The sequence below is a fragment of the Zootoca vivipara genome, chromosome Z2 (assembly GCF_965207765.1).
Source record: "Zootoca vivipara chromosome Z2, rZooViv2.hap1.1, whole genome shotgun sequence".
NCBI classification, from domain to species: Eukaryota; Metazoa; Chordata; class Lepidosauria; order Squamata; family Lacertidae; genus Zootoca; species Zootoca vivipara.
Window position 1 is genome coordinate 28,640,768 of NC_142585.1, and position 144,179 is coordinate 28,784,946.

At 42.3% G+C, this 144,179-nt stretch overlaps 2 protein-coding genes and 1 long non-coding RNA gene across 3 annotated transcripts; 2 read left to right on the forward strand and 1 right to left on the reverse strand.

Moving 5' to 3' along the window:
- Window positions 1–65,007: 65,007 nt before the first annotated feature.
- On the reverse strand, window positions 65,008–115,109 carry ABCB7 (ATP binding cassette subfamily B member 7). The gene is made up of 15 exons (XM_035113544.3): window positions 114,919–115,109; window positions 102,226–102,312; window positions 96,181–96,300; window positions 86,266–86,398; window positions 85,600–85,868; window positions 84,352–84,440; window positions 84,176–84,263; window positions 82,376–82,550; window positions 81,331–81,488; window positions 80,455–80,618; window positions 80,200–80,329; window positions 78,403–78,574; window positions 71,130–71,233; window positions 69,768–69,875; window positions 65,008–67,001 (listed from the first exon to the last, which is right to left on the reverse strand). Exons 1-15 carry the CDS (start codon window positions 115,075–115,077, stop codon window positions 66,783–66,785), a joined length of 2,175 nt encoding a protein of 724 aa, XP_034969435.1. The 5' UTR covers window positions 115,078–115,109; the 3' UTR covers window positions 65,008–66,782.
- Window positions 115,110–115,166: 57 nt separating this feature from the next.
- On the forward strand, window positions 115,167–117,307 carry LOC148686605 (uncharacterized). Its single transcript, XR_015948790.1, has 2 exons — window positions 115,167–115,302; window positions 115,986–117,307. It is a non-coding gene; the product is annotated as an uncharacterized LOC148686605 (long non-coding RNA).
- A 10,287-nt stretch (window positions 117,308–127,594) lies between these two features.
- UPRT (uracil phosphoribosyltransferase homolog) lies at window positions 127,595–142,585 on the forward strand. Its single transcript, XM_035113547.3, has 7 exons — window positions 127,595–128,250; window positions 137,571–137,613; window positions 138,769–138,838; window positions 139,704–139,766; window positions 140,282–140,443; window positions 141,405–141,503; window positions 142,138–142,585. The coding sequence occupies exons 1-7, from the start codon at window positions 127,889–127,891 to the stop codon at window positions 142,242–142,244; spliced, it is 906 nt and encodes a 301-aa protein (XP_034969438.1). The 5' UTR covers window positions 127,595–127,888; the 3' UTR covers window positions 142,245–142,585.
- Window positions 142,586–144,179: the final 1,594 nt, after the last annotated feature.

Genomic DNA, 144,179 nt, shown 5'->3' on the forward strand with positions numbered 1-144,179 from the left:
AATGTATTTATAGCCTGATTCCCCACCCCAAACTGGGATTCAGAGCAGCTTACAACACTTTAAAGGATCGTTATAAAACGCACAGTGATAAAAAAAACTTGTTAAAAGCCATAGTTAAAACACCTTAAAACACATTTAAAACCAGCATTAAAGTTTGTTTAAAGTAAAATTGCTTATAGAACTTCGGCATTCTAACAGTATCCCAAATTGAAGTACAACCAGTAAATTTATATTCCAAATCCCCTATCATTAGCAGGAAAGAAGAACACCTCACCCCTGCAACTACGCAAATGAATCCGAAATCTAGGATGGTAACAGCCAGGCAGAGGAATGGATGACAGGCTCTCAGAGGTGTTCAGGAAATTGTGCAAGACTGAGTGTAGGATCAGGAGGTCAAGGGAGGCTGTGACTCCAGCAATTTTTCAAGTTACCACCTGTCACTGTCATGCTGAAAACACAAGATAAAAGACTCGGGATTCTCTACAGTTATGAGGCATGCAGGCTACTCACATCATGCTGAGGAGATTTGACTGGACACTCCAGGCTACACACACTCACACACACACACACACACACACACACACACAACAAAAAACCTCTGCAACCAGGAAAGCTGGTGTACCTATAAAGCTGTGTTTCCTTTTGGAAACTACTTTCATTGCCTTTCAAGACTTTGGCCCAAGTAGAGTGACAGCAATACTACAATGTAGAGACTGTGTGTCTTGGTGAGACCATCAGAAATGTTGGGTAGCTCCAATGAGTTATTTCATTGATTAATTTAACATCATTTATATGCCACTTGATTGTAAACAGAACCTATAAGCCAGGTATCTTCCACCAAAACATGCATTCTTAACCTCTTGCATAGCTGCAAAGTTATCCCTTTTTTACAGGGATTTCCCCTTATGCTGAATAGGCTTCCTCGCAAGAAAAGGGAAAACTTGGCAGCTATGACCTCTTGTTTGCACAATGGTAGTGTTCCTGTTGTGACTCACCTTGGATCAGGCCACATGCCAGCGGATGAGGCAGAAATACCTATCCTCTCTTCTTCCTCCCTATATCTCCCCATGGGTGCCAAAGGATACCCCTTCTCTCTGAAGCAGATTTTGAGGTTGCATAGGGGCATTCGGGGAGAGGGGAGGAAGGGTAAATCATGTTTATGCAAGAAGTAGTCCATTGCATAAATGGGACGTCAGAACTTAGTGCCACCTAGTAAGTACCACAATCTTCATTTCAAATCCAACTTATCTATAAAAATATATATACCGCTATGTCATAAAAATATATCAAAGCAGTTTACAGGAACTAAACATAAAACAGTACAATAAAAACCATATTAAAAGATTAAAAATAGACATCAGTCAGTCAGTCAGTGTGGAAGAGTGTATTCTTAATTGCCTGCACAGGCCTGATAGAATAGAAAAGTTTTCAGCAGGCATTTAAAAGCTGGCACAGAAGGAGTATGCTAAATCTCTGGTGGCAGAGTGTGCCACAGGACTGGGCCAACGACATTAAAGGTTCAGCTTCTTGTGGTTGCCAAATGAGCCTTGCCAACTTGGGGAACAATCAATGATGCTTCACGCTCCTGCAAGTGATTTCAGTGATCTTAATGACATGAGCCAGGTGATAGACACACAACTGTTTTTGTACAGTGGGGCCTCCAGTAGGTCTATTCTGCTGCCCAAATTATCTATTACTAGAAATAGTTAGAAAAGAAACAGTAGATGAGGCTTCAATGCTATGAATTCATGTTCTCCAACAGGTGAACCTTGATGACTGAATGTTCCCTCTAAACTAGGGCTGCAAAGTTTACTTGATTAATAAGAGGGGGCTGATTTTAATCTACAGGGGTCAATTATAATCAGCATGGTTAAGGGCAAATTTGGTTGTTGTTTTTTAAGACAATTTCATTCTGGTACTTTATGGTAATATTCTCTCTTGTTCCCTTCTGAAGACTGTCTCTCCTTCTGAGGAGGAGCAGAAGCACTGGTTCATTAAGCTGAAAGTTGATTAAACAAATGAAAGCTATCCTCAGTAGGAACGCTTAAGGAATTTGTTATGGGGAAACTCGCTCCTAGGCAAACTCACTTGAGTCACACCTCTTGAACTAATGTTCAGATCGAAACACAGGTCTGAGGAATCTGCACAACAAATTGTACAAGGAGGTTTGAGGGCTGGATAAGAATAAAAAAGGAGGAAAAGCAGGAGGAAGAAAGAGAGATACTTTTTAAAAGTAGCAATTGCCAGTTGAAGCAGCCAGAATGCACAGATTCATGGTGATTTTCCGATGGCAAAATGTAAATGTTTGGGATGGCATGTTATGGCATCCCCTCACACCCAGGGGCACCTAAAGCCTAAGTCCTCACATTTTCTAGCTAGTTATTACTTGCTTTTAAAACAGTTTCTTTAATAATAATAAAAAGAAGAAGCACTCTGACCACATTGTAAAAGTTACAGTGGAACCTCGGTTTACAAACACCTCAGTTTACGAATTTTTGGTTTACGAACGATTGTAACCCAGAAGTAAGTAAACCAAGGTTTTCGAGGCCTACAGAGGCCTCCGCGGAGGCATCGGAGCGAAGGCCCAGCCTCCGCAAAGGCATTAATGGCTTCAGAAGAGGACCATGAGCCCCTATCCAAGCAATGACTATCATCAGCCCAGGTAAGAAATAAATATTAATTGTTTTCACCTAAAATAATTTTTTTCACCTAAAATACTGTCTGTTTGATATTACAGTACAGTACATTGATTATTGCCTTCATTTTATGGATCAATGGCCTCACAGTAAAATTCATGTTAAATTGCTCTTTTAGGGGTTGTTTTTCATCATCGGGAATGGATTAATCCACTTTCCATTACTTTCAATGGGAAAGTTCGCTTCGGTTTAAGTACACTTCAGTTTAAGTACAGACTTCCGGAACCAATTGTGGTTGTAAACCGAGGTACCACTGTATTTGTTTTGGCGTTGGGGGTGGGTTCTGATTTTGGTGAATGTTTCATTTCTTTAACACAAATCTGCACACTGTTGCAGAAACAAGATAGAACAGACTCTAAGTGACACAAACTGGAATGGCATTGATTTGTGAATTCATGCATCCACCTAAAGCAGGTAAAAGTAAATATTTTTAAGGTAAATAAAGAAATAAAAATTAAATAGGTTTTTAAAGAAGACACCTAGCTATAATAAAATTGTCTTTTGAAACAACCTGATTCAAAGAGAAATCTGAACTTACTCCTAGGATATGATTCTTCAAAGTGAACTCATGGTCCTCTTACAAAAGCCTTCTCTCCTTTGTAAAGAACTGCTGGAGAAACATCTTTATTACTCGTCATACAGCACAAGTATGAATGTACTTCTCTGATAGCTCAATACTAGGGGGGCAAGGTCTAGGAAGTCATCACAAGCACTAGAATCCAGGCGATGATGCACTTATCTTACCAAGAGTCATCCAACTTCACCATATGAATTTACTCTGTTTTATGCCCTCTACCGGGTCTCTGATATGTGTTCAGTTCTGAAGCCATTAACATTTATAATAAGCTGGGAATTCAGAGTTTCATCCCAACCAGGTCACTATGTGAGTGGAGTGACTTCCACTTATGCCACAGAACTATCTTCACCTTCCTCTCTTTCTCCTGCATCTCTCCCAAATCTACTCTGCAGGGTTTGGAGGAACCCCAGAGCATATTGAAGGAGGTACTGCAAGGGGCACAGATAATAAACACATAATATGCCCCCAAGTTCACATGGAAATATAGGGGTTGGACTTTTAAAATATGCCCTTCCAAGTTTCTTCCAAAGTTCTCCTCTTCCCCTGGCATAGAAAAAGATAAGTTTGATCAGTTAAAAATGTTTTACTTATGAATGCTCCAAAAGACAGATTCATGCGCTTTTCCATATAGTAGTAGTTAGAAAAAGTTGCACAACCAGAAAACCTGGCTTAATTAGTAAGGGAACGCAAGAGTGCCTTGTGAGAGTTATGCAGTCTGAGCTTGGAGCAACCCCCTCAGACCTCCTCACATGTTGAGCTTCTCAGGTAGACTAGGGGAAGAAAGACTTGATGGTCCTTCCCAAGGTGAACTAAGCCTGGCCGGACAGCTTACTCTATGGTCTTAACCCCTTCATTAGACTTAAGTATGTTGGTTATGTGAGGCTGGTTATATGAACAACATTATTAAAATGGATGTGATCACCCACCAGCTATGATTGCAGTCTTCTTGTGTCCAAAGCCAACATCCTCTACAGTTAGTTTTTAAGAACTATAATAGTCAGCCATAATTTCTGCCGGAATATCTCCTACATTTATGATAATGGAAAAACACACACATACAATTTTCTTTTCTTTCTATATACATAAAAATGTAAAGCTGTCATCACACAGTCCCCATTGAAGGATTTGTAGTGCCTGCCTCATCACAATCCTGTTACTATGTTAGCTCAGCTGCCTAATGGGTGAAGCATAGACTTTTTGAGGTGCTGGGTCCTAGTGTGAGTTCTAATGTCTGGTTTCAAAGTAGGTAGCCACAGCAAAGTAAGGAGAGGCTACATAATACATCTAGATCAGTATTGTCTTCCATTATGACCAGCAGTGGCTCTTCAGGGTCTCAAACAGGGACCCTTCTGAGTTCCACCTGGAGATGCCTGGGGCTGACTGTAGGACCCTCTACATGCAAAACAGATGCTTTGCTTTGCGGGGAGCTGCTTTAGGAAAAAAATCAATATGGCGACTGGTTAGTATTACCACACTGGCTCTCCAGAGCTTCAGGCTGAAGCTTTTCCTAGCCCTACGTACCATAGCTGCCAAGTTATCCCTTTTTAAAAGGGATTTTCCCTTATGCTGAATAGGCTTCCTCGTGAGAAAAGGGAAAACTTGGCAGCTATGCTACGTACAGACATGAGGGATCAAACCGGGACATTTTGTATGCCTATCATGTGCTCTGCTGCTTCATTCCCAGCCACATTCCACAGTCTTCAATACAGCAGTATAAACACCTTAAGTACCTGTAGATATATTTTGGTAAAACCAAAGTCTGAGTAATTTCGAATGTTGCTTACACAAGACTATATTAATATAGGACTGCAAATATCTAAGGAATGTTAAAAAGCGTCATACCATGATTCACTACATCAAAAGTACTGAGGGGGAGGAGGAATCTCAACATATTAATCTCATCCATGATTCTCTTCACTTACAGAACGACCTTAGTATGGGGGAGCACTGTGACCTCTGCCAACTCAAATTGCATAGGTAACAACTTTTAAAAAGTAATTTTGAAAAGCACTATTTGTAGAAATGGTGATCTGACAGCAGCCCTGATTCAAAAAGTCCCGAGGACTTTATTTTAATAAACAGCTTTTTGAAAAAGTAAACACAGCTTCTGCATGACTCTGAGCCTCACACTTTCAACAAATATTTTCAGCTATTTCATTTCAGCCAGGGAAGGGGGGGGTCTGTTCCATTCTTCTAGCACCCTCTTCATGTTTATTTCCTCAGGATCAGTCACTGAACTGAAATGGAGGCAATTTTTAATGGTTATTTGTGCTGAACATGTTTGAACATGGTATTGTATGTGCAGCAGCTCATCATGAAGACTGTGGTTGGGAGGCTAAGCCATACTCACCAACCCACATAGCAAAATGACTGCATATGCACAGTCTGCTGCATGGACAGAATTGGCATGCAGAAACGATGTAAAGTCTTCTCCATGCAGTAGCCATTTTGCATACATTAGACCTCAGTGCAAGAGTGAACATATTTGTGAGATGTCAGAGTAAGTTCATAGCTTATGTTACTCACATGGTGAATGTCCAATGACCTGGTAAGTTCAGTGCATGGGAATTATTAACATTTACATTCCACAGAGGGCTATCACAGCAGTTTACAAAACAACAACAACTAGTAAGATAAATAATAATGTTTTCTGGATCGTGCCTAATGCATCTTTCCCAATGCAAGCTCTTGAATTCTGTTGCATTCAGATCAATAATGTTGCAGCAGCAGTCACCAATGACTGTGTGAATAGTTATAACAAATCACTGTTCCTTAGAACATCGAGGAATTAGTGCAAAGTGTGGGCCATTTCACACAATTACAATGCTTTCTTTTTATTGTTGACTTTAGAATTATCGTCTTCCAAAGCAACTACTCTATTCCAAACTTTAAAATGGAAATCATAATGGTGGTGGTCAACAAAAGAGGTTTAAAGACTGTCTCAAGGCAAATTTTAAAAACTGTAGTATAAACACCAACAACTGGGAAACAATGGCCTGTGAGCACTCCTATAGGAGAACAGCCTTTAACAAAGGTGTCATGGGCTTTTAAGACACTCAAACTCAGGGCACAAGGGAGAATCATGCTAAGGCAAAGCATGCTTGGCAAAGCCACACATTGATCAACTCCCTCCTGGAAACCAATGTCCCCACTGTGGAAGGATGTGCGGATCCAGAATTGGCCTTCACAGTCACTTACGGACTCATTGTTAAAACTGTGTTTATAGAAGACAATCTTACTTGGCTACAAGTGATCGCCAGATTGTTGACTATTCAAGTTTGCAGTCTTTCAGCAATCACTGTCTTTTAGCACATCAGTTACCCAACAGGAACCAAACTGAACAGTTAAAAATATACTGCAATGGAATTCTACTCTTGAGCTTTATTTTTAACTAGTGTAATTCAGCCCGTTAAGTAAACGGGCGCTAGAACATCCCGGGGTTCGAGCGCTTCTCCGAACCCCGGGACCTGTCCTTCCTGTTGGCGGCAGGGAGACAGGAACGAAGGAGGAGAAAGCAGCCCTTTCTCCTCCTTCCTTCCTCTCCCCCAGCCACCGACAGGAAGGAGACATTCCAAGGTTTGGAGAAGTGCTTGCGCAGCACTTCTCCGAACCCCGTGACCTGTCCTTGCTGTCGGCGGCAGGGGGACAGGAACAAAGGAGGAGAAAGGGCTGCTTTCTCCTCCTTCGTTCCTCTCACCCAGCCGCCAACAGGAAGGAGACATCTTGGGATCTGTCCTTTCTGTCTGCGGTGAGGGGAGAGGAACGAACGGAGAGAAAGCAGCCCTTTCTCTCCGCTCGTTCCTCTCCCCCCCCCCACCGCCAACCAATCCGATCCTCCGCTTCTCCCTCCCCCCGCCTGACAGTGCGATTCGGCCTCTTTGTGCGACGGCGGTGCGTGGGGGGGGCCAGCTGGCCCCTCCCATGACTGCCCCTTCGTCGGGGCGCTCCGCTGAGGCCAGCAGGGCAGCAGGCGCCCAGGAGAAGGCCGCGATTGGGCCTCTTTCTGCGGCGGCGGCAAAGGAAGCAGCCTCCTCCTCGCGCAGTGAGGCGCTTGTCCGGCCGGGAACGGCGGTTGGCAGGGGTGGGGGGGTGGGGAGAGCGTGCGCACGAGTGTGCGTTCCAAGTCTCTGCATCCAATCCCTGTGTCCGTGGGGCACATGCGCAGTAGCGCAAACCCAGGGACACAGGGAATACTGGACACAGAGACACTTGCACTTTATTATATAGGATTGTGCAGGTTGCCTTCAGAACATTTTTGGGAAATCAGCCATCACAGATTTGATAATCAATGCTTAATCAATCAAGATGAGTAAACTGGCTAGTCTCCCACATGGTTTCAACTTTTGATGTTCATAATGCGAATTTATTTCTGTTGAGATTAGTAGTGTGCTTAAAGTGTATTTCAAGTATATAGTTCCTTGTAGGGTGGGGGCAAGAATTTTTGGCTGGTCCAGTAATGTTTTAATTATTTCTACCAAACTCTTTAACACCTTTAGACAAAGTCAGCACTTTATCTAAAGAAAGAAAATGTACTACAACCAACACCACCCATTTTGCCTTCTAAACAGCCTATGCCTAGGGCCGAGCACATCACCTTAAATCACCCTTCACTTTTAACAAGAGGAAGACTATCAATTTTCTTCAACTCTCTGCTTTACCAAGGACTGTGAGTGCTGGTTAGCAGTAGGAACAGAGTCAGAGTAACTGCCGGCTTTTATATTTTCACAAGGGAGAACAGCTCCTGGCTCTTGTTCCCAATATAGTGGTACCTCGGTTTGCGACCGCAATCCGTTCCGCGGAGGCAGCTGCTTGCCGAAGCGGTCGCTCGCCGATAGAGCACTTCTGCGCACACACACGCTGCGCAGACCATGTTAGCGCATCCGGCGCCGCGGAACCCGGATGTAAACACTTCCGGGTCCACAGCAGTCGCTCGCCGAAGCAGTCGCAAACAGAGGTAGGTGTAAACTGAGGTTTAACTGTACATTTTACTGCTGCCTTCATTAGCATGGTGGCCTCCAGATGTTCTAGATTACAACTCCCATCAGTCCCAGTCAGCACAGCCAATGGTGAGGGATTATGGGAGTTGTAGGTTAAAATATCTGGCAGGCACCAGGTTGGTGAAGGCTGCCTTACTGCAACACAAGATATTTGTACACCAGGCAGTTCATCAAGCAGTACACAACAAACCCTGCAGTCTTCCTGCAGAGATAGTGGCAGGATTTATTTATTTATTTAATAATTATTTTTATTAAGGATTTTCTTGGGTTACAAAGGTAGTGCAGTGTCTCATGTATCATTTTTACACATCAATTTTACTTGTTGAGATATGAAGAAAAACAGAAACATCGGCAGACTTTTAACTTGAGAGAACAGAATCAGATGAATGGAGCAAGATTACTACTATTTATTAATTTATATACTACTTAATGCCTAAATAGGCTTGTATTTTGTACTGTACTCTGCAAACTGTTGGGAGGAGACTATCATCTGAATAAGGACTTTGAAAGCCTGTGATGGTTTGCTAGCTAATTATCAGCACCTCAAAAACCCCTCCTTCTCCAGCAGTGGGAGAGCTGGGAAGCTGAGCTCATTCCGTTGGCTCTGCTGTGACAGACCAGCCTCCTCTCCCCTCAACTGCTGCATGGGAGCAGCCATTCCAGTAGTGAGAGAGATGGGAAATGGGGCTCATTCCATTCACTCTGCTGTGCTACTCCAGCTCCACCAGACTGCCTCAGTGGGAGTGACAGGAAGCAGAAGGACTCCTTCTAGCTCCACCAGGCATCTCCTGCCCCTGAACTGTGCCAGGTGGGCATTATAAGAACAATCACTCATGGACTCACTGTTAAAAACCATGTTTATGGAAGACAGTCTTACTCGGCTACAAGTGATCGCCAAAGAAGAAGAACAACTGTGTTTAATAATTGGTGCCTGTGTTTGATTTCTATTTTCCTCTTCCCTCTCTGTCCCCTTTCCCTTATGTGTCATGTGTTTTTAGGTTGTGGGGCAGGAACTGTCTTATCTTAATTGATTGGCTGAAGAGAGCAGTACAAATTTGCTAAATAAATAATAAATACCATTAATATATCGCTGTCATAGATGAAACAGCAGAGGCCCAGGTCCAATTAAATACAGGCATTAAGAACAACCTTGCAATCTCCTACTTTCCTTAAATTAAAATTAAGACATCTGCTGTATCCTAAATAACTGCAGGTTGTTTTGAGGTTGTTGGTTTTTTCCTTTCTGCAGTTGGAAGACTGCCCCTCAGGTGCTGAAACTGACTGACTCTAGCAAGTAACTTCCCAGGATGCTCGAAGAGAGAGTAGAGTGGAAGAACAGGAGAAAAGGGAGTTGCAAGAGAAGGTGTTATTTGAAATGATTTTGGAAGAGAGGGAAACAGCTCTGGTTCTCTCTGGTGTATTATCCTTCTTGGAAACAAATTACAAAGCCCAACAGATTCAGAGCCTAATCACATCAGATACTGGTTGAGCAAAATGACCTGACAAAAGAAGAGTGAGGGAATGTAGGAAGCTGCCTTGTACAAAGCCAAGCCTAATGGTCTGTCTAGCGCAGTACTGCCTGCACTGACTGGTAGCAACTCTCCAGAATTTCAGACAGGGAATCTTTCCCAAGTCCTTCTTGGAGATGCTGGGGGTCTTTCTGAACCTGGGACTTTCTGCATGCAAGGCAGATGCTTAAGCTATATGTCTTCCCAGCGTTTTGTTCCTGGCACAAAGGAACAGCTGCCACACTCCAGGACTCTGTTGCAGTATTGGTGAAGTATACACATACTCTACACTATACATACTCTTCCCTCCTCAGAATTGTAGAGTTGGAAGGGATCCACAGGATCATCTAGTGCAGCCCACTGAAATGCAGAAATCTTAGCTCAAAAATCCCTGACAGATGAGCTTCCAACCTCCTCCAATGAAAGTCCTCCAATGAAAGAGAGTCCACAACCTTCCAAGGGAATTGTTTCCACTGTAAAACAGCTCTTACTGTCAGAAAGTACTTTCTAATGTTTAGTCAGAATCTGGTCCTGGTCCTACCCTCTGAAGTAGAAGAAAACAAGATTGCTCCATCTTCTATATGGCAGTCCTTCAGAAGATGGCTTCGAAGATGGCTATAGTATCACCTCTTGGTCTCTTCTCCTCCATGCTAAACATACCCAGCTCCCTCAACTGCTCCTCATAAGGCTTGGTTCCCCTCCTTTGCATACATTCCAGCAGGTTCAAACAAGGATCACTATGTAGAGATGGAAATCAACAGGGTGGAGGCAAATGCTTATTCTGTTTTTGGGGCACTAGAAAAACTATTTAGGGATGGAGAACCTATACCTACAACTCCCACCATTCTTGACCATTGGCCATGCTGGCTAGGGCTGGTGGGAACTGGAGTTAAACAATACCTAGAGGGCCACCCTACTTTTTAGGACTACCAATCTTATGAATGAATGAATGAAAGCACTATCTTATGAATGAATGTTGGGTGTTTCGGTAACAAATGCGTGTGTGGCGCATGCGCGCGCGTGTACACACACAGAGAGCGCCTTTTCAGCTGATGAGTTTTATTCCACATTGTCATGCTTGACTGGGCTGACTATACAGGGTGCTTTTCATTCCCTTCAACACACTTAAAGCATTTGACATTTCAGGAGTATTAATAGTCACAAGAGTTGATATGATGGCTTACCCAGTTCTTGGCTATGCACAAAGTTACTGTTTCTGAGCACCCATTAAAGCTCTTCAAAACACCCTAGAAGCCTGCAGCCAAAATGATTAGTTGATATTGCTTGAATCAATATGTGAAATGTAGCCCAACTGGGGCTTGACCCTCATTGGGTTTTCAGACCATGATGCTGCATTACAGTAGAATGCAGAGCTGACAAAATTCACCTTCCATGCATTATGTAAAGGAACAGTGCTCTGTCAAAGTGTAAGTTCACAAATCCCATGTCTTTCTTGCTCAGTATCTCAACACCTCCCTCTCCTGTCCACTTCATAGGAGTGCATTTAAAAGAGAAAAAATCCTAGGCAAACTGTCAACTTTGCTGCCAGTCGCAGAAGCTGTAATGCAGATTTCCTCCAGCTTATTCCTCGAGCTGTTTAAATATTCATTAACATTCTGTGCCATTACACCAGCTCAGCCACTGTCAGAGGATTCACCTAATTCTACAGCTAAGAAGCTGGTAAGGTGGCAAGAGTTCACCTTGAACCAGAGTCAGACACCAAAAGCTGTGAAGTGTGTGCAAGTCCCTCAAAAGCAGTGTCTGAGCATGTACAGAACATATTTTCACCACAAGCCATATCAAAGCTCAGGAAAGAAGACTTTCAGGAAAGGTATTTCCTTAAACACTCTTGCCTTGCCCTCCAGAAGAAAAATTTCACAAGGGCTTGCAATTAGAAATGCACTAATTAACAACTGCTGTTCATGTAGCATTTCAGAAAAGCACATATGAGGCTCCCCCACAGTAGGGCTGACATATGACCGGACATTACCGGAATTTCAAAGGTGGAATTGACTGTTGGGGGGGCGTGTCCCGAAAGGTGGCACTATGTCCTGGATCTTAGGCAAGTCAATCAAAAAATTGCTTTTTTGGTTTTGGTGTTTGTGTAAGCTTTTTTTTTTACTTTGGGGATTGTCTTTAAAAAGCTCAACAACTTTCAGGGTGTACTGATTTTTTACTTTTTGAAATATGGCACCTCTACCCCACAGGCTCCCACCAATCCTGCTTAAGTTGGAAGTGGGAACATTTAAAGTGCTGTTTATGTATTGCAAGAACCTGAAGTCCAACACACACACACACACACAGAGAGAGAGAGAGAGAGAGAGAGAGAGAGAGAGAGAGAGAGAGAGAGAGAGAGAGAGAGAGAGAGAGAGAGAGAGGTGTACCTATTTCAGGCCCAATTATTCACTCACCTGGTTGCCCAGGAACTAGAAAAAATACTTTAAAGTCTGGGTGGGAGACGGATAAAGTCTCAGTTAATGCAAGGTAGAATTTTGGTGGCTGTGCGCTAGACTCTCTCCTTGACCTGTTTCACACATGCATGTACATGCATGGGGCTGTTATTGCTATTGTTTGTTTCTATGATATGCATTTTTATATATTTTTACTGTAAACCAGCTTGTTATCCTCAGATAAAGAGTGGTACAGTCATACCTCGGGTTGCGTCTGCTGCGGGTTGCATTCTTTCAGGATACGAACATGACGGAGCCCGGAAGTAACTTCTGGGTTCCGCCACACGCGCATGCGCAGAAGTGTTCTGCGCACTTCAAGCATGCAAGAAAGCGCCGCTTGGGTTGCGGACTTTTCGGGGTGCAAATGGCACCCCGGAACGGAACGGGTCCGCAACCCAAGGTACCACTGTATAGAAATTTAATAAATAAACACATCAAACCATGTCTCATTGCTTTGGGTTACTCAACAATTAGGCTCTGTTGAAAGAGTGATGCAGCTGAAATGGATCTGAACATTGAGAATAAAAGAAGAAGCCTGCTGGACCAGGCCAATGGCTCATCCGGTTCAAAGTCCTGTTCTCACAGTGGCCAACAGATGCCTGTGGGAAACCCGCAAGCAGGATTTAAGCGTAAGAGCCCTCTTCCCTCCTCACACATGCAAATATAAACACCAAGCCAGAGGAAATGTGCTCTTGGAATATCAGCAGCCACTTCCTTAAACAAAACAAAACAGTCAGTTCCCAAAGGTGTGTCAGAATAAAGCAGCCTTCATCTGCCAGCAGAGGTACAACAAGGAGGGAGCCAGTCTGGTCTCCCTAGGCAGGGAGTTCTAAATATTATAACATGGGAGGAAGAATGACTGTCCAAGCCAAAGGCCAAAACATTCGTTTAGGCTGCTATCCTATACATATTTACCTGGGAGTATGTCCCATTTAACTCAGCTTGGCTTACTTCTGAGTGAACACATATACGACTGGACTGCTAATGATACAGCAGAGAGAAGCCTTGCTGATTTATGGAACTAAGCACAGCTAAAATACTAAAAGCTAACCCCAGTTTTTTTTGGGGGGGTTAAGCCTCAGTAGCACTTCTGAAGACATTTAAAAGGCTTTGGGAGCTTTAGATTTCAACTCTCACAAGTTACTTATGAAAAATGCAATCTCTGGAAGGAGGAGAGAACTTCTGAAGATTTAATATTCTTTCTCTGGGCTCTTCCTCGGCTGCTCGCGGATACTGAATTGACTAAAATATTTTTTGATGCCAACAAATAAGCTTCTCGCAAAGTTATTACTTCCTTTTGCATCAAAGACTTGTCCTTTCTTAGTAAACTGCACCAGGCACAAAACTCTGCTTAGTTTTCCAAGGTCTGTAGTTGCCATGAAGGCACTTGAAATGCCAAGTGCCACTTCTGATGGATTGTCCAGAAGTATGAAAAATGTTTGTTTCATTTTTCAGATGTACTCAGGACAGCAAATTTTACTTCATTTTGGGTTTTTTTAAAAAAATTACATTTATAACTTTCTGACAGTAAGAGCTGTTCAACAATGGGATGGACTCCCTCGGAAGGTAGTGGATTCTCCCTCATTGGCGGCTTTTAAGCAGAGGTTGGGTGGCCATCTGTCAGGGATTCTTCAGGTGTGATTCCTGCATTGCAGGACTAGATGACCCTTGGGGTTCCTTTCAACTCTACAATTCTATTGTTCTATCTCATCTTTCCTCCAAGGAGCTTAAAACCTGTGAGGTAGGCTAGGGTGAGAGGCAGTGAGCTTTGTGGCTGACTGGAAATCTGAACCCTGGTCTGCCCAGCTACGGTGCTAGTCTTACTCTCTGAGCACTATGCCACACTGGCTCTCACTGGTGCAAATGCACCTCAAACTTCACACAGACCTAATGAGGGCAGATTATGCTCAACAGAAGCCAATGTATGGTGATGGCTGTGGGCTTAGATAGCTTTAATATGGACAAATTTATGGAGGAGAACAGGCCTATCAATGGGCATAAGCCATGAGAATTAAATCGGACCTCCATGTACAGAATACCTTTGAATGCCAGTTGAGGAGGGGAAGTGCATAGGGTTGTGGAAATGAAGCCTTCACTGAAACATCTCAGAAGACCACTATCAGAAATGGCCAGATAGGACTTATCCAAGCCAAGTTCTTCAATTATTTATATGTTTTGGGAGGGCTGGCCTTATCTGAGTATTCAAAAAAGAATAGTACAGGGCCTTCCAACAACACACAGGCTACATACAACTTCCCAAGGCAATTCAATTGTTGTGGAACTCTACTACTTTGGAGTTATTATTTATTTATTTATTTATTTATTTATTTATTTATTTATTTATTTATTGCATTTCTATCCCACCTTTCCTCCATGGACCTCAAGGCAGCGTACATCATTCTCTTCCTCCCCATATGACTCTTACAACAATCCTGTGAGGTACGTGTGGCTGAGAGTGAGTGACTGGCCCAGGGTCACCCAGTGAGAGCTTCATGGCCAAGTGGGTATTTGAACCCTGGTTCCCCAGGTCCTGGTCCAACACTCTAACCACTACACCTTGCCGCCTTTCAGGTAATACAGGTCCAGGAATCAATATCTGGTAGAAGATAGTCCACAGCTGCATTCTGAAAGCAAAGAACATTACTTCTTAAAAGTTGTGAGGACTTCAAATGTTTAATTCCCCTCTTCGGGTTTTGTCATTAATTAATGCAGCATCCATGACCCAAGATGCCTGAAGAGCATTTAGGGCTGTCTTATATCGGACTGTGTTAGCTGGGGCCGATAGTTGTCATTCGAAACATCTGGCAAAGGCTGCCTTCCTTATACCTTTTAGCTACAGCCCTTCCTGAGACAGGGAAGGGCTGTAGCTAAAAGGTAGAACATCTGCCTTGCATGCTGGGCTAGGAGAGGATCCCCCCCCCCCATTTGGAGAGGCATTTCTAGTCAAAATAGACATAGAATTATAGAACTGTAGAGTTGGAAGGGTCATCTAGTCCAACCCTGTACAATGCTGGAATCTCATCTAAAACATTCATTGCAGATGGCCATCCAACCTCTGCTTAAAAACCTCCAACAAAGGACAGTTCACCACCTCTTATGGTAATCAGTTCACTGTCAAACAGCTCTTAGTGTCAGAAAGTTCTTCCTGATGTTTAGTCAGAATCACTGTTCTTGTAACTTGAAGCCATTGGTTTGGGTCCTACCCTCTGCAAAAGAAGAAAATAAGCTTGTTCCCTCATCCATGTGACAGCCCTTGAGATATCTGAGGGCGGCCATAATATCTCCTCTCAGTCTCCTCTTTTCCAGCCCAAACATACCCAACTCCCTCAAAACCTTATCATAACACTTGGTTTCCAGACCCTTTATCATCTTGGTCTCCCCGTCCTCTACATATGTTCCAACTCGTCAATATCCTTCTTATAGTGTGGCGCCCAGAACTGGACACAGGATTCCAGGTGTGGTCTGACCAAGGCAGAATAGAGCGGAACTATAACTTCCCTTGATCTGGACACTAGACATCTGTTGATGCAGCATTAGAATAGAATAGAATAGAATAGGTTTTGTTTTGTTTAGCTTTGCTTTGCTGCTGCTGCTGCTGCTGCTGCATCACACTATTGACTCATGTTCAGCTTGTGGTCCACCAAGACCCCTAGATCCTTTCCATGTGTACTACTGGAAGCCAGGTGTCCCCCATGTTATATTTGTGAAGTGGGTTCCCTCCTGAGTGGGTGGACCAAGGTTCTGACTCAGTATAAAGCAGCTTCCTATGTTACTAACCGGGGCACCTAGTGCAGTGCTGCCTGCTCCAACCGGCAGCTGCGTTCCAGAAACCCCCACCACCCGAGATCGCAATGACACAGACCTTCTACATGTAATGCATGGGCTCTGCATGAGCTCTGCTAATGAACGACAACCTTTGTGTTCTATAATTGCAAAACCTTTATTGCCAAGTGGCACCAGTTTAATTACTAGAGAGTAGCTCTGCATAAAGAGAGAGAGAGAAGCAGGAAAGGCACACCTGGGAAAGTGCCAGGATCGTACTGGCACACAGTTATACACATATTGTAATGCATCTGCTGCCCCTGTCCCAAAGTGCTGCCCTGTTTACTCCCATTCAACAGCACATTTGTGACCTGCACATGCAGAAGGCCGATGACTGGGAATGTCCTTTCCCACTTGCACAGCAAAAATCTAGCACAGCTTTTCAGGCATGAAACAAATGTTTTGCACATTAAAAAAACATAATGTACTCAGAAAGCAACCACTAGTCTGGGGCAACTCTGTAAACTAATGAATACCAGCTACAGTTCTTTGGTTTGCAACTTTTATTGTATTAGTAAATAAGCTTCCTGACCCTTATTTAAATCTACACAAACATACAGATGGGGGGGATATTATACAGGTAACTCACAAGTTGCGCATGTTTTAACTTGTGCGCATTCAGCTTTACGCACTTGGGGAAATAAAATTAAAGGGATGGGTAGAAAGGGGCGAGCATCTGGAGGGAAAGACTTTGGAAATCCCACCTGCCATTGAACCCTGTGTGTTTTGATTATATGCTGCTATTTGACTTCACACACACTATCCAAAGAACATAACCCCTGTGAGAGTCACCTGTACACTAACAGGAAACCCATTCTCCAGGTGTAGATCATTACAAAGTTGAAAAACAACAACAGTTGTGCACAAGAAATAAGTACAGTGGTACCTCGGTTTAAGCACACAATTGGTTCCGGAAGTCTGTACTTAACCTGAAGCGTACTTAACCTGAAGCGAACTTTCCCATTGAAAGTAATGGAAAGTGGATTAATCTGTTCCAGACGGTCCGCGGAGTACCTAAACTGAAGCGTACTTATCTGAAGCAAACTTTCCCATTGAAAGTAATGGAAAGTGGATTAATCCAATCCAGATGGGTCCGTGGAGTACTCAACTGAAGTGTACTTAACCCGAAGTATGAGTGTAATTGGTTCTGGAAGTCCGTACTTAACCTGAAGTGTACTTAACCTGAAGCAAACTTTCCCATTGAAAGTGGATTAATCCGTTCCAGATGGGTCTGAGGAGTACTTAAACTGAACGTATTCAAACCGAGGCGTACTTAAACCGAGGTATGACTGGATCAGGGGTTCAGGGAAACACCCACATTTACAGATGTTTAAAATGGGGGACATAAAGAGGGAGGGCTCCTAAAATAGCCTAGAGAGAAATGTGCATGCTCAGAAGGTACAGAATACAGTGAGGAAAACAGAAAATGTGGTGGGGTGAGAACAGAATGAAATATCATGAGGAAGGGAAAGACTGGCACCCAACACAGCAGCATTCAGCACTGCAACATTTAGTTGCTGTCCCCACCCCTCTCTCTCTTTCAGAGAAAAAGAATGAAATGTATGTCATATCAAACCAAAAGATTTATTGCTTAGTCAAGAGCCATCATCAGAATGAGATGTATGAAGTATCAAATTCAGAACTACAAGGAAATTTGACTCACAAGCAGCTTTTAGAAATTCCTACCAAACAACACAGTAATGGCTCTTCGCTGCTTTTTCAGTGCCCTTAAAAAAAAAAAACACTTTCATAGAATATTCTTTAAGAAATGGGATCACAGACAAAACATTGAGTGCAATACATGCAGGGGTACAGAAGTTCTCGTCGGAATGTCCTGGAAACTCTTTGAGAGGGTCGGCAGGCTACTACTCTGAAGGACAGAGACAAAGGGGCAAGAAATAAGAATAAAGAGACACAAAAATGAAGGCTTAAAATGAAGAGATGAGGTCCAGTCAGGGAGTGTGAGTAGGACGTGGTTCAGACTGAAGACCCAGCCTCTCAACTTGCCAGAATGAAGCAATTCCATACTGTTTGATTTATTTGCAATTCTTTCATCTTTTTGAGCCCTGATCTGGGGGAAAGACAGGATATAAATAAATAAATGATGTACTTCATAAAAATTATACACCAACCGATTATTATTTTTTTAAAAAAAAATTAAAAAACCTAGCAGTTTACAAAAAATGATAAAGCAATCAAATGACCAATAAGAAAAAAATAACAATAAGTTAAGACTTTTTAAAAGCTAAAATAAAAAAATAGACAGTACAGATTTAAACTCGCAGCAACTTTCTAGGCTTCTGGGTAGGCTTGTCTAAACAAGATTGTTTTTAGCAGGCAGCAAAAAGAGTACAATGGTACCTCGGGTTAAGAACTTAATTCGTTCTGGAGGTCCGTTCTTAACCTGTTCTTAACCTGGTACCACTTTAGCTAATGGGGGCTCCCGCAGCCGCCGCCACGCAATTTCTGTTCTCATCCTGAGGTAAAGTTCTTAACCCGAGGTACTATTTCTGGGTTAGCGGGGTCTGTAACCTGAAGCGTCTGTAACCTGAAGCGTCTGTAACCCAAGGTACCACTGTACAATGAATATCATTCTTCCTGATATCAGTAGGCAGGGAGTTCCAAGGTATAAGTGCTGCCACAAGTTCTTACAAGTGTAGCATGAGTATTGTTACACTGTCACCCCAATCTCTGAAAGGTGCGAGATTCCAAGGCTCCGGGTGCTCACTCAGGTTTCATTTTTCCTTTGGAAATGAGGCACAGCAGAGACTGTGTGGTCTTTGGGATATATGGTTTATTTACACGTATATACAACCTGAGCCTACAATGGAGGGGTTCACAGCATTAAAAAACCCAAGAGGGTCTTGCTTCTCCCAGAGCTGCGGCCCTGGATCCAAACAGAAATCCAACATGGCTCTCTGACCCTCTGCTCCAGTTTGCTGCATATTACAGAGTGCAACCGTTTTCCTCCAGCCCGCATCATCTCCAACTGCAATATGAAACTGTCCACTCTGCTTTGTCTCTGCTGACTATCTAACAAGCTCAGGGCAGGACTCCACCCATTTGCTGGCTGACACAGAGATTTTGCTTTGCTATCCATGTTTGTGGCCATCACTGCCTGCTGTAGGAGTCAATCCCATAATTTAAATAGGCACCGTGAAGAAGTCTGTCTTTCCTGAATCGTCCAATATTCAGCTTCTTCAGATGCCCAGGAGTTTGTGTTATTGGGGGGGGCACTGGCAGAGGAAGAGGAGTGGGAGGGAGTGCACTGCCCCCAGCAGCGTAACCCTGCTGGGATGCCATCGCAGCTTCCCCCACCAAGCAAAACAGGTGGCATGTCACGCCCCCAGGATGCGCACCAGCCCTGCCCTGCCTGCTCTCTGCCCCCCCCCAAGTGTCGGAGCATGAAGCTCTGCCACTGGAGGGCAGGGGCTCTTCGCCATGCCATGCATAATTTTTTGAGTGTCTATCATGTCTCCACTTTTTCACCTTTTCTTTAAGCCAAAAAGTCCTGAACGCTGCCACCTTTTCTTCATAGAGGAGCTGTTCTATCCCCTTTATCATTTTGGTTGCCCCTTTCTGAATCTTTTCCAACTCTACCATAAGCTTTTGCAGGTAAGGTGACCAGACCTGTATTCTAAGTGCCATAGATTTGTGCCATGACATTGGCAGTTTTATTTTCAGTTCCTTTCCTCGTAAGCCCTCACTCAATGAGAGCTGTTTCATTGCTGAAGCAACAGATCTCTTCCAACTCCTAGACCTGGTGAGGCCAACATGCTTATAATAACCCCGCAATGCACTAACGAAAATGAAAACGTAACTGGGACTACCAGAAGCCACAGTGCTTTGCAACGCAAGTAAACTAAAGCAATTGGTTTCTGAGGAAGCCCTATTATATATTATTTCTGGGCCAAAGATCCCACCTCCTCAAAAAATAAAGCATAGAACAAATGAAATAGTATCCAGTTGTGCCTTAGGTTATCAGCAAAGACAGATATGTTAGCAGGCATGAAATTGAAGTTATCAACACAATTTCTGCAAAAGCTTCCCTTAAGTAGTAGATACGATATGCAAAGATCCATTTCTGACACCCTGAAACGTGAAATAATCAGTTTCTCCAAGACTGTTATATTTACACCGTCCAAAGATAGCTCATCTTGCTATTCAGCTGAAGTGCAAAATAACTTTAGCAAATATCCTTAAGAATGTGGTTGTCACAACTATGCTGTGGAGAAACCTGGGATTCCTTGGCTACTTACTGGGGGTTCCTCAGGCCACTCTGAAAGGCTACGCTCAATTTGAATGTAACACCTAACCAGAGACTGGAGAAAACTGTGACCCTCCCTTTGTTGTTAGGACTCCAGCTCCTATTAGCCATCATGTCTAATGTCAGGGATAATGGGAGTTGTAGTCCAGCAACATCTGGAGGTCTCCCACAGATTGTATCCCTCCTGTTGCATAGCTTAACTGTGATTTAACATTAGTACTTTATCCAGCCCTCAAACTCTCCCTAGACCAGTGCCCCTGCTTCACCCACAAGTGTTTCCCTGTCATCTCTTAACTGTAATCATGCCTTTTACTTGTGTAGATGGAAGACAGAGAGAAGGTGTGTATGTAGAAAGTAGCCCCCTGCACAAAGTTGAAAATCAAACTTGCTGCTCCAGCCATATCTGCCATCACTGGCACGTGGCCCTTGGAAGGTCAGCCAGAAGGGTATGTGGCCCTTAGTCTCGCAAAGGTTTTCCACCCCTGTTTAGAGTCATGTCCAAGCCAGTCCCACATCCCTGCCATAATCAGTCAGGATTGGATGAGAACCATCAACCTTAAGCTCAACCCAGACACAATTAATAGGTTGCTCCTCTGTCCAGATGAGCAGTGTTTAACTGGGGTTGGGTGGGGCTCACTCCCACTAAAGCTGGGTGGGCAATCTTTTTGGACTTCCTTTCTTTTTTACTAGAACCTCAAGATTTACCAACCAGAGCTGGGGCAAGGAAACATAGGTCACACCAGACCATACATTTAAAGCATGGCTTCCTCCTCTCTCACAAACATGATTTCCAGCACTCTTAACAAACTACAGTTCCAAAGATTCTTTAGGGGAATGCCATGCACATTAAATGATGTGACCACAGCTAAAATTAAACAGCAGGGTGGCCCTAAGCACGTTCTGAGTAGAGGAATCTGTTTTCAGAACCAAAACTGAATGGGGCTCATAGTTTCTCACACAAAAAAAACCTCTCCTAAGAAAAATCATTGTGTTGCTGCTATTGTTAAAAAAACCCTAAGAAACCCTAGCCAATCCTGCAAACCACCTACCGTAGATAGAGATCTACCAGCAGATCCTGAGCTACCTTCTACCCAACCCTGACCTGAAGGATCAAGTTCATAGCTTCAGAGTACACTTGGATCCAACACAGACACTCAAGGTGCAAGTGGTCTCAGTGTCACAGAGTGCCTTTGAGCTGTGCCAGCTATACCCCTTTATAACCAAATAACCTGGTTTCTGTGGTCCATGCTCAGGTAACATCCTGTTTAGATTACTGCAGTGCTGCCTTGGAAAACAGTCCAGAAACTTCAGGTGGTGCAAAATGTGGCAACAAGGCTACTAACTGAAAACATCCATCATGTACATAGCACGTTGGTCCTTCACTGGCATTCGGTTTGCTTCCAGGCTCAGTTAAAGTACTGACTTTAACCTATACAGCTCCGCACAGCTTGGTACACCCCTGCCCCTAATGAAATGCCTCTTCCCATGAGTTCCTAATGGAGCCCCAATATAATCTACACAGGACCTCCTGAGGGTGCCCCCTCCTTCTGAAGGTAGCAATAAAAGAGAGGGCTTTTTCAGTGATTCCTACCCCGTTACATAGACTTCATACAGGTGTCTCCCATACAACCAACAAGGCAATCAGGTTATTGTTGTGGCCAATCTCTGCTGCACACTTTCATGCAGGCATTCCTATACCAGCCTTTGCCAACCTGGTGTCGTCCATATGTTAGGACAACAACGCCCATCAGCTCAGACCGAGCACATGGGAGTCAAAGTCCAAAAATCTAGAGGGCACCAGGTTGGTGAAGGCTAGCCTACCCATAGATCAACAGCAATTGAATATTCATATATATCCAGCCATTCTACTGTGCACACTGTATTCTACACAGCTTTCAACAGTTTTAAAAAAGATACAACCCAACAGAAATTAAGAAGCAAAATTGTGGCATTTCTCTCAGTTCCCTTGTTTTCTGGTCTTTTATCATCTTGTCTTGGCTTTCTGACCTCTGTCCAGTACCCTGGCGCCAAAACCAGTCACCTCTCACCTCCCTGCACCCTGCTGCAGCCTTCAATAACCTCCAGAGGAGCTTACGATGTAAGTTTTGACACAAGAGAAACAGGGGCAAGGACCTATTCTATTGCATTAAGAACAAAAACGCCTGCTTGATCAGGCCAATGGCCCATCTAGGCCAGCATCCTGATCTCAGTGGCCAACCAGATGCCTGCGGGAAACCTGCAGGCACAAGACCCTTCTGCCCTCCTGTGGCTTCCAACAACTGGAAGGTAAAAGCACCATGTGCACAGATGGTGCTGGATAAAAGAATACCTTTTTAAAGAAAAAAAGAAGGAGGAGGAGGAGGAGGAGGAGGAGGAGGAGGAGGAGGAGGAGGAGGAGGAGGAGGAGGCAGAAGATTAAGCCAACCTAAAAACACAGAAGTTCACCACAGGTTCCACAGCCATAATTGCAAATGAAAAGGAGCACATGGACACTGCCGACTTGCTTCCTTCTATAGGTTAGTCATGACTCCCCGCACTGTCCTCCTCCAACAGGTTGGCCACCCAATAGCCAACTTGTTGAAAAGCACCGGGGGTTAAAACAGTGTGAGGTAATGTTAGGGAGTGTTGGACTAGGAGCAGGGAATCCAAATCCCTACTCAGCCACGAAGCCCACTGGAGTCACTTGAGCCAGTCACTTCATCTCAGCCTAACCTACCATACAGAGCTGTTTGCGAGGATAACATAGAGAGTGCAAGAACCATTCCAGGAACATTGCATCAACCCTAGGCCAAGGCCAATCCCACATATATATAGGGTTACCATATTTCAAAATGTGAAAATCCGGACATAAAAGTTGTTGAGCATTTTTGGCAAAATTGCAAAAAAAATGAAGTTGCCATACATCCCAGACATTTTTTTCGATTTCCAACTGCAATATTCCAGCTATGTCTGGGAAATTCAATGCATTCTAAAAAGCACTATTAAGAAGTATGATCCATACTTAGTGTATAAAATCAAAGGGCAACTCACTGCAACTCGTGTATACTGGGCTGTCTTGAACTTCTTGGAGGAAGGGATGGGATGGAATATAAATGTAGTAAATAAATAAAGCACTAATGGAGGAGCTGAATAGGACCTTACAGAGTGTTTCCTGCTTGGCAGGGGTTTGGACTGGAAGGCCCTTGTGATCTCTTTCAGCTCTATGATTCTATGATTCTATGAGTGAAGATAACACATGTAACAAGCCCTCCATCACAGGTACTGTCCACGCCAACTACAAAAAACATTTTTACAAACTTAATCCTCATCTTCCCCACAAACTAGCATCCATCAAACATCATGAGCAATCCATCTATTGATATCCAGACAGTGTCACGCCTAGCCCTGGCCAGGCATCAGATACTGACTGACCTTTGGGTCTCTTCCAACTCTATAATTCTATGGTTCTATGGAGTTCACAGAGGTCAAAACAGACAGCTCATAGACTTTGATGAGTGGACAAGTTCCCCTAAAATCTCTGTCAGTGTTGAGGTCTGCTGAAGAACCCTTGGAGCTGGCAGAGGAGGCAGACTCATTTCCCAGTCCTCAAGAACGCCATTACCAAAAGGTTCAAGTCCAGGCCAAAGAACAGCAACATAACATGCTTCTATGGACTCAGAGTAGTCACCCCACTGATAAGCAATCTCTAGAATTGGTCTGGGGAACCTTTGGCCTTCCAGATATTGCTGAACTACAACTCCCATAAACCCTAGCCACTGACGACGTTGCTGGGGTAGGTGGTAGTTGTACTAGTTGTGGTGTACTGCTTTACTCAATAGTTTGCAGCACAGTCTAATTGTTCTTGACACAAAATGCCTTTTACTTATGGTCACCGATCTAAGCAATAAACATTACTATACATCATTTCATATCTGTAATAAATTGTAATAACTTTGAGACAACTTAGTTGATATATTCAGAAACATTTATCTGCTTATTGTTGTCTTATTTTCAATTTTATGTAGCTGCTGCATGTCATATGCTTTAATGTAAACAAAGATATATCTAAATGCAACCACGTTAAATGAAACAAAAAATAAAAAAAATTCCTTCCAGTAGCACCTTAGAGACCAACTAAGTTTGCCATAGGTATGAGCTTTTGTGTGCATGCACACTTCTTCAGATACACTAGAAACAGAAGTCAACAGACCCTTATGTATAGTCAGAGGGTGGGGAGGGGTATTACTCAGAAGGGTGATGGGAATAGGTGATTGGCTGATAGGATTGGCTCTATACATAAGGGTCTGGTGACTTCTGTTTCAGTGTATCTGAAGAAGTGTGCATGTACTTGTTTCGACTACGTCAGACCAACACGGCTACCTACTTGTAACACGTTAAATGACTTAGAGATTAAAATGAATAAAAACTATGTTACCAAATAAAAAACACAGCACCTTAAACTGGGCCCAGAAATGAACAGGCAGCCAATACAACTGACGCAGACCATGTGCAGTATGGTTTGAGCCTCTGGCTCCTACAATTATTCTGGCTACCTACATTCTGCACCAAGTTTCTGAACGGTCTTTAAAGGCAGCCTCATGTAAAGCACGTTATGTAAAGCAACATAAAAACTACCCTGTTGGATCAGGCCAATGGCCCATCTAATCCAGCACCCTGTTCTCATAACTGACTGAACAGAGGTCCTAATGGGAAGTCTGGAAACAGGATTAGAGCACAAGAGCACTTTCGCTTCTGTAACTTCCATTCAGAAACATTTACTGCCTCCAACTGTGAAGACAGAGCATAGATATCATGCCTTGCAGCGACTGACAGCCTTATCCTCCTCCGTGTATTTATACAATCCTATTTTAAAGCCATCCAAGTTGGTGGCCATCACTACAAGGCAGAAAAAAAATAGCTCTTTTCCTCTGTCCTGAGTCTTCCCACATTCAGTTTCACGAGATGAACCAGGTTCTAACACTGAGGAGGAGAAAAACCTCTCTGCGGTCCCCATGCTATACATAACTTTATGAAGCTGTACCATGCTCTCCCCACCACCTTTTACACATCTTTCCCATCAAACACGCCCAAATGTTGTAACCTTTTCTCATTGGGAAATTTTCTAAAACCACCAAATGCATGCACGAACAGCTTGTTACCTCTACATCCACTGAATGAGGATCAACTGCAAGTAACCTCACAATGATTAGTTTTTCTGAACTCCTGCAACAGCCTAGAAATTATTGTGATAAAACCTTGTCAAGAAACCCCAAAACAGTGCTATGTTCTCAAAACCTTGCACTGCATGGCAATAGAGTGTTCCCAAAAACACACAATGGGACAGCCTGTGCCTTTCATGTGAAAGGTCCCAGGTTCAATCCCTCTAGTGAACTGGGAAGGGGAGTTAACCAAATAAGTTGCTCTAGTTTGAAGGTCATCAACTTGATGCCCATGGGTGCACATGCACTCACAGAGCCTTGTCTGGTGCCCACATTCTCCCCTCCCTGCTCTGAAACTAAGCTCTATTCTATGGGAGTCAATAGAAAATGTGCTGGATATGTATTTGTTTTATTTCACCAAATTTATATACCTCTTGATTGTAAAAGCAACTCAAAAGCACCCTCAAAGCAGTTCACAAAAAGAATAAAACAACGATATTATCAGGAGAGAGAGAGAAATCAGTTACAAATGACCTACAACATTCAAATAATTAAAACCAATATATTAAGACACATATCAACACTCTACGTATCTGGGTTGGCTTGCCTGAACAAAATGTTTAAAGAAAGAGCTTGAAAGAAGACAGCGAAGGTGCCTTTCCTTTGGAAGAGAGTTCCAAAGTGTGAGGGCTGCTAAAAGATTGATTTATTACAAATGCAGAGACATCACTGTATGGCACCTGTAACAATGCCAGTTCCACAGATGGAAATAGTTCAGTAAGCACATGTGGGGTAGAGCGTTCTTGCGGGTATGTACTTGGTTGTAGTGCGTCTGGTGCCCACAGCATTTTCTCTGTTTTGTAGATGTGCCCATGGGCAAAAAAAAAGTCTGGCAAACTCTAGTCTCTTGATCATTTTGATTGCCCTTTTTCTACACATTTTCCAGCTATATGTGGTTTTCTTTGAAGTATGGAGACCAAAACTGTACTCCAAGTGCAGCCACAACATAGATTTGTTCAACAGCATTATGATAGGGGCAGATTTGTTTCCAGTTCCTTTTGTAATGATCCCTAACAGAGAATTTGCCTTCCACAGCTGCCACACTTTAGGTCAACATTTTCATCAAGCTATTCACCATGATCTTGATGAATAGTCATGACAACCAAGATTCCTGGTCAGTCACCTCAAATTCAGACCTCATTAGCAAAATATGTTAAGTTAGGATTCTTTGCCCCACTGTGCAGGATTTTACACCTGCTTACACTGAATTGCATATGCCTTTACAATGTCCCATTACAATAATGGACATAACCAACTGAAGTGTCACTGAGTCAAGATTGGAATTCTTGAGATACAGTGGCAATTGACAAACTAGCTAAGACTGGGGAGGAAATCACACCTATCCACCAATAAAACCTGCATCTCTGTGATAACATTAGAAGCAGCCTTATATAGAGTCAGGCCATTGGTCCATCCAGCTCAGTATTGCCTAAACTGCCTGGCAGCCACTCTACAAAATTTCAGATAGAAGGAATTCTCAGCCATACCTGGAGATTCTGGGAACTGGACCTGGAGCCTTCTGCATGCAAGGCAGGTGCCCTGCCACTGAGTTACAGCTCTTCAGGGAGGAAGCACATGTCCAGGTGCATCCCCCAAAGTGCATAGCTAGCCCTTAAGGGACGGTGCAATGCCATCCAGAAACATTTGTACATCTCCATGCATATCTGTGACCCACAACACTTAATTGCAGCTTGTTTGCCCTCACCCACACCAAAATGTCCCCGTACACCTGCTCAGGGTTTCTGCCACCCTCTTGGGATCAGAAGATGGAAAGCACAACCAGACAATTCTCCGTAAACAGAGGTGCAAGGTACGGCCCAAGAGAAGTCAGTATATGTGGCTTTAATTGTGCAAACTCGTACTCCCAAGAGCTCTTGTTCTTCTCATCTCCAAAACGCTGCAGCTACGGTTCTGCCTCCTACCCCTTTTCTTTTCAATGGTTCTATTCTCTATCCTTTCATAACTGTGTGCAGTGAAGGAGAACTAAATGGTGTAGCCCTTGCAGTGAAAGAGGGCTAGAAAAAGGACCAGTGAAGAAAATGGTTCGCTCAGTGTTCTGTAGTGCCCCAAAGGTGTTCAGGCCTCCCATGCAATAAGATACCTGAAAATGTTTGTTTGTTTTTGACGAGACTTTCATATATGGCATGAAGAAGATGCACGAAAGACTGAACAAGTTTGTTTCCTGCTGCTCCAGAGGGTAGGACCCAACGAATGGATTCACGCTACAAGAAAGGACATTCCAATTAAACTTTGTGACAGTGAGAACTGTTCAGTAGTGGGACGGAGCCTCCATCACTGAGGTTTTAAAAGAGAGGTTTATCAGGGATTCTTCAGTTGTGATTCCTGCATTGCAGGGGGTTAGATGTCACTTGGGGGTCTTTTCGAACTCTACAATCCTAGTAAGTCTACAGAGAATGACTTTTAGATATTTGGCATACATAAATGGGATATATATATATATATATATATATATATATATATATATCCAAGGTTTAGAGACAGCTCCCACTGCAGCATCTATCCCCAAAACTTCACCTTCGGTAAACAAGAACTGATTATCACCTTTTGAAAATCTGACTATATTGTGGATGCTAAACCCCTTTTGAAATGCCTGGCACCTTATACATGGTTACCTTCCAAATGAAAATAGGTACCACGTTAGATTGAGCTGCTTCCCAGTATTCCTTTAGTCGTATTGTCTAAAGCCATGAATGGGCTGTAAATTGCAATTGCTAATCAGCAATGGCATTCTGATTGCTTCACACACCAATTTTAAGGTCTTTAAACTGCTACCACCAACTCACCTGAAGCGCAGACCCAAATATGATAGGCAATGGGGGGGAGTAAGTTTTATGGAGCCTCCAAGTCTTCTGCTTCTTCAGAGTTACAGAAATTTTCCTTGAGGCATTGATAGATTTTGAATCAGATTATGCCCAACCAGTCTTCAGGAAGGAATATAAAAAGGCACTTAGGGATATGGGAAGCAGATCAAAATTTAACAAATACAGAACAACAGACATTATATTCCCAAGAAAATAGGATAAGCTACATTCTGCAAAGGTTTGAAAATCTGAGGCTGCAACCCTAACTAAAATTATCTGAGAGTAAGCCCGATTGAATCCAATAGTACTTACTGCTTCATAGCCCTGGTCTTCATTACCTTCTCTTAGGTACAAATGGATTTCAAGAAAGGGCAATGGACATATGCAGCTTGCCCGAATAAGAGGATGAAAAATTTAAATCCTGTGGTTAAAAGAAATCCTTCTACCGAATGCTCTCATTCCAATAAAATTCTACATGATATGAGACATAAACCATGGCAATTAAAGCAGAATATAGTTCAAGATCCTATTGGCATGGACAATTTTGTGAATAAAGTGTTCTGAGCAGCATCAATAATGAAAAGTCACACAACAGCCATTCAAACATAATAAACACTTTGTAAGGAGAGTCCCAAACAAATGGAAAAACAGGCAAACCTCTGTGGTACTATCTCATTTTGGCTAGAAAAAGTACAATTGAATCATCTTTGTTGTAAGCCAGATGTATGAAAAGATAATGCACAACTGACTTGCTCAGTGACCATCCTTTGGCTAACGCTTTGAGGATAATTATTCACTGGAACTGCCCCTGCAAGCCAAGAGCCCCAAATATATGTAGCCTTGCATGGCCCATTGCCATTTTCAATGTCAATAATCAAGACATAGACCAATGGATAATGACTGTCAACATGATTTCTAAAGTGTGTGTGTGTGTGTGTGTAGGATAGGCACTCCTTTCCCCAAAGTTAGGATTTGGTGGTAGAAGATTATAATACAGGTAAGAGAGATTCAGAGTGTGCAAGTTAAGTTTATTCTCTCCTAGAAATGAAACAAAAGCAGTGGTGCATAGCAGATTTATTCACTGAACAGGTTGATTCAACAGAGACGCAGCACGTCAGACCCTACTCATGTGCTTACATAATTGTTGACTATTTAACCAGTCTGTTCTTTTGTCAAATATTTGTTTTTAAAAAAGCAGTGTGCTGATGATTGTCATTTTCTGCAATGGCCCATATATTCAGTCCCAGTATATTCCAGTCAGCTCAAAGTCAAAACTGGATCTTCTCTGGATTTTGTTACTGATAAATAACATAAGACGAGCCCTGCTGGATCTGGCCAGGGGCCCATCTGATCCAGCATCCTGTTCTTATAGTGGCCAACCAGATGCCTGTGGGAAGTCCACAAGATACCCCCTTCCCAAACTCCAATACATATATTGTGTATATTGTGCGAAGAAAATGCCATTTAAAGCATTATGATACCACTCTGTAGAGTTTTGGCTTCCTACAAAGAATCTTGGGGACCATAGTTTGCTAAAGGTTGAGCATGGCATGGCTCCCATGCAGCTGACCCCCCCCATCAAGTACATACCATATATAAAAATACTTAACTAACTGACCAATCGCGTCACAGATAGCTCAGTTCTTAGTTCTGGACCACCCCCCCCCGGCCAACTACACCCATGGTGCTGAGAGATGTTAGGAGACCCAACCCCCTCAAAAAGGTACATTTCCCACAATACCTGTGAAGAGGGGTTGGTTGTTAAAGCACTCTGAAAACTGTAGCTCTAGGAACCTAAAAAACAAGTTTCTTCCAATAAAGCATTACCTGGACACCATAGTCAAGCCTTTGCCAACCAGGGGCCCTCCAAATGTTTTGGACTACTACAACTCCCATCTGCACCTGTCAGCACAGTGGCTTGTACTGCTTGTAGTCCAAACCACATGGGGAAAGCACCAGGTTCAGAAAGGCTACCATTTAGGCAATGATAACTTGTTGGAACACAATCCATTGAATGGTTTCAGAATCTTTTGATGGAAAACAAACAGAAGTCACTCCCTGGATAGGACAGGTATTTTACATGCATCACATACTCCAAAGGCCATTGAAAAGAGTAAGCTACAAAACATAAAATTCCACCCGCCCACCGCCAAATATGTATAGTTCATTTACTAGCAATTAGGCTGGCACACACACACACACAAACACACACACAGTTGGCTAGGTGACTACTACAAGGCAACACTAAAGTTCTGTCAATAGGTGCCTAAATAACATAGGAGGTTGCCTTTTACCAAGTCATCTCCTTGGTCCATCTTGCTCAGTACTGTCCACCCTGACTGGCAGCAGCTATCCGTGGTTTCAGGCAGGAGCCATTCTCAACTGTGCCTGGAGATGCCAGGGGTTGAACGTGGCACCTTCCACAGGCAGAGTGGATGCTCTGCCACCAAAGCAAGGATTTTTGTCGTAAGGAAGGGAAGGTGGCTATGGAGAAAAGCTAGCAGGGCACTGGGGAAAGGGGTAGGAAAAGCTATAAAAAGAAAAGTGAAACATGACCACAGAATGAGTCCCTTCCCCCCACCACCACCACCAAAAAAAAATCAGACACATATCTTCTGGCTCTCCGCACATTTCTTCAATTCATGTGAACATACAGGATTCGCTGGGAGCAGAAAGAAATATCTTCAGAAGGAACTACATTTATCTAGGTGGTACTTAAGACAATGTCTGTGGACCCTTTACTGCATCATGCAGAGCTGCTCTGACATGCTGTTATCATATCAGCTGCAATTAGTACTGTATAGTTAATAAAACCACCACCACCAAAAGTCCATGATCAATATTCACACAGGTGAAATGCACTTTCCAAGTCAAAGCCCTCTTCTTGTGCGGCACATGTGTACAAGCAGTCAATAAATTTAGGCATCAAACTAAAGAACGTGAAGGATAAAAGCCCAATTTCCAATTTCTCACTGGACAGATGGTTAATTATATTCATAGCTGCGTTTCTCACTTGGGAAGAGTTTCAGATAGTCAACCAGCATTGTCCAATTACCCTGTTTAATATGGGAAGTGACAATAAACTTTAATGGTTTTAGGGTCTTCTGGCGTTCCTTGGTCACTACACCCCCCCATAAAGTAATTCTCTCCCTCATTAAAACCTTATCTGCAGTAAACAAGAAGCACAATGTGCTGGCCAGTGTGTAAAAAGAATAAGATGGCAAGGAAGGATTACTTAGTGACCTCTTTCCTTTTCATAATGTGGAGCAGTTCTCAGTTGCTACCTATAACAAATTGCTGACCAACAGAGGAGCAACCCCTGCATTAGGGAAATCCACTTCCAGCCCACTCCCTGCACTGAACACACACATGCACACAGTGCTTTAATTCAAAAATTTAGCAGAACACTAAATTCCTGAGCATGAACCATGAAATAATCACACCCCTGATGAAGAACCATCTGATAAACATTTTTCTCTGCACACAAATAAAGTGGGCATTATCCTTCTCAATAAATGGCTAAAAATGCTGCTGTATTTAACTTTTGAAAGCCTACAGGATGTCAAGAAGGAGGCATCTTGAAATCTTTAATCCAGGGGCCTATAATTTCATCCCCAAATCAGCAGATTCCATGCATCCACGCACAGAGAAACATCCAATTTGGAGCACTCATTCACTTTTTAGCAAGCCAACACTTCCAGTGCCATGCACGCGCGCGCACACACGCACACACACACACACACATGCACAGACAGTCTCTCTTTTTCTTCTACCCTCTCCCCACCCAGGGGACCATACATTAAAATAGCAGCTAATTAATTATGGTAACCTCTGGCCCCAGCATTCCACAGAAAACCAGCAAGGAGGATTCAGGTTTTAAAGCAGCCCACATTTAACAAAGGGGGGCAGGATATGTGATTTTCATTCTATTCTCTTCCCCCCTTCTTTTTTGACAGATTTTCTAAAAAGAGATGTATGAACTTAAAACACCATGCGCTCCCCCACCATCTTCACACGCTCCCCCCTCCTTTCCTTTCAACCCTTTACAATCCCCCTCGCGCCCACCGCCCTGGATCGGAGGTATTTTGATTGGCACAATTTATGCTTCAATTCTGGCGGACACCCCCCACCCAGCAACCCAGACCTGCAGGCTCTCTCCTAAGAGAGAGAGAGAAAGCAAAGCCATTCCTAGCCATCATCTGCCCCCACAAACGCGCGCGCGCATCCCTGCAGCTTATTTGGCCTCCTCTCTGTATTAAAAAAAAAAAAAGAGCCGAGGTGGGGGGCCCTCCCTCGAAGGATTGCAGTGCTCGGGCTGCCTGCATCAGCGCTCCCCTCCCCTCCTTCCTGGTCTGATGCAGCTGCAGTGCCAAGCAAGCCTTAGAGATGAGCCGCTGCTGTCCCCGCCGGATTCGCACAAAAGGGTCTACCCACCCTGAGTAGGCGACGCCTTGATACGAGAATGGGGAGGGGGGGAGCTTACCTTGGAGCGAAGGAGGCGGAGAGGCCTGCCCGGGCAGGGGCTCCTCCACAGCAGGCGTGAGAGCGAGTCTGTGGTGGCGGCGGCGGCGGTTGCTGCTGCTGCGGCACTCAGAGCTGCCGCCGCTTCTCCATAAGCCCAGCGCTCCAGCGCGTGCAGGTGGACGCGCCTTCCTCTCCTGCTGCCTCTGCTGGTGCCTCTGCTGCTGCCGCCGCCGCCGCCACCTACTCCTCCTCTGGGAGGAGAAAAGGATGGAGATGGAGATGATGGAGCCGCCGGCGCGGCTCGTGCGGCACGAGGGTCCCCGCAGTCGTGCTAGCCGGCTCCCGCAAGCTTCGGCCCCGCGCAGCTCCCGCCGGCCGGGCAGGAAGGGGGGCGCGCCTGCTCCTGCTGCCGCTACTACTACTGCCGCCGCTGCCTCCTCCTCCTCCTCCTCGCCGCCGCCGCCGCCGCCTTCCTCCTCCTCCGCGGCTGCTGGGGCTTCCTCGCCTCCTCCGCCTCCCCCACCCGGGTTGCTTTTGCCCATTCAGAAGGTGCCTAATGCGCTGCCGCCGCCACCGCCGCTGCCATTGTTGCCTCAGCCGCGCCGCTCTCCGTCTCGCTCTCACGGGCAGATGAGGCTTCCCTTCGCCCGCTAGGCAGGCAGAGCCGGCGCTCGCTTTACTCCTTCTCCCTCTCTCCCCCACACCCCCTTAATACTATGAAGTCTCTCTCCTCTCTTCACTCGTAGCCTTTCCTCCTCCTCCTCCACCCCACTGAAAAGCGGCGCGCGCAACGACGCGCGGCCACCTGGCATATAAAGGGCGCGCAACCCCCGGCGCTCTGGAGGCGCGCTTGGAGAAGGCTGCGGCGCAGGCAGCGGTAGCTGCACAACCGAGCGCGCGCCAGCGGCGACCCTGCGCTACCTGCTTTCCGCCGCCGCCGCCGCCGCTGCCGCTCCCGTTTCCCGCGAGCTGCATAGCCGCCGCCACAGAGTATTGATTACTGTACAGAGGAGAGCAGAAAGTTCTGAAATTGGAGGGGCCGCTCCTAGGAATGGCCCTTTTCCTCAAAGCCGCTCGAAGCAACGGCAACGTAAAGGCGACGGCAGCAACTCCGGCGGCTCTTTCGTCTCCAAGCGCTTCTCCTGCCTTACCTCGTACTGTATTTATATTAAAATGGGTTTAGGAAGCTACTTCGCTCATGCCAAGTTAGAACACTCGTTCATCTAGATCAGCGTTACGTGTGCTAACTGCAGAGCCTGTGTGGTGCAGTGGTTAGAGTGCTGAACTATGATCTGAGGGGCCGGAGTTCAATCCCCACACAGGCATGAAGGTCACTGGGTGACCTTGGGCCAGGCACTCACTCCCAGTCTAACCTACCTCACAGGGTTCTTGTGAGGATAAAATGTGGGGAGAGGAGGACCAAGTACATCACCACCAGAAAGGTGGTATTTCTATAAATAAGGTAAATAAATAAGTGGAAGAAGCCCTCCAGGGAGATGGGGCTGGGAAATGAAACTAGGACCTTCTGCTTACAAAGCAAATGATATACCCTTTGCCATATACATTAGAGCCAGATTTATGTGTTTTTTCTGTCTTTAGACTACAGTACAAAAAAAATATGCCACAATACACATACTTCGTGCTCGAGGTGCCACAAGACTCAACACTAGCATGACTACCCTCTGGAACTTTTGCAATACCTAACCTATCCTTATGACAAGCCTATAAAGAAGATCAGTGCAGTCTCCACGTTGTTCCTAAAGTTGGAGGTATGAGAGAGGAGTCAAGCATTTTAAAGCTCCGCTTACTGAGATTTGAACAAGGGACTTTTCTGATTTACAGGCTAAAGGAAGAACAGAAGAAGATATTATCCACGAAGTCAGGCCAGTGACCCTTCTAGCCCAGCACCATCTTTGCAACCTTCCCCAAGCTGGTGCCCTTCAAATGTTTTGGGCCACAACTCTCATCATCTCCACCCAGAGCATCACAGGACATCAGGTTGGGAATAATCCACATTCATGTGTGTATGTATTTTATGTATTTTATTGTGACTATATCACACCTTTTCCTCCAAGAAGCTCAAGGTGGCATACATGGTCCCCCCTTCCTCATTTAATTCTCATAACAACCCTATGAAGTAGGTTAGGCATAGAGGCAGTGACTGTCACAAGGTGAGTTTTGTTTTTGTTTTTTAAATATATATTTATTGATTTTATAAAAACACGACAGAAAAACAGAAAAAGAAACACAGAATATACACAACAAAACAAAATACCAACATTACAATAAAAAAGATATCAAATCAATCTTATATCACAAATGTTTGTTGACTTCCTCCATTCCCCCCAACTACGTTTCCTTATCTTACTTCCTTAGTACTTTCCAAATCTTAATTCCAATCTTTTTAACAATTATCTAAACCTATTTATACTCTTAATGGATTATCAATACTGTAAATCTCTTATACCTGTCTCAGAATACAATTCTATTCTAGTTATATCTTAAAATTCAATACAATAATAACACTTAACTAAATCTTAATACATAATAAACTTGACTAAAACTCTTCTACAACCTCCTTTTACTTCCAAATCCTTTACTAAAAACTACTAATCTTACAATTCTTTTCTAAATAAACTTTAAATTTCTTCCAATCTTCTTCCACTGATTCTTTCCCCTGGTCCTGGAGTCTCCCAGTCAGCTCGGACAGTTCCATGAATTCTATCAGCTTCATCTGCCAGTCGTCTACCGTGGGTATATCTTCATTTTTCCAATTCCTTGCTAATAGATTATACATCTTTGAAAGATTCTAAACTTTAGATTCTAACAATTCCGTTTCCAATTTGGATTTTTTTATTTGAAAACCAACTTTTTTATACAATTTATACAATTCATTTATTTGGTGATACTGCAACCAATCATTCAAATGTATCTTCAACTGCTCATATGTTTTTAACTTAAATTGGTCTTTCTCTTCCACCAATAATTCCTTGTACGTCAGCCATCTGGTCTCCATATTTAACTTTTTATGTACTTTAGCCTCTAAAGGTGAAATCCACCTGGGTGTTTTTCTTTCTATCAAATCTTTATATCTATCTCAAACATTGAACAATGATTTTCTTATAATATGACATTTAAAACCTTTGTGAACCTTGATCTTATCATACCACAAATATGCATGCCATCCAAATGCATTATCATAACCTTCTAGGTCTAAAACATCAGTGTTATCGAGCAGGAACCATTCTTTCATCCAACAAAACGCTGTGGCTTCAAAATATAACTTTAAATCTGGCAGTGAGAAACCTCCTCTTTCTTTTGCATCTGTTAACAATTTATATTTAATTCTAGGCTTTTCCCCCTGCCAGATAAATCTTGATAAAACTTTCTGCCATTCTTTAAAACATCCTAGCTTGTCCACAATAGGTAATGCTTGAAACTAAAACAACATTTTTGGCAATACATTCATTTTTATCATTTTTATCACTTTTATCACTGAACTTAGGCCCATCAAAGATAATTTCAAATTTGACCATATATCTAAATCTCTCTTAATTTCATTCCATAACTTCTCATAATTATTTTTAAACAAATCTATATTTTTTCCAGTCATATTTACTCCCAGGTATTTCACCTTTTTAACGAATGTCAACCCTGTGGCCTCTTGCAACCTTTTAACTTCTTCTGGTACTAAATTCTTACTCAGTACTTTGGTTTTCGCTTGATTCAGTTTAAACCCTGCAAGCTGTCCAAACTCCTGGATTATTTCCAGTGCCTTTACTGCACTGGTCTCAGGTTCTTGTAAAGTCAATACTAAATCGCCAGCGAAGGCTTTTAATTTATACTGTTTTGATGTCACAAGGTGAGTTTTATGGCCAAGTGGGGATTTGAACCCTGGTCTCTCAGGTCTTGTCCAACACATTACTACACCACATTCTTCTCCAGACATACCAGGAGAGTCAGGGATTGAACCTGGGGGCTCTTCTGCATGCCGGACTGCTGTAAAGTAGAGGTAGCTACCATGTAGATGTAGTGGCCAAAACTCCCATCCACCCCCCATCCATTGGTTGGGGCTGATAGTTTTAGTCCACAACATCTGGAGGGCACCAAGTTGTTATCTTTGTCCCCCTAGACTTATATACCATTTTTATCTGGTAACAATATTTGAACTTTACCTGTGTGCCAGAAGGCAATTTACAATTCTAAAAACCTACATATCAACAAAATTAATTTTAAAAATCACTAAAATCTGGTAAAGTCATAATTATAAAAAGAACGCTTCTGTTAGAAAGGAGGAAATAAAGTATATTGGGTTGATCTGCTCTGTAGTACATATGAAGCTGTGCCCACCCAATGTATAATAAAGCAAAAGGCTTGTTCCTTTACCTGATACAGCACTAATATCTTCTGAACGCATATTGCTATGGAATCATAATAATGGCAGTATGTGTAGAATCAACACCTCACATTCAAAACAGGGATTTTTGTCCCATACCTGCTTTCCACTGCCAAATAGCAGATTTTAGAATCTCAAAATAAAGAGAAGGCTACAAACATCCACAGTGCCCCTTGTATCCAGGCCCTTTCCAAATAATGAGGAAAAGGGAGAAACCATTGGATTGGATGGCAGAATTTAATCTGTGTAACCGATACTTCAATCAGCTAAACCTTTGGATAATTAATGAATGGAGGCAAATTTAAATCATGGCAGGGGACTCTACAAACTAAAGGCATGCTTCACAAGTAACAACCCGTGTTATAAGATACATATACAGTGGAACCTTGGTTTATGAACACCTTGGTTTCATGAATTTTCGGTTTACGAACGCTGCAGACCCATCTGGAATGGATTAATTCACTTTCCATTACTTTCAATGGGAAAGTTCGCTTCAGTTTATGAACAGATTTCCGGAACCAATTACACCCATGCTTCGGGTTAAGTACACTTCAGGTTGAGTACTCCGCGGACCCGTCTGGAACGGATTAATCCACTTTCCATTACTTTCAATGAGAAAGTTCGCTTCAGTTTATGAACGCTTCAGTTTAAGTATTCTGCTGACCGTCTGGAACAGATTAATCCACTTTCCATTACTTTCAATGGGAAAGTTCGTTTCAGTTTATGAACGCTTCAGTTTATGAACAGACTTCCGGAACCAATTGTGTTCATAAACCGAGGTACCACTGTATGATATACCTATTGCATAATATTGATAAATTCTAGTGGAAGCAGAGTTTTAGGTGGTTTATCTCATTATTCTTCATCTGATATGTTGGGACTCACTACCAGGCCACTACTGTCTGATCCATGTTGGATCACAATAACAGCATAAAGCTTAGAATTAGGCAGCACAAAATAACTTCCCCCAAGACAGCCATAGAAACATGATAGGAGCAGAATAAAATAGCACCACCACTTAGACTCAGCAGCCCATAAAAGCAGCAGGACACATGTGCACTCAGAGTCCACTTGAACATTAATGGGCAAAGGCTTGCCTAATCTTGCTTCCAAGTACGGTATTACACTGGTGGTGGAACACTAGCATCTTCTCCCTGAAGCCCTCGTCCAAAGGTTCTTTTGCATCCCTCAGCTTCTCAGGTTCAACTGCCTTGGTCTCAAGGGACTGAATTTGTTCCATGGCATCCACCAAACAACAATTGTCCAGCAATCATAAGGTATGATAGGCCTCACAACCCTTTGTATTTGTAACTTCGTTGTGTTTAGGATATAACTCAGTAACATGTAATATAAATAAAATAATCAAATAGGTTTCTTCAGATATTAATTGATGGGAGTTGGTACACCTTGCCCTTTGGGGAAGGGTGAAATCTCTCAAAATGAATATTATTCCCAAATTAATCTATATTCTGAGGGGAATTCCAGTTCAAATATCTGGACAATATTTCCGAAAAATAAATTATTTGACTCCGAAAATATCTTTACATAGAATCGTAGAGTTGGAAGAGACCTCAAGGGCCATCCAGTCCAACCCCCTGCCGAGCAGGAAACACCATCAAAGCATTCTTGACATATGCCTGTCAAGCCTCTGCTTAAAGACCTCCAAAGAAGGAGACTCCACCACATTCCTTGGTAGCAAATTCCACTGCCGAACAGCTCTTACTGTCAGGAAGTTCTTCTTAATGTTTAGGTGGAATCTTCTTTCTTGTAGTTTGAATCCATTGCTCCGTGTCCGCTTCTCTGGAGCAGCAGAAAACAACCTTTCTCCCTCCTCTATATGACATCCTTTTATATATTTGAACATGGCTATGATATCATCCGTTAACCTTCTCTTCTCCAGGCTAAACATACCCAGCTCCCTAAGCCATTCCTCATAAGGCATCGTTTCCAGGCCTTTGACCATTTTCATTGCCCTCTTCTGGACACGTTACAAAAAATGCAACTACAAATTATTGAAGGAGGATTCAGTATTATGAATCTTGAGCTTTTAGAATGTTTATGTGTATTTTTGTGTGTGTGTGTGTATATATATACACACACACACACACACACACACACACACACACACACACACACACATATATATATATATATATATATATATATATATATATATATATATAACTTTCTGGTTGGATGGGCAGTATTAGGATCAAATATATTAGAACTTGGGAGCCTCTCAAAACAATTTTGTCAGAAAGATATGGCATATACCATGTCCAATAAAAAATAATTTCAATCAAATTCTCCATGCTAAATTGGCTTCGTGAAGAAACCCAACTTCAAAAATTGGAAAAATATGGTAACATGGAAAAATTGGATGGAAGCTGGCATACTGACTTTGAATCAACTGATAGATGAGGAAGATGAATTTTACACGTATGCTGTTTTAAGCAATAAATACCATCTATCAGATGTAGCCCAATGGCAATATTTGCAGCTGCGACACTTGTTAACAACTTTGTTTGGACTGGCAGCTTTTACAACTTCTGGAATACCAGAGATATTAGAACAATTGATCAGATCCTTTGAAACAAAAAGGCCCACAATTCTTTTTTATACAGTACCTATTTGTTATCAATAAATCAATCCAATATGCAGATTTTAAGAAAAGGGTGGAACAAAAAATTAGAGGTTCATATATTACCTAACTGTGGAAAGTGTTTTAGCTTCCATAGTAAAGGTGTCTATGGATCTTAAAGTACAACTTATACAACAGAAAATAATATTTAGAATTTACTGGATTTCATTACATTTATATAGATAAGGACCGTCGAAGACAGCATGCTGTTGGAGATGTTAAAAAGATAATGCTTCTTTGAAGCACATGTTTTTTACAATGTCCGATGCTTACTAAGTTTTGGGAGAAAGTATTGGATTGTATAAGCATGACTGCAGAAAACTGTTTAAATTTTCAGAGGAAAATATTCTCTTGAATTATGTGCCTACCATACAGAATTTGACAACTAGACAACATAGATGGATTTTTTGTGCCCTCACTATGTCCAAAAGACTGATATTGATGCACTGGAAAGATAATTTTAAAGGGGGATTTAACTTAGCTGACCCCACCCAACCTAGAAATGGCAACTTTTATTGTGTGAGTCAACAATGAATACTGAATAAGGAGAGGATCTGGGCAAATTGAATTTCTTTGATAATGCAAAGGTCTAACCCCCTTTGCACCTCCCTTGATATGCAGTTTTCAGTGTGCAACATATTTAAAACTCAACTAAAAAAACTAAGCTTTAAAACAGAACTGTGTCTACACCTAAGCTTAAAAATTTCATATTAAGCCTAAAACGTTTGGCTTACAAGATGATTTCTCCCACTGGTTAGGTCTACATTGTTGTCCTTGTCACATTAAAATGGAGTCATAGGATGAAAGTACATCTTCTACCCATTTTCCAAAACTAGGTTCCTGGTTGAAGTAAATTTAGATAAGCCACTCAAACAGCACAAACAGAGCTGAAAACACTCAAGTTTTTTCAAGTAAGGAAGATAAATTAAATGCATAGGGCTTACTTTCTTTTCAAAAGGTGCTGAACTCACCTGTTTGCTGAACTGTTTGCCATAGAAATACTTCATGAATTTGGACTCCTCTCATGCTGGTAGAACAATCTGGAAATATAGGGGTCAATTTAGTTACAGGTAGGTAACCGTGTTGGTCTAACGTAGTCAAAACAAAAAATTAAAAAAATCCTTTCAGTAGAACCTTAGAGACCAACTAAGTTTGTCATCAGTATGATCTTTCGTGTGCATGCACACTTCTTCAGACACACTGCAACAGAAGTCACCAGACCCTTATGTATAGTCAGAAGGTGAGGAGGGTATTACTCAGAAGGAAAGCAAGACCAATTGCAGTCGTTAACAGTCATTAACAGTCAACAGGTTTACCACTCCTATCAGCCAATCACCCATTCCCACCACCCTTCTGATTAATACCCCTCCCCACCCTCTGACTGTACATAAGGGTCTGGTGACTTCTGTTTCAGTGTATCTGAAGAAGTGTGCATGCACACGAAAGCTCATACCTATGGCAAACTTAGTTGGTCTCTAAACTGTCAATTTAGGTTTATCTTGGTATCTATGTTTCCAATCTTAAATTGCAGTTTGCTGCAATTCCACCACCGCCCTGAAGGAATCCTCATGAAAATTTGTAGCGTATCTGTGTGTAGTTTGTCTATGATACATATTTTTGCAAGCAATTCCACCCAATATATTTGATTTTTATGTTAATCTTACTAATCCATGGCATTTTTATGCTCAGTTTTTTGCATCACAAAATTCAGAGAAATATGACTTTTTAAGGACAACAACTTTTCTGTTTGTGTATTGTTTGCATATGTTAGGAGAAAGTGTTCATTTAAAAAGCTTGTATTAGTGAAAATGATATACAGTGGTACCTTGGTCTGTGAACGCAATCCATTCCGCAGAGGCGTTCGCTCGCCGAGGCATTCACTCGCCGAAGGCACGCTTCTGCATGTGCGTGAAGCGCTGATAGAGCGCTTCTGCACACGCACACGCTGCGCAGATTGCGTCTGCGCATCCGACGCCGCGGGACCCAGATATAAACACTTCCGGGTCTGCGGCGTTCATAAACGGAGGTTTTCGTAAACGGAGGTAGTCGTAAACCGAGGTTCCACTGTATACAGAAATGCATTATATTAGTGAATATTACATACAAAAATTAGGAGAAATAAACACCAAGGGCTCATCCAGACTTACCTTTCCCCCCATTCTTTCCAGGCACAGGTCCTCACTTTAAAGTGTCGGGTCTGAGTGCTCTTTTTTTTTCCTCACAGTGTTGTACTGCCCAATCAAAACAAATGACAATTCGATTTTTCATTGGATTGTTGTTAGTGCCAAGTCAGCACAAACAAGTCAAGTAAAGAACATTTTTTGCAGTCAGGTAAAGAACGTTTTTTTTGCAGGGAAAGCGCTGGAGCAAAACAAAACAAAACACTTTCACACATTGCTTTAAAGCATGTACCTGTCTCTAGAAACGTGGCACAAAAGGAAGCCCTAGGGTGCTGGTTAATTTATGTGAGAACTTTTTCTTTTTTCTTTTTTAAAAAGAAAAATAATAGACTGGTGTGGAAACATGACAGAAATGGAAACTCAAAATTAACATTAAGAGTGGTGATGGGGTAAACAAGCTGTGGGAGTTAACTCTGATGTAAAAATAATAATGTTTTATGTAAGATGAAATGAAATATGGACAAAAGAGTCCTTCTAGAGGTATTGTCTCCATTTGTCTTATGCTAATGAAACAACCCCTGTGTTGCAGACTTAGGAATGTGCCAGGTTGCTCGGATTTTCCTTTGATAGGACTTAAACGGACTAATTTTCTTAAGAACTTATTAGTGCATACTGACGTTAACAGACCATCTTGCACCCGTATCCCTGGGGGTCCTGTGGGACATTTTAGATGTGGCAGGTGTCCCGCTTGCCCTCTGGCCTTGCAAATCAAAGCAATTTATAATGAAAAGACCAAATTTAAGTTTGTTATCAACCATTTCAGTACATGCCAAACAAAAGAGGTAGTATATTTAATTAGATGCCCATGTAATTTATTTTATATAGGGTCAACAATCCGGTCTGTGGGAACACGAATCAGTGAACACCGATCCCGCATTAGGAATGGAGTTTAGGAAGCACCCCTGGTTGAGCATTTTTTAGCTAAGAATCATTCAGACTCGGACTTACTGTACACCCTATTGTGGATTAACAGGAGGAAGGGGAACGCTAAATGTGATTATGTAAAATTATTAAGACAAAAAGAATCACAATTTATTTTTATGTTCAAAACGCTCTATCCAGAAGGATTGAACTCTGAGTTAGATTTGAATTGTTTCATCTAATTATATTACTTTCAGGATCTTGAGGTTGCATGTTACTTTAAAATTTCAATAGCCTTGATTAACTAGGGTGTTACCTGTGGTAGAACTGTATATTAAGCTTTCTATGTCTTGCTTCAGGCAGCAGGGGTTACATATGTGTATGACCTCCGTTCCGCAGATTGCGTAAAAACGCTAAGGTATGTTTTATTTTTGTGTTTTATTTTTGTGTTTTATTTTTGTATTTTCCTGTATTTTTTCAATGTTAAAATATTATGGACTGTATAGACTCGTGTTCATGCTGGCCATTGGCCTTAATATGATGTATGACATAATTAATGATATATATTTATTTGATTTATTTTTTTGTAGTTAAAAAACTGAAGAAGACCAAACCGAAACAGTATGATTACCTTGGATCACTGCCTCGCATGTTGTTATATTTTGCAAAGATAAAAACAGATATATTTCGCCCATGGAATTGGTCAACGTGTTGCCTCCATTTGTCTTATGGCATCCAGAAAGTTCAGTATGGTTTTGATATGTTGCTAAATCGTGTCAAATTGCTGGGGATTCTTCCTTAGAAATCCTTAATCCTGTAACATAGAGATGGGGAACCAACAATACCCCAGATGTTGTTGGCCTCCAACTCACACCAGCCCCAACAGCATGGCCAGTGACCAGGGAGGATGGGAGTTGTAGTCCAACGATCTCTTGAGCTCTTCAGATTCCAACACCCTGCCTGGAGATCCCAGGAATTGAAACAGGAGCCTTTTGCCCGCAAAGCATAGGCTCTACCACTGAGCTATGGAGACTTCCCTTAAAGAAGTGGGAGCTCCCTGACAGGGCACCAAACCCTCAGTGTCCTACATGAGAGATACTCTGCACAACACCTGTCTGTCACACAAGCAAGGCATGGATGGAGCAGTCTTCCCTAAAAGAGGGATCTAATCAAGGGCGTACCCACCACGGGGCAAGTTAGGGCAGCTGCCCTACTCTAGAAGCAGGGCTGGTGGGCAGAGGCGGAGCACAGCCCGGCGGAGCGCGAGTTCGCCATTCCCGCCGCGCTGCTCCGCACCCTCCCTCCAGCTCCCCGGCGCGCCCTCAGGCAAGGCCGAGCGCGGCGCTGTGGGCGGGAACGCCGAACTCGCGCTCCGCTGGGCTGGGCTCTTCCTCCGCCCACCAGCCCTGCTTCTAGGGAGGGGCACAGCCCGGCGGAGCGCGAGTTCGCCGTTCCCGCCCGCCGCGCTGCGCCCTCCCTCCAGCTCCCCGCCGCGCCCTCTGGCAAAGCCAAGCGCGGCGGGGAACCAGAGAGCGCGGCGCGGCGGGCGGGAACGCTGAACTCGCGCTCCGCTGGGCTGGGCTCCGCCTCCGTCCACCAGCCCTGCTTCTAGGGAGGGGCACAGCCCGGCGGAGCGCGAGTTCGCCGTTCCCGCCCGCCGCGCTGCACCCTCCCTCCAGCTCCCCGCCGCGCCCTCTGGCAAAGCCAAGCGCGGCGGGGAACCAGAGAGCGCGGCGCGGCGGGCGGGAACGCTGAACTCGCGCTCCGCTGGGCTGGGCTCCGCCTCCGCCCACCAGCCCTGCTTCTAGGGAGGGGCACAGCCCGGCGGAGCGCGAGTTCGCCATTCCCGCCCGCCGCGCTGCGCCCTCCCTCCAGCTCCCCGCCGCGCCCTCTGGCAAAGCCAAGCGCGGCGGGGAACCAGAGAGCGCGGCGCGGCGGGCGGGAACGCTGAACTCGCGCTCCGCTGGGCTGGGCTCCGCCTCCGCCCACCAGCCCTGCTTCTAGGGAGGGGCACAGCCCGGCGGAGCGCGAGTTCGCCGTTCCCGCCCACTTTGTGTCCCCTCCCCTTCCGTGCCTTGGCCCCTCCCCTTGCCCCCCCCTAGTTTTGATCCTGGGTACGCCCATGGATCTAATGCAATTCTAATGATTCAACGGACACTTGTGCCATTTTGCTTGGGTTCTCACTTCGCTATTTTTAACTGTTCCTGATCTGATCCGTTAGCTTTTCAAAAATAACAGTTATTGATTTCAGAGCTGGTTGAAAACTCAATGAGCCAATAATTGCAACATGGTGTATGCATCTTGCTATCAGGGTTGCTATCTGCCTGCTTATGTGAGGATGAGGAGGTGATGGACCCACCAATTTCCAGTTCCTGTTCCTTGTCAGCTAACTAGCCTATTAACAGCTTATCTTGTCAAGCAAGTGAGTGGCTTATGTCTATGACCCTTGGTTTGCATTTGGCGGAAAAAACCACCACCAACTCCTCTTTGAGAAAAGCACCTAAAGTATTCTAAGCTGAGCTGAGCTCATGATAGTTCTTGCTTGCAAATGGCAGTGCCCCCCAAAAGTTCACAGGGCTTGGACTCGAGACTGAAGTTAAATGGAGTGCTCAGCCGCAGAATGGAGTTTGTGCAGCTGGGTCGGTTCATGGGCTACCTCACTGAAGCCTACACATTTTTCCATCACCCCATCACCTCCAGAGCAACCCAAACTTACAATTTAACTTCCCTTTTATAAAGTGACCTGTAGAAATACTCTGCAAATGGCAGGGGAAACTATAATAGCCTGAAGCAAAATCCAAAAGTGATAAATATAATGACCTATGGACATGCTGGTGTCCATCAGGGAAGTTTGCAAATAGCATTACATTTGCAAATGCAGTTATCTCTGTGTGGGGTTTTGATTTATTGGCTGTATAAATTACTGCCTTCAGTGCTTTGTAAAGCACAGCAGGTGGTCACCTGCCTCCAAGCCTAGGTGGAGTGGGCACTACTCATCCTGCTTTCAAACCCGTCCTGCCCTACCCCCCACAACATGAACTGAAGTGGTGCAGACTGTTCTGCAAAATAACACTATGCATGGGCCAAAATTAAAGAGTGGTATAAAAAAATGTAGTTTAATGTTGCCAGTAATTTCCCCTCCCCCAGTCACACATGCTAAACTTGGGCACAGTGGATGCTGTGTGAATTTATTGCAGCAGGTTACTTTGTTTTGCTGAGCAGAAAGAGTGACTGCCACTGAAGGTGGAGGCTCCACTGGGTGCAATCATTTTTAGTGGTACTGTTGAAATTGTAATGAATTGCAGGAGGAGTGGCTTAATATAAAAGGGTGGTTTGTAAAAATTAATGTTCGCTGAATTTATACATAAAAATTACTGTACGTGGAGCACAGTCCCCCAGAAATGGAAACTACATTGGTTTTTTTTTTAGGATGAACTGGTGGGAAATGGAGGAGGGGGTAGAATTAATTTTATATGGGTTTCGACAGGGCAGGGTTAGAACAGTGATGGGGCTGCTATGTTTTCCCCAAACCGTTAAATACACCACTTAGTTCTAGAATGAGACAGATGTCAGGGCACTGTGTATTTATGATTCTGCAACACACAACCTCCAGCATCCCAAAGAAACCCAGTTCACATTGTTCAAGCTTGCAGGGTGTGCTTATGATTTCTCCCCAAACCCAGTCACACACTTTCCCCCAGAAAAAAAATAACAAGAACGATGAAAGATTTATAATGAAAAGTTGTAAGCGAAAACAGGGTGATTAGAAAGTTAACAGTTATAATGATATCATGTAAATCAGGCATCCCCAAAATGCAGCCCTCCAGATGTTTTGGCCTACAACTCCCATGATCCCTAGCTAACAGGACCAGTGGTCAGGGATGATGGGAATTGTAGTTCCAAAACAACTGGATTTGGGGATGCCTGATGTAAATAATAAATGCACCAGGCTTACATTTTAACACTAACAAAATACAAGCAAAGCCCCTTTTTGTTTCATTATAATAATAATTTAATAATAATAATTTATTATTTATACCCCGCCCATCTGGCCGGGTTCCCCCAGCCACTCTGGGCGGCTTCCAACAAAATTTTAAAATACAGAAATCCATCAAACATTAAACGTTTCCCTAAACAGGGCTGCCTTAAGAAGCCTTCTAAAGGTCTGGTAATTGTTATTCTCTTTGACCTCTGGTGGGAGGGCATTCCACAGGGTGGGTGCCACTACCAAGAAGGCCCTCTGCCTGGTTCCCTGTAACTTGGCTTCTCGTAGCGAGGGAACCGCCAGAAGGCCCTCGGCACTGGACCTCAGTGTCCGGGCAGAACGATGGGGGTGGAGACGCTCCTTCAGGTATACTGGATCGAGGCCGTTTAGGGCTTTAAAGGTCAGCACCAACACTTTGAACTGTGCTCGGAAACATACTGGGAGCCAATGTAGGTCTTTCAGGACCGGTGTTATGTGGTCTCGGCGGCCACTCCCAGTCACCAGCCTAGCTGCCGCATTCTGGATTAGTTGTAGTTTCCAGGTCACCTTCAAAGGTAGCCCCATGTAGAGCACATTACAGTAGTCCAAGCGAGAGATAACTAGAGTATGCACCACTCTGGCGAGACAGTCCACGGGCAGATAGGGTCTCAGCCTGCGTACCAGATGGAGCTGATAAACAGCTGCCCTGGACACAGAGTTGACCTGCGCCTCCATGGACAGCTGTGAGTCCAAAATGACTCCCAGGCTGCACACCTGGTCCTTCAGGGGCACAGTTACCCCATTCAGGACCTGATATTTATTTATTAATAAATATCAGATTCACATTAAGGTGTGAGACAATGGCTACACTCCCCATGTGTGTGTTTAGCTAAGTCACAGGGAGCAAAAGCGAAAGAGGCAGGTCAACAACATCAAAATTGAATGTTAACGGTAGTTAATAGCTAACATAATCAACTCAACAGTGAATCAATGAGGCAGAAGTTACAGTGAATACACATTTCAGCAGTTCCCAGTTAGCAGACACTTAAGATCAATTGTTGATTATGAGGGTAACTGACTAAATTTTATTGTAACAAATGTCATGTTTGGAAAAAATCTACATCTACTTGCTGCAGAGTGGACAAGCAGACTCCTGGCCAGTTCATTAGCGAATTCCACTACCATCCCTAACTAATCTGAAGATACACAGTCTCTGCCTTCCTTTAGCTCCCATGGCTAAATATTTTATTTGCTATTTATATCATAAAATGGATACACTGCTTGATTGTTAAAAAAAAAAAACAACCACCACCCAAACTCATAAAAAGCTAAAACAATAAAATTGTAAATAAGGATTGGCAACAATAATATATGACCTTTGAAAAGTTTCAAAAACAAAACAAATTAAAACTCACATCAACTTTGTAAATATTTGGGTTGACTTGTCTGTTTTTAGCAGCCACCGAAATCAGTACAGTGAAGGATCCTGCCCAATAGGAAGAGAGTTCCAGAGTGCAGGTGCTGCCACACTAAAATACCAAGTTCCTACAAATGTGGAATGGGGATTACGTGGCACCTGAAACAATGCTAGTCCTGCAGATCAAAGTGGTCAAGTGGGTATATGTGGAGTAAGGCCACTGATATACCACCAAATCCTTCATGAATTTGTTTTGAAAGCCATCTAAGTTTGTGGCCATTGTCGTTCCACAGAAAACAGCAAAGAGCTCAGCAGCATCACACGTTTCCAGAATTGAATCTAGATGTATTTATTTTTTAATAGTTTTAAAAATGGTTTTAGAATGTACTTTAACAATTACAGTAGGGAGAACTCTTGCAGTAAATTCAGCTGTGGGGGTCTCTTGATACATTTAATTTGAACAAATGGGGTTCTGCAAATGAAAAGTCATTAGCCTACCTGTCCAAATCAGGAGGGACACCACATTCATGAGGATAGATTTGAAACTAAATTAGAGACCTCTTGAAAATCAGGAGCAGCAAATTGATGATACAATTATTATGATATTACTCGGAGTAGGAGGGAGGGAAGAGAAAAATCACTCACTGAAGAAATGAAAGACAGGCTTTACATCAACATAGGTAGCAAGGTCAACACTTCATTTGTAGAAGTCAGCTAGTCTGCTGTGCAAGTGAAATTAAAGGGCATGTTGTCAGATAGTTTACACTAGAAAATGTAAGGTTCGCAGATCATTTTAAATGCAATAGTGGAGAGTTGCCTGCCATAATTTGAAAACATGTCCATTTTTCACAAAGAGAGCTAAAGACATTCACGTAAACTTGCAAATCCAAGAATATTATGCTACGTTAGCACTGTGAAGTGACCAAAACTACCAAGCTGGCCTTCCGCATTGTGCATTTACAACTTAATGAAAAGGTAAATAAACTTTAAACTCATGGCAGGAAAGGATTTTCAGTTACAAAGAGTTAAGATAAGATTCTAGGGAATATACACGCTGCAGGAACACTTTTGGTTCCTAAAGATTGCCATTGAAGGATTCACTTTGTGATTTATTTACACATGAGATTTGTTTAGAAATCGAGTGTTATATATGACTAAACCATACTCAGTGTTGTGACGTGGGGGTTGTGATTTCAGCTCTCTTGACATAATATGCTGGAGACAGTTCTCTAGTAACACTTCTTTATTAAAGTAAACAAGACTGACTCTGAGGGCAGGAAGGCTACATTTATAGGGACAGGGAACTAGCTAGAAAGGGATACATTTTGGAGGGAACAATATCAGGCAATCACAGTGCTGCCTTTTGGAGGAAACCAATGAGACAGAGGATCCAAATACAGCAGCTTAAGTGAACCAATAGTAGCTGTACCCTCTGGAACCAAAAGGCATAGCTGCCAAGTTTTCCCTTTTCTCGTGAGGAAGCCTATTCAGCATAAGGGAATTTCCCTTAAAAAAGGGGAGAACTTGGCAGCTATGCCAAAAGGCAGTTACTTTATCCTAATGCAAATAGAGACAATAATAATACAGATATAAAATCCTTTGACTCAATTCACAACACTCAGAATAGACTCACTGAAATCAATGGGCTTAGTTTAGACTAACTTGTTAATTGATTTCAGCAAGTCTTCTCTCAGTATAACTTACGGTCAAATACAACTCACATTCTTAAAAATCAGGAAAAGAAAAGCAACAATTTGCAAACAATTCATCTATTTAACAGTACAGTGGTACCTCGGTTTATGAACACAATTGGTTCCGGAAGTCTGTTCATAAACTGAAGCGTTCATAAACTCTCCCATTGAAAGTAATGGAAAGTGCATTAATCTGTTCCAGACGGTCCACGGAGTACTTAAACTGAAGCGTTCATAAACTGAAGTGAACATTCCCATTGAAAGTAATGGAAAGTGGATTAACCCGTTACAGACGGGTCCGCGGAGTACTCAACCTGAAACGTACTTAACCCGAAGCATGGGTGTAATTGGTTCCGGAAGTCTGTTCATAAACTGAAGCGTTCATAAACTGAAGCAAACTTTCCCATTGAAAGTAATAGAAAGTGAATTAATCCGTTCCAGATGGGTCCGCGGCATTCATAAACCGAAAATTTGTAAACCGAGGTGTTCATAAACCGAGGTTCCACTGTAGTTATCTTTTATCCATTATAATACTAACAATTTATATTTTTTTGCTCTTAGCAGAATATACATTTTCTCCCAGAAAAGACCTGAAGAATTATAACAGTTTTCCAATCTGCACAATTCTTTATCTTAGAATCATAGAATTGTAGAGTTAAAAGGGATCCAAAGAGTTATCTGGTCCAACCCCCTGCAATGTAAGAATCTCAACTAAAGCATCCATGACAGATCACCATCCAACCTCTGTTTAAAAACCTCAATTGAAGGAGAGTCCACCACTTCCTGAGGGAAACCATTCTGCTGTTGAACAGCTCTTACAATCAGAAACTACAGAACTTCCTGATATTTAGTCGGAATCTCCTTTTTTGCAAAATGATCTTAACAGTTGAGAAACCTGGGCCCAAACTAACAACGTACTGCGCTTAGGCAGGAAGAACCAGGCACACAAATATAAGATGTGGGGGGGGGGGGCAATCAGGCTTACTAGCACTACATGAGAAAAGCATCTAGGAATCTTGGTGGACCACAAGCTTAACATGAGTCAACAGTGTGATGGAGCAGCAAAAAAAATCTAATGCTATTCTAGGCTGCACCAACAGAAGTATAGTTTCCAGAACAAGGGAAGTAATAGTACCACTCTGTTTTGCCTTGTTCAGACCACACCTGGAATACTGTGTGTGGTTCTGAGTGCCTCAGTTTAAGAAGGATATTGACAAGCTGGAATGTGTACAGAGGAAGGCAACTAAGATGATCAAGGGTCTGGAAAGCAGGCGTTATGAGGAGCGGTTGAAAGAGCTGGGTATGTTTAGCCTAGAAAAGAGGGCAATGAGAGGAGATATGATGATGATGGTGGTGGTGGTGGTGGTGATGATGATGATGATGATGATGATGATGATGATGACAAAGACAACAATTTGACTAGGTTGGCCCAGCCACTCTGAGTGGCTCTCAGCAAAAAAAGGTAAAAACACAAGGCAACATCAAAACTAAAAACTTCCCTAAAACTAAAATATCCCTGAACAAGGCTGCTTTCAGAGGTCTTTTAAAAAATAGCATAGCTGTTTATCTGTTTGGCATCTTTGGAGGTCTTTAAGCAGAGTCTTGACAGCCATATGTCAAGAATGCTTTGATGGTGTTTCCTGCTTGGCAGGGGGTTGGACTGGATGGCCCTTGTGGTCTCTTCCAACTCTATGATTCTATGATTGTATGATTCTATGATCTGCTGGGAGGGCATTGCACAGGGTGAGCAACACTACTGAAAAGGCCTTCTGCCTTCTTCAAACATCTCAAGTTCTGCCACATGCAAGATGGAGAGCCAGCATCCTGTTCTCACAATGGCTTACTAGATGCCTGTGAAGATCCAGCAAGAAGGACCTGAGCTATAAAGTAAATCTGCTGGTTTTTCAAATCCCTGGACAGTATTTTCCACATAAAAGGCCCAAATTACATATTGGTATAAAATGTTGGGGTTTTTTTAATTAAATTTTTTGATGCAGCAGCATTTTATGAGCATGGCTTGGAATTATTTCAAAATAATAGTGTGCTTTTGTTTTGTTGTCATTTATAAGCTGCCTTGAGTGCAGTATGACAACAGTTGGGAGACCACATAAAAAGAATATATTGACTCAGATGATAACCATCTTGATGAGTACCCATTGCTAGTTTCCTCCTCCATATACCGGTATTTAACTACAGTAATACCTCGGGTTACGAACACGATCCGTTCTGGATCGCAGTTCGTAACCCGAAAAGTTCGTAACCCGAACACGACCCGAAGCGCCATTTTGCGCATGCGCAAAGCGCTATTTTTGCTATTTTTGTGCTTTGCGCATGTGCAGACCGCGTGCGCCGCTTCTGCGCACACACACGCGGCGAAAACACTTCCGGGGTTGCGCAGTTCGTAACCCGAATTGTTCGCAAACCGAGGTGGTCGTAACCCGAGGTACGACTGTAATCATCTTTTAAAGCCATCCAAGTTGGTTTCCATCACTGCCTCCTAAGGGAGTAAGTTCCAAAGTTTAACTCTGCACTATACAGTACGAAGAAGTATTTGCTTTTATCTGTCCTAAATCTCAGCATTCAGCATCACTGGATGCCCACAAGTTCTAGTTGATATGTCAGAGGAAGGGAAGCATTTTTCTATCCACTTTCTCCATTCAGTGCACAATTTTATAAACTCCTGCCATGTCACCTCTTACTTGCCTTTTCTCTAAACTGAGTGGTAGTATTCCCAAAACAGCATTATACTTCCTGACAATTGCCCTTCATAAACATAAAACCCAAGGATGTTTTTTCCAAAGGAATTCATGAGAAGAGGGCAGCTGCCAATCATGTTTCTTTACTTTATTGTTTTCAGTAAATGAATGCCAAGCTTTAGAAGAAGAAACAAATGTCATTCATTTTTGAATGCCATAGGGTTTGGGTACGTTTTGCTAACTTTTCATTTAAAACAATGGTACCAGATCTGGAGGTACTGATAATCTTGCAAGTCACCTGTAGCTAACGTCCAGTGTCTGGCCATTGTGAGCCTGGCCACTGTGAAAGGAATAAAAGTATCTTTTTAATGGAAACCTCCAAACAAGCATGAAAGGGCCATCATTGGATGTAATCTGGCCTATTGACTTCTCCTTGACAGTCCCCTCCTTCCTTCCTTCCTTCCTTCCTTCCTTCCTTTCTTTCTTTCTTTCTTTCTTTCTTTCTTTCTTTCTTTCTTTCTTTCTTTCTTTCTCTCTCTCAAAGTAATCAAGAAAGAGAAAAAGGTTAACCATGGATGGTGGCACAGTGAGGTTCCATCACAAGCTAGTGCCAATTAAAATTCTCATGAATTATAGGGAGCCAGGGGTGAGTAATGAGGGAGCCACATCTGGACAGGTGATAAGGCTGGCTTTGAAGATAATTTGGAAAATGCAGTTAGTCCAGAGCACAGTAGTTGCATTGCTAATAGTGATCAGGGAGAGGCACCATGTATTGCCTGTACTGAAACAACTCCACTGCCTCCCAGTAGGTTTCTGAGATAGTCCTGCATTTATTTGTTGAACTGCCTTGTCCCATACCTGTCCACTGAGATGTGTTATTCTCAGCTCCCCCCCCCAACCTCACCTTCTGAAGGGCAGCAGGTGGCAACGGGAATGAGCAACACTGGGAGTCGGGTCAAAAGTCCATTTAGCTCAGTATTACCATCACAAACTGGCAGAGGCTCTCTGGGGTTTCAGACAGGATCTTTCCCATCCCTACCTAGAGATGCTGGGGATTGAACCTGAGACCTTTGACATGCAAAGCAGGTGCACCACCACTGAGCTGCAGTTCTTTCCCCTATATCCCTTTTTGTGTGGGATGTTTGTGTTTCCCTGTCTTTGGGACATCCTCCTGGAAACCTTAAAGAACTGCTGATATATGCTTTTCAAAAATTCTTTCCAACTTAGTTCAATTTAATTGTTTGAATGAGCTGCTGCTTTAGGTCGCTGTTTCGAAGTTCTGTATTGCTGTATTTCTGCATTACTTTGTATGTTTACATCCACTTAGCACCTCCTGCAGCAAACTCCTTTTCCCCTAAAAGATGCCCCACACCCCTCTTGTGGCAGTTGAAGTTGTGCGTGCTATGATTCTTTAGCTGGGTGTGAGTGGGTGGAAGCAGTTCTATACCTTCTAGGGTAAGAGCCTGCTCTGGTTTAGATCTGGTGAGTAGTAGGGGACCTTGGGGTCTCAAATTTCGGCGGCACCCTGTGCGACATAAAAATTCAGCACTCCCTGCCTCTTGCGCTCCTTAATCTAAACAATAGTTGTAGTGTCCCCTGCAATGCCCCCGAGGTGCCAAACCCACTGTGACCCAACTGGTCAAGCCTTTGTGGTAAGAGATGGGAGAGAGGAGTATCAGATGGCTGATTGGGAGTGGAGCATGAGTCAGCCACACCTGTCTTTACAGTATCTGTGGCTGAATTCAGCCATCACATCAAACCATGGATTGTACTAACCCAAACCATAACTGAGGTTTTTTGATCCAGGATTCACACCATGCCATACCATTGATTTCACAGCTTAATTAGCACTAACCCACTTCAAAACATGGTTTCCATTGTTGATTGCTTGGCAACATATCACGCTTTGTCAATTCAGATACAGAAAACTGTAGTTAAGCTTGTGTCATCTAACATTAAAAATATCACTCAGCTTTGGCACACACATTGGTGCATTGTGGAGATTTAAGAAATCAAACACTTCACTTGGTATCATTTCAAGATTTCTAGTGAGAGCAAATGTTCTTCCTTATTCAGAACCATTATTTTGCCTTTCAATTTTCAAGTGAAAGAAGGCACATAAAATTTCAAAATGCATTAGAAAGTGGCGAGGGGGGGAGGGAATGGTAGGTGGGGGTTTTTTGGTTTGTTTTTTTGGCAGATTGCTATTGGTACCAGAGCCTTTTTGAACATATATTTATAAACAGCTTGAGTCCTAAAGCTTGACCAGATGGAAACGTGCCTACAAAGAATTGGACTTTGTTCACGATGGGCCGACTGCCAATGGATGAACAACTTGCACCAACATATGCCAAAAATGGTCAATCGTGTAATCTTTAAGTGTGTCTCTTACACAGCAGATGCCAAATCTATGCAAACAATTTTAAGTGTCTTTTCAGAAGACAGGGGAGCATTGTACAAATCCATGCCATGGAGATTAGTAGCAATGCCTTACTGAAACAGCCCACTGAGTTTCAGCCCTTCCACAGCTGGCTTAAAAAATAAAAAATGGTCCAACTTAATAAACATTTTTCAGTCCATCATAGCTTAGTTGTTGTTTTCATCTTGCCAGTACTACAGTGATAAACCCCAATTTCCTTGGGACCCTGAGTAAGAGAAAAGCTCTTCATGCACACATAATTTTGTAGTATCTACTTGAAAAAAAAGTGCCTGTAAAAAAAGAGAGAAATAATAGAGGGATTACAATAAATAGAGATGTAATGGGTTTGGTGCTGCCTTCTCTTGCCCACTGAAAGAGTCTGGCAAAAATCCTAAGGACAGAACCTTTGCACAAACAATCCAGACAGGAAAAATGGTTTGTACACAATAAGAGCATTCAGGTGCCATCTAATGACTCAGGAACAACACCAGATTACCTCCCTGCAGGTACTAAACTAAATTGGCAGAGACGCACACTTGGCTCAAGCAACCTCAGAGGATCTCCCCCTCCACACTTCATTGGTGATAACTATAGTCCCTTTAGTGAACACAGAACTAACAGGATCACTTTGTCTTTTCTCTGGTGGCATTTAAGGCTTACTACAGCCATCAAATGGATAAAAAAGATCTTATAGTTAGGCTGCTTTGCAGCTCCCTAAGCAACAGGGAGTTCAGAGCAACCTTCACAGGTTGCTTTTTCTCTGAGGAGAGCACTCTGACTTCTAGTACCTTGGCAATTATTTTCCAATAAGCCTAGGAATCTTGTTGCCGGCTCCAGCCTTGTTGATGCCTGCCACTGGGGATAGAATTCCAGGATTTGGCTCAGTCTAACATTTGCTTCCTACAGTGACCAACTGCATGCCTCTGGAAGCAGCATTAAATACATCTAGGTTCAGGGTTGTCTGAGCAGAAGCAACTAGGAGTGGCCCTTGGTGATGTCACAGGAGTAGGCACTGGAAGCAGAGGGGAACAGAGGGATGCAGACCCCTTCCCACCAAGTGTCTGTGCTGTAACTGGCAATAAGCTCCTGCTGAGCTGAAGCTTGCAAGCGGCATGCACAGTCTTCTTCTTTTTAAAAAAGTAAATGCATTCTAGCCCACCTGGAGACTCAAGCCCTGTACCTGCCACTTGGAGGTGGGGGATGGTAAAAATCTGGAGAATTCAGTTCAGACCTGAAGACTGGCATCACAAGCTATACTCTAGAGTGGCCTCCTGTCTTTGGAAACTGAGGCTCCATTTGGGTGTTATGGCCAACATCCATTGAGATGCGTTCTCTCACATGGATTTGTCTAGGAAACCCAATACCCTCCAGACCTTGCTGGAGTTAAATTTCCATCAGTCCTAGTCAGTATTGCTAGGGTTGCCACCATTGTTTTGGCAAAATACAGGACCATGGGGCAGGGCGGGGTGGGGTGGGGTGAAATATGTATATGTATATTAAGTGAAACGGCATACAAATTACATACAAAAATGTGTATAGGAGGAGAAATCAGCACTATTGATAAATTTTTGCTGAGAGCATAAAAAAACAATTGCAGACTGGTGTGGAAATGTGGACTGAACTGAACTCAAGACTGGAAAAAATGGGGACCCAACAAGGACATGTCTGCCCCTACCTCCTTGCTTCAGCATAATTGAAAAATATTTGAAGGGCTGGAAAAGTTTCCCTATACAAAGCAAGAATACAAAGGTGCCTTATAGCAAATCTGCATATTTCGAGCGGGGGTGGGAGCAAACAAAAGGAAGTTCACCTATCTGACAAAATTCAGACGAATGAAGTAAACCTTGACCTTTTAATTAACCCAGAATTGGAAAGGATAATTATATTGTTAACACATTATTTTGGTAAAGTTTGCTTTATATGTTTTATTTTGCTTTGACTTCAACTCTTGATTATCATGAAATGATGATGATGATGATGCAGTGCAGAGTGCTGTCCTCATTGACTGTACCACCTCAGAATGTGGAGGTGGGGGGAGAGCTTTAATACTTAATACCATATAACACTCTTGCTCTCTCGGAACACAGAAAACCAAGCATATGGAGAAGGTGAGGCATGCTGTCTTTTCAAGGATAGGGTTTAGTTTGGTTTTTTAAGTAGAGAATAATTTAATCATGTGGTCTATCACTGCACAGACCTACGTAACTTGGTTGGTCTGTGTTCTTACTCTGAATGGATAGATTGGCCTTTGGTCTCCTGTCCTATGAATAATCAGAACATTCACATTGTTAGAAGATTAAAAAAGGTAAAGGGACCCCTGACCATTAGGTCCAGTCGTGACCGACTCTGGGGTTGCGGCACTCATCTCATGTTATTGGCTGAGGGATGACAAAGCCGCTTCTGGCGAACCAGAACAGTGCACAGGAATGCCGTTTACCTTCCCGCTTGGAACGGTACCTATTTATCTACTTGCACTTCGATGTGCTTTTGAACTGCTAGGTTGGCAGGGATCTGAACCGCCAACCTTCTAATCAGCAATCCCTAGGCTCTGTGGTTTAACCCACAGTGCCACCTGCGTCCCTAGAAGCTTTACATACACTCTAAGTTGGCCCAAATATTTAATGGCTAAAAATGTGTAGCCACAGGTAAACTTTTGCATACAGTGTGCACAGAGCACTTTGGTGCAGTCCTCCACCAGTTCTTAACAAACAAACAAAAAAGTAGCAGCCAGTAGCAGAATTTAAGCACTAGAACCATTGCCAATTTCTGCTAATGTGCCTTAAGGTTCTCAGATTCCAGAGGGATGACTGATAATATGTTGCAGGAAACTCAGCCTTGTGGAGGGCCACAGATAAATTCATGGGGTGGGGGGAGAGAAGTATATCAAAACAGGTTAAACACACACACCATTTTAAAAGAACAATTTGCTGTGCTGTTTACTTTCATGGACTAAAGTTCACTTCATCGTATGTGCGAAGAGCTATCCTCAGTTGGAAGGCACAGATAAAAGTTGCAAACAGTGAGCCCAAAAGGCAATGAACCACAAGAGATCCAGTTGGTCTGTGACACTTTACATGCAAAGCTCAAAAGTATACAAGATAAGAACAAATCTCATCCTGGCGGCTTTTGTATGTGTTTCAGCTTTGCATAAAATTTCACAAACCAACTGGCTCTCCTCCACTTCTTGGTCTCTCATAATTTCCCCTTTCCTCTGTATGTGTGTTTAGATATACAGTACGATCACATCTTATGCTCAGGTTCGGTTTCAAGGGTTCCACATAGAAATGAAAATCACATATACACAAACCCTTGGAGCTGCCCCATGACTAGGGAATGAGGGGGGAGATAGAATGAATCCCCTGTACTCACAGAGCCAGCATACCAGGTGGGCCTTGCCCACCAAGCAAGGCAGAGAACTTAAAAGCTCTTTTCATGCCAGGTAATCCCAAGCAGACCTGGTGTAAAGAGAGTTTTCATCTTGCTTGAATTTAATTTGCACAATTTTGACAAGCTGGAACATCTGCAGAGGAGACTGACCAAGACTCTGGAAACAAAGCATTATGAGGAATGGTTGAGGGAGTTGGGGATGTTTAGCCTGGAAAAGATTGAGGAGACATGATAACCTTCTTCAAATATCTGAAGGGCTGCTGCATGGAAGATGGACCAAACATGTTTTCTTCTGCTCCAGAGGGAAGGACCCAATCAATGAATTCAAATGACAAGAAGGGAGATTCTGAATAATCACTGGGAAGAACCTTCTAATTGTAAGAGATATTGGACAGTGGAATGGACTCCCTCGGAATGTGGTGGACTCTCCTTAACTGGAGGTCTTTAAACAGAGGTTAGATAGCCATCTGTCAGGGATTATTTAGCTGATTCCTACACTGCAGGGTGTTATAAGAAAAAACTGCTCCTTTTCCCTTATGAGCCGTATAGAGTCCTTATGTAGGTTCTCTATCGGTAGGAGAAAATAATGAGGCCAACCAGAGAATATTGAGAAGCAAGGCAGCTAATAAGCATGATCTTTTATTAAACTGTTGCAACAGGGTCCCCTACTCAACACATGCAGCAGAGGAGAGGAACCCCGAACAATGGTGTGCCAACTCTTATACTAGGCGTCCCCAAACTGCGGCCCTCCAGATGTTTTGGCCTACAATTCCCATGATCCCTAGCTAACAGGACCAGTGGTCAGGGAAGATGGGAATTGTAGTCCAAAACTTCTGGAGGGCCGAAGTTTGGGGATGCCTGCCTTATACTGTATAGACTTTTGAAATTGCCCACCCTGTAGCTCAAGACCAGGGGTCAGCAACCTTTTTCAGCTGTGGGCCAGTCCACCGTCCCTCAGACCATGTGGTGGGCCAGACTATTTTTTTGGGGGGGGGATAATGAACAAATTCCTATGCCCCACAAATAACCCAGAGATGGATTTTAAATAAAAGGACACATTCTACTTATGTAAAAACATGCTGATTCCCAGACTGTCCACGAGCTGCATTAAGAAGGCGATTGGGCCACATCCACCCCATGGGCCTTAGGTTGCCTACCCCTGCTCAAGACTATCCCCTAAAACATCACACATATATCACTGAAGGGGGTGGTCTACAATAGAAATCCTGTCTGGCAGGATCCTGATAATGGTCACTGATGACTTTACCTGGGCAGCCTGGCCATTCCTTTTGAGATGTTAAATATACTTAGTTCCTGAATCCAGGTCACAGGCTCACCCTATTCATACAGAAATACACCCTTAAGACAGGATTTGTGAGCAAAGAGACAATGGGGTGGTTTTCCAATTTCCTTCCTCACTGCAGATAATTTTTGAGGTGGCTGGAGGAGTCAAAATGGCTTCGGGATGGTTCTCTTGTACTATTTCAGACACGTGGTTTATATACAGTGGTACCTCTACTTACGAATTTAATGCGTTCCGAACGCACATTTGTAAGTCGAAAAAAATTGTAAGTCAAATCCCATAGGAATGCATTGGGAGAAAAAAATCGTAAGTAGAAGCAACCCTATCTAAAAATTCGTAAGTAGAAAAAATCCCTATAACACAAGGGGTTGGACTAAATGACCCCTTGGACCACTTCCAACTCTACAGTTCTATAATTTCACTCCATCTTGAATCCTTGGAGAGTCACTACTAGTCAATATAGAAGGGAACATAGAAGTCCAGAGATGTCTGACTACCATTCCCATCAGCCCGAGCTGGCATGGAAGAGAGAGACCCTCCTTTTCGGTTTCTGGCAGATTTTGAGTGCCCTCTTGCATTTGGTATAAGTATTCAGTATTCAATCCATTTCCAGCTCCGAAAGCTTAAATCTAAAGGCTTATCCCTGTCAAGCCATTTTACGGTCAACAATATTTTTCTCCTTCTTTTCCTTTTCAATTTCCTTATGGAGTTGTTATCCAGGCCTTCCTATTGTTCTCCTTTCTTTCAACTTACCATCCATTATGTTTTCAATTAGTCCTGTATTTCTTAGAGCTTGCCCTACCATACTTGATCGCCTCGTCTGCGCTCTGCATTAAGCCCTTGTACCTCTCCAATATCTCTTTATTAGTTTTTCCTCTCTAACTCTACACTTGCTCTTCCAAGACTGCATTTCAAAAGCTTCAAGTTCTCTTTCTTCCATTTTTAATCCAGTAATGTACTACTAGTTTCAACTAGTGCTGGTAGAAGCAGCTGACCTTCACATTATATTCTCTCTCTATATTCATGTTTATTTTCTGTTTCTCAGAATTTCCCTGGGTTAGGACAAGGCCTATAAATCTGAGCTCAAGGCATGTTGCTTGAATAGAGATTCAAAAGGATGCTGTATGCACAAACCAGAGTCCAGAGTCCTTACTACATTTTACTTCTTCATACTGTAGGTAACACCCTTCCAAAAACAAACAAACAAACAAAAACCCTCACACACAAACCCAAAAACTTTAAAGTAGGGGTAGGCAACCTAAGACCCGGGGGCTGGATCCCGCCCAATCGCCTTCTAAATCCGGCCCGCGGACGGTCCGGGAATCAGCGAGTAGATTTTGCATGAGTAGAATGTGTCCTTTTATTTAAAATGCATCTTTGGGTTATTTGTGAGGCCTGCCTGGTGTATTTACCTGAGTAGAATGTGTGCCTTTATTTAAAATGCATCTCTGGGTTATTTGTGGGGCATAGGAATTCTTTTTTTTTCTCTTCAAAATATAGTCCGGCCCACCACATGGTCTGAGGGGCGGTGGACCAGCCCATAGCTGAAAAAGGTTGCTGACCCCTATTTTAAAGGGCATGTTTTAAGGCCGGGGTGATGTGTTCTCATTGACCATTTTACTGATGGTGACAAAGCATGAAAGAACAGTAGTGAACATGCCATGCTGCTAGGATGGCAAATTCATGTCAGTTCTTGAGATTCAGCCTTACGTATGGCCTCAGGCAGCTTTTAAAAATGTTGTTTCTTCCCATCATAAAAAACCAGTACAATTTAGTACAATGGGTTGTGCCTGATGGATGAAAGGCAGAACGCAATGATGGTGGCTGTGTATATCGAATAAAACTTAGGTGGACTTGGAGCTACATGCTGAAAGGATGCAGAGCATCAGCTCATCCTAAACCTACCAGAAACTGATTCAGGGACAAGTGTTCATCACAGATCAGCACTGGTTGATTTGCTCCTGGGCCAAGTTCAAGGTATTCATATATATAAAACCCTTAAGAAGAAGAAGAAGAGTTTGGATTTGATATCCTGCTTTATCACTACCCGAAGGAGTCTCAAAGCGGCTAACATTCTCCTTTCCCTTCACTTGATTTCCAGTTTTTCAAAAAATGCAAAAAAACCCACACCCCCATATATGTTTTATTCATTGTTGCAAGTAGCTTTGTATTACTTTTGTTAAAAAGCAACGAAGAAATTTGAGAAATCAATAATAAATAAAACCCAAGTTAAGCTAGCAAGGCAGCAGAGCGTTTCTTAAGCTTCTGTGGAGTGTTTCACAAATGCTGAAGATCTCCTAATAAAAACTAGTCAAGAGATTAGTTCCCCCCCCCCAATAATCTACTAGGTGCATAAGAAATTACATACCTGTACATGCAGATCAACCTGCCCTCGCAAAATTTCCATCAGAAGAGTAATTTGCTACCAAAACTGTCTGAACTATGGCAGGTATTTGGACAAGACTTGTCTGTGGTGGCTCCCAGATGCTAGAATGCCCCACCAAAAGAAACAAATGTGTCTTATGCTAGAATGCCCCACCAAAAGAAACAAGTGTGTCTGGACAGCCAAGACATATTGTCCTCAGCAGGCATCTTTAAAAGATGGATCCCACTTGCTGCTGTATGTGTAGTGTAATTCTATTATTTATTAATTAATTAAATTTGTATGCCTCTGGTCTTATTATTTGGAACTCACGTGTGCTTGAATAGCTCCTTGAATATTCCAATGGAAAAGCAGGATACAAATGTTGAAAACTGATTAATAACCGAGCTGCCAACCTGGGTCACCGCCGGCCAGGAAGCTCCCTATCAATTTAAATTAATCTTAGAAAGAACTGCCAGTAAGAGGTGAGTCCACTTTCCCCAGAGTTAAATTGGGGAGGTTATACTGTTAGTAAATGAAATCCTCAACAGCTTAGGACCCACTTGGCTGCTTCAATCCATGGAACTGAAACCTTTATGAGTGCCAAAAAATGCTTGTTCTGCACTTGCAAGGAACCAATTCTTCAGGGTGATGCCACCTATTTCTCAGGAACCCCCTGACCACTGACATTAGGTAGGCACCTTCACTGTGCTTTCCGTGCCTGCTAAAAACTTGTTTCTGCAAGCCTAGCAAGACTTTACCATGAATTGTAAATTTAAGGCAAGGGGAGTAAATTTAATACATGGGCATATATACTTACCTGGACACTTTTTGAATTTAGCCAGCTTTCTGGATGGTTCTGACAAAAGGAGGGGATGCAGGTCTCCATCAATTTCCTCCAGCTGCCTCCAGCTCCTTTCCTCTCAATACAGGCTCTGTCCTCACTCCTACTGCAGTCGAGAGCCAGTATGCTGTAGTGCTTACACTACCAGACCTGGATTCAAATCCACTCAGCCATGAGGCTCAGTGGGCAATTAATGGCCAGTCACTATCTCCCAGCTGAACTTACCTCACAGTGTTGCTGTCAGGATAAAAAGTAGGGAAAGCTCCTTGGAGGAAAGTATAATTAAAACAAACCACAAGGTGGCTGTAGCTAAGCTTAGTGAATATTGCAAGCACTTCCAAGCTGAGTTCAAGGATTTTCTTTGGTGAGGCGAGAGAACAGAAGAGAGAAGGTATCCTTGCTACTTTCAGAAAAACAGGTTCCTATCCAATAACATCTTTCTGATCTATATAAATACTTTGTGGCTGCACAATTACAAAGCTTTGATATACATAATCTGGCAACATCTTCCCTGGCACAGATAGGCTAAAGGCGAATTGTGACCATAGCTAGATTAAAAGGTGTGATCTAAAATCATTAGGCAGAGCAACTTCCATACTTCTAATAATGAGAAAGATAATTGTGGGAGGTGACAAGGCACATAAAGAACTCTCCCTTCTTCTAAACAGTCATGCAAGATTTTCCACCAACCACTGTTGTTGTTTAGTCATTTAGTTCGTGACCCCATGGACCAGAACATGCCACCAACCACTATTAGAACTCAAAACACTATAATTTCTTCTCATATCACTTATGTTGCAGAATAATTGCAAGACTGCTCTGTCAGGGCAGATGTGATCAGGGCTTTTTTTCCATACGAGGGACAGAGAAAATGTTGGGTTCCCCTCTTGGAACTGATGTTGAAGCTGGCTACTATAATAAGCCATGTTAACAGGACACTCATTTGTATTCAGAAATAATTTATTCTAGTAATAATTATCTACACACACAATAAATGAATGATGATAAAGTAACTTCCTGATGAATGTTTTGTATACAACAATTTTACTATGGGTGCTTTGGGGGGGGGGCACTATTATCTGTACTGTACAAGTTGCAACCGAAATAAAGACCTGATATAATTTCATTTTTTAAAAAATGATATTATTAGGAATAAAAATGCAGTCAGGAATAAAAGCCAAAAGAAATTTCCAGAGGTATGCCTATTGACAGCCAATGTGTTGGCTAACAGCATCCCATCCCCCCTGGCTATTTCACAGCATTCTGTTTTTAAGGAGTTTGCCCATTAATTGCAACTATTTAGGAATTATGTCTAAGATGTTAGAAGAAGCAAAAAAAAATTAAAGCCGTGAACTACTCCCCTCTACAAAGGCATACACGGGGACAGATCAGACACCAGTTCATATCTAGGTCTCTACCTGGGTGAAAAACAGGTATTGGCTTTCACCATGTACTCCACATACTTCAGCTTGCAGGCAAGAGGCAAGCAATGAAATGGGAGATCCCGTAGAACTTACCATTATCTATCCTGCTCCATTTTGATGTTATATGCTTTTTATTTTGTTATCTGGTTGAGCTACAGCAAAATGACCCATCTTTGCATCATTAGAATATGCAGATATGTTTATAGAGCCAAGAGATTCTACGTTTACAGCTGTTGTCCATGACTATTAAACAGCTTCAGTGTTTTGCATGGCAAGACTGGTGTTACATTACAACATCCAGTTGCCTCAAAAGGCAAAACCAAGATTGCCTTGCAATTTCTATATACACAAATGACATTTGAGCTCAGATGGAATCCTACCAGGTCCAATATAAGTATTCAATAAGTTGTAAATGAGTGTAAAAAAATAATCAATGCCAGCTTTGTAGCAAATATCAAAAGCCAAAATGTGAAGACCACCCATAATGCAAAACTACTACTTTTTTTCAACAAAATCAAGGATATTAACAAAGTATCACTGTTCCTTTAGGGTAAAGGTAATGAATGAGAACACATTTACAGTTTTTAAACTGAACTTAAGCCCAAAGTATACAGAATGTGCTCATCTGCTAACATGTTTCTTTATTTACAGCTCTCCACCAGATGCTTCCTTAAGGAGAAAAACCTGCAATAGGAACAAAGAAAATGCCACAGAACTAGAACTCAACAGTAACAGGTAAGTGTATCTGGACTAAATGTCATCAACCTAATATGTTAAAAGTTTAGAAGAGTCACTATTTATGAGAACAGTATATTTTTAATCAAAGTCATGTCATACACCAATTTATTACATAAATACATTTTCTTCATCAATACTTAACAACCTACTTGGGCCCAAATGAAAGGGACTCCTAACGGTGCCCACAGATTTGAAGACACCCTGCACCGCTCAACAGAAAACTGACTTATTGGTAAAACAATAACTGACAATATTTTTATTGAATTTTCATTGGAATTTAACAGAATCATTTCCTGAAAGTTTGATTCTTTTCTTCACACTATTCAAAAGTTGTTACTTAAAATATTTATAGAATTTTGCTCAAATATGAACCCAGACACTAAATAGGCTTAAGAATGACCATCACAGAGTTTTGGGAAAATGTAGATGGTGGGGTCAATCTTACTACTTGGTAAACTACTGTGTGGTATATTGCCCTGCTGGAAAAACTAAGGAAGAAGCTGAGAGTCCTCAAGGACTAAAGAAAAAGGAAGTACATTGCCAAGGACCCCACCTGGCCTACAAATGAATACAGCTGATACAGTGTCTCAGGGCGTTTGAATACTTCAATTAATTTCCCTTTCTATAATAGGGTCCATGTTTTATAATCCTGTCTTATTTCAGCACTGTGTCTATACTATAAACAGTTCCAGTCGCTGCCTTCTGTGCAGTCACATACATGTAGTTTATTTATTTGGTTTTATTTTATGTTAGTTTTGTTTGACAGTAGTCTATAATTGTATATGGACTATGTGTACTATCATCAGATTCTGTTTGATAACGCTGTATTTTGCAGAATTTGAGATAACTTTCTTTTGAAAATTCATTTTTAAAAAATGGGGGGAGGGGAATCAATTACTTGTGCAGTTCCAGGAGTAGCTGAGAATGGAGATGACTAACCTTCATTATTTTACCTTGCAAGGTACACTGATCATTTAAAAAGAGACATTCTCTTCATAATTTTGGGAGCTTAGTCCCCCCAGAAATATGTATTCTTCCCTTGTGCTATAAGAAAGGGAATGAGTTAAGGGACTAAGCAGAAATCTTTGTGTTTTGAATTTGCTGCCACAGGCTTGAAATCCATTATTCCTTACAAAGGGATACAAATTCTAACAAACCAAACAATTATTAAAGAATGTTAAAAAATCATTTTCTTCACTAACAGAGACATTTTAGTTAACTGGCTTTTGTTAAAAAAACATTTCTAATCCACCATCAGTGGGGAAGAGTAATATAACACAAACATATCACAAGGCAGGTCATATTATTATATTCTGGCCAGAGCAAAGGGATTTACACCACTTTACAAACAATTGCTGAAAAAGTGTATACATGTCTTTCACCAAAAACATGTTATCAATCAGATGTTCTGAGGCAGTTTTGACTTGATTCCTATGACTTCATTAATATCTGAGGTAAGGGGAGGCAGATGTAAAACCATCCTTTGGTTAAAGAACTTGTGTTCCACGGGGAAAAGCCTTTTCTTTATTTTTTTAACATGGACAACAGAATCTCTGAACTGTTTCTTCTGTTGAATGCAGAAAACAGCTTCAGTGTGAATTTGTGCCACCCTTAAACCAGGGTTGGGATGAAGAAGGGGACATGAATTGAGCTCACACTCAGCAAGAACAATTCCCACAGCCTTTCACGCTGTTGATGATCTCTTCTTGCAGCTTCTTCCTTTCCTCGTCTTTGGACAGGTGATTGGTTCTCTCCTCCCACCTTTCGTTAGTATTTCTGTTCAGCATCCTGCTGCTCTGCGTGTGCCACATTTCATAGTAGAGGCTGCTGGGACTGGTAAGGAGATCTATATGCCTGCCACGCTCTGCAACTTTACCCTGTTTTTTTTAAACAACAACATGAAGTTGGTGATCAAAACAGACTCGAGCAGGAAGGAACAAACAGTGCACATATAGCCACCCTGATTTTGAATAAGGAAAGAGCACCCTTGGCTACTTGTGTATACTCTGTTTTCTCCTTTCTTCCATGCCCTTCTTACATCTTAGCTCATCTATAATGTTGCCTCTTACTTGTCTTCTCTATAAACCAAAAAGTTCTAAATACTGCAACTTTTCCTCATAGCAGTCATTCCACACACCCCTGATCATTTTGTTTGCTCCTCTTTGAACCTTTATGAACTTGACAATAACCTTTTTGAAGTGAGGTAACCAGAACTGCACACAGTATTCCAGAAGTGGTTGCGCCATAGATTTATATAAAGGAGTTGTGCTATAGACAGCTTATTCTTCATTTCCTAATGATCCCTAGCATGGAATTTGCCTTTCCCACAGCTGCCACACCCTGGGTCAACATATTTATCAAGCTAACTGCTATGACCCCAAGGTCTCATTTCTAGACAGTCACTGCCAGTTCAGGCCCCATGAGCGTATGTGTGAAATTTAGATGTTTGGGCCCTGACATGCATCACTTTACACTTGTTTACACTGAACTGCAAAAGTCCTTTGGGAGCTCTTCACAATCTCTTTAGGTTTTAACAATCCTAGATAATTTAGTATCAGCAAACTTGGCCACTTCAATCTCTCTCTTAACTCTAGATTGTTTATAAACCAGTTAAAAAGCACAGGTTGCAATATTAATGCACTTTCTACACCTCTCCATTTGAAGAACTGTCCATTTATACCTACTCTTTGCTTCCTGCAGCTTAACCAATTTCTGAACCACAAGAGGACTTCTCTTATTCCTTGGCAGTTGAAAGCTTTTTGAAAGTCCAGGTACATTATTGTTAACCAGATCATCTTTATCTATATGCTTGTTGGTACTCTCAAAGTATCTGATAGGTTCATAAGACAGGACTTGCCCTGCTGGCTCTGCTTCATTACAACTTGTTCTTCTATATGCTTGGTTATTTTATTTTTAACCACAATTTCTACCAGTTTTCCCAGGACAAACATTAAGCTAACCAGGCTGAAATTTGCTGGATCCATCCCCATAGATACTTAAAAAAAAAAAACTGGTGTCGGAAGTACATAGAAGAGAGACAATGGGAAAAGATGGCTGTCCCACACCCAGCACTCTGTTGTAAAAGATTGGTGGTGGTGCAAGGCACTTTAAAAGAAACTGGGATGCTATTACTAATTGTCTCATCAAGGAAAATCACAGAAATGAAAGCCACTCCACTAAAACAGAATCTGTTGGATCCAAAAAAAAAAAAAGAGGACACATGAACATGGGAGAGAACTGTGTATGAACAGCTTAAGGTTTTCAAGTGATTTTCCTTGCAGCCATTCCCACCAGTGAAGGAACAAACACTCTTTCACTTTATTTCCTGCACACACACACACACCCTATATTTGGGTGCCAGGCAGAGACAGCAGACTAGCATAACTCTTTTGCAGTACATATTATTCAAACAGGCCCTATCCTGCCAGATAGTAATTCTAAAACGAGCAACAAAAGTGCATTTGGAAATTTGAAATGAAGCATTTAGAAGTTCTCTTCTCTAAATTCTTCTGCTTAACTCATATATTTAATAAGAGGAACAACACGGAAGTTTAAAATAAGCAACACTGAAGAATTCATTGTTGAACCGGAAACTATAAGAGCCACTTAAAAAAACATTTTTATCTTGTTACTTTCCTCCAGAATTTGTTGATTTTCCCCCACCTCTTTTTTTAAAGTCAATTGGTCTTTATTTTATTGAATTTACATTGCATTTTTTTAAAAAATAAGTGGGTGTGGGACCCAAAGCAAAATGAGTGCTCCTTTTGGGGTCCCCACCCAGAGGCTTTCCAGGGATACTCCATTTCCCTCTCCTAACCCTGATTTTTTGTCTATCATGTCTCCCAACTCCAACAGTCAACATTTGTGACTGCTGAGAATGTTTGGTCCTCATCAGGCTGTTTCCCCTCACCCACCTCAGTTTTCTTTCTGAATCTATTTTTGTTACTTCTGCAAACCTCAGTGTCCCCCTTGAGTCTGATGATACCCCCCCTTGTGCACGGAACTGGCATTTGGACAGTGGAGTCTGCTGTTAGCAAATACGATGCAAGTTGCCTTGGATAGTTTTGTGGAAATGTGGGTTACAATTTATTTAAAGCAAGGGGGGGGAAAACCTAGAGATTTTGCAACAGGGTCTAGTGTATTAAATTTCTCATTTAGTGAAGAGTATCTTGCTGCAGAAGAAATGTCCACAGGGATGTGATCTTATTGTCAAATTTCTATTGAATGGCAAAACAATTGCAAGCTTTTGAAAAGTAGTCACATTCCTGGTACGCTTTCATGTAGATGCACATTAGAAATACAGCAGAGTAAGAACAGAACAAATGCACTAGGGTTTATGAAACACACAATGCTTCTTCCACCACCACCAAGTCACCCAGTGAAACTAAGTAGGCAATATTACCAGTTTGCTCCTATGTCCTTGAGTGTATGTGAAAATGCACGCACACTTTCAGATATTGATAACTGATGGAGAGTGTGTTTGTAGTGAAATGACCTTAAAGAAAGCTGGGCTATATTCTTTAGCATGACTGGATTTTAAGAAAGATTGCATAATTCCAGAGAGAAGATTACAAATTGTGTACCTTCGAAAGACTCACACCCAGATTACTACAGCAACTTTCTACCAGGAAGTTGGGTCTCACCTGATCCAGGACAATGATTTCATCTGCATCAACCACTGTTGACAATCTGTGTGCAATAAAAATGGATGTTCTGTGTTTCACCACATCCCTCATGGCATTCAAGATGTTCTGTAAGATTAAAGATATGTGAAGCATTGAACATTTTATGCCTTTCAGGGCAGAGGGACCATCTTAAGAAAGCCATCAAATGAAAATAATTTAATCACTTGTTAAGAAGGGTCACCAGCAATTCCAAAGTTACTACATAAGAAAGAGGTGACTAGTTTGAGAAACAAAAGTTCAAGGATTCAGGGGTTAGCTACTTTGAAAACTTCCAATACTGATTATTACAAAAGTTTTTCCAGTCTAGATACCCCATCAGGGGCTTTGCTGGGCTTCTAAATCTAGTTTCTAAATAAGGGTAATGTGCACCTGGGGGGGGGAGCATTTTTGCTTCCTTTAGAAAAGCAGTTCCTTTAAAAATGAACTTGGGCAGCACAAGACATACATTTTGCTACTTTGCTGATTGCTTGGTGCACACATTGGCGGGGAAAGACGTGAATTTTTAACTTGATGCTTTTAAAGTGCAGCTGTGTTGTGTAAATATTCAGCTTCGTTTGACAACCTCACAATAATTATATCAAAATGAAAAGGCAAGAAGTAGAACATTCACTAGAAATTCACATTCCAATCTGTGAATAGAATCCAATGAGGTTACTCTTGAAAGGTATATATTTTAACTTACTACACACTAGAAGGGACCATGTGCTTCAACTGACTGCCAGCAGGCTGGCAACCTTATGAGTGGAGGTCAACAGGTTATTTACTTCAAGTAATCTAAAGTGAACAGAGACACTTAGCAACCAACAACTACGTATTTGCTATAGACAGGATGATTGGTTTAGAAAATTATTGTTGGTGCTGAGATTTCTGTATTTAACAGTTTCATAAGTCTGATGCAGTTGCTACAGTAATGTCATGACATGTGTGTCACAACATCTTGATGTTTTACAGCTTTGCTTTTGAATATAAAGTGATACCAGGCCAGAGATCTATGTGCACCCAACCTGTATTTCAGTTAGGATGCTCCACAAAAAGGTTTTGCAACAAGAATTTACAGGAACTATTTTTATGAATGTTAAGTAGCAACAATCTATTTCCCTTTCATATCACACTGAGCAGGACAGGTGATCCCAAGTACGGTACTTCACAGGATACAAGAGATTATGCTGGAACCTATTTAGAACAGGTCCCAACTATTTCTGCATCCAGCTCAAGAAGGGTTGCACCCAACTTCTGGCCTTTGTGAATTTGGTAGAGTGGCAAAGCAGGATTGTATAAGGATGAAGCAGGAAAACTAATGTGTTCTGTAGCTTAATTTACCTCTTCTGTAATTGAATCTAAAGATGAAGTAGCTTCATCATAGAGGATAATGGGAGGATTCTTCAAGATTGCTCTGGCTATAGCAATTCTCTGCTTTTCTCCACCTGAAAAGATTAAACAAACCCACTGAGGGTTATTTTTACCCTTGAATAACCCAACACCAGCACATTTTCTTCACCCACCCAGTGAAATGTCCTTTGCTCCTTCAAAGCTATCAAAGACTCCAAGCAACTCAGATGAAGGCTATAGTTTAAGTATAATCAAACAACGAACAAAACAAATGCAGCATTGGAACAGCAAGTCTTATCAGAATGAATGAGACATTCTTCTAGAAAAGTCATAACATACAATCAACTGTCATTCCATAGCTAAGCTACTATTTAGGGCTGCATTCAGACAGGGTTTTCTGAGTATCAGGTGGGCTCATGCAGTATGACTGACAACTGCAGGTGATGCGGAAATTTTGCCTCTTAGAGGAGCACATATTAGCAAAAACAGCATCTATTTTAGAGTCTATTCCTGCACAACACACATGTTGCCAGTTAAAGCTGGGATCATAAAGACTTGGCTATAGAGGAACCAGATGTATCCAGGGTGCATTTTTCCCCCAATTCACTAAGGTTACCATTAGGCCAACTTTTCCATGCCACTTTGGATACAAGTTGTGCTATTTTTTATTTTTAAAAATACACCCATTTGGGGCTTTAGGGGCACTGCAAGTAATTAATGGCTATATATGCATCTGCCTTCCTGTACTGCATTTCAAAGATTTGACAAGGCTTCCATTTAATTCTTTCATATTCCTGGTGATATGACCTCCTAACTAACACTGACTTGTTTTAGCAAACCACTTTAGGAGGATAATAATCTCATTTCACTTTGAGCCTTAAGTGGCTGTGCTGAAGCTGAGCAATAAACAGAAATTGAACTATTCACCCAAGATGAAAATTCTGCTTTTCTCCCCCTTCATAACAGCCTAGTCCGAAGTGTGTTGCATTTTTTACTGCCTGTATTTGAAAGAGTATGCAATGACCACATAATGCATAATGGCCTATTTCCCCATGTCTCCTCCCATGTCCATTTCACATTCTATGCATGTCACTCTCATGACAAAAAATTAAAATGTGAGAAGGATTTCTTTAACACATAATTGCCCAGACAGCACTATGTGGAGCTCAGCATGGGTTCATAGAACTCTTGTGCTCAAGGGTCAATTCAAATGTGACCCAATGCCTCCATGGAAAGTTATTCTGCATAAGAAATTGTATTGACCATATGAAAATGGCACCCATTCTTTTTGCTGCATATACATGCACTGCTAACAGATTGGATTCCCAACACATACATCTGAGAATATTGTGCAAAAGTTTCTTATTTGACAATCTCATGACACTTTGGTAGTCTGATTGAAACATTGTGTTTGCCTAAAAAGCGTGCAGGAGGTTCGTGGATTTCATCCCTGCCCTGTACCCCCCCCCATTGCTCTAATTATGGTTTAGTATTATGTCATCAAGGCTAACTGTGGCTAATGGTAACTAGATTTCCGTGTAACTAGGATTCTGCGTACCTCATTTCAAATGGTTACAAATTGGGTTTTTTAAAATAAAACAAGGGTGTTTTTCTCTGCAGCAATGGTATAACATGAAATGCAGTCCTTAAACATCTGTTTTCCTGGAAATGCAGTTGCTGTGTATTGCTCTCCCCATATCATATTGCAAAGCTGTTAATTTATAACTGCAGTTTCTATGCTTCAGATCACAATTAAATTCATCCTTACTCCATCTTCAAATCCTCATGACTGAAATCCTACAACATTCTGAGTGTGCAACTCCTATAAAATTAGTGCCAAACATACAAAACTACACAAAAGACTGCAGTCATTATTGGCTGTGTTCTGTCCAAAATAATTTCACAGGTTCATATTTTCAAATAAATCAGGTGTTAAGCACACTGTTTAAAGGTTTAAACCTAACAATAATGAAATGAAGGGAAAGATTCATCATTATTACATAAGTAGTAAATGAAGAAAGCTTTACTTTCATTATATTTAAATACCACATATGAAATACAGCAACAACTTTCTGACACCACATATTACACCCCCATTGCATGTGACTCTACTAACAGGATCACCAGACCTATTAAACAGGTTATGCAGGGTGGTTTGGCTTTAAATTACATTACATCTACAGAAGGTGGTTATTTGATTAACCAATTTCCTAGAATACCTTGTTTCTACATTTTAACTAAGATTCAGAAGGTGGGATTTCTCCCATCTGGAAGACCTATTGTCTCTGGTAGTAATTCCATTCTGGAACCTTTGGCTAAATTTGTAAATTGTTTTCTGTTACCACTCATACCTAAGATTCCGTCATACATTAGGGACTCCATGGATTTCATTCAACAATTTGAATCAGTGGTAATTCCTTCTGATTCTCTCCTGGTGACTCTGGATTTTAAATCTTTATATACCTCCATACTTCATGAGGAAGCCTACACCTGTGTCAGACTCTCTAGAACAACATACCTTTTGAAATCCTCCAAAACATTTTTTTAATGGACTTATTAGACATAGCTTTGGAGAACAATTTTTTAAGATACAGATACCTTCTATCTTCAAGCGAAGGGTATTGCCATGGGTAGTCCCATAGCTCCTTCCATAGCCAATTTATTTATGCCTGAATTTGAGCATCACTTTGTGTACTGTCCTAATAATCTTTTTGCTTCAGATCTGGCTTTCTATCTAAGGTTGATTGATGATATCTTTTTGATTTTTAAAAATGCCAATAGATATCCTGCCTTTTTATCTTGGATGAATCAACTACTGCTAAGGTTACCATATTTTTTTCAATGAATCAGGGGACACTTTTCAACTTCCTACTAAATAGATGGGTTTTGTCAGGGGACTGATTTGTAAATCCAGGGACTGTCCCCGGGAAACGGGGACGTCTGATAGTCTTAAACGACTCTTCTCATTGGTGTTTTGACCATAACACTTCTTTACATTTTAAATTGTATCATCCATACAATCTCAAACGTAACCTATCTTTGGGCCAATTTTTGCAGAGGAAAAGGAATTCCCCTACGTGTACAACGAGTGGGACGTGAGCTAGAGATTGCCCTGGCAAATAGAGGATATCTCCAGCATATTATTCATAAAGCCCAAGTGAAAGTAGATGCATGTGACAGACGGGACATTCTTGTACTCAAAAGCAAAATACCACAAAAACGTATCACCTGCTCTTTTGAATTTAGCCCACAGACGATGGAGGTAAGACAAATCATAAACAGATACTGGGGCATTGTATCTCATATTGTGGGTTGTGATCTCCCTCCCTTGATATGGTTCTGCAGAACCCACAATTTAAAAGATTTTCTGGTTCACAATGATTTTAAAAGACCACAGAAAATTTCTCATCTACCATTGGGACACTTTTAAGTGTGGAGGCTGTCTAGCCTGCAACCAAGCTATTGGAATGGCCTCTTATCTTGTCCCTAACAGCTCTACGATTCTGAAATCGAATGGGTTCACTAACTGTGGCACCCAAAATGTGATTTATTTAATCTAATGCACTTGTCAGTTAATATGCATTGGTGCCATCACCTGCCCTGTTAAAGCTCGTATTTTAGAACACAGATCCTGCACTAGAGGCAAAATCAAAGAGGATCTACTGGTTGAAAACTTTATTGAACAATAAAGTTGTTGTGATGACTTTTGCTTTTTTGTTGTAGAGCACATATCATCAACTCACTCCACTGGCATTACTTTCCCAGATGGAAAGTAATACACTAGTAAAGTAAATACACTAGTTCCACATTAGAGTTCGCAGGAATCATGTAATTACATGCAGCTGTGTTTGTGGACTTTCCACTGCTATGTCTTTAAATTTGTGGGCCCTACTCATGTTTCCCAAGGAGGTTTAACAAACTGAAGGACATCGTCCTGTTTCTACAGTGGTACCTCAGGTTACAAACACTTTGAGTTACAATCACTTCGGGTAACCCGGAAGTAGTACCTCGGGTTAAGAACTTTGCCCCAGGATGAGAACAGAAATTGTGCAGTGGTGGCAGCAGGAGGCCCCATTAGCTAAAGTGGCACCTCAGGTTAAGAATAGTTTCAGGTTAAGAACGGACCTCCGGAATGAATTACGTTCATAACCAGGGGTACCACTGTACTACAAACAGATTCATTACTTAAGCAAGCAAATACTTGCAGATATTTTAAAAACAAGTGGATTTTAAAAGAGCCAGTTTCCTTTTTAGCTTATTCAATTTTTGAGTTTTAATGAAGTCACTGTTCTTTTTATGTTGAAAGGATGTTCACCAGGACTACTGTAGGAATACTGCATATTAATTATATGAAGTATGCAGCATTAGCTTCCTCCAGTTAGAGAAGCAAATCTCCTGCGGCCACTACTATGCTGTGGAAGATGGAATCTGTTTCTTAGAAGCCTGAGAAACCCCACAGTTTCCATTACATTGGGCTCAGCATCTGAATAGGGCTATTATTACTATTATTACTACCGTGTTTCCCCTTTTTTAAGACACCGTCTTATAACTTTTTTCCCTCAAAAAAACACACAGTGGCTTATTTTCAGGGGGTGTCTTTTTTTTTTTAAAAAAGTGCTGGTACAACTGGGACCCACTGGCTCAGGATGCTCGGTGCTCTCTTCTGCACATTGCTGGGCGCGTTGTTGGCGCTGCCAGTTCCGAGCGCCTGCAGGGTGGGGTGGGGGTGGCAGTGCTTTAAACCCCCAACCCTGTAGAAAGCAATGGAAGTTATGGACCGTAACAATCCTTAAGAGGCGCAGGTCTTAAAAAACCCCTGGTATCACCCTTGAAGCACAGCCTTCCAAAGTCAGGGGGGAAGAGGTCTGTTTAGACAAAGGAAAGGATCGGGGTGATTCTGTGCCCTGGGACCCACAGAACTACTTTAAAAATCCCAACCTGGGGTGGGGGGTCAAATAGTGAAGCCCCATAGCCCTGTAGCAACAGAAGGCACATTCTGAAGCACCCGAGCTGTTCGGTTCCATAAAAAATCCAGGAATTGTAAAATTAACAACAATAATGGGGGGGGGCACTCTATCCAAAGAGTTAAGAAGGAATGGGAAAGTGTTGAGTTATATATGGAAAAATATGGAAAGGAAAGTTAGTTAAAGATAAAAAATAAATAATTATCGCAAGGGGAAAAATAACATCATAAAGGGTAATAATATTAAATATAAAATAGACAACACAACAGAAAAAGCAAGTATATGACTAAATGAGATCGCACAGGAGTGAGGGAAGTGGGGAGAGAGGGAGGGGGGTAAGGAATGGAAGGAGACAATGGTTGGAGGAGGGTATAGGGGGATGAATTAAAGGAAAATTAAGACTGAGAAGCGCATGGTTTTTGTTTTTTAAAGATGCAAAGGCTTGCAATCAGCCAAAGTATAGAGCCCAACTTCCAAGAGACTGCGATCTACTTGCGGATTTATAAACTGGAGGTGATCTACCCCCGTTTTATTGGTGTTCAGGTCAGAGTTGTTTTTAGAGAGAGGAAATATCCCATTTTTGAGGTTAAAGTAAAAGTTCCTGACCTTTTTTTTATAATGAGGAAATGCTGCTAAAACTCTGTTCTTCATTCCACGAAGGGGAGAGGGGGCGGGGCCGGGTGCTCAAAGACAAAAGAAATGGAAAAGGAGATAGCGATCAACTCCAGCCTCGCATTCATGCAGCCGTCGGGAGAGGCAGGGGCTGCAGCCGAGTGCTGCTTCACAAACAAACGGGGGAAAGTGCTTAGAACCCAGAGAATCCAGCTGAAAAACACGAAGCAGCAACAGCAATTGCACACACACCATCCCAAGCCAGCACAGTAACCAAGTCCCAAAAGCAAGAAAGGACTCAGCAAACACTGCTGCGGCCGGCGTTGCTGCTGCTGACTCGGGGAGCTCAGTGATCTCTTCCGCACAGCGCCTATCACTATGGCTTATTTTCGGGGTACGGTTTATATTTCTCAAATGCTTAGAAATGCTGCTATGGCTTATTTTATGACTACGCCTTAAAAAGGGGGAAACACGGTACTACTGCAATTGAAACACAACATTGATATTAAAACGATGTATTGTGCAGTATTAAAAACCATTAAAAACAATTTACACTGTTGACATGGGATAGAATTTATTTCACACTGTACAAAGATCAATGTCCTTTATTTCAGGTTCATCTATCTCAAACACTTTAGAGCCATGTAGTCATAAATCCCCCCCAAATATGTAATAAAAACTAAGCACTCTAGCCTCCTTCTGCCCACCAATCTATGAAAAAACAACAACGACAAACCAAGCAGAGTGGTGCAAATAAAAGCAATTCTACCAGTATTGCATAATATCTACTTACAACAGAATGCTTCCCTCCTTAACAATGTATTTTTAGGGTTTAATGCCAAAGAATCCTAGAGATATTATCCCACAAGACAAATAGTCACTGTTTTCTTTAACATGAAAACAACATGTCTGATATCCAAGAAATTCACAAAAAAGCTACCGTATATTCCGGTGTATAAGACGACTGGGCGTATAAGACAACCCCCGACTTTTGAGAAGATTTTCCTGGGTTAAAAAGTAGTCTTATATGCAGGAATATACTGTAAAAGGCCAGTGCTAAGGGGCAGAGGATAGGGATAATGGGCTCCCAACCCAGCACCATTTATCATCATTCCCCTTAAGCCCAATTCTGACATTAAATCCTCACATTTACACACAGCCAAACAGCACATTACTAGGACCATAAAATAATTCCAGTCTTTAATTACTTCATTTTCAACATGACCTCCTAACATAGGCTAGTACTGTATTTATTATAGAGAAGTTGCACATTTACAGCCAATCCTTTTTACTCAGATCAGATGTACTATGAAATATCTTTATACTTGCCTAAGACTAAAAAGCATACATTTTTCATTCCACAGAGCAGCCATGAATCATCTAAATTCTAGTTAAATATTTTGTTGAACACAGCTGCATTATTGGCCACATTACATTTTGGGAGTGGGGAGGAATGAAGAATAATGGTAGCTCTCTGCTCTCTATACCACCAGCTTCTAATTGGCTTCATGGTCAGCGCTGGAATTTCAAGGCAGCTGGACTACCGTTTAATAATAAACTCGGCATTTACCTTACTGCACAGCAAGTCAGCTTACCAAAAGCTGGGGGGAGCTACAGACTCTGCAACAAGCCTGAGGCCAGCAGAAAGACTGGAAACATGGAGAAAAGTTGCACATTTGTCAACCTACCTGACAGCTTCAGACCTCGCTCTCCCACTTGTGTGCTGTACCCATTGGGCATTCTGAGAATAGCATTATGGATTCCTGCCAGCTTTGCAACGGCATAGACTTCTTCTGCAGAGGCATTCATGTTGCCATACAAGAGGTTGTAGAATATGGTGTTATGGAAGAGAACAGAATCCTAGGACACATGCAAGCAGAACAACACCTCTGAAAACATGAAATGCCAATTGACAAGTCAGAGGGTTTTCTGAAATGCCAATAGTGAATTGTCTGGAATCTTTCACTAAGCCCCTTCAGGCAACAGCATTTCCAGTGACATTTTAATGAGGGGTTAAAGATGCTGCAAGGATAATTCTCCTCCAGGAAAGCAAAAGGGGTGTGTGTGAGACAAGAGCGAATAGATAATTTCTGTTGTTTTGGCAGAAATCAGAATGATTATATAACTTAAGATGCAGCACTGAAAGCTCATGGGGCTAGCTGAAATAGCTTCATTCACATTCTGATACTACTAAATTATCAGAGCTTCCTAAACCATGAAAACTTGGCATTTTTTCACTTTATTTACAATATTTGAATTCTACCTTTATGCTGCTTAAATGAAAGCAGGTAAGATAACCAACAGTGTATGATACAAAATCACATAGAAATGAAATCACATTAACAAATGGATGGTAAGATGCATAAGGGCAAAAATACAAACTAAAAACAGCAACATGTCAAATAAATTTGATCTATGATGATACCTGAAAAACATATGCAAGAAACTAGCAAACATGTCTCAAAAGAAGACGTGAGTCTCCAGTGGAGAGACCCAGATTCTGTTAAGTACCTAACCACAGAGAACAGAGGTACTTCCAAGGAGGCTTTTACTGATGGGCTCTGCAACTCTCTTTTTTGGAGAAGTCCATTTAGGCCTCCTCTATGATGGTGGTTAGCTCTTTTATCTCCTGTTGCTTCTTTTTGATGTGTTTTATGACCCTGCTTTCTTGCTTGTTCTTCTTCTATATACTATTATGTAATTTATAGAATTATTTTATTTTGTGCTTTATCTAATTTGCCTTGGGCAGCATTGTGTGGAATGGTGGAATAAAAAGAACTCACTCAAAAACTTCATTTAAGATTCTTGAAATGGACAAAACATACTAGAAAAGTGAAGACAAGAGCTGGACACAATTTCTATTTTCTGTCTACCAAATATTCTTATTTTCCGCATCACTGGTATTTTTAGTGTTTTTGTAATAAATATACGTAATACGTTTTTTAAAAGTAGTAATCAGTAAAAGCTGGAAGGCCTTATGTCTCCACATGGGCCTGCATGTATTCCTCTATTCATCAGAGGCCCTTTGGCTTCCCCCACCATCTGAGGTGGCTACTAGGTGGTCCCCTGGCTTTGGAATTCTCTCCCCACAGAGGCTTGCTGGAAGACCACTCTGCTAAATAAAGACCTTTTTATTTTGCTTTAACTCTTACAGATTTGCTATTTGGATGCCGCTTTTGCAGAGAAGCTGTTACAGTTTATTTTCAGTCTACTGGCTACTTCATTATGTTGCAATATTTTATGGTATGACAGCCTGAAAATGTGTTTGAAGAGCAGTTTGTAAATCTAAATAAAGACTGAGAAAACTGTAATTATTGCCCATGTTCAGTGAAACTCTTTATGGTTGTTCTTCCTTTGTGCCCTGGACTGTCATCCTGAGATGCTTCTTTGCTCCTGTTTTCAAATCAACACTGCAGTAGCAGTGGCTACTTTGTAGGGAATGTTTGTAGGGAATTATGGGTTCCAAAAGAGAAGAAGCACAATACCTGAGGTACAACTCCTATGGATTTTCTCAGGCTGTCCAAACTGATGTTTCGTATGTTCTGGCCAGAAATGTAAATCTCCCCCTTCTGAGGTTCAAAGAAGCGAAACAATAATCTTACTATTGTGCTCTTCCTTTAAAAAAACAAACGAGAAACAAAGTTAGAACTTGGTTACTTGCTTGGTATATCTTTATCACGATTTTAAAACAATAAATAAATAAATCAATGATGCAGAATTTTGCACATCTGTTTACCCACCCTGACCCACTACCTCCTACAATGGCCACTTTTCTTCCTGCAGGGACTTCAAAAGACACGCCACTGAGGACTTTCTGCCCCTCAAGGTACTCAAAGTGCACGTTATCAAAGGCGATGGTAGCAGTCTGTGGTGTGATCTGCAGGGGTGGAGCCAGCTCTTTATCCTATTGAAAGAAAAGCGCTGCTTTACACACTGCCCAGAAGGTATTTCAAAGAGCTTAGCAAGCTAAACAATGGATCTAATTCAGTGCAAGCTACAGCCACTGTTGTCTCCCGGGAGGGGGGGGGGAACCTAGCCATTTCAGTCACACAGGTAAGAGTGTCTTCTACCCCCCCCCTATTTTTTCTATAAAGCTCAAGAATTTCTGATATAATAGTCTGTCTTCTAGGCAGCGTTCTGCACAATAAATTCTGCATCATTAATTAAGGTGATAAAATAATACTTCAATGCCTGGCATGCACACAAGGTATGACAATGACAAACTATATATGGGGGGGGGGGTAAAAGCTCTTTCAGAGACACAGGTTCAAATAAAGCTTCTCCACTAAACATTCTTCCAAAAGAACAAATGCAAGTTCCTCACATGTAGCATTCCTTTTTCAGAAGAAAAATAGCAATCAGACGAAGCAAAAATAATCCCACAAGGTGACTGCATTCATTCTATTATATTTGGCAAAGGTTTTAAGCAGCATTTTATGGGTAGAATCACAGAATCATAGAATTGTAGAGTTGGAAGGGACCCCTGAGGGTCAGTTAGTCCAACCCCTGCAATGCAGGAATCCCAACATGTAATCCCCCGTCCTGTGTGAAATCATACCAGACCTTGCTTAGCTTTGCATAAAGGGCTAACAGTTTTATTGCTGCACAATACTCACTTTAATTTTTGAGTCTACGTTAAGCAGTGTGAACAAGACATTCATGTCTATTAGCGCTTGCCTCGTCTCTCTGTACACCGTTCCCAGAAAGTTAAGGGGCAAAGAAAGTTGGAACAACAGTCCATTCACCATGACCAGATCTCCAACTGTTAAGTTACCTTAATTAAAAAGAAAGAAAGAAGTGGGATTAGAGTATGTTTGCTTGCCAAACATCTACCACACTTTTTAGTCATTTAGTTCTGCTCTTCAACACAAGCTGCAGCAACTTCAAAACAAGTTATAATTTATCCAGTTAATTAATCCTCTACCTTTAAGGTATGAGTGCAAGTTACTTTCTAATCTAAATGGTTATTAAGTTCTCTGCCTTGCTTGGAGGGCAAGGCCTGCATATGACATCAGCTCTGGAAGCCCAGGGATGCTTGTGCGAGATCTTGCAGGAACTCAGATTGCCAGGCAAGATATCGCAAGAGCCTCCCAAAGCAGGTGTAACCCCAAGTGAACCTGGCATAAAAAGAGCTTTAAAGTTTTCCACTCTGCTGGAATTTAACCTGCACAATTTTAAGTAGTCTGCCTTCAACAGCATATGACTGAAACTGCACAAGTTAAATGCACATGTTAAATGTAATCCTACCGTATTGTCTTTGCTTAGGACTTGTCAGCTGATTTCCACCCATGACGAAGAAGTGGATAATTCTTAAAAACTACTTTGTGGTACTGAATGCTAGGTGCTATCTGGGTGATTCTGCCACAAGATTTCCACAACCAACAAACTGACTCTTTTCCAGAATTTTAAGAATCTCTCCAGTCTGATTGTGATAAAGCTAAAAAATAATCCTTTAAAGTAAACCTATTTGAAGAACTGTCTCAAGAGACAGACAGATGTTGTTTGCAAGGAAAGCAAAATTTAAAAGGTCATCCATTATTTTAGTTCACTTGCTTGCAATTAAGGAATTTAGTGCTTCTATTTAGGACTTTATAAAAAAATTAAAATCCAAGCATGCAGTCAACATAAAAAAGACATGAGTTTTAGACACAAACAGGGTACCTGCAACAATTCCTTTGCTAGCCAGTACCATGATGGCTGTTAGCCCAATGCTGAATATAGCACTTTGTCCAAAGTTCAGTAGAGCTAAGGTAGTGGTAGTCTTCAGTGAGGCATTTTCATAGGTCTTCAAATACCCATCATATCGCTGAGCTTCATACTTTTCATTATTGAAATACTAGTAAGTAGGGGGGAGGACAATGTAAGGAGTCTCAGCATTCTTAGGATTGTACTTCATAAATTATTCTTTAATATAGCCCTCCCCAATCTGGTGTTCTTGAGATTGCTTTGGACTACAGCTCCCATCTGTCTCTGTCCATACAGCCGGGCTAGCTGGAGTTGACAGGAGTTGTAATCCAAAGTGTTGACAGGGGGTACCGGGTTGGGGGAGGGCGTTTTAGTACATAACTAGCTAAACACTCTATAAAGCAGTTTACTGCTGCTTACCTTCCAGCTCTGGACGCATCAAATGTCATGCCTGCCTGTCTCCTGTTCTTGGTGGCCGACAGCTACTCAGTTACAGCTGCTACTGCCCTGCACCCATGACATTTTAAATTTATTCTAATACTATTCACAATATTATCCCCTTTCCTCCTCAAGGGATCCTCCCCCAACCTACCATAATATTATTGCCACAACAATCCTAAGAGGCAAGATTAGGCTGTGGGACAGCAACTGCCCAGTGCTACTCAGTGAGCTTCATGCCTAAGTGGAGATTTGAACCTGGTCCTACGTTTGACTCTCTCACAACTACACCACATATACCATGGAAAAAGCGTGTTTTGAAAAGCAAATCAAGAGGGACAAGGCCAAATACGCAGGATAATCTTTTTTTATGTAACTGAAAAATGGTAAGCAAACCCAGATAACCAACAGGTGTATAAAACTACATTTCTCCACAAAAATGTCATTTTGCTTGAAGATTACAGCATAAAGGTAGAGAATACTCAAAGACAAAATATATGAAAATTCTGGAGAACTACATAAGCTGGGGTTAATTTTGCAAGTCATTATTAATAGAAGGAAGCAGATACAAGTTCCTTTTGAGTAAAATCAAGATACAGTGGTGCCTCGCTTTACGAATGCCTCACACAACGAAAAACTCGCTAGAAGAGTTTTGCGTTGCGCGAGGCATAGAAAGTGGCAAAGGAATATCAGCTGTCAGCGCGGGAAGCTGACAGCTAATCTTCCTTTGCTAGGGAGGATGGAGCCGAAATGCGGCGGTGCGGCGGCTGACCCTGCCTGTCTTCCCCTTGGCTCGGGGAAGACAGGCAGGGGCAAGCAGCGCCCGCTGCGATTCGGCTCCGTCCCCCGCCGCCGCCTCTCGCCTGCCTCCCCTGAGGTCTCCGAAGTTGCGCTCCGTGCCTGAGGTGCGGGGCGAGAGGAGGCGGCGGGGGAAGACCTTCTCCCACTGCCGCCTCTCGCCTGCCTCCCCCAACACGGAACGCAACTTCGGAGGTCTCAGAAGTTGTGCTCCGTGCCGGGGGTGCGGGGCGAGAGGTGGCGGCGGCGGAAGACCTTCTCCTGCCGCCTCTCGCCTGCCTCCCTTCCTCTTGGCTTCGGACCTTCTCCGAAGCCCCGTTGCATGCCGCTGCCAGTCCCCCAGAGCCTATAGGTACGTATTGATTAAGTTTCAATGCATTCCTATGGGAAACTGGGACTCGCTAGACGAAAAATTCGTTACACGAATTGACCCGTGGAACGAATTAATTTCGTCTAGCGAGGCACCACTGTATATAAATGGATAATAAAGTCTATCCTACTTAATAACAATATGAAAAGTTAAAAATGTTAATGGCTCACCTTCACAGTTTCATAATTCAGCAGCGAGTCAATTGCAGCGTTACCTGCATCATTATCTGCTTTATTCATTTCTATCCTAAATTTAGTTCTGCAAGACAAAAGGTTTGCATATAGATTTGTTCTCACCACAGCTCTATAAACCAGCTAATCCTAACCAGTTAGGGAAAATGCCTTACCTCCATTGTGTAACTCCTATTGTGAATACTGCGTATGCTCCTAATGTCCCCAAGGTTACTAGTGCAAACTCTGCGCCACATTTATAATACTGAACAAGGAAAGAGAAAGAAGGGAAAATGTCAGTAATGGTTTTCTATTATTTTGGTTACAATGCTGACAGAGACAAATCTGTTTTGACAAGACATGCCATGAAGTAAAAGGGAAATGATTCTGTAAAGATAAACCAGAAGCACAGTAGGAGGACTGAAAGAAAAACAGTGATATGGGTAATCCATCTCCTTAATACAACACTCTTCCCCATTCTGGTGCCCTCTAGCTGTTCGGGACCACAACTCCCTGTATACTTCCAGTGAACATAGCTATATGATGCTTGGGCTGATAGGAGATGTAAGCCAAAAGATATGGAGGGCACCAGGCATTAGGCTGGGGCAGACAATGTGCTGAACTACATTTGATTGAGGCTGTTGAAAGGTCCAGATGTGCATAGTACAAACTTATGGTCATTTCAGCAGCCCTGCATGTACTCCAATACACACAGATTCACTTTGCACATGAGCTGCTCTATTCAGATTTTTTGCGTCAATGATATGGATGTGTGAAGGGACACACCTAAGCTGTCAACTGAACTCAATGGAAAAGCTGTTTCAGATTCATGTGCTTTGTAGGAACATGTTGGAACAGACTCCTATGAGAGGGTGGACTTTCCTTCCCTGAAGGTTTTTAAGCAGAGGCTAGATGGCCACCTGTTATGTGTGATCTAGTTGAGATTCCTGCATTGCAGGGGAGTGGACTAGATGACCCTCAGGGTCCCTTCCAACTCTACAACTCTGTGAATGAAATTGTTGGTTCATTATATTACACCTGATTTCTAGGGAATGCACTGTGTACTTTCTCATCTACTGTCTTTATGTTCCAGGTCTGATATATAGCAGAAAAACCTCTAGAGCTATTCAGGTAAAAGTGTGGCCATCTGAAAGAGAGTCGTTTTGCATGAGAAACTTTGGCCTGGTCCTCTACACAAAGACTGTACATCAGGAGGTGCCCCAGCTTTGTCCTGACTGAGGTTCCAATTTGGCCAACAGGACTGTCTTTCCCAAATTATGCCTAACTATCTCAATACCCAATGCTTGCCTATTTAGTGCTTATCACATTCAAATGATCAACAAAGTTGCTGTTATAATAGAGCATCACTGTATGTACATCAATAAAAATGACAATTACTGTTGCTTCTGGTAAGTAATACATACCAAAATTCCACTAACGAGTGCCACCTCGAACAAGGTGGGACCCAAATTGAATACTATGGCACTGAGCACAAAGCTGATGCCTCTTGTTCCTCTGTCAATGGCTTTCGATAATGCTCCAGTCTGCCGGCTCAGGTGGAAACTCAAGTCCAGGTTGTGCAGGTGGAGGAATACATTCTTTGCTATCCTTCGGATGGAGTTTTGGGCTACTTTTCCAAATACAGCATTTCTAGCCTCATTAAATAAAGCAGACCCAGCTCGTGAGATGCCATCTGGTTTAAACAAAAAAACCATTAAGATGCATATATTGCTGCTCCTCAATAAGTCCTTAATAGATGGAACATTTTATTTCACATATTTGCCAGTGTTACTTACTAGATCAAAAGTTCAATCGTTTTAAAATCCATACTTCATTTGCAGACTTTAACAAGCCCAAAGAATGAATTGCTATTATGGTAGATTACTGCTATAATCATTGTTTTAGTATTGAACTGGTATTAAATAAATAAATAAGTAAGTAACAAGTTACAGGAACTGGTTGTGAACAAAGTAGGGAAAAACTTCCAGATGCTTAGCAGAGTTAGCAATGAAAAGGTCACGTTCGTTAATGTTCCAAAACCTTCCCAAAGAAAGTCAGCACCTGTCAACAGATTAAAGCATCACACTTACATCCAATCAGAACAGCTGTTGCCATGGTTGCCACAGTATTTGGTGCATCATTCAGGTTCAGAACATTTCCAGACATCTGGTTGAGGTTGTCTACTGCATATTTAAACATGAAGGGAACGACTATATTCATGGCCTAAAAAGCACAAAACGCAGCAATTATGCAAGATGTACTAAAATGTTTATTTATAAAGTATAAATATTTCCCCTGAATTAGCTACAATTATGGTATTTTGCTATTAACTACTTAGAAGGATGGCTCTACAAATTTCAGGGGTATGAGCACTGCAATAAGAGGTCTGCAACCCCAAAGCAGAAAAGCTACCTTCCCACTGGCTCGTTATAAAAATCAGTTTTCATCTCAACTAAACAGTTCATTGAGAATGTGCTTCAGTTCATTTGGGGGGCTCATTAAAGTGATGGCAAGACTGGGAAACACAAAGCAGAAAGACTCAGCATATATTTATAGGGCCATTAAGCTATGAAGAGTTATCAGAGGCAGTCAGAGCATTTCAGCTGGAAATATTTATAGAGTACAATGCAATTGCCTATCTTGACAGGATAACATTGGGCAGGCTGGACAGAAATCCAAGCACTTCTGTCTCCAACCTCAGGAGTACATAAATGAGATTCATTCAAGAAAATTGCACACAAGGAGGATCTAGATGCTTCATTATAGAAGATGTGCCTAAAGTTGAGTTATCTGAGCAGTTTTATCTGCAAAGCTGTCACAGTGTGCATAGCCCAGCACACAGAACAGCTCAATGCATTATTGTGTAATGTCATAATGTGATGAGCAATGTCTTATTTCTGTTGCAGCTAAAGGTACAAGGTGACAAATGCTTGCAGTTTATTAAAAACATCACCCATGGTGGCTCTATCCAAATTTGAATCAAGCAATTTGTTGGCTCCATCATGCAAAGGAATGAAAATTACTATGCCTCTCTACCTCCCACCCAAATTCTTGCTTGCAGTTGCAGGAACATGGCTGCATCTGACTGAATTTTGACTATGGCTGACACTATTTACTACAAGGCTAGAAAATGGTCTTCCTTAAGGTCACAGTTCCTCTTCTATTATATTATGACACCTACTCCTCATAGAATCATGATTCTATGATTCTATGATTCTACTCCTCAGTCATTATATTGTGCACAAGGATACACCACTTGCCTGAATGATTTGTGCGGGTTTATCAATACCAACAGTTTATAAACTGTTTTTACCAATGACTTATTTTGCTCAATATCAAATCCTATATTCCAGGTTGGTTTGCTTTCAACGAACAGCAAGAGAGGAATACAAGATGGACCTCCGGTAAAATGGCATTGCAAAGTTGTGGAGCCATAATTGAAAAGGGCCTAAACATAGTAAATATTATTTTAACATCAGAAAAGAATGGAACATGGAGCATAGCTTCCTTAGTAGATCTCACTGCTTCTAATGACAGGGTTATTGTCCTCTCCTCTCTCTACTCCTCCTCACCCCTTGAAACTGCGTCCCATCTGCTCCACTGCTTTGCAACCATTTGGCATGAATCAGGTGTCCCACACCACTGCTGCCTGAAGTCTAGTTCTGCCTTTAGGCACTAATCTAAATAAGAATTATGCAAACCCCTGAAGAATTCACAGACTTGAGATTCCATGACTGCAAATCACAGTCAATAGGGAACAAACAAAACTGGTTGTTATGGCTGGAAAATAATTTCACAGATACAAAGCTCCAAAGAATTGAGGGTGTGTTAAATAGATTTTAAAGCTTTAAGGAAAGACACTGCTCTGGAATGTTAATTTCAAAATATGCCCTTCAGATAAACAAAAACACAAGTTGACCAACTCCCTTTGGTGTTACTTGCCTAGAAACTCAATTTTCAGCCATCCTTTTAGTTTTAATAACCACAATGCTGCTCCATCTGTGTTACATTGTGATGACCATCATTTAGAGGACATAACACAGCTTTTCCTAGGGGAGCCTATTCAGTAGAAATGAAATTTATTCTAATGCAGATTGCCTTGATTTGCTGCAGATTCCCTTGAAGTCCCTCTGCAGCCATTCTACTTTTCAAAAGCAGGCTACATGGTATGATTTGAGCTACACTTGGAATAGCTGAAGTTCTATTTCTAAAGCTAAGAGGCTGTAGCCTCCTTCAAGCCTCTATCTCAACCTGCAATTAAATTAATTGGCACCACTCTATGGCTTTGCAAGAGAATTTCTCCACCCTCCAATATAGCCCTAAGTATTTAAGTGAAGTTTAAAAATGGTCTCTCTCAATCCCAGAGGGTAAAAACATGAATCAGAACAAGGCAGCATGTTATTAAATCTCATTCACAACCAGTTTTGTGTTCTCATCATCTTCTCCCCACCAGTCCTGTTCAAAACAAAATTGCTAGTTCCACCATCTCTTACCCTCAGAGTGAAAGATTAGATCAGACTTCCACAACCTGGTGCCCTCCAGATGTTTTGGAATACAACTCTCCAGCCAGCATAGAGAGAGCATCAGATTGGGGAAGGATGAATTAGATGCTAAAATAAGTCATGGCTAGATTCTGAGCCATGCTTTGCCTAAAAGTCATTGAATGCACCCAGTGATATTTTTTTTTAATGCTATTTCTTCTTCAAACAGCAATTCTTGACTGCTGCCCAGACCATAATAGAAATTGCTTTTGAAACACCCATGCATTTCCAAAGCAAGTTTGGGAGAAAATATGTTGCTATTCAAGAAATAAAAGAATAAGGCCTCCTCAAGCAAGCCAAAGCAGTGCTGTTCTTTGGACATCAGCTGATGCTTATTTATGGAGACTATCAAGTTTTCTAGAATGTAGCACAATCCTAATGCTCCTATACCGGACCCTAAACAGATACAGAATGCTGTAGTTAAAGTTTTTAGTGCAGATCTTAGAGATAAAGAAAAAAATTATGACATAAATTATCTAGAATTCTAGATAAATAACAGATGAAAAATGAACCTAAACTCTTATCCCTCTGAGGTACTTCAGTGCTTTCATTTCTGGACCACATTAATAAAAATGCAAAATGGCTCACATTCTTCTCATTGCATGCTTGTGGGTAAGCAGTTGCATGGTAATGGCTGCTATATTATTAAAATGTCAAATACTGTTTCTTAGGTACTGCTCTGAAGTAAAGTGAGTACACACATGCAGGTGAAGCATGGAGTCTTTCTGACACTTCTGATACCTTATGAGTTATGATGTGTTATAAAGGTGTCCAGCAGAAGCCTCCATCAGCATATAGCTCTCCTGCAGAAAGTTGCACTTGAGCAACAATTTACATATGACTCAATCATTGTTTGCTACGGGGTACAGGAGAAGTAGGGAGTCCTTTGTATAAGCACCTATATTGTTAGGTGAAAATGAATCACTTGAGTAACAATTTAAATATAATGCTTGATTTTTAGGTATTTTCACCTGCCTGTTCATTCCAGCACAATAGATGCACCCACATTTGTTTTATCCAATGTGGCATCTCTTTCATTTCGGTCTTCACATAAAACACATTGGTATCAATTCAACGAATACCTAGCATGCATGGAGACCCAAGATTTTTAAACCCATTTTCCCAGCAGAATGTTTAAATGTCAAGGAAAGTTTACCATTTGGTTTGCTAGTATCTAGGATGCAGGAGAAGAAGCAGATGGAGCAAACAAATTTTGCAAGTCTAGCTGCATACAAGCATTGGTACATTTGTCTGGGACCTGATGCACTGACACTATGAAGCAAACCTGGCATGTCTTACTGGTACAATGAAGGTGTAATGTTCCCAACCCTTAATGGATTAGGCTGCAGGACTGCCAGCTCCCTCTGCTCTATGCATATGGATCCCACTGTCCATGATCAAGGCAAAGGCAAACAGGGACTTGCTGTTAACTAGGGCCAGAAGTATAAGGACATTACAAGACTTGGTGTAGGGAGAAGAGAAAGAAGAGGCTGGAATACATACACCCAGAGGGCTACTTCTGCATCAGCTGTGGCAACATAAGAGACTGCTCTGAGCTCCTTGAAGGATGGGGCAGGTTGCAAGTGTAACAACTGTACAAATGCAAGTACAGTGGTACCTAGAGTTACAAACACCTCAGGTTACAAATGCCACGGGCCTTATGTTGCCTACCCCTCGGTAAGAGGTACTCACAAAGCAGGAATCATCCATTTTAAGTTCCCATGGCTTTACATATGCACAGCCAGTTCCCCTTCCGAATGTACAATATTAACAGTCAGCAGCAACATAGATACTGTGAAAGATATGCTTGATTCATAAGTAATGGATGTTCAGCCCAAGAGTAAAAGGCCAAAAGTGACTGCAAATGTGACAGGAGGTGACAGCAGCTCATCAAACCCACAAATTTAATCCAGCTGCTATGGATACATACAGCTTGATCCACAACTCAGTTAAAATGAAGGGCTTAAGCCAATTTAGACTACCAGTGTCATCTCTGCTTAATTCTAAGTGCTGCAGTCTTAACTATACTGTGAATTAGGCTGTCACTATAAGAATAAGAATAGAGTTGCACCAGGCAAAAAAGAAAAGAAATAAACCCTCTTGCGCCTAGCAAGCTGGAGCATCAGGACCATATGTCCTAGCTTGTCCACCGATCTGCTGCAGGTCAATGACTCATGGAAGATGGCCATCATTGACCATGAGCTGAAAACACTAAACACTGACATTGCTGTTCTGCAGAAGACCAGAGTTAGTTTGAATGGCAGCCTCTGAGAGAACTACACCATTTCTGGTAAGGGTATCCAAAAGAATAACGTATTACAGTGGTGCCTCACTAGACGAATGCCCTGTAAGACTAATTTTCCACTATACGAATAGGTTTTGCGATCAGAGGTTGCCTCGCAAGACGATGAGTTTTTTTTATGGCCACCGCTTCGTCTTGCGAAGTGTGGCCATAAAAACCTCCGATTGCAAAACCTAAAGGGGCATTCGTCTAGCAAAGGGGAACGAGCTGCAGCACCGGAAGAAGGCAAAGGAAGATCAGCTGAGAAGCGCTGACAGCCGTCAGCGCTTCTCAGCTGATCTTCCTTTGCCTGCTTCCGGCGCTGCAGTTCGTTCCCCTTTGTGTTCCGCTGGTCTCTGCCAGTGAGGGGCAACCGGCAGAGACCAGCGGAACACAATGGGCTGTAGCGCGGGAAGAAGGGGGGGGAGAAGTGGAGGAACTGATCCGTTCCCCCACTACTCCTCCCACCACCACGCCACGGACACCAGGGAGCATCAGACGGGGCTTCGGAGAAGCGCTGCGCCTCTCTGAAGCCCCGTCCGATGTCGGCTTTGTGCCAGGCGGCAGTGGGAGAAGCAGAGGAGCCGCTTCTCCCGCGCCGCCTGGCACACAGCAGCTTGCCTCGGCAGCCGCTGTCTGGCTTCAGGCGGCGGCTGCCGAGGCAAGCCGGCTTTGTGCCAGGCAGCGGCGGGAGAAGCAGCTCCTCTGCTTCTCCCGCAGCAGCCTGGCACACAGCTGCTTCCCTCGGCAGCTGCCGTCTGAAGCCAGGCGGCAGCTGCCGAGGGAAGCGAAACCCCCGCTGCTAACTGCCTTTGGCTGGGGTCTGGTGGCGATAGCGGCAAGAAGGGGTCCTCCCCTTCTTGCCGCTGTCGTCAAGCCAGACCCCAAGCAGAAGGCAGTCTGCAGCGGGGTTTTTTTGTCGTTTGCCTCCCCCTTGGGAGGTGCCGCTGCCAGTCCCCCGAGCCGAAGCACAGCGGGTGCAGCACTTGGCTCGGGGGACTGGCAGCGGCAGCAACACTTGCTCTCTTGGCTCGGGGAAGGCAGACAGGCAGGTGGCAGCAGCCCCGGAGCCGAAGCGCAGCGGGCGCTGCTTGCCGGGGCTGTTGCCGCCTGCCTGCCTGCCTTCCCCGAGCCAAGCGAGCAAGCGCCGCCGCCGCCAGTCCTCCAGAGCCCATAGGAACCCATTGAATTAAGTTTCAATGCATTCCTATGGGAAACCGCAACTCACAAGACGAATTTTTCATAGGACGAATTGACTCCTGGAACGAATTAAATTCATCTTGCGAGGTACCACTGTATGGCAAATGTCTTGGTAGAACTGTGGAAACCTCATTACTGAACAACTACACAAAGTGTACACCACCTACCCATTAGGTCGTGTTGAATTTTACATCTTTAAAAATCCTGATTTGAGGGGTGTTAAAAAGTTGTGGTATGATTAGGTAATTTGAAATCTATTTTGGTTACTTGTAAATATTGAGGTCTTGCTTGGTAAATATCTATGTGAAAAGTTCCTACTTTTTAACATTTTTTAAAAAAATTCTGTCATTTAAACATATAGGTTATTCCCCAATTTTCATGAAAACAGATGTTGATAAGTGCCTAAAATTGATTACAAGATACAGTGGTACCTTGCAAGATGAAAATAATTTGTTCTGTGAGTTGCTTTGTATAGCAAAAAATTCATCTTGTGAAGCATGGTTTAATTTTTTCCTGGTTTACCCGGTCTACCCATTTAGTTAATGCGTTCCTATTCATCTTGTGAAGCGCGGTCATAGGAAACTTCATCTTGCGAGGCGCCTCGCGCAATGCAAAAAGCTTTCATCTTGTGAGTTTTTCATTGCACGAGGCATTTGCCTTGTGGGGTACCAGTGTATTGTAGTTCTCTTATATATGTATTGTAGTTATCTGTAATATTAATATTAATTTTATACAACAGTATATGATATCTTTTTTGCTTTATACCACCAGTCCACCCACTTAGGTCGTTGAGATTTCAAAGCCGAAATGCTCTGACAAGTAGATTTATCGTCTATCCGAGATAGACAGAATGGGGTGGCATGAGGATATCTAACCAGCCCTAGCAATTGTCTTCTGTGTTACATTGGAGACTAGGGGCTGGGGTCTTGCTTGAATATGTTACAGAGCATCTCTGGTACCAGAACAATTGTGTGATCATCAAAGGAGCTGGGATCCTCACCCACCAACACCATTTTATTATACTATACTATCTATCTATATCTATATCTAGATCTAGATCTCTATCTACACACACACTATATTCAGCAAAGAATTGTGTCCCTTTGTTGCTCACTCCCACCCTTTGCAAACAGAATTTTATTCCCATGAAGGAGAAAAGCATGTTTTCTTTGAAGAATAGCTATGATGATAATGAAGTCTATGCAGAGGACTGGATAAACTACTTGGAGGTGTTAAAAATACACTGTAAAGTAGAGCTACCAAAGTTCAGTCGAGTGACGGTCTTTCCTTTTTGGATAAATTGGGGGTGAAAAAACAGCATTCTGATAGTGTGGGATTCAGGCTGTTGGGCAGGCACCCAATCTTAAGAGAAGGATTGCCACATTTTAAGAAAGACAAGATTTTAGTTCCTTCAATAGTAGCATGGATAATAAGCATTGGTAACCCTTCTATCACAGTGATGGAAGGATGGAAATACTATATATTCTCCTGCTTCAGAACCATTAAATGAACAGAAGTCTTGACCTGCATGGAATATGGTTTCTCTAAGTCTGACACCATCTTTGTGAGAATCAAGAGCAGGCCTTTAGATTCTACAGGAATCAAATTTTAACAGTGTACACTTATTTTGAAGAGCATGTCAGTGGCTCTCCTGCTCAGATGTGGGCCCTCAGCAGATACATGATCATGTGACACCAGCCCTTGAAGTTGTTCATTTATTATTCTTTTTTTACTATAATAGGACGTTATAAGATAAAGTAATGATATGTTGTTACAGCTGGAAACAAAATTTCTTTATATTTTCGCTTGTATAAAATGATTATAAAACTTTAACTTTGCTTCAAAATGCGAGTTTTTGGCTTCTTCTTTTTTTAGTGTATTTCAAACAGATCTCGATTTACCAAGCTAAACATCAACCAATCATAAAAATAATTGCAGATTTGGATTCCTCATGTGCAATAACATATTTTTAGAACCCTTCATTGAGCAAATTCGCAAAAAAAAGTCTTAAATGACACGCCCTACTACCCATCCCTTTCCCCCTGCCATTATATCCATGGCTGTTGCTACTCCAATGAAGTTTTTATTCCTTGTTCGAAAGCACTGTATACTGGTACTTAAGCATATAGTAATATTTTAATTAAAAAGGCTTAGTGGATAGCCCCTAAATCCTTATCCTGATGAAATAGATCCCCACATCCTCCCAGCCCTAAGGAAAAGCAGCCCATTCCAATTCTAGCAGCACACACTCTGATGAAGGGGATTTCTTTTTCAAGATGGCAGTTCTCCACACTTGCACTGGAGCACATGGTGATCTTTAAAATAAAAATAAAAATGAAGAATAAACTGATATATCTCTCCCCCCCAATCCCATTTTAGAAAAGCCTCTTTACTACAGAAGTGATAAGGGCCCAATAAGTCTGGGGTGGGTGTGTAGAATTGGGCAGGTAAAAAAAAGGGGGGAGAGGTCTGATTATACAAACCTGCCTATTTTTGCTGGTCTTTGACTGTATTAAAGTTTACTACTACTTACTACCAAACCTGCCTATCATGTAAAAAAACAATCCCAAGAAAATTGTGCTACATCAGTTCATGTTGAAAAGTCCTGTCCTATTATTGCAATAAGGTAAAGGTAAAGGGGCCCCTGACCATCAGGTCCAGTCGTGTCCGACTCTGGGGTTGCGGCGCTCATCTCGCTCTATAGGCCAAGAGAGCCGGCGTTTGTCCGCAGACAGCTTCCGGGTCATGTGGCCAGCATGACAAAGCTGCTTCTGGAGAACCAGAGCAGCGCACGGAAACGCCGTTTACCTTCCTGCCGGAGCGGTCCCTATTTATCTACTTGCACTTTGATGTGCTTTCGAACTGCTAGGTGGGCAGGAGCTGGGACCGAACAACGGGAGCTCACCCCGTTGCAGGGATTCGAACCGCCAACCTTCTGATCAGCAAGCCCTAGACTCTGTGATGTAACTCACAGCGCCACCTGGGTCCCATTATTGCAACAGAAACCCTTAAAATTGTTTTAAATATTATGGGGGCATGAGAGCTCGGCTGCGCCTTAAGGTGACTCCTCCGCTCACCGGTAAGCTCTCTTTGAGAGCCCCGAGTCAAAGCGGAGTTGCAGTCACGGGCGCCATTTTCAAGCAAATCGCTACCCTCACAGAGCGAAGCTCCCAGCCGGCAGTGGAGAGCAGTGGATTTTTATTTTTTTTTAAGGATTCGGAAAACATTGGACACCGTGAGTAACACAAAGAATTAAAAAAATATATATTGAAAGAATTGGCCACGAGAGATTTAAAATAGGAAGTCGGTCTCCCCCATTGAGAGAACAGCAACGCAGTTAACAGCCAGAGAGTTTGACAGGACTTTGACAGCTTCCAAGGATTGGTTTTAAAACCTTCCCCCTGAGGCAGGGTAAAGGGGAGAAGGATTGATGACATTAAAATCCCTGTAAAATTTCTAATTTGGACTGGGGGAAGCCCCCCTTGGAACTGGAGTCAGGTCCCTGGAGGGATCAGCCAGCCGCCATTATGACATCACAAAAGAAAGGAATCTGTTTACCTCTTTGAGGCTGAGAACTGTTAATTTTGAAGAGAGAGCAAATATAAGGCTGTGTATAGTATATCAACAATGATCCCAGTTGAGGCCAACCGTGGTTCGCTAAACTGCAGCAAAGGCAGGCAAAGTTTGTGCACCAGAATGCAGAAGCCAGAGGGATGGAGCATCCAGTCCTGCTTTACAATGGTTAGGCAAATGCATGGGGATTTAGCCCATTAATGGAAAAGTACTGCAGGCACTCAAGGCCTGTCACAAAGACTGTGATGAAATGCAGAGGCTGAGACATTTAAGAGTTCTTTAAAAGTGTTTTTTAAAATGCTCACAAAATCCAAATGAACTGATTTAAACCCGTCTCTCTCTCTTTCCCGGTTTCTGCACTTATTGTAAAGGCTTTGCACCCTGTTTCAAATTGATGAAAAAGCTCTTACCTTTGCACCTGCTAAAAATCCTAGTGATATGGCAACTCTGGCACGTAGGTCAGGCCTATCTTTGGGCCATACGTAGGAAAGCATTGCTTTGATTATTTTTCCACCTTGTAATTCTTTCATCTGAAAAGAGAAAACATTATGTTGCAGAAGACAACTCAAATGATGGTTGCAAAATCTCAACCCAGAGATATACTTCCCTTCTTCAAATGGATATTCAGAATAGACGGGAATTCAGTACAGTAATGTCACACACTTAATACTAAGAAAATTGTTCTAGGTGGCTTAATACTGTAGTGTGCAAAATGTCATCACTCCTTTTTAGCAGAATGGCTCTGAAGTTGGGTAATCATGCATTATGAGGCCGTTTAACAGCCAACTGAAGTGCTATAGTATAGCTTCTGTGTTATTCCATATTTTAAAGCTCAAACCAATCAATCACAGCTCATTTCTTACTTTCAGAGCCTTTCTAAAGCCAGGTAAATCTGAAAGATAGCCAAGATTTTTTATGTTCAAGTATAAAAGCCAAAAACAACTTTCTATTTGTATTCCCAAGCTAATGCTATATGTCATAAAATTGTGCATCATTTCAAACCCTTGCTATATATATTCCTATACCATAAAATCATCTATAGCAACAATGAGCAGTAGGGACCAGTACAGATGTAACACTAGCTGCCCAGTAACCAGGCTTTAGGGATCAGGCTACAGAATCATATGCTACTCCCTCATATTGCACATAAAGTAAGGGGCATTCCAAAACTAACTTTTAGACTCTAGGATTATTCCTGGGTTCTGAAAGCTATTCAAATGTTTCAGGTTTGTATAAACAAAAAATTAATATTTAGACATTAGACATTAAAATCAAGGATCAGAAATAATTTGGGAGATGAGGTGGGATCAGGCATCAGCAGAGTAGATAGCTGCTCAGGTGCCCAGTACAGCACACACATCCTGCAGCCAGGGGCGGGGAGAGCTGCATAGTGCCTCTCTGCTGCCTCCCCCTCAGCCATAGGGTGGCTGAGGGAGAGGTGGAGGGCAGACACAAGTTCCACGCTGCTGTTTGAGGCAGCACAGAGCCTGCAGGAGCCCAAGGCACAACGTCACTCCCAGGAGAGACGAGTGGCTTGGGCACACTGCAGGCCCCTGCGGTGTGGCAGCCAGTGTGGCATTCCATGTTTCGTTATGTTTCTTGACTGAACTAAAAAGTTTCAAGAGTCCAATTTATTTATTTATTAACTCATATTTTTGTCACCCCCCTCAGTGATGACACCTGGAGCGGCCCGCACCCACCGCATCCCCCTTACTCAGCCACTGTCAGGCATGTAACCTAATCCTGATCTCTTAATCAGTGTTACTGGCCAGCTAGCATTATAGAATCATAGAATTGTAGAGTTAGAAGGGTCTTCAAACGTTGATGTTTATAGATGCAGAGAAAGCATTTGATAATGTTTCTTGGGACTTCATGGAGAGGGTGATGGAGCAAATGGGTTTTGGAGTAAATTTTAGTAGGGGGATACGAGCTGTTTACTCAAAGCAGAATGCAAAAATAATTGTAAATCAGGTAATGACAAATAAATGTAATAAACAAAAAGGAACCAGACAAGGCTGCCCATTATCACCATTATTGTTTATTCTGGTCCTGGAAGTATTGACTAGAAATATAAGAGAAGATAAAGAAATAGTAGGAATAAAAGTAAAGAAGAGTGAACATAAACTGAAGGCCTTTGCAGACAATTTGGTAATCACTGTAGAAGATCCAAAAAGTTATCTCCCTAAAGTAATTGATAAAATTCAAGAGTTTGGGCAAGTGGCAGGATTTAAATTAAATAAAGGTAAGACCAAGTTGTTATTATAAAACCTTAAAGAACAGGAAAAGAAAGAAATAACAGAAAGGATAGGAATAGAAGTTCATAAAAAGTAAAGTATCTGGGTATATGGTTAACAGCAAAAAAAACATTAACATATATAAAGATTATTATGAAAATTTTTGGCTAGAAGTTAAAAAAAATCTTGAAATATGGAATAGGATGAGTCCCTTTTAGGAAGGATTGCAGCAATAAAAATGAATGTACTCCCAAGAATGTTATTTTTCTTTCAGACAATACCAATAATAGTAGGGAATGCATGCTTTAAAGAATGGCAAAAAGAAATCTCAAGATTTATCTGGAATGGGAAAAAATCATGGATAAAAATAAGATACTTACAGATGTGAAAGAGAGAGGTGATTTCTCACTTCCAGATTTAAAACTGTATTATGGAGCTGCAACCCTAATATGGATCCGGGATTGGATCAAACTTGACAAAGAAGAGATAACAGACATGGAAGGAAATGATAACAAGGTTTGGATGGCATGCCTATCTATGGTAAGGGAAAACAAAAATTCACAAAGGATTCCACAATCATAAAATAAGGAGAGTGTTGTTTAAGGTGTGGGACAAATTCAAAGATCTATTAGAACCTAAGACACCTTGGTGGTTATCACCTATTGAGGCACTATCATTAAAAACATTGGGGGGAAAGGGAGAATGACCAACATATAGAGAACTGCTAGTAATAATAATAATAATAATAATAATAATAATAATAATAATAATAATAATAATAATTTATTATTTATACCTGCCCATCTGGCTGGGCTTTCCCAGCCACTCTGGGTGGCTTCCAACGGAAAAATGAAATAAAATGAAATAAACAGGGCTGCCTTCAGATGTCTTCTAAAAATCTGGTAGCTGTTTTTCTCTTTGACATCTGATGGGAGGGCATTCCACAGGGCGGGCACCACTACCGAAAAGGCCCTCTGCCTGGTTCCCTGCAACTTGGCTTCTCGCAACAAGGGAACCGCCAGAAGGCCCTCGGTACTGGACCTCAGTGTCCGGGCAGAACGATGCGGGTGGAGATGCCCCTTCAGGTATACTGGACTGAGGCCATTTAGAGCTTTAAAGGTCAGCACCTTTAGAACAAGAAGGGAAGTTAAAATTGAAAGAATATGATTAAATAAAAGAACATCTTCAAAGTTGGTTACATCATAGGCAGCTAAAAGATATCTTCAAAGAGGATAACAATAAAGGCTTTTTATACATGGTTTCCAAATTCCAAAAGGAAGTAATAGAAGAGAACACAAAACTACTAAAGAAGATGTATAATATCCTTTTGGAATGAGAAACAAAAGATGAGGAAGTAAAAGCAGTTATGATTAAATGGGCGCAAGATATAGGTCACAATATACAATTCAAAGATTAGATAAAACTTTGGAAAGTAAATTTGAAATTCACGGACTGTATATTGTTAAAAGAAAATTATATGAAGATGATGTATTGTATAGATGGTATATTTCACCGGTGAAATTGCCCAAAATATATAAAAATGAACAGAATGTTGGAGGTGTAAAGAGGTTGAAGGGACCTTTTACCATATGTGGTGGGATTGCAAAAGTGTTAAGGTATACTAGGAAATGATATACAATGAATTTAAAAAATGTTTAAAATAACATTTGTTAAGCAGCCAGAAGCCTTCCTGTTGGGTATTTTAGGACAAGATATGCCAAAAGAGAAAATGACATTATTCATGTATGCTATGATGGCGGCAAGAATATTGATAGCACAGAACTGGAAGACTGGAGAAATTCCAACAAAAGAACAATGGCAAGAAAACTGATGAATTATGCGGAGTTGGCAAAGCTGACAGACAGACTTTGGGAAAAGGACAATAGGGATTTTGAAAAAGAGTGGGAACCCTTTATATTATATTTGCAGAAACAAAGAAAGAATATTGACTTGATGGTAGGATTTAAATAAACATTCACAATTTTATGGATAGGGAACAAAGAATGCAATAAAAGGAAAAATATGGTATTTGTAGAAAATAGCAGAATATAATAATGAGGATAATAAATCAGAAATGGAAGTTGAGGGAAGTCCAAAGGGAGGGAGGGGGAGACGTTATGTAAACTGTATGTTATACAGTAAGTATATTTGTAACAAGAAAAAAGAAAATTAATTAAAAAGGGGGAAAGGGTTTTCAAGGGACATGTAGTCCAAGCATCTGCATTGCAAGTGTCCCAGCTAAATAATTCCTGACAGAATACAGTAGGACTAGTCCAAAGACAGCAATTAAAAGCCAGACTGTCCAGATGAACCTCTGGGCAGGTTATGTCTGTACTACTACCAAATCATAGCTAGAAACCACAATCAGGTTTTCAAACTGAACCTTGGACTGACCAGGGCCGTCCCTAGGCCCGGGCTGGGTGGCGCAAGGCGCCAGGGCGCCTGGCCATCAGGGGCATGGAAGGGGCGCCGAACACTGGTGTCTGCCTCCGGGCGCCTCTGATGTTGAGCGGCTTCAGGCCGCTCTCCAGAGGTGCACGGGCTGCGCTGGCCTAGGGCTGCCTGAACAGCTGAGAGGCGCAGCGTGGCGACCCCAGGCTCGCGCTCCCTGCGCGCCTCTGGAGCTTCGCGCGGGGAGCGGGAGCCTGGGGCCACCCCCTCCGCGCCTCTCAGCTCCCCGCACGCCCCTCCTGCCCGCCTCATTCACGGGGGGCACCGGAGGGATCTTGGCACCAGGGCGCCAGATATGGTTAAGACAGCCATATCATTTATTAAAGTAAATGAATAAAATGCAGATATAGAAGCAAAAAAAAATTCATATTCCTTTTCTGTTGCTGTTTTCTCCCATAACCCACCCTGCCCCCACCAAGTGTTAAGATACACTTAAAATTGTTGACAATCTAAAGTATTTGAGAGCAGAAACCATTATAAGTACCTTTCACACATCCTTCAGAGGGTACATATTCTCTGCTGACAACTTATAGGCCTCAAGTTGGTAAAAAATAAATTTCTGCTTATCCCTCACTCTAAAGAGAAGAGCAATAGCATACACAGAAATCCTTCCCTTTTAGGTAGACACAACCTCAGATTTTAAAGCAGGGAGAAGAGATGTTTGAGCACCATTAATAGTTTGGAAGGAAATGGAAACATCTAGTTAATATGACAGCTACTTGTTCAAATTAGATATTGCTACTAGCTCATCACAGAGGAATGTTGTTTGAAAGAACCAGGAGGAAACAAAGTGACAAACCTAAGGAACTGAACCTGATTGGTTACAAGGCAACAGAAAACACAGAAAGCAGTTGCAAAGCAGAAAGTGGATTGCCATGAACTATTAAAAAGGGCAAAGGGAAGATCAAGGTAAAGAAGGTGCAAAAAAATTATTTACAGCAAAGGTCCAGATTTACTAATCAGAATACAGAATTGAATTAAATGCAAGTGTAAAAACAATTAAAAAGATACATGAATCTTTTACAAGTGGCTTCCACATAAAACAATCTTTTAACCAGGGTTATGCTTTATCTCATGCATTCTTGTGTCCAAATTGTGGCTTCACATCATGGTTTGTTGCCACGTAACAAACCATTGTTAGCCTGCTGGGCTAAGTTTGGATGTTCAAGCAAATCACACTATAGCCAAAGAAACCATAGCTTAACATTACATAAGCACCAGACCAGTTAGCTGCCTGGAAGGTATACTGTCAAGCAGAAATAAATATTACAAATAAAATAAATAACCCCATGTCCCTGAGGACCAGGAGTGCTCTGATATATATAACTGAGGATGCAAAGAAAGTGGAAGAGGCATCACTCTCTCTATTTCTGACTTTCCCATGAGGAATGTTTATGTTTACATAGTCAAAATGGCACGACCCACCCAGCAGAGGGTGGCACCATCACATTTTTGGGAAAGGGTCTGAAGCACCTCGTCATAGAATCATGGAACTGTAGAGTTGGAAGGGACCACAAGGGTCATCTAGTCCAACCCCCTGCAATGCAGGAATCTTTTGCCCAATGTGGGCCTCAAACCCACAACCCTGAGATTAAGAGTTTCATGCTCTACTGACTAAGCTTAAAATTATTTATGATAAGAGTGGCTTAGCAAATAAACTTGATGGAACATTTTGAGAAACCGCCAGAAGTTTCCTGTTCTCCAACAAAAGTTAAAAGATATGCTATATTGTGGAGCTATACAGAAACAAATGGGCTGAGCAATATTTACCCCTTCCTTTGGATCTGAATGGAGTCCTGCACCTGCATGTCCATGCCAGCATGTTCTTTTATCAGTCTGAGACCACCCTTGATGATTCTGTGTGAGGAAGAATACACTGAACAATGACTTCAACCATTTTTTTAAAAAAATCATTATGAAACAGATTGCAGACTAACTGTTCAATGAGTTCAACTAGTAACTTAAGTTGAGCTTTATTTAGCTTCTCTTGCATCGAAGAGGCTTGACTTGTGAAGGACATGACAACACAGGAGAACAGGGTTTTAGAACTACCCTAAACATATTTGCTTATAGCTGCTTTATACATTAAGTATTTCCCTTGTAGAAAACATTTCCATTTAACATCAAACATGAAACCTGTTTGCAGATTGGGGTGGGAAACCTTTTTCAGCCTAAGGGCCACAATTCTTTCTAGGCAAATTTCTGGGGCCATACACCAATGACATGTGGACCCAGAGGAAAAGTGAGCAGAGAAACAAATGTAAATTTCACCTTTGTACAGTAGCCTAGTTTTTTCACACACATGACCTCTCTACCCTCCATCAAGACAAGCAACAAGCATTATCAAATACAAGGGCGTTATCAAAGTTTCAAAGTTCAGTCATGCCCCTAACTTTGAAGCATAGTTGGTGCAGTGTGTGTGTGTGTGTGTGTGTGTGTGTGTGTGTGGCTAAGGAGGGAGATGGCCTGGAGAGTGTGCCAAGGATCAAACAGAAAGGGATGGAGGGCTGCATTTGACCCCTGATATTTCCCACCATTGTAGTACATCAACACATATAGCAATTACTCGCAGGTATTTTATTTGAACACCCATGAGGTGTTTAACCTCAAGGCTGCTTACAAAAGTTTCAGATCTTAAGTAGTATAATTAAAAACAGAGTAAAGGAATAGTAATAATCCATACAGCACCAAAAATATAAATATAGTAAAATCCCTATGAAATAATACTGAAATTATTCTGAGGAGCAGCTGCATTCTTCAGAGAACCAAGTATCCTCTGAAAGAAATACCCTGAACTCCATTTGGTGAAAATTAATACTATAGTTTTATTGCTTTTGACCAAAGACCACTGCAGCTTTCCAAAAAAAATAAATTTCAGAACTACAAACTCTAAAAATTAAGAGCATATAAAATGTGTCATAACTGAAGCCTGATGAACTACGGTAGTATCACAGGTTTTTTTACTCCAGGTCTTCCATTTTCAAGTAAAGAGAGAAATGCTACATTTAGAATCTCCTTTTTCAAGGTGCAACTAGGCTTTAAACAAAATGCTTAACATCTCTATTATGCCAGAACAGCAAGAGCAAATTGGCAAGCATCGTAACAACCATGTAAAGCACTTATACAGACTTTAAGAAATGCTTACAAGTACTCTAGAAAACATTAATTCACAGCATTTCTTTGCAGAAAACATCATTGATTCTGCTTTGCAGAAGGGACTTAGGTGGTTATAGTGAAAGAAACACTATAAAGGAAAATATAGCAACGTGTCTTGAATAAATATTCAGTCAGCAATCCCAGGCCATGTAATATGTGAAAATATCAAATCTGGGCTGAATTAATGCTTTTTGAAAGCTTTAAATATGCATTTTACTATTTGTACTTCTTCAAAACCACTCCCAACCGTAATTCTTGGTATTTGGGAGGGGGAATATATCTTAAATTCTAAAATCCATGTTCTATGGTCCAATTTGGGCTGCAAATCTGTGTTCCAGGGTACCAGGGTACTTGTTCCATGTAGGTACTGTAAACACTTGATAGTAGTAGTAATATTATTACAAGGGTTTATTATTTATTGGATTTATATACTGTCATTTTGCCAAGGCACTCTAGGTCAGGCATCCCCAAACGTATAGTTGCCATACGTTTGTGCCACCGGACATTCATACAAGGTGTAGAAAGAGATGCAGAGTTGTTTACATTTCTCAGAATTTTTGATTGTTTTGTGTATAGATCCTAAGCAATTTGATGGGGCTTGTAATCTTGCATGAGGAATTTCAAATTCTGTTCCACTTATCTGTTTCCTGGGTCAGTGTCCTGGGCAAACACATACAAAGGAACACTAGTGGTGGGCATGGTTAGTATCAGTTGATAGATTTTGGAAAAGAAGCATTTTGGATTTAAGGAAAGTTCAGGGTAGCTTGGGAGCTGGTAGACTATCTAAAGCTTAATTATAATATGTACTCTCTCAGCCGGGATAGGATCATAGAATTGCAGAGTTGGAAAGGACCCAGAAGATTCATCTAGTTCAACCATGGTGGTGCTATTTGGGCAACAGTCTTCTGCCCACCTGTGATTCCCAGCAACTGGTACTCAGAGGAATACTGCCTCTGAAAGTGGAGGCAGAACATAGTTGTTGTGACTAGTAGCCATTGATAGCCTTGTCCTCCATGAATTTGTCTAATTCTTTTTTAAAGCTATCCAGTTGGTGGCCATAACTGCCTTCTGTTGGTTTGTGTTCCATAGTTTTAACTATGTGCTGCGTGAAGTACTTCCTTTGATCTGTTTTGAATCTTCCAACATTCAGCTTCATTGGATGTCCACGAGTGCTAGTGTCATGAAAGAGAAAAGCTTTCCTTCATCCAGTTTCTCTGTGACATTTTATAAACTTCTGTCATGTCACTTCTAATCTGTCTTTTCTCTAAACCAAAAAGAACCAAATTGATTTAATATTGGTGGAATCTGAAAAGGATAAAAGAGACTCTGGTACATAAGAGCACAAAGTCCATGAACAGATAATACTCCAAGCATTTCATGTGTACATGTGTACATCGTAGCACACTTAAAGACCATTTGCTTCTGGAAAGGAACAAAAGAAAATATGAATACTGACTGGGGAGAAGGTGTAAAATAAAATGCGTCTAACTATTTAAAATGCTCAATGGCAATGAACCTTCCCCTTCTTTCACTTATATTTCCACCAGGCTTGTGTTCTTTTGTGTTCTGGAAGGCCAAGTCTCTTCCAACTTAATCTTTCCTTCCCCATATACCATGAGAATTTATTTTTAGTAACTCATTTGTTCAGAGCATATTTTCATGCTCTTGTACTTGCTATGATCTATATACAAAACCCAAGCTAGGGGCTTTGACTCCCAGGTCTGGTTTGCGCATCTCATTAAATCACGGTGCATATAAACCACAAGAGGGGAGAGAGCTCTTGCACTTGGGTCCTGCTTGTGGCTTCCCATTGGGGCATCTGGTTGCCTACTGTGAGAACAGGGTGCTGGACAATGGCTATGTCCTATCTGCATGGTCAGAGGCAGCAATATTTCTGAATACCAGTTGCTAGAAACCGCAGGAGAGGCAAGACCTTCTTGTGGGTTTCTCATAATGGGCATCTGCTTGGCCTCTTCGAAAACAGGATGCTGGACTAGATGAGCCTTTGCTTTGATCCAGCAAACTCTTACCTTCTTGTGTGCTGACAGGTGCTTCACTCCTTCCCCACTACTGCTGCTAGGGAAAAAGTCATGGTCTGGCTTCTCATGTAGTCCAAACCCAGGCTCATGATTTGTGTCCTCCAAACAAACCATAAATAGTAACCCAAGAGCAAACCTTGGCTTCCACTTGTGGTTTATTTGGGTGACATGACCAGTCAGATAACAGCTTGTTCCCCAGCAGCAGCATGCTGCTCTTCCATGCTGTGGTTAATGTGGTATGTGAACAAGGACACAGAGGACTTGTCTCAAGGTAGTTCCTCACCAGTTCTTTAAAAAGGCTTGCAGGTAAGACCCTAATAAAAACAAACAATATTGGTCCCTCCCTGATCAAGGCTAAAAAAACACCCAAGGGGGGAAAACAAACAAGTGTCATATATTACTGGAAATAATATAAAATGTATAATAGTCATAAGAACTTTGCTTTCGTTCTTTTAATTATATCTGGGGGTTTTCCAGTCAAACACTGAATTTCCACTCCCTCTGAATTTTCTTTGTTTCTTGGGTATTTGTGCTCAAACTTTGGGTTATCAACAAATATACGGATTTTCTGTGAACAGCATAGATTACATTGTTAGCAGATCTCCTTGTTACCTCATTGTAGGGCCGTTGTTCATTATCCTTGACTAGTAAATACCCCACTTACATGCTTATTTTACACACATTTCCTGGCAAGTCCCATCAATCCTCATGGTAGTTCCTAATGTGAAATGGGTTTAGGGTCAGGGGATGGTAGCCAGTTGCATACTTGTCATATTAACCTCATATAACCCAGGGATTCTCAAACTGACCTTAACCTATGACTGTGGGCATGATCACAGAACAATATTTTTTCATATAAATCATATTCCACATAAGGTGACATATTATTAACCATCCTACTGTCTGCATTTCAGAACCCTGGTCTAGTTCACTTCTTCAGACGATGCAACTGTGTCAAATATGTTCTAGCAGAAAAGCTATGGTGTGTGATGTGTCCTTTATTTTATTTATTTATTTATTTTACTGTGGCTCATAACTCTATTGTAAGAGATATTTACATTGCTTAAAGACAGGATTATTTTGACTAACCCAGGCTGCTTTGCTCCCTATTCTTTTATCCTCAAAGAGCATACAAACTGGAGACAAACCAGACAAACCATTTAAAATACAGTGGTACCTCAGTTTTAAAACGTAATTCGTTCCAGAAGACTGTTCTGAGTTCTGAAACATTTAAAAACTGAAAATTCAAAATGGAAGCCTCAAAACAGAAAACTCAATACGGAAGCCATGTTTCATGCTCAACTTCCGAGGCGCGTTCAAAAATGGAAGCATTTACTTTTGGGTTTATGGCGTTCGAAAACCGAAATGTTTGTCAATGGAGATGTTCAAAAACTGAGGTACCACTGTATTTTAAGCCTGAATGTCTGCAACATGAAAGTTAAACAGGGTTGGAAAATACTTAAATTTGTATTTAATTGTGTATTGGTTGAATATATGAGAATAACTTACTACGTATTTCCCCCCACACTTGTCAAAAGCACTGAAGAATCCTTTACACAAGCACTAAATGTAAATGAAGTGGTTCTAATGTATATGATCTACTAATATGGGGCCTGTACTCCAAAGGTATCAGGCACTGTATTGTTTGTGCCTGTTGTGCCTGAATTTATTTATTTATTAAGATAAGCTTGCAAACGAACCTCTGCCAAAGTGATCCCAAAGTGTAGACTGTTTGACCAATAGTCATGCTATTACTTTTTGTGGCAATGTCATTAGAAAAAATGAAGGACAGACTGCATATATGCTCCTGCCATGCCCCTGATCTACTTTCAATTCCTTGAACGTGGCAGCATTTAATATGACAGTAAACACACAGATTATGAAAATTGTATTTAGATTAATTTGTTTTACAAAAATGAAGAATTTTTCTGCACACTTTGGTCAAAATAGGCACACCTATTTATCTTAGTTCAGTGCCTATTGTTTCAACTGTCCTATTTAAAAATTAGCTATAAACTATGTTAATTTACTTGAACATATTCTAAAAGATCATCATTTATTTATTTGGATAAAGATTAATCAGTGGTGAGGTAGCAGAAAGCAAATATAAATGATCATAAAACTATAAAGGCTACAAGAAATAAAACTATGTGGCCAAGTTGGTATCATTATTTAATACCCTGACGAATGTAAAAAGGGAAAATAAGATGGTCTGTTTATACATGCCATATCTCTATTAAGGAACCTCAGCATTTGGACAGCTCCACACAGGACTGTGCTCCAGCGTTTTCCCCTCAAATAGCCCGTTGTTGTTGTTGTTGTTGTTACTGCTGCTGCTGCTACTACTACTACTTCTACTACTACTACTCTGCCTTTTTCCCTGGCAGGGACACAAGGCGGCTTACAGATAAAAACAAGAACCATACAAAGAATTACAATAAAAACAGGCACCAGTTCTTTAATTTAAAGCAGTTCCAAAAGTCTGTTGGAACGAGAAAGTCTTCACGTGCCAGCAGAAGTGCAAGGTGGAAGCCAGTCTAACTTCTCTTGGGAATGAGTTCCAAAATCTGGAAGCAGCCACCGATCTAACTCAACAGCTTCATTGTTTTTGGAGCTGGGACTCGCTTTTTACCCAAATATGCATTTGGAGACATATTTGGAGCTCTGCTGGATCTGACCAAAGGTTCACCCAGTACAACATTTGTTTTCACAGTTTCCAGCCAGATGCCTGTGCTAAGAATGCAAGCAGGGCATGTGCACAACAGCACCCTCACCACTTTTGATTTCTATCAATGGATATTCAAAGGCTGATACTGGAGGCAGTGAACAGCCACTGATGTAGCCTGTAGGTTACTTATGTGATGCTAGGTGAAGTAGTACTTCCTTTTGTTCTATTTTTTTTCTAAGCAAAGTATTACATTAAAAGTCATTAATTAAACCATGAGTATAATTTGATGTAACAAATATTCTTAAAAGCCTAAATAGTTATTCAACTGCAACTATGAATTTTGACCATGCTAATCTATTCTAAATAAATATTCATAATTGGGGATAGGGGAGGACAGAATCCCTGAACGAATGTCAATAAAACAGATAGACAAGGGTTGAAACTATCAAGCAGCACCACAAAGCAGATAAATTGGAGATATTGTACGCTGACTAGTTTGCAAACAGCCAGAGCAAATAATTTACTTTCTGGAAAGCATTTCAGAGTACAGAATGTGCCAAGAATGCTAAAGGTGTAATTAGTTGTTTCAGTTATTGAAACAGTTACTTATAGAGCCTGAGAGTGAACCTTTAGTAAATTGGAATGTTGATTTTACCAATGATTGGTAAATGTTGGTACAGTGGTGCCTCGCGGGGCGAATTTAATTCGTTCCACGGGTCTTTTCTTATAACGAAAAATTCGTCTAGCGAATCCCATAGGAATGCATTTAAATTGTTTTTGAATTATTATTATTTTTTGCCCATAGGAACGCATTAATTGAATTTCAATGCATTCCTATGGGAAACCGTGATTCGCTAGACGAATTTTTCACAAAACGAATTTGTCTAGTGAGGCAACCTCCACTCGAAAAATCCTTTCGTTAAGCGGTAATTTCGTTAAGCAGGGCATTCGTTAAGCGAGGCACCACTGTACTGTATATGCAGTATTTGTGGGGTAATAACTGTTTCAAGTTTATTTTTAAGACTGAGCTACTCATCTACTTGTTTGAATCAACCCACAAATGCAGAGTATCTTAGTGACAGGATCCATATATCCATATTAGTGTACATGATTCCCTAAGCCCACCCACCCCCACTCATTCTGTTCTAATGACAACCCTGTGAAATGACTAGACTAGGGCCACATTCACACTACATATTTAAAGAACTATGACTCCACTTTAAACATTTGTGACTTCCCAGGAATTCTGGAAGGTAGAATTTGTTAATAGATAAAATGCACACCTATTAAAAATCTAAAAGCCTGAGCAAACATGTCTATCTTCACATGCCACTGAAATGACAAGTGTTGGCACCTGACATATCTGTAAGGAGGCAGAATTCCACAAACAGGGTGGTGGCACAGAGAAAGCTCTGCCTCCCCAACAGAGGAATGTGAAGAGATCCATCCGCTGGTCTTAAAGTTTGAGCAGACTGATAGATACTCCTTGAGGTGTTCAGGTACCAAGCTACTTAAGGCTTTAAGGATACACTCAAGCCTCTTGAATTGGGCTTGAAAGTGAATAAGCAGCTAATGCAGTTATTTGACGATTGGTATTATATTGTTACAGATCTGGGTTAAAAGAGTTTGGGGGTGCAAGGGCACCCATAACTGCTAGAGTTAGTGAATGTCAGAAATAAATAATGTGGTAGAATTTAGCTGTTTTTTGGAGAATGAAGGGAAGATGCAAGATGTTAGATTTAAAATACAGGCTGAATCAGTTCTGCTGTACAGGAGATCACTGGTAGTGATGCCATTAAGAACACAAGGAAAACTAATGGCGGGCCATTAATGAACAATTGACCATGCAGGTGCTGTCCTTCCCCCAGCTGTATGTTAGTTAGCAGAAGAAATAGCACAGCTGGGAGAAGGATGTTATAGGAAGCATGATTTCACAAAGGAAAAATGTGTCCTTTTTAAAGAAACAGAAGTCTGAAGAAGGCAGGAACAAACAGATGGAAGGGGAGGTGTTTTTTGGCAAGGTGTTCCTGGAAAGGGGGGGGAGGGGGAATCCATGCAATGCTGACAGGAGGCTGCACTGAGAGACTGGGGGCCATGACTGGCTGCTGCTCTGGACCCAAGCTCACTTGAAACTATTGAAAGGCACCATCAGGGACACTCTTGGGGGATAATGTTCTGTGCCCCCTCCACTGAAGGCTTTAGGTGTAAATAAGTGTAAAATAAACCACATTTTTAAGGACAGTAGTCTCCACTGTGCCTCGGTTTCCCAAAAGAAACACAACACTGGATGAGCACTAGGAACCCCCTGGAATCTTGCTATAACTTGGCAGAGATTGGGGGTGGTACGAAACCTTTGTAACAATATGATCTCTGCTGGCTATACCAGTCAAAATTCTGGCAACAGCATTCTACACTAGTGGCCAAAATTGTGAAAACCTTTTGGAGAAAGTGTATTTCCGAAGTTTGGTGGCTTATAACACCACTTTCTTTTGGAGTAATACCATAAAATTATATATCAATGGAAATTTAATGAAGAATGTAATGCAATGAAGTTTGTTCAATTATCTGTATTCTACCAAACGTTAGAGCCAAATAACCAGAAAAAGGAGTGTTTAGAGAGCCAATCAGGTGCCATCTTGTTTTGGCAATAATGGCTCATAACACCACTTTTTTGGGAGTAATACCACAAAATTATATCAATGGAAAGATAATTTAATGAAGAATGTAGTGCAATAACTATTATGAAGGATTATTTATTACAACATAAATAAGGACATTTGCCAGAGTGTTATGTGATTGCTATCAAGTTGGTTGGGGTTTTTTGTTCTTTCACTTATTGAGCTTGTAAAACATAATAAAATTAAAGAAATGGTGCAAAGAGTTGACTGGTCACCCAGAAAGTACTATGTAAAATAGTACTATTAAGTGAACAAGGCTACAGTTATGAAGAAAGTAGAAGAAAAATTGGTGGAAACTTAACCAAAGGTGGCATTTCTAAATTTTTGAAGAGGTATAAGGAGACTCAGTCACTACAAAATCAGACTGGTAAAGGCAGGAAAAGGTGCACAACAGCAAGTGAAGATAGAAGAATTGAGAGACTGTGCCTACATGACAGAAGAAAATCATTTGGATGTATACAAGATGACCTGGCGCAATGTAATGTGAAGTTGAGTGCAAGGACTGTCCGGTGCAGACTGCAGGAATATGATCTAAATGCTAGAACTCCAAGGAAAAAGCCATTGTTATCTCTCAAACAAAGGTTGAAAAGATTAAACTGGGCTAAAACCCATGTTAACTGGACAGTGGAATAATGGGACAGTGTTATTTGGAGTGATGAGACCAAAATCTCCTTGCTTGGTACTGATGGCATGAAATACGCAAGGAGAAAAATCGGAGAAGATTTATATCCTACTTGCATTACACCTACCGTGAAACACCCAGTTAGTGTTATGATCTGGGGTTGTATGACAGCAAAAGGTGTGGACAGAATTTGAGTCATTAATGGGAATGAAAATGCCCCCAAATACATAGCCCATACCTGAATCTATGGAGCCAACTAAAGAAACTTGTTAGTCATAAGCAACCCAGCAATAACACCCAATTCATAGAGGCAATAATTCAATCTTGGTTTCACATTATTACAGCTGTAGAACTAAAAAACTTGGTTCACTCCATGGGAAGACTAAAGGTTATCCAACTAAGTATTAACTGACATGGTAAGAATTTTTGTATATCTCATTTTTTTCTATGTGTTTCATGTTTCTTATTTATGACTGCTGTTGTAATAAATAATCCTTCATAAAAGATATTGCATTGCATTCTTCATAAAATATATTGCATTACATTACAATCATGCTAAAGTTCAGTTCATGCATCCACCTGGTCCTTCACAAACATATTTTTGGCCAACTAAGAATAACTACTGCTGGGTGCCCTATGAAAAATAATCAGAGAAGTTCCATTTTCTTCATCATCAACTAGGAAGGATGTATATCATAGACGATAAGGTTCACAAACAAGTTCAGAAATTGGCAAAAAGTATTATATAACCTTTCACTACAAAGGTAAGCTAACAGTGAAATACTGTACAGTAATGTAAAACTAACATCAGATGACAGTGTAACATAAGAGGGTGCAATTTTAACTACTCTCACGAATGTTGAGTTATTTCAAGCTCAAAGAGACCTTAAACTTGTACACACACACAAAAAAAATATTTATTTTTGTAAAATAATTACTTCAAAATCAATATATTTTATAACCACAAAACACCCTTATTTTTAAAACATAAAAAGTACATGGTTAGCACATTCTATAAAAAACGGTATGATGCATGTGTTAGTTGTGGTTTGCGCGCTAGGGCTTATTGAACCTACCGAGGTATAAAATGACTAAAATTCACTTTGAATGGCCGGGGACCCTTTTCTGTTGTACTTGATACCATTTTTATACGTTATTTTGAAAGAGACAAAAATTAGCTTTATTTTGATACCAACAAAGCCCAATTGGTTGAAAAATAAGCGGAAGAGGAGGTTTTTTCCTAAACATGACACGGACATCACATTAGCCTAAATCGCGCAAAAATCAAAACGTTAAAAAAATTCTCCTGCACCCAATTTTGGACCAAAAAAATCATTAAAAAATTAATTTGAGGTTATCTCATAGGTATCTATGCACAAAAAAAATTCTGAAGAAAATTTTAGTCTAGAGAGCACGGTTGAGTATTAAAATCAGGTGATTTGGCGTGGAATGTTGTTTTTGTGATCTATTTCTTAAAATAAACAATATCACAGCAGAGAAAAGAAAATGTCATGTGAAAAACAAGTAAAAGTTGATACATTTATAATTTTGATGGACAGGATTATGTGATACATTTCTCTTTGTTCATTGGTCTCCTGTCAGTTTCCATTAAAGGGGAAACCTCCTTCTATACCTAATAATTAAAATTTATGTGGATACCCAGGGTTATGTAGAGTGTATTTATTAAATTTATAGCCCAAATCTCCTCCCTAAAAGGTGCCCAGGGGAGCTAACAATATAAAATCTGATGAACCCCTATTCATTATAAAATCACAGAGCCTAAGTGTACCCATCCCCTTCCAAAAGTCTGGACAAACCACAAAGAAAACCCTCTCACATATGCAACCTCCTAGACATCCATAGCAGTGGTATTACAAGGAAGGCATATTCCTCTCATTGTAAAATGCAGCTTGAAACCCATGGGAAAAGGTGCTCCTTCAAGAACATGGTTCCCAGGTCTACATCTGTATTAGAATTATTTTAAGATGTTTTAATTGCTTGTTTGTTTGCCGCCCTGGGCTCCTTTCGGAAGAAGGGCAAAATAAAAATGTTAATATGGTTATTACTATTTAGGCCATTATCAGTGCTTTTTTCAAGGAGTACTCAAGGGTATGCAGTACCAGCACCTTTTTTGTTTTTAAAAAGTGTGGCACTTACTGCAGTAACTTCATGGTAAGTACTAGCACCTCTCTCTTTTTGGTTAAAAAGTGTGACACTAACTGTAACAACTTCATGGTGAGTTACAGCACCTATTTTTCTGTTTTAAAAAAGGACGGGGCATTATATACTAGTACCAACATTTTACATTTGCAATAAGATCCCCAATAAGGCTTTTTTCGGTCTGCTGACATGGCAAATGGCTGGAGTTTGCCCCCAAAGAGCCGTGTTATTTTTATTTTTTATTTTTTGTACCATACATTAATATTACATGTGCAGATACACAACTGCACCTCTCCCCGTATAGCCCATGTGTGGGTCTGGGCCATCTAAGAGACCAGAGGGCAAAGTTTTCTCTCACACCAGCAGCTTTTGATTTCCACACAGGCAGCAGACATTCCACCATGTGGGGAAAAGTAGAAGGGACATTACCAGCGAGCCCAGCTTTTGAGAATCCACAGCTGCCCTTATCTACATAGGCCCAGGAGGGTCCTGGCAGCAACTATTATCGTTACAAAGGAGCACTATCAGTTTGCATGGCTTACAAAGCACCAGAGCCCTACCTAGAGGAGCTTACAATTTAGAATTCAGTCCAGGAAAGAGAAGGAGGAAAGTTTCGTTGCTGTCCCTTGATCACAAAACAAGTGTGGTAAGAAATATTAGGAACTGGGTTTTACATGAAATCATAAGCGGAGCCTGCTGGATCAGACCAACAGCCCATCTACTCCTGTTTTCGCAGAAGCTAAACAGGTGCCTTTTATGGGAAACCCGCAAGCAGGACTCGCCTCGCCTACGGTTTCTAGCAACTGGTATTCAGAAGTATTGCTGCCTCTGACCGTGCAGGAAGGACATAGCTATTGTGGAGAGAAGGCATTGATACTTAACACACTCCATGAATTTACCTAATCCTCCTTTAAAGAGATCAGGGCTGGGACAAACAGCTTCGCATTTAGGAGACTCTCGCTTGGGACCCCCTCGTAACCCTCCGACTACAATCTCCCCGAAGTCTTACCCGCGCGGAATGACCGGCCTTGGTCCCCTCAGGGCGTTCCCCGCCCCTCAGCCTCCCCTCAACGCTCCCGCGGCGGAGCGAGCCCACCTCTCCGCCCGCTTGCCCGCCTCGCCTCAGCCCCACCGGCGCACCTGCGATATCCCCGGGGGCGGACGCCCCCACTTCCACGAGTGAGTTCCCGCCGCCGGCCGCCACGGCAGCGAAGCCAGCAGTAGTCTATACCGCGGAGAAGCAGCCGCACCGGGCGTGACGCCCAGCGCCGCCGCCGACAGAGCCCTCAGCGCCGCCATGTTGGCGAGCGCAGAGAGGTGAAGAGGCGTCGAAGGGCGCCGGAGGACCGGAAACGGAGCCGAGGATAGAGAGAGGGGGGAGGGAGAGGCACCGGAAGTGGGTGGAACGCGTGGCTGGAGGCAGAATCCGCGCTGGGTCACCTCGGGCCCCTGGTAACGCATCTGCTTGGCCTACCCCGCAGGGTAGTCGTGAGGATGTGGAGGTGGTGGAGAGGAGAAACATGGGTGCATATCCCTTATTTACTTTTTTTATTCATTAATCCGGCTCTTCGGAGATCAAATAAGAAGAAAAACGGATCCCAAATACAGTAGTTGGTTACAAATGTTAGTGGCTAGAGCTGCCTTTCTCCAGACGTTGTTGAACTACAACTCCCATCATCCCTAGCTAAGAGGAAGGGTAGTATATAAATGGAATAAACAAATAATAATAAAAGAAAGTGAAGCAGGGAAACCAAACTGCTTTCTTGCTGGAATCAATCACTATTTTAAAAAACAACCAATAACAAAAATAAGTTTCTTAGGCACTGGGGAGGGGTAACCTTATTTAAATGTCTCGGGACCACAATACCTCATGGGCCACCTTCCTCGATATGAACCTACCCGGACCCTGAGATCATCCTCCGAGACTCTTCTTCATAGTCCTCTACAGGAGGCAAAACAAGAATGGGCATTTTCTGCAGTGGCTCCCCATTTGTGGAACGCTCTCCCCAGAGAGATTTGGCTGGCACCTACACTTTTAGGTGCCTGGACCAAATGTTCTTCTTCAACCAGGCCTTTGTCTGATTAACATCTGATGCCCTTTTAAATGTGCTGTGGTAGGGGGAAGCTTACTAGTTTGTTTTTGTTCTTTTATTATATATTTTGTGGTTTTTATATTGTAATTTTATGTTTGTAATTTTACTGCTCAGATCTACAGATGAAGGGTGGTATACAAATTTAATGAAGAAGTAGTAGTTATTTCTTAGTAAATATGGATAAAGGGAAGCTGGCAAAGGAAGGACAACAGGTGTCTAGAAAAAAAGCACCCCCTGGCTACTGAGTTCCTAAACGGCTGTATGACTGGAGGAAATTCAGTTGGTAAAGATATTTTCTTGTCCTTACACCTGCATACAAAGAGGAGTGATGGGGGAAGCTTCTCCTGATGAATTGCCACCTGTGTGCAGTTGTTAAAGGTGTAGGAGCCCTGCTGGAGGTGCATTGGGGAAGCTGGCAACTCGAGATAGCCAGTTCTTACTGAGATGAGTTTTGAACCAGGTACAGCCTGAGGATTATGCATATGATGCTTTTGAATTTTGGTGCTGGAGGAGACTCTTGAGAGTCCCATGGACTGCAAGAAGATCAAACCTATCCATTCTGAAGGAAATCAGCCCTGAGTGCTCATTGGAAGGACAGATCCTGAAGCTTGGGAAAGATGGAGTGTACAAGGAGAAGAGGATGGCAGAGGACGAGATGGTTGGACAGTGTTCTCGAAGCTACAAATATGTGTCTGACCAAACTGCGGGAGGCAGTGGAAGACAGGAGTGCCTGACTTGCTATGGTCCATGGGGTCACAAAGAATTGGACACAACTAAACAACTAAACAACAACAAATAATTACAATTTCTTTGTGTGTCACTAGGCAGACTTTACCCCAGGGTAGGCCAACTTTTCCCACCAAGTGGACTGCAAGAGTACTTTGACACAGAACCCACAGGCTGCACACTGCCTTGTTACATGGGGGTACCAAAATTTGACACACACCCCTCCCCATGCTGCCTTCCCAAAACTGGCTAAGCAAGACACCGGGCTTTGGGAAGGAGGTGGAAGGCTCTGCCAGGGTCCTATACCCCTTCTATCTCCTTCCCAAGGTTGGGAAAGTGCAAACTAGGCTTTGGGAAGGAGGCTGGAGGACTCGAGAACCCTTTCAGAGTCCTCACAGCTCCTTCACAAAGCCCAGCACCTCACTTATCTGACTTTGGGAAGGCAGCATGAGGGCTGTGGAGGAGGGCAGTCAAATGTAGCTGGGAACTGCCAAAAAAAGACCTCAAGGGCTGTTTATTGGACCACCCTGCAATCTAACCACTATCATACTTGACAGTGCTTGATCTGAATACTGCCACCTTCTGGAATATTGAAAATTAATCAAATGATTTACAAAGCTAACTATATTTTATAAATCCATTATTGTACAAGCAATTTTGGCATATAAGGAGTATATACATTAATAAACAATAATAACTTTATCACAAAATAGATTTTTAGTTAATAGTTAAAAAGTAATATTGGAAATTATATGTTTTTAGCTTTCTGTATTTTATCTGTGCTGTTTTAATTTGTATAAGCCACCTTGATTTCTGGTCTGGGGTAAAGGGGGATATAAATAACTACGGTATAAGTGATCTACAGCAAACCTTTTTAGAACTAAAATATCCGCCTGATGAAGTTAAAACAACAGATCAACAGAGTCAGACTGATACCCAGAGAGAACTTGCTGCAAGATAGAGTAGACCCAAAAAAGGAAATAACAGACACCACTAGTAATCACAAACAGCTCCCAAGTTAAAACAGTTCAACACATCATCAGAGATCTACAACCTCTCCTAGACAATGAAAGTTCTCTTTCTCAAGCTCTGGGAGGAAGACCTTTCATTGCCTACAGACAGCCACCCAATCTTAAACAACTCCTCACCCACAATAATACAACCACCAGACTTAACATGGACACTGGTACCAGAGCCTGCAATAAACCCAGATGCCACCTTTGCTACCACGTACACCCAGACAACACCATTACTGGTCCCAACAACATCAAACATACCATTTCAGGACTATTCAATTGCTCATCTTCTAACATTGTGTATGCCATTAAATGCCAACAGTGCCCTTCAGTTCTCTATATTGGACAAACAGGCCAAACCCTACGTCAAAGGATAAATGGACATAAATCTGACACCAGGAATTACAAGACAGAGAAACCAGTAGGAGAACACTTCAATCTCCCAGGACATTCTATACAAGATCTCAAAGTAGCTACCTTAATGCAAAATAATTTCAGAAAGAGACTGAAAAGAGAAGTTGCTGAATTGCAACTTATTACCAAACTTAAAACCATGGAGAGACCTGGTCTGAATAGAGACATTGGATTCTTATCTCTTATAGCTATTTTTAGCCATCTCACCCCTTGCTTTTTCCTGTAAGACCAATTGCAGTCGTTAACAGTCATCAACAGGTTTACCACACCTATCAGCCAATCACCCATTCCCACCACCCTTCTGAGTAATACCCCTCCCCACCCTTTCACTATATATATAAGGGTCTGGTGACTTCTGTTTCAGTGTATCTGAAGAAGTGTGCATGCACACAAAAGCTCATACCAATGACAAACGTAGTTGGTCTCTAAGGTGCTACAGGAAGGAATTTTATTATTATAACAAAAATAAGGTATCCATTCACTTATTCCAGGGATCGGCAAACTAAGGCCCTGGATCAGGCTCACCTGGGTTGTAAATCCGACCCGCGCCATGAAGCCGGAACCCACGGCGAAGCCGAGACTCCCGGTGATGGCAGCGGGAGGAAGAGGTCGAGCGGCAGCGGCTCTACCACTCAATTGCCACACCTGGTTTACCTCAGTGCGGTGTGGGGACGTCTCTGCCAATCAAATGCTGCACCTGGTTTACCTCAGTGGGGTTTGATTGGCACCACATCAAGGTAAACCAGGCGAAGCGTCTGATTGGCAGAGCCGCCGGTGCTCGGCCTCTTCCTCCCGTTACAAGGAGGCAAGGCAGTGCCCACCGCCGGCTCCGGCTCCTCCCACCTCGCCACCTCCAGAAGTCCGCTTTTCCTTCCCCGCCAGCTTCCACCTGCGCTGCCAGGAGACGCCAGGTCTTGGCGCATAGTGGCACCCTGCCCTGCCGTTGGATGCATAGACGCTAAGAGCCCCAAATACGCGCTCAAGCCCACTGAGATGAAATGCGCTACAGATTGCACCCCTGGGAAAGTATGCGCAGAGGCTGGCCCCCCTCGCCTCTTTTTCCAGCTCCCCGCCCCATGCCACTTCTCTGGCCCGCCACAAGGTCTGAGGGACAGTGGACTGGCCCGCAGCTAAAATTTGTTGCCAACCTCTGACTTAGTCCTATCGACTAAGAGTGTTTCAAATGAAAAAGTCACCAGGAGGCCCATTGCAGTTTCCACAAAAAGAAGATTGTTCTTTGCTTCTTTGTTTAATTATTTAATTTTTAAAGATTTCTCTTCTTCCTTCCAGCTAAAGCTACCTAGTTGACTAATAAAATTAGTACTAAACAATTAAAATTAAATTAAAGCAATAAAATATTTTAAAGCAGAAAAATAGAATAAAACAGCAGTGAAAACAACAATAAAAAGCAGAATAAGAAAAGTAATAATAAAACCAATTCTCCATTAATGACTGTGAAGAAAGGCCTGGAACCTCGCCTCCTAAAAGCCAAGAAAACATCTATCTGAGGACCTTCCAGTCAAGAGAGCACAAGACTTCTGCATTCTACACTGCTAGGATATTTGGTTGTACCTGTTAAAACCTTTAATGGTTGTTGCAGAACAGGCATCCCCAAACTTCAGTCCTCCAGATGTTTTGGACTACAATTCCCATCTTCCCCAACCACTGGTCCTGTTAGCTGGGGATCATGGGAGTTGTAGGCCGAAACATCTGGAGGGCCGCAGTTTGGGGATGCCTGTTGTAGAAGATGACATTTGGCAAATGTTACAGGTAGGTAGCCGTGTTGGTCTGAGTCGAAGCAAAATAAAAAAAATTCCTTCAGTAGCACCTTAAAGACCAACTAAGTTTATATTTTGGTATGAGCTTTCGTGTGCATGCACACTTCTTCAGATACACTAGAAACAGAAGTGTCAGACCCTATATATATACAGAGGGTGGTGGGGGTGGGTGGGAATGGGAGATGGGCTGATGGGAGTGGTAAACCTGTAGATGGGTGTTAATGGCTGCTGATGGCTGCAATTAGTCCTGGGCTGAGGTGCTAAAGAAAGCTTGATCATGCATAATGAGATAAGAATCCGATATCTCTATTCATCCCAGGTGCTTCCATGGTTTTAAGCTTGGTAATGATTTCCAATTCAGCAACTTCCCTTTCCAGTCTGTTCCTGAAATTTCTCTGTAATAAAACAGCTGCTTTGAGATCTTGTATAGAATGTCCTGGGAGATTGAAGTGTTCTCCTACTGGTTTTTCAGTCTTATGGTTCCTGATGTCAGATTTATGTCCATTTATCCTTTGGCGTAGGGTTTGGCCTGTTTGTCCAATATAGAGAGCTGAAGGGCACCGTTGGCATTTGATGGCATACACAATGTTAGAAGATGAGCAATTAAATAGTCCTGAGATGGTATGTTGGATGTTGTTGGGGCCAGTAATGATGTTGTCCGGGTGTATGTGGCAGCAAAGTTGGCAACTTTGTGCCCTTCAGCTCTGGAAAGGGAAGTTGCTCTGGAAAGGGAAGTTCCCATCAGCCCATCTCCCATTCCCACCCACCCCCACCACCCTCTGTATATATATAGGGTCTGACACTTCTGTTTCTAGTGTATCTGAAGAAGTGTGCATGCACACGAAAGCTCATACCAAAATATAAACTTAGTTGGTCTTTAAGGTGCTACTGAAGGAATTTTTTTATTTTGATTTGGCAAATGGTCACTCCAATGAAGTGAAGAGCTGCGGAGATATCCCTCTCCTGGTAAAACCCAGCCTTGGAAAGAGAGGTACTATGACAGAAGATTATGGAAAGCTAGGCAGTAAAAGGGCACATTTAGCCCCAATGGGCAGACCAGGAGGTATCTAGGCAGAAATTCTGGTGTGATTGCTGTAGGTGGGGAGGCAAGGCCAGTTGCCTCTCAATCTCATACCTCTATAGCAGGCATAGGCAATATTAGCCCCCCCCCAGATGTTTTGGGACTACAACTCCCATCATCCCTAGCTAACCGGATCAGTGGTCAGGGATAGTCCCAAAACATCTGGAGGGCCGAGTTTGCTTATGCCTGCTCTATAGAAGCAAGTTCCCAATATTCTATCCCCCCATGGAGTGACAAAGAAACAATGGCTGTTGCTGCCAAGAAAACATCCATAGGACTATAAGCCTAATTACAGGTGTATCTTATTTTATTGTGCTTTGCAGATATTGCTGCTTATGAGGACGTGGGTGCAGCTGCAGGCATCCCAGCCGCTTGAAAGCCCACCCTCCATGGCTACCCCTCTTCTGGCCAAAAGAGTGGAGCTGGCTAGGGCTGAAGCCAGGTTCCCCCCCTCCTGCCTCTGCAGCCAAGGGGGTGTGGCTTAATAGACTATAAGCATAACACTTATATGCACTACTAGGAAACCAAAACGAATTATGTGACTCACTTTATTGTGATATTTGCTTTCTTGTGGTCTGGAACTGAACACACAATATCTCTGATGTATGCTTTCATGTGTCTTTGGCTCTCACTTCCACCGTTTGCACTCCATGTAAATTCTGTTAACACAGTCAAATGTATGCTCTAGCCAGCATAGCCTTTATATTATGAAAACAGCCCTGGTACTAAAATGGTCAGAATGAATTTCAGAGTCATAATTTTGTTTGCTCTCTTCTTAGTAGTTTATTTCCCAGGGCCAAATTGCACAAGACATTACTTTTGTGTTCAAATAAGTGAGCTTAACCTTTACTCTCTTATTCTGGAGAGAAAGGAACTGCAAAGGTGCAATTCAGAACATGCTACCAATCTGGCTGTTTCCCCCACCCTGCCCCACCCTGCCCCAAAGGGTGGTTTACTACAAGCAGCACCTCCATGGACATATAACATAGAATCACAGAATCATAGAGTTGGAAGAGACCACAAGGGCCATCCAGTCCAACCCCATGCCAAGCAGGAAACACCACCAAAGCATTCCTGACAGCCTCTGCTTAAAGACCTCCAAAGAAGGAGACTCCACCACACTCCTTGGCAGCAAATTCCACTGTCGAACAGCTCTTACTGTCCTCCTAATGTTTAGGTGGAATCTTGTTTCTTGTAGTTTGAATTCATTGCTCCACTGCTGCTGCTGCCCAGGAGGACTCCCCTGCGTGAGTTCCTGCAGGTCCTGTCCCTGCCTCTCACCATGTGGCCTAGGGCGGGGCCTGGCAGGCCTCAAATAGGTCTGCTGCTTCCACTGCTGCTGCTGCCCAGGAGGACTCCCCTGCATGAATGCCCCGTTCCTGCCGCTCACCACCTGGCCCAGGGCAGGGCCTGGCAGGCCTCCTAGGGACTGTTGCCCCCAGCGCTGTTGCTGTCCAGGAGGATTCTGAACTGTGTAGAGTTCTTTTTAAAATGTTTTAAATTTTCTTTTACCATTTTAAACACGTTATTGGGGGGGGGTTGGTTTTTTACTTGGGTTTGGGAATTTGTTTAATTTGTTACATCTGTAGTTTTGTTTCTTGGTTAGTATTGTTTTATTGCATTTTTTGTGTGTTTTATATAGGTTTTAATTTGTTCTTTGGGGGAGGGGTCAGGGCTGCCTGGGAGTGGATCCCAGCCAATAAAATGGCGGGGGCAGGTTCCACAGGGGTGGCGGCACTGGGACAACCGATCTCAGTGATCACGGGTAGGAGGAGGAGTTACACTAAGACCAGACCATGTCATTACCGAGGAGGCAGGCTTAGTCGTTGTTTGAGGACTATCCCTGCCTCCGGGTCTGGTCTTCACCGGATGGATACTGGAATCAGCAAGGGATACCCACACAACCTGAAGGTACTGCTGTGCAATGCCAGGTCAATGATTCATAAGACCACTGCCATCCATGACTTGTTCGTGGGTGGAGGACTTGACCTGGCATGTGTGACAGAGACTTGGTTGGATGAGGCTGATGGGCCTGTTTTAGCTGCTGCTTGTCCACCAGGTTTCTCTTACGCACAGCAACCCAGGCCTTGTGGGTGGGGAGGGGGGGGGTTGCAGTGATTTTTAGGAAGTCATTAGTTTGCACCAGGTGTCCCATTGGGAAGACCCAGTTCTCTGAGTGCATGTTCTGGAAGTTGGGCAATAGGAGCAGTACAGGATTCCTTCTGGTGTACCGACTTCCCCGCTGCACCAAGGATTCCCTGCCTGAGCTGCTTCAGGTCGTGGCGGACGTTCTCCTGGAGACACCTAGTTTGGTTGTCCTAGGGGATTTTAATATCCATGCCGACACGACCTTACAAGGGGCCGCTCGGGACTTCGTGGAAAGCATGGCCTCCATGGGACTGTCCCTGAATAAGTCTTGCCCAACTCATAGCCACAGACATGCCTTGGACCTGGTGTTTACCTCTATGGATGTTGGTGATCTGACACTAAGTAAAAGGGAAACTAAAGAAGTGCCATGGTCAGATCACTACCTGATGCAACTGGACTTCTCTGCAACCCTTCCCCTCTGCAGGGAGGTGGGACCGATTCAGATGGTCCGCCCCCGCCACTTAATGGATCCAAATGGTATACTGTGCAGATTATAAATGCACAATAAATAAGGCAATTCGGGGAAATTCCTACCCCATTCCAGTAGTGTCTCAACTGCTGGCAAAATTGGCTGGGGGCAAGGTATTTGCAAAGATCGATCTCGCTCAGGCGTACCAGCAGCTACCTGTAACGCCACAAACAGCAGAAGCTCAAACTATTCTAACCCACAAAGGGGCATTTAAGTTGAACCGATTGCAATTTGGAGCAAGTGTGGCCCCAGGGATATTTCAGGGCATTATGGAGAGGTTATTAAGGGGGGTGCCTGGCAACCTCGCGTACTTTGATGATGTTTTAATATCAGGAAGGGACCCCCATGAGCTGGAAAGCCGCATCAGACTGGTACTCAAAAAGTTCCAGGAAGCTGGGCTCCATCTAAAAAAGGAAAAGTGTAGTTTTGGAGTTCCTACGGTGGAGTTCCTCGGTTACACCATTGATGCTGCGGGAGTGCACCCCATGGAAAGCAAGGTTAAGTCCATCGCCAATGCCCCCAGGCCCAACAACAAAACTGAACTCCAATCTTTCTTGGGTCTGGTGAATTTTACCATGCGTTTTTACTGCACAAAGCAGCAGTGGCAGAGCCTTTGCACAGGCTTCTGCAAAAGAAGTCTGTCTGGCATTGGGGAAAGCCGCAACAAAAGGCTTTTGAAACCATTAGGGGAATGTTGTCTGCTGAGAGCGTTTGGGCCCATTATGATGAGACAAAACCCCTCATACTCGCTTGCGATGCATCTCAATATGGACTGGGAGCTGTGCTCAGCCACAGAGAGGCAGATGGGTCAGACAGACCCATTTCGTTCTATTCAAGGACTCTTACTTCCACAGAGAGGAACTACGCGCAGATCGACAAAGAGGCTTTGGCTGTGGTAGCGGGTGTAAAGAAATTCCACGACTATGTTTATGGACGATCGTTCTTAATTGAAACGGACCACAAGCCATTGCTGGGCCTGTTCAACCCCCACAAACAAACCCCCCAAATCCTGTCCCCTAGAATGCTCAGGTGGTCGATTTTTTAAAATGGGTTCCAATATAAGATATGCCATGTGAAAGGGAAATTGCTTTGTCACGCAGACGCCCTCAGCCAGCTTCCACTCCAGGGGGCTAGTGATTGTGATCTGGCACCAGCTGAACAGGTCATGATGTTAGAGACATTGCCAGGCGCTCCTGTGACTGCGGAAGAAGTTGTGGCCAGGACTCGAAAGGACCCCACACTCTCCCGTGTCCTTGCCTGGGTAGGGAGGGGGTGGCCCAGTGGGGGCCAAGAAGAGAAATTCTGCCCATTTTTAATGCGGCAGCATGAACTATCCCTTCATAAGGGGTGCGTACTCTGGGGGGAAAGGGTAGTCATCCCTAACCCACTTAGGAACCGCATTCTATCTAAAAACCTTGCATATGGGGCACCCAGGGATGGTCAGAATAAAATCCCTGGCCCGCTGTTATGTGTGGTGGCCAGGGATGGATAAGGCGATGGAAATGTGGGTATGCACGTGCAAGGCATGCCAAGAGGTTCGACCTGAGGTTCCCAGGGCACCCATTCATTGGTGGGAACAGTCCAGAGCACCATGGAACCGCCTTCACATAGACTTTGCGGGGCCCTACCAAGGGAAAACGTTTTTGGTTGTGGTTGATGCATACTCGAAATGGTTTGAAGTAGCATTAGTCCCCAGTCCCACATCAACAGCCGTTATCAAGGTATTAAGGCAGCTGTTTGCCACGCATGGTCTGCCAGGAACATTGGTGTCAGACAATGGCGCAGCATTGTGTCAAGTGAGTTCAGAGGTTTCCTCGCTGACAATTTCAAACGAGGAGTGACCTCTGCCCCTTTTCACCCCTCGTGTAACGGTCAAGCAGAACAAATGGTGCGAACTGCAAAGGGTGCTATTTCCCGTCTTTTGGAAGGTGACTGGGCAGCCTGAATAGCTCGTATGCTGTTCTTACAGCATGCCACACCATGCACAGCCATGGGAAAGTCACCAGCCGAGCTACTGTTAGGTCACAGGCTTGTAACAGTCCTGGACTTTGTGCATCCAGATAGGATGCCCTCCTGTTCGGCACGGGAGCCACCACAACCCGAAGGAGACAGAATGAGATACCTTAATCCAGAGGATCTCGTTTGGGTGAGGAATTATGCCAGAGGTCCAACTTGGGTTTCGGGGGTCATTTCGCGGGCCAGCGGTCCCGTGTCATATTATGTCACGTTGTTACAGGGTCAGGTCTGGCGTAGGCATGTGGATCAGCTGAGGCGCATTATACCCAGCAGGAGTGTTGATGAGGGACCAAACACCCCCACATTAAATGAAGAGTTGCTGCCCCCGAGTCAGGTGGAGATGCCTTCACTGATTAATGATCCACCAGGGCAGTCAGAAGGTGAACTCCCCCACTGGGAATACGGAGCTGGCAGAAGATAATGAGTTGGGGGGGGGGCCTTTAGGAGCTACAGCTGTAGCCGATACTCCTGAGGAGATCCCTCAGCCTCAAACCCCTAGTGTCACAACACCTGAAGTGAGACAATCTAGTAGAAGTCACAGGAAGCCCACAGTCCCTGAAAGACTTCATGTGTAATTCTCACTAAGTGTGTGTGGGGTGTGTGTGTGTGTGTTGTGTATTAAAGTAATAGCACAGCCAAGTATGTACTGTAATAGAGTTTATTGTAGTGTATTACAGAGTTTATTTGAATGTACAAGTTCCAGCGGGAACGTCTATCATTTGCTGATTCTGAGTGCAGGATTTGGATACACTGCCGGATTGGTTTCCACTGGAGGGAACCCTTGCCATTGGTTCCCGCCAAAATGTATCTTTCCCCTGCTAGTTCTCTGTTACTATATAAGCCCCAGTTTTCCCCATTCCCTGCGTTCTGGCTCTTACCTGTTCTTTGAAGTAAATAGATGTTGTATCAGATCCTCGCCTCCTGTTTCTTATTTGCACTGAGCTGAAATCACTGAAGACCCACTACACTACAAACAGGCAGAGCAAAGACATGCAACACGAAGGAGCCTCAGAGTACTTGGGTAGGAACTGGGGGAGAGGAGACTTAGAGAGCTGTAGGAATGCGGGGACCTTTAGTCTTAGCAACCAGGAGCGCTGGCTAATGGGGGCTGAGCTGTTTTGGGCCATCTCAATATTTTTGGGGAGGGGGAGTGGCACAGTGCGTTCTGGAGCGGGATGCAGTGCTTGACCTCCCAACCATGGGGTTCTCTGGGGGGTGTGTGGAAATGGAATGGGGTGCTCCAGCAAGGGGCACAGTATGGCGCCTGGCCTTTTCCTGAGCATGGGACACTCTGCTGGGGGGCACTGCATGGTGCCCTGCTTTCTACCGACCACAGGGTGCTCCAGCACACAGCAAAATGGGTCTTGGTGCAGCACCCAACCTTCTCCTGACTGCACAGTGCAACATTGGTCCCCCTTAGTCTTTGGCACAAGGTGGTGCCGCTGCTAGCAACTGCTGCTTAGGGGCAAGTTCAATGGGGCAGAGTTGCTGTGTTCACTAGGCTTGGCCTCCTGTGCTGTCTTGAGTCTTTGAATGAAGAGTTATGTTCACTGAAGCCATGTGGGTTATTGCTGACCTGCTCCTGACTCCCACTCCTGTCACTAAACCAGTTGATGTCTGTGGAGCAGGTGCGTGGCCCAAATAAGAAAGGCCCATGATGAAAGACAAGAGGATCTCTCTCCGGTCACATGCACACCATACATTCACAGTGCACTAATACCACTTGAAACAGTCACGGCTTCCCCCAAAGAATTCTGGGAGCTGTAGGGGGTGCTGTTAGGAACACCACTCATATTGGAGTTGCAATTCCCTGTGAGAAGACACTCAAGAGAGATTGTTAAATCCTTCTGGGAACTGTCGTTTTGCGAGGGAAATGGGGAACTGTGTGTGTGGGGAGATCTTCTAAGAACTCTCAGCAGGTTTAACAAACTACACCTCCCAGGATTCTTGGGAGGGGACTGTTATGCCGTTTCAGAATGTGTCACTAAACCTTTCTGCACTCTGAACGAACTACACCTCCCAGAATTCCTTGAGGGAAGCCGTTTAAAGTGGCATGACGCCTCTTTGAACGTATGGCGTGAATGCGGCCTCTTCTCTCTGAGGTAAAAGAAGAGCTTTTTCCCCAGTCAGGAGCGGGGGGCGGGGCCACCTCGACCGAAGGTGCCCTCCCATTGTCCCTAAGCTACGAGTGGCAAGGTCAGTAGCCAATAGCCGCGCCCGGCTGGGCCGCTTGCCGCGCTCAGGACCTTCGAGGAGGCGGAGCTTGACCGGCTGGGCGGGCGCTGCGGTAAAGCCCCAAGCGCGGGGCGAGCGCGTGGCGTACCGGTGGGGCACCATCGGGGCACTACTGGGCGCTTTTCCGGCCGCGCATGGAGACAATGCCTTGCCACAACCAGAGGGTAAGCTCGGCAGATGCGTCCCGGCAGCAGCAGGCTGGGGCGACAGACCGCGACCAGGACTGCTCTGAGCAGTCGGTAACGGGGAGCGGCGTCGTTTCCCGGCAGCTCCGCTTCTCCGAGCCCGGCCCGGGCGGCGATAGCCCTAGCCCGGATAGCAGCAGCTGCTGCAGTGGGAGCGGCGGTGGCGGCTGCAGCTGCTCTGGCAGCAACGGGGGCGGCCCTGACACGGCCCCGTCGCCGACCCTCGACCTGCCGGCCGCCGCCGCCTCTCGGCTCAAGCTCCTGCCCATGAACGACCAGATCCGGGAGCTACAGACCATCATCCGGGACAGGTAAGGCGGGCACGCGTCGGCAGCTTCTCTTCTTGGCGCCAGGCTCACCTCCCTCTGAGCATATACAGAATGTTGCCTGTGCGCGCGTGGTTGGGGGCGGCGAGGTGGACATCTGTCAACGCGAGAGCCCCTTTCGTTCCCTGGCCAGACGGAGCTCCGTCGCCTTGTAGCCTCCAGACAAGAGCTGAGGCGTGGAGTCTGCCCAGCCTGCCTTTTGTGGCACCCGCAGGGCCAGGATGTGCTCAAGTGGCTCACTTGTGTGTTTTTTGAGGGGAGGGTCCTCCCTTTTCCCACCCAAATATACGCAGTAATGTATGTTGTGACTATCTAGGTTTAGGGTTCAGGTCAGAGCAAAGGATCTGTCGTCTAGGGAAGCTGGAAACTCCATTGAATTCATTGCGGTACTATAAGCTTTTGCGGTCCACCGCATTAGCTGCACGAGGAGTTAACGGTGCGTGTTCATTTGTTGTTGGGAGTTCAGCCTCATGAGCAGGGGAGCCAGCCTTTCTGTACTCCTGTTTAAAACGTATATAAATGTAGATTATGCAGTGATGTTCGGGGGGCGGTCTCTTCTCGCTGGATTTGGGCACAATGAATGTGATGGTGCTGAGCGAAGCTGTGGGTGAGTTCTCTTTAAATAAGAAATGATGCGTCCCGCGTTATGCTTTGCAGGAAGGAGGGGGCGTAGATGGTGGTGAGGAACAAACAAAGCAGAAGGGACTTTTCCCAGGTTGGTTTTCCGTGTCTGAGATAGCTTAGGGCAAAGCTCAGTGAATAAAAAGAGTGTTTCCATCATTAACTTACCAGTACTAGGTGAGGCATTATAAAGCACTGTTCTCTTGACCTCAGCCCCACCCATCATCATGGGAATAGTCATACCTTACACAGCCCTTTAAAAAAAGATGGTTGGAATAATGCATGTGGTGTGCTTTGAATACAATAAGACTGCAATTTACACAAGGGTTATTTTTCTGGGGATTACCCCTAAAGCCAAAACTGCATATAGTCAATACACACTGAGTTGAAGGGCAGATGGGTTTGCCAAAGTCTTTCCCCCCAATACACCCATTCACTTTCCACCCACTTTTTAATTAAATAATTTGCCAAGCATTGCACTCAAACTAAATGTGTGTAAGTTTTGGGATTACTGTACTAGAAACATGCTACTTGCTATGTAAATACAGGTATGACCTATTAAATATGCTTGAATTGGCCATCCAAATTTGCTGGGAGGAATCTTTACAAAGGATAGGTTACCAGGTAGCTGCCATGGTGTGTCCTTTACGACTGAGGCATGAGTGTATGACAGGTGATAGTTTTGAGATAACATAACCTCAGGGTTGGGTAAATGCAAAGCAATATTTTCCCTTACTTTTTGGAGGACATTGCAAAAGAGCAAGTCATAGCACTGGAGTTTTGCTTATAATTAAAGCTGCAGCCACCTTCAATTAATGGGGAGCTGGATGTCCATGCCTGCTGCTTCACTGTTCTTAGCTTGCTGCCAGATCTGGTTTTGTCATGCAAATTGACATGATAACAGTTTGCTCTGCTTGTACTTGATTACTTTGGTTGACTACCTAGTATTAGAAACTTTTGGGGAGGGGGCTTATAGGAATAAGCAAAGAGGTGCAGTGTTAATGTATCTTGTCTAGTTAGCCAACCACTGGGACTAACATTAAGTGAAAATAGGCCCAGCATGTACTATGAACTCTGCTAAACTCTTAGGGGCAAGTTTTGCCTTTCAGATCCTGCACTGCTGGCTGGTAGGTGAAAGATTTTAGTGAGTAGGATGGTGGTTGGGGCCCAATGCTAATCAGCACTACTGTATAGCTAATCACTTCACTGGTCATAGAGAAGTCACAGTTGCATCTTGCAGCTGCACACATTGCAGTTTCTTCAAAAAGTATGACATGAAGATTTGGTTGGACAGTGGTCCCACATCTAGTTATCTCAGTAATGTGAGGTTTCTAGGCCAGCTTTGTCCTTACTAGGTGCTTCCAATATATAAAACCCAACACATTAATATATATCCTATGAAAACAACATGAAACAGCATAATCAGACAATAAATATTAATTTTATTAACTGTACATTAGTGTTATATAGCGATGATATGCATGTGTTTTGAATCTATACTTGTTCACTCAGGAGTAAATTTCACCAAGTTCAGTGGATCTAATTCAGGGCTCAGCAAACTTTTTCAGCAGTGGGCTGGTCCACTGTCCCTCAGACCTTGTGGGGGCCCAGACTATATTTTGAAGAAAAAAATAATGAGCGAATTCCTATGCCCCACAAATAACCCATAGATGCATTTTAAATTTAAGGACACATTCTACTCATGTAAAAACACGCTGATTCCTGGACTGTCCGCTGGCCAGATTTTGAAGAGGATTGGGCCGCATTTGGCCCCTGGGCCTTAGTTTGCCTACCCATGGTCTAATTCCAAGGTGAATCTAGGATTGTACCCTTGCAGCAAGCCTGATCTTAAGAAAGTTTATTTAGGGAAATTGGTGCCATCCATGGGCTGCCTTTACGTGCTAAGTGTGGAGTAAATCAGCTGAATCCAGAATTCAGATGAAAGCTGTATGACTAGAAAAATTGCCTGAAATGTCCTTCTTGGATTGTGTAGTTAAACTTCTCAAACATACAGCGAGGCTAGGAAAATGATAGCTGACTATTGGTTATTTGAATGCATGTTTGGTATTGATATATTTAGTCTTTAGTGTTCAGCTTAGGTGTGAGCATTTTGTTTCACATTTTACAGTTGATGAGTATGGACCCCTCTAGACGGTGTAATTGTGATGATTTGTTCTTTTGATGCTACCAGTGTATGACCCACACAGGCAAAAAATATTTATTCCTGCAAAAGTTTTGTGGTAGTGATACCCTTTCATTTCCAACTAGTGCATAGCTGTAATGTCCTGATGAAATCCTGTAACTTTTTATACCATGAATGCTATTTTTGTTGTACTACAGTTGCTCTGGAGAGCAATAATGCAATACTGAGGAATCATCACAGAACAACTATTAAGGAAGAAACTCAAGAACATGTTGCAAAGTACACCTGCAATCAGTGTTAGAAACTAAGATATATAAGTTAGGTGCCAAATGGCTCCTTTAACCAAGGTTGCAGTCACCAAAACGGAATGTCTAGTTGCCAGTTTGGGGCAAGACAGCTCTGAAGGCTTATTTTTCAAGTGATGGACTGACTGTGATTATCACTTAAATATTTGGCTAGTTCAGATGACAACCTTGTGCTAGGTTAAGAACTTTGAGATAAATCACTTTATCCAGGGACAGTTCACATATATATTGGCCTATTCCTACAGGATGTGGTATTAATGTGTGAAAACAGTCAAGATCCAATTATCCCCAGGCATGCACCTCCATCCTGGCACCCAGGCATCTTCACTTGGTTGCAAGTCGCCAATAGCCAGGTGCAAAATGTGTCTCGTGCATGGCTAATTTTGAACACACTGCACAAAGTACACAAAGAACACAAAGTAACACCAGTTTGGAGGGGCCCTGTGGTTGTGCACAGACGGAGTTAAGAGACAACAATGAAAAAGTTTTTTTTTCTTTCAAACTGCATATGGATGCTTTTCTATTTAACCAGCTTGGTGAGCTGCTTTCTCTTCCTCAAAAAAAAATGGTCTTGCTGACCAGGTAAGTGTTAGGCTGATTTGGGCAAGAATCATACTACAGTTATCTTAAAATAAACAATGATGCTTTTCTCAAAGCTACTAGCTTTATAGTATATTACAGTATATGCTTTCCTGAGTTGTAGCTGTAGCTATTTTATCTATAAAGCTCATGCAGTAGCTACTTTCTGATTTTGAATGAATGTATTAACATGTACAGCACAATGTAAAAAGTCAGCTAGCTGTAGATAGCATCATGATTAGCTGTGTGCTCCAGCGGACAAGAAGAAATGTTGCTTGCATTGTCTGACATCGCACATTTATTATAGACGCACCCAGTGTTGCCACTGTGCCTTTGGCAGTGTCAGATTTTCCATGTCAAAATCCTCATTTCTTCGTTTTATTGAAATTCCTTATGCATCAACATTTTTTGGGATATGCACATATACTTTGTCAAGTCCAGTGTAATGTATTTGTAATTGGAGGAATAGGCTTCATTCCTTGCCACTAAGTGGCAAGAGAAAAGGGTGATTAGCCAATAATCTAGTCTTCTTGTATAAGACATCTTTGGAATGAAACTGAGAGAAAAGCAAGGGAAAAATAGAATGATGCAACAGAGAAATGTCTGTCCATCTTACCATAAGTACTCTGGCAGTGGGTTCAAGACAGACAAGAAAAGCATAATTAGCATATGGAATCCACAACCATAATGAGTTGTAATGAATAGTAGGTTGGATGCCCTCAACGATGTGGGTTATCTAAACATTTTCATTTGGAAAATTCTCAGGAAAAAATGCTTTATACAAATTAAGTTGATTTGCATCAGAAAAAATCAGAGGCCCTATAAAGTAATGTAGCATATTAATTTTACTTGTATTTACTAAACAAAGAACTTTTGAAACTGTCAATCTTGCTTAATATTGTATTTACAATTGGCACCATTTCATTGCTACTAATGAACCTACAAAACAAAAATTTTTACGCCCCACATCACTAGATGACTTTACAAAATATTAGAGGAAATGGCTCTCTGCAGGTATCCTAAATACATGAAGGGGACTTGTAGGGACAAGTGCAATAGCTTTGCTCCATGTGCAGAGGAAACCCACAAATTGAAGGGTTACTTCCTGACCTGATCATCATCTGAATTTGTGGTGGCTCTCTGCACATTTAAGAACCTTATTTTTCCAGGCTTCTAAAACATATGGGGAGCTTCTGAATATAGAAAGGTGTTTTATTTCAGGTGACTGCCATTCAATTTGTGGAGGGTGATGCAGGGGAAGGGGAATGTGCTGATTCCCATAGCCCCTCTTGCATATTTACTTAATACACATACAGAACACCTGAAGAGAGCTTTTGACTGTCATAAAAAGTGGGACCTTCATGTCCAGGGCTAGTATGCCCCCTGAGTACCAGCTGCTGGGAGCAATTCCTAGGGCATGGTTTTAAAGAGGCCTCTGCCTGGATGCTGTAGAAACAGAATGCCTAATCCTATAAAGGCATCACTTTTGAAGGGAGACAGTTTTTGCTTGATTATGGAATACAAGGCAATTGACCATCCCCTGTGATTGTTAAAGGTAGCCAAGACATAGAGCTGTTTACACATGCATATCTGCTTGATTTCTTTCTTTTTTGGTACTGTTAAAGATGCAGGGCAGTAAGTAGAGCTATGGCAAGGAGGAACAAGGCACAAAATAGATGAACCCTAACACAACCATCTTGTGTAGCTAACCCAGTGTCTAAATTTAACTCAACTAGACTACTGTACACTTGATGGTTGGCAGCTGAATGTGTAAGCCAACCCCATAGAAATGTGTTCAGTTTGAGGTAGTGCAGAAGATTGTCTGTGATGACACTTGGGTAAATTATAGGAAAGAGACAGGAATGCTTCCCCTTAGAAACAGAAAGTCAAAGGACTCCGTGCAAGCTGTCTGCTTAATTGGATGGAAATAGTCTAGCCACAGCTGCTTATGCTCAAATAACCTCCTGTTTAAGACTATTCAAATGGGAGTACTTTTAAAAACTGTCTGAAATTTCAGATTGTCCAGAACTGAGATGGGCTGTTTGATCACATTATACAAGTCTGTTTTCAGGTTCAATTTAAAGTAGTCATACCTCATGTTGCGTCCGCTGCAGGTTGTGTTTTTCCAGGTTATGAACGTGGCGGACCCAGAAGTGTTTATTTCCAGGTTTTGCCGTGTGTGCATGCGCAGAAGCGTTCTTTGCACATGCACAGAAGCGCTCTTATCGCACTTTCAGGCAGTGACTTCTAGGTTTTGGCAAGACCTTGTGGACCTCTTGCGAGATCTCACTGAAACCTGGAAGTTGCTGTCACAGCCTCACAACCCTAGAAAGCAAGGCTTTGGTTGAATGGGCAGTAGGGAGAGGGTGACACTTTCCCATTTTTGTCTCGGGTGGTGAAATGGGATGGGCCGCCGCTGTTGATCACAGTAGGACAAGGGATACAAATATTGAATACTTCAGTGGATTGTTTCACTGAATATTTGTAGATGTCTCGTGTTTATATATATGTATGTATGTATGTATGTATATATGTATGCTGTGTTTAATGGGGAGTGGGATTTAGTCTCATAAAACTTTCATTCCCAGTGTAGATTATATTGCCTGATTTCAGGGCTAAAATTGGCAGTGCTGCAGTTTACAATGAAAAAAGGATTTGCAGGCAGTTGGGCTTGAGAACAGGTTTCCATAGAAGCAGCTCCGAGCAGTGTGTTTCTATTATGACAAAATCCACAGTTAATGGGAGGTAAATTTAACTGCTGGCATTTTGTATATGGCTGCAGATGGTTTTAACTGCTTATACACTGATCCTAAATAAGCAACAAAAGCCACTCATTTTTTGAATGGGGGATCAAGTTTATTATGGAACTAACTTGATCCTATAATATTGTCACACATGAGCTCATAGCTTCTAGGAAGGATTTTGACTTCATCTGCATGTTCCAGTTAACAGCAGTCTGATACTTAATTCTGATCAGAACATGCAGAATGTGACCATTTTAGGTTGCCATATTTTCCTTTTGTGATTGTTTATTTTAGTGGTTTACAATATGATTAAAAAGTTATAATAAAAATCAATTAAAACTACCCACAACATCAGAATGCTTAAAATGCCTGCTGAAATAAAGACTTAGATGCCAGAAGTTCAGAATAGATGTGATCTGTCTCATCTCAGCTGTGAAGGAGTTTCATGGAGTTCAGCCCACAATATTGAACATAAGGCTCCTTGTGGATACAAGTTGTGCATTTGAGCCATTGGGGAGGTGGCACTAACAGTGACTCCATGAAAACCTCAGTGATTAAGCATATAAAAGCCAGGCAGTTTTTAAGAGAACCTGCACCCAAGTTAAGAGCCTTGTAAATTAATGAAGAACCTTGATCCTGGCCTGGTAGAATATGGGTAGGAAGTACAAGCTCTTAAGCATTAAGTTATGTACTTGTGGTAGCCTGCACCCACAAAGAGTATAGCTGCTTGAGTTCAGCTAGTTCACTCATAACAAACTATACTTGCAAGGAGTCTTTAGGGGAAGCGGAGAAGCTGAGGCAGCCTCGGAGTAAGCAAGCAAGCAGGCGAGGGAGCCCAGCCACCCATTTCACCAGCCCTTGCTGTTGGGAATGGATAGAGAAGACCCAGACCCCTGTGGGACAGTGTGAAGAGGCACCTCTCTTTGGGGCAGAGTGGCAGTAGTGGCTGTCCAGAGGACTCCCAAGAAGAGAGGACAGGAGGCTGAGGGAATACTCCACAAGGGAGGGTGTTTGAAAAAGGGTGACAGGCTGTCCACTCTGCAGAAAGAATGTAGTTGGTCAAAGGAGCTATGGACCCAAAAATGTTTAAATCCTCTGTGCTAAATTTTGGTGCAGTGCACCATGAATGAACGTAGTATCCTTACAGGTTTTTGCCACCCTTCCCTCTCCTTCTCCCAAACAGCTGGGATAAGTTTGAAAGGCTTTCATGTTGCTTTTCCTTAAATATAGCTTGCTGTTTTTTAACTGGGGTTAGTGGTTAACACTAGGTACTATTAGTTTTAAACCAAACCAAACCATGGAGTTGACTTGAGTAGACTAATCCTAACATTAAACTATGATCCCCATTATTGAATACAACATGACAAGAGAAAATGAAAGCTTCTAACTGTGTGGGAGAGTGCTTTTTTTCTGGGGGGACGCTGGGCTACACATACCCCTAAACATTTTGTGGATCTTAAGTTTGGCCTCATTGAGGGGCAGTATTTCAATATGAGTAGGAAAATGAGAGTACCCCTAAACATTTTTTAAAAGAAAAAAAGCACTGTGTATAAGTAATGTCTGTGAATTGTCATGAGATCAGTGTTAGAAACTGAGATATGAAAGCTAGGAGCTAAATGGGACCTTAAACGGAGGTTATGGGCACAACAACGGAATGTCTAGACCAGGCATCCCCAAACTGCGGCCCTCCAGATGTTTTGGCCTACAACTCCCATGATCCCTAGCTCCCATGATCCCTAGCTAACAGGACCAGTGGTTGGGGAAGATGGGAATTGTAGCCCAAAACATCTGGAGGGCCGAAGTTTGGGGATGCCTGGTCTAGACGCTTTTTAAAATAACAAGAATACAAATTGAAAATGAACGAATTGCAGCTAAAATGTTGTGTTAATTTTTCACATGGTCTAGTCCAGGGGTCGGCAAGGTTTACCGGCCATGGGCCAGATCACTCCAACGGAGATCATCCGTGGGCCAGACTGGAGCAGCGCGACGCCGGAAATCGTGTCTGCGCATGTCTGCGGTGGTGGAAATTGCTTCTGTGCATGCCCAGACGCTGGAAATCACGCCTGCGCAGAAGTGATTTCCGCATCTGGACATGCACATACACGATTTCCAGTATCTGCGCGTTTGCCGATGCAATTTCTGGCACCGCTCGACGAGACCCCGCAATTTAGAGCAGTGTGGGGGGGACTCGCCGAGCAGGCAGCTCAGTTCAGGGGCAGCTCATGGGCCGGTAAAACAGTCTTTGTGGGCTGCATCCAGCCCATGGGCTGCACGTTTCAGACCCCTGGTCTAGTCCTTCCCCTCCCTATCCCCTAATATTCTTAAGGGGGTCTCTTCTCCAGTCTTCAGAAAGTAGCTGGAAGTGGGGAGGCAGAAAAAGGTTCTTCTTTCCATCCACTCTACAGTTTTAATCTGAAATCTTAGGTGCAATACTGCACCCAGAGCTCAGAAACTGTTTACACAATGGGAGTTTCAAACACTGCATGAGATGGCAGAATCTTTTTCCTAGTGTTTTTAATTCTGTTTTTTTGTGGACTGTAGGGAGACCATACATTTAGGACCCTATGGACTGCTACTTCACTTTCTAGATTTAGATTTTCAGGTTAAATAGGACAATGAGTAAAATGAGATTAACATGCATAGCTCCTTGCCTTCATGCATAATATCTCTGCTTATAAACCTTCTTAGAAAACACTTCGAATCCACCTCTAATGACTAATGTTCAAAGACCTTAATGACTTCACTTCAAATAAGTTAATCTAAAGGTCAAGCCTTTAGTTTATATTATGAGGGAAAGTGATAGATGCATTTCAGCACTTATTTCTAATTGTGTGCATATTTTCTGGGATATTTAACAATAGCAGCACATACTTGTTGGATAATCATACTAAAAATTCTGTTCTTTTCCTCTAGGACATCCAGTAGAGGGGACTTCGTATTTTCTGCTGATCGATTGGTAAGTTAGTTGAAGGCCTGTTGTGTAGATTTGTGTATTAACAGGAGTATTCTGATAGAATGAATACAGTAACTATTACTGGAAAAGAGATCAGTTTTCTTTGAACCTGCTGCTTATTTGAAAAATTAATAATCTGTCAGTAATAGTTTTCATAGCATTTATGTTTAATCGTAAACATATCTACTTTTATGCCAACAGAGCTGACTTCCAATAAATATGTTTAGGATTAGGCTATTAATATGCTGAACTAAATTGTGATCTAGAAACAAAAACTCAGGCTTGTTTTCTATAGTGACAATATTATTATTTTTGCAGAGTTTCTTGCACCAAACAGATAAAACCATTTAGTTTTTAGCTGTTAAGAAACACTCTGGTGTCCTGGCTACATGACATTTTCAGGATGTTTACTTAGCGTGATCCCATTTTAAATAATGGGCAGTATCTACTACACAGAGAATCTCCTGCCATTCTTTAATGCTGGCTTGTTCATGGAAATACCCACTTACACAATAACAGACAAGTTCTTCCACTTACAAATTGTTTCCTCTCAACTATGGAAGAATACATTAAATACATATACTGTATAACCAAGGAAAATCCTGTATACCTACACCTAGGGCCACTTCACATGTGTCATTTTTCCTACATAGAGATGTGGGGGTGGGGGGACTTGTCCTGATCACTACTGGAATGTGGCCCACAACAGCTTGTGACCATTGTAATGTGGCCCTCAACCTGGAAAAGGTTACTTAACCATTGGATAAAGAAAGAATAAGATGATATTACAGTTTGAAAATATCTAGGCAAGGGGAGTTCAAACTGGGAGTCTTTACAGGAGTGTAGAGGAATCAGTAACTTTGAAATCTTCTGCTCTTTGTTCCATGCTTTCCAGTGTGTAAATGCTGTACAGTACATACATTATGCCATACAAACAATAGTTTAAATGATCTGTAGGTGGTGCAGATGGTGGATCAAAGTCCATTGTGCTTATTTCTGGACTGTTGAAGATGTTGAGGGGAGCACTTGGGCTGTGCCCTTGCACTGACGGTGTGCTAGTATTTAGTTGAAACTGGAGCCTTGCTGTGACAATGTTTTCTCTGTTTTATTCCGCTTTGTCTTGTTCCCTCCCCCATTTGAATTCTTTCCCTTTTACAGATCAGGCTTGTGGTTGAAGAGGGGTTGAATCAGCTGCCATACACAGAATGCACAGTAACCACTCCAACAGGTAATGGGGAAAGCATGCCCAGGCTAGCTGGTGTGGAGAATAAGGATATGGTGTAAAGTAAAATGGGCAGTGTGGTTTGACCTGCCAATAAAGTTAGCAATAGAGTGGGAATTCTGCAAATAAGAGGATATTTAAAATTTGATCACTTTGTAAAATTATTTTTTTGAGATAATTTGGCTCGGGCCAGGCCTTTTCAGGACCAGGAGAAAAACAATTTTAAAAAGTGTTTGCTAGACTAGGAAGGCCCCTGCAGAGGAGGGGGGCATCTGGATATACCTGCCCCAGGCTAAGCCCACTGGGTGGGGAGGGGGCATCTGTGGCCTGTTTGAGTTTATTACTTTGTTCTAACAAGAATCCCTCCCCGGGCCTCAGACAAACTCTGCATGGGCCTGAGAATAGGTCTTGGTTTAGATGCAATGTATAAGTGTCTGGCTGGATGTAGAAGGGATGTAGGGCCATTCTTGTTGGCACATCTCAGAGACCAGCTACTTTTGACTTATCCTGTCCATCCCACCTGGACATTAGAAAGATTTGTACCCTGTTAAGTTTGTAAGCCTAGAGACAAGGACTGTCGTGTGTGTGTGCGTGTGTGTGTATTAATATGCTCTGTGTGTTGGTTAAGATGCTCTGTAAGCCTTTTTTGGGATGAAGAGTAGGATAAATAAATAAACTGCTATTTTATCTTGTACTCTCTGTGGAACTTTGAGGGATAGACATCTTTCTGAAATCACCAAGGTGTGTAAAATGTCCCTTAGAATTGTAAGTGGCTAATGCAACTTCCACTGTCCATCTTCAAATAGAATATTCAGTGTGGGTAAAAGGAAAACAACATCCTTAATCCAGATTCTGTGTGACCTTTCAACAGGGTACAAATATGAAGGGGTGAAATTTGAAAAAGGAAACTGTGGAGTCAGCATAATGAGAAGTGGTAAGTCATTTAACATTTTGTGTGTGTTCAGTCTTTTTATTATCAGTGCAGTATTGCTGTTTCTAGCAAAAGTGGCACCATATTGGAAACAGATGTATGACTACTTCATAAGTTACTATACTAGGGAAAGCAACATAGAGGGCTGTAAGAGGAACAATGACTATTTATGCTTTCCAAGCAAAGGGTTAATCCCATATGTCCTTTCTAAGAGCAAATTTTGACATAGCCACTTTTGGCTTGCATCCTCATGGAAAATTATGTGGCGTGTGTACAATATTCATAATTTTTCACATGAATGTAAGTTGCATCTTTCCTTGCTGATAGTGCTTGCCTCTCACACCAGCTTTTATTGAATGGCATCAGCTGTCTTCTGTTATATGGGGAGCTACAGTATGTTGCAGAACAGTATGTTGCATATAGAAGCCATTGCAAAACCAAAACGTCAGGTAGATTAGTGAAACAGGCTGGCCATTGCTTGATTTGTAACTCTTTCTTGTTTTCTTCCCCCCGTTAAGGAGAGGCTATGGAACAGGGCTTGCGTGACTGTTGTAGATCAATCCGAATAGGAAAGATCCTGATCCAGAGCGATGAAGACACTCAGAGAGCCAAAGTGTACTATGCAAAGTTTCCACCAGATATTTTCAGGAGAAAAGTTCTCCTCATGTACCCAATACTAAGTAAGTGCCTTAAAGTATTCCCCACCCACTAATTATTGACCATTTGACTAGAGAGCTCTCTTGGAAGGCAGATCCATCATTGGTTAGAATTAAGGATTTGTGTCGGGGCCATGCAACACAGGATTTTTCAAGCTTTTCCAGAATTTACATTAGTTGAACTACAGTTCATTAGCTGGCACAGCAGTGTCTATAGCAGGCACAGGAAAACTTGGCTCTCCAGATGTTTTGGGACTACAACGCCCATCATCTCTAGCTAACAGGACCAGTGGTCAGGGGTGATGGGAGTTGTAGTCCCAAAACATCTGGAGGGCCAAGTTTGCCTATGCCTCGTCTATAGGCTGCATGTGTTGAAAATATGCATCTAATGATGCAACGTGTTGTTTGAGTTACTTAAGTACAAACAAGTAATGAGGATGTTGATGCTGGGTGCAACTAGCAGACCGTAACTGTTCAGCAGGGGGTGATATGGAAGCTTTTGCTCATTCCTAAATGTTACTTACATAGGATCAGATATTTATTTCTCAGTTCTGAGCAGTTTGATTCTGTTTAACCATTTTTTTAATTTCAAACTTCTATAAAAATGCATTGAAATCAGATATAGAAGCCATAAAATTCTCAAACCCCATGCCAAGTACACTTGGTAGAAATTAACAAGATAATTTAGTTCAGAGTTAAGTCTTTAGAATTGAGATTTAAGCCCATGGCTGCCACCCATTTCGAAACTGACTCTATTTATTCCTTGAAAGAGTACATTGAGCAATGCTAGCCATTGGCGAAGTAACTTTGGATGCACTGAGCTTATTGTTTTATTTAGCTTATTGTTTTTGTTTGGAATGTCAGAATTCATACCTATAGACCATGCAGATTAATGGCTAAATAGTTTTATTTTGATAGTAACATAACTTGAAAATATACTAGAGTAATTCTTCTTTCTCTCCCCCCCCCCCAAAAATATTGTCAGGTACTGGCAACACTGTGATTGAGGCTGTAAAGGTTCTTATAGAACATGGAGTCCAGCCAAATGTAATAATCCTGCTGAGTCTATTCTCTACACCCCATGGTAAGTTAAAGCAGCAGGGCAGACAAACAGCCAAACTGAATGTGATGAGCTAGTCCTGTTGACTTTCTCTGATACAGGATACACATTATTTTTTATCAAAAATAGACGATAACATGTTTACCTATATGTGTGCTGATTTCTGTAATCAGTTGTTTCCAGAATTTATGGTACAGCTCCACCGCATGTGCCAATAAGATCCCGGTTTCCCATGTTTTTCATGTCAGTTGTCGGCCAAGGAATACTTTGTTACAAGGGGACTGGGGAACAGGTTCCTTCCTCTCAGTACACATGTGGCCCCAGTCCACTTTACTGGGATTTGCCATTGACCAACTCATGTCAGCATTCAGGATCATTGCACTTAATGACACTTGGCCAAAGAATGCAGCTATGTACAAAACATTGGGGAGGAAAATGCATCATTGAAAGGAGTTTATGCCAGGAGCAATTGCCATTGTGAGCATGTAATGTTAATAAGACATTTGATGAAGTCTGTATGTTAGATGGGTTAATTTTAAAGGGAGGCAGAGAAGGAGGAGAAAAAGGAGAATCAAGCTCCGGAAGTAGATGGGAGCCCTTGTTGCAGAGCTGCAAATGTAGTTTACTGTAATGTTTTTCTTCTTTTCTTCTTTTAAAGGTGCCAAATCAATAATCCAGGAATTCCCAGATATCACAATTCTAACAACAGAAGTTCATCCTGTTGCCCCAACGCATTTTGGACAGAAGTATTTTGGAACAGACTGAAGTGCTTTAACCAGTGTGTGTTTTGTTACTGTATGATATTATACCATTTTTCTACATTTTATAATTTGAAGCAGAGGTATTGCTGGGTGTATTTAACAGCCTATTTTTCTTTTGCCAAAGGTGAAAATAACCTGGGCCAGTTGTTGTTTTTTATTTAAAAGGGAAAATATTTTATCTTGTGTCCACTTGAGTTGAGGGCAGCAATGAAGCACATTGCGCTGCAACAGTCTTCCAATGATGCGCATATCCAGATTGCTGCACTCATGGTTCCTTTATTTATTCTTTTTGTAGCCAGTTTAAGTGGCTGCTTGTAACTGCAAAATAAATTAACTGTGAAGACACCATAGCCTATTTAATTTTTCAGTGCTTATAAGCACAGTTGGAATTTTTTCAGAAGTCATGATGCTTTGCAGACAACAGCTCGAAGTAATATTCTTAAACCATATTGCACTTATGAGCTTGTTACAAAGATGTGGTTAACAGAAACCAGTCACAGTCCAGAGGGTGATGTGTGCAATTCAATACCCTGCTCATATTTGCCAGCTCAGGTGTGCACAAGCCCTTGGAAGGATTGTGTAGTATGTGCAGAGCAGCTTATGTGGGTAGCTTTGCACAGAATTCTCTTGCAAACAGCACATTTGAAGAGGAAGATAACTGCTCTGTATCCAAAGCAGGTTCTTCCAGTTACAGCCTGTAAAGTTGGGGGTTGGGGAATGGTTAAGATTTAGATTTCAAGAAAAATCAGCAGCGTCTTCTTTTTACATTGTTACCTTTGTCATTGTATTCATAATGAGGATCTCTAAATCATGTGATTGGGGCCTGAGGATCTTTGCTTTTAAAAGAACAAAATTCAAGCCCTCATGACTGAAGCTTTTAATCAGCTGAAAACCTTAAAGCTGGAGAGGTGATTGAATAAGATTGTCAATGGCTGGAAGCTGAGTTCATTATCCATCATCATGACTTGCAAAATCGGGGAGGGGGGGAATAGACAAAATGTAATAATAATAATAATAACAACAACAACAATAACAATAATAATATAAAAATTATATAAAAATATATAATATAGAACAAATTATGCAAAAGGTAAAGGAGCTCTGGACGGTTAAGTTCTGTCGAATTGAACTATATAGAGTATAGTGCTCATCTCTGCTTTTAGGCCAGGGGATCTGGCATTTTGTCCACAGACAGCTTTTCTGCGTCATATGGCCAGCATGATTAAACTGCTTCTGACGCACCAAACACTGTGACGAGTGCCAGAGTGCATGGAAACACGATTTACCTTCCTGTCGCAGTGGTACCTCTATCTACTCGTTCAAAACAAATACATGATTTAGGGCTTTATGTCTAATCCTTAAATACTTTATTGTTTTGGCCTGCTATAAATGACAGTGGAGAAACTGTCCTGGATGTATGGAATTTCCTACCTTTGCCTTTCTTTGTGTTTGGAAGGCCAGTCTTTGAAAAGACTTCCTAGCTTTGTTAAAAAAACCCAAAGGTATAATGCTCCTTCCCAAGGCTGTGCAGAATTTGTGCTCCCAAAGAAATCTTCCTCAAAGCCCAAACCTTTGCACTGCTCTGTTAAACTCCTGCATTGTAAACAAATATGTCGTTCCTGTAAAGTCTTCCATTGACCAAAATACTTTAGAATGTTTTTAATGCAGCCTCTTGAACAATGTAGTCTTTATGTTTTGAAAAGATACAAAGAGTAGAAAGGGGAGTGCTATTTTCCAGTGATAACAGTGCACAAGTCCACAATTTTGTATCACAAGAAAAGGAATGCAGAACAAGCATAATGGTTTACAGTACAGCCAATAGGTTTGTCATAGGCCTAGGCTAGGGCATGGATTCAGTGATCGAGCAGCCTGAGGGGTAAAGTGCTGTGGGTTTCCCTTTTTAAACTCTGAGAGCAAACCTGAAAAGGGACGTCTTCAC

Bases quoted from the DNA above. Each gene is read 5' to 3' on its own strand.
- ABCB7 (XM_035113544.3), bottom strand. From the start codon at position 115,077: ATGGCGGCGCTGAGGGCTCTGTCGGCGGCGGCGCTGGGCGTCACGCCC. The intron at 84,264-84,351 runs GTAAGGCATTTT...TTTGTCTTGCAG, and splicing joins ATAGGAGTTACACAATGGAG to AACTAAATTTAGGATAGAAA. The intron at 67,002-69,767 runs GTGAGACCCAAC...TAAAAAAAACAG, and splicing joins AAATCATTGTCCTGGATCAG to GGTAAAGTTGCAGAGCGTGG.
- UPRT (XM_035113547.3), top strand. From the start codon at position 127,889: ATGGAGACAATGCCTTGCCACAACCAGAGGGTAAGCTCGGCAGATGCG. The intron at 137,614-138,768 runs GTAAGTTAGTTG...TCCCTTTTACAG, and splicing joins TATTTTCTGCTGATCGATTG to ATCAGGCTTGTGGTTGAAGA. The intron at 138,839-139,703 runs GTAATGGGGAAA...ACCTTTCAACAG, and splicing joins CACAGTAACCACTCCAACAG to GGTACAAATATGAAGGGGTG.